Here is a 144,179-nt window from a genome sequence, read left to right on the forward strand (position 1 = left end):
ATGAAGAAAGGAGAGACGGAAGAAGGGAAGGAGTGAGGAAAAAGAGGAAGACAGCAGGCAAGTGTGAGAGCCGAAAGGGGGGATGCAATAAGATCACTCAGCCCGGCCAGCAGATGCCCTTTCTTCAGTCTCCCAGTCGCGACATTGTGATAATTTAAAATTGTCACATTACTTCATTATTTTAAAGCTGTGTGTTTAACGATATAACCAGGTTGATCAGGGATATTTTATTATATAGTTGGACTGACTTTGTGTAAGAGTTCATGATTAATCAAAAGTGTAGAAATATACATTTTGATGCCCTGGTGAATTACTGTTTGTGATAATCTCTCGGCCTTAATCATCTAGGCAATCCTTTTATTTCACAGTCTCCTTCATTTCCTTCTCTTCACCGATTTGCTTTTAAACTTCCAATAATCTCCTTTGATCCCTATATGCCATGTGTTGTTTTTTTTCTAACAGACATTCAATTGTTGACATGCCCTCCCAATTTAATCAGAACTCCTCCTGTACCTTTCCTTCTTCTAGGCATCTTGGAAGCAGAAGTAAATGAAATACAGCCCAGCACTCATGGATTTTGTGAACTAATAGAACATAGTAAAAAACAAATGACAAATAGATAGATAGATAGATAGATAGATAGATAGATAGATAGATAGATAGATAGATAGATGATAGATAGATAGATGATAGATATCGTGTGTGTGTGTGTGTGTGTGTGTGTGTGTGTGTGTGTGTGTGTGTGTTCACATAGATATATGTGTTCCACATGTGTGCCTGGTGCCCCTGGATGGGGAATAGGGAACCCATTGGATCCCCTAAAACTGGGTTTGCTGCACTCTCTCATGTGGGAGCTGTGAAATAAACAAGGGTAGTCTGCAAGAGCAGCAAGTGTTCTTTAGTGCTGAGTCACTTTTCCAGCCCCTGAAGTGTGTTGTAGAAATGACACATTAATTGCCATATTACAGGTAATTATTACATTTGGGTCCAAAATCAAATTTATTTTGTTTAACTCCCCAGGCAAGGGTAAAAGGAATGTTTGGGCATCATAACAACAAAAGGGCTTCACCGACTCTGATAAATAATGGGACTAGGAAGAAACACTGTGTTCTAATGGAGCAAAAGCAAGGGGCTGGTGAACAGAGGTGGGAAATCAAAACAGACATTTGTTTATTACGGTGAATTCCTGTGTGTGTGTGTGTGTGTGTGTGTTAGTAATGATAGAACACAGGGCCTGTGTGAGATAAAAATTCTATTGGTGAGTTATAATCCAAGCGCCATTCTGGCATATGTTTAGTTAGTGCAATATATAAAATTAAATTTTATATTAAAGAAATACCAGATGACAAAATTTCATTATTGTTTGAGGAGCTTTTAATAATGAAGAAGCCATCTTCTATTTCACGAGACTGTGACCAGCTTTCCTTCCCAGAATTGTGGTTTTGACATCTCCTGAGACGAGAGGAAGGCAACATAACTGACCTGTATGATGCTCCGGTGGCTCTGTTGTCTAATACTACTTACTCCAGTGGATGCAGAGGACACGCTCATGCTGCAGAACTGAACATGCCAAGTCTGATGTCCTGCTCATGCATCCTTGTGGCATTTAGTAGTCACCCTTGTAAGGAGGGACCGTGTCTTGACCTGCACACTACATTGCCCTACACACAGAGGCCCTGCTTTTGTAACATGTCCCCTTTTTCCCACACTGGCCGTTGCATCTCCTCTTCTGATTTTCAAATGACCACTTAGGCTTGAGGAACCAGGTTCCACCATATCCCAGTGGCAACTTCTCCTGACGCCCCACAGACGACTCTTCCACACCCCACCCCTCCAGACTGCCTCTTAGCTCACCTGGAACCGCCACGTGTGATGCAGGGCCACAGATCCTCATTCCTTATCTCCTGCTGCCTCAGTCCATGCTGCTAACAGCGCCCGGTACTTATCAACTGGTCTGGAGAAATTCACACTCCAAATTAGTCATTCAGAAGCGACTGCTTGCTCATAGGCTCTGAGTTTTTATCATTTTGGAAGTGATTTTGAAAATAATAATTTAAGATATTTCTAATTCGTTTCCGAATTATAAATATTTTTGGCATCAAAGATTCAATTTAAATTATAGTATTAAAATTTAAAAGCTGTTTCTGTCATAATAGTTTGTGTATGAAGATGATATTAAGAATTTTAAAGCCGGGCGGTGGTGGCGCACGCCTTTAATCCCAGCACTCGGGAGGCAGAGCCAGGCGGATCTCTGTGAGTTCGAGGCCAGCTTGGGCTACCAAGTGAGTTCCAGGAAAGGCGCAAAGCTACGCAGAGAAACCCTGTCTCGAAAAAAACCAAAAAAAAAAAAAAAAAAAAAAAAAGAATTTTAAGAATTTTATTTACTTTAAAACAGTGAATTCATATCTCTCTTTCTCTGTCTCTGTCTGTCTTTCTGTCTCTCTCTCTCTCTCTACACACACACCACTATTTTTATGAAATTATATAATGGGTGGTACATATATTATGTGGAAATTCTGATAATATTCTTTCTTTTTTTTCTCTAGAGCTGAGGACCGAACCCAGGGCCTTGAGCTTGCTAGGCGAGCGCTCTACTACTGAGCTAAATCCCCAACCCCATAATTTTCTTATTACAACATTGATTTAGGCATGCTCTGTCTCTCTGTCTCTATCTCTCTGTATCTCTCTCTGTCTCTGTGTCTCTGTCTCTATCACACACACATACACACGCACGCGTGTGCGTGCACACACACACACACGCACACACACACACGCACGCACGCACGCATGCACACACACAGCTCAAATGAATGCTGAGATAACAAAATTAGAATTGGCACACAATAAATATTTTCTCATTGCCATCTTCCCAGCACACACACACACACACACACACACACACACACAGAGACAGAGACAAAGACATAGACACACACGGTAGGTGGGGACAGGGAGTGAGCAGTAAAGATGGTTAAAAACAATGTAGACGGCCGGGCGGTGGTGGCGCATGCCTTTAATCCCAGCACTCGGGAGGCAGAGCCAGGCGGATCTCCATGAGTTCGAGGCCAGCCTGGGCTACCAAGTGAGCTCCAGGTAAGGCGCAAAGCTACGCAGAGAAACCCTGTCTCGAAAAACCAAAAAAAAAAAAAAAAAAAAAAAAAACAATGTAGACAATGATACACGGCAGGACACAATCAGGCTGCCACATCTCTAGGCACCCTCACCCTGGCGTATGTCTTCCCTCCTGTGTTCCACAAAGGTGTTTCAGAGAGTTTTCCTTTTGTTCTAAGGGTGTGATGCAAATTCACGGTACACACTGCCTCAAAGGGCAAGCTTGCTGTATGTTGGAGCACTGTCTAAAATATGCTGAAGATAGATTCATGCAGTATTATCAATACAATGCTCTATGCTGGGATGCCAACAGTAACCAAAATTGTTCCCCATTAAATGCTGTGTTGTTAAACAATCCAGGAGCCTCTCTCAGAACTATGGCACTAAAACAAACAAACAAACAAACAAACAAACTGGAATAGAATTCCTGATACCCTCACTTCCTGGATCTGTCCCTGAGTAATGGTAGGATTCACTCCCCTGCGTGGCTTTGTGATTCATTTTTCATATTTCTACAAATTGTAACCTTTTCATTGTTTGTGACACAGAATTATAACTGGAAAAATATTATTTCCAAAATAAAGAGTATTTTCTATGGAGTAATTATAGTCATACTTATAAAGACAAAACAATAATGTTAATAACTCCAACATTATTTTTAGAAAGTAGAATAGAGAACATTTTGTTTCATAAGCTTTTAGATCTGACTATGAACTTCAAATTATCAGCAGGTTTAACTCACGTTCCTAAGCATGACTGCCTACCTCCTTGTACATTTAGTTATTGCCTTGTATATGTGTCAATCATTTCATTACAAGGATGAATTATAGATAATTACCAAGTACCACTAGTTAAAACCCTGTTTCTAGGAAGTCAAAGGCTTAAATTTTTTTCTTCTTTTCAAAAAGGGAAAAAATTTCTAGTCTATCCAGAGGAACAGAAAAATCTTCACTGTTGGTAGGAGGAAATATTCCTCAGAACTCCATTAAGCCAAGGAGTAGGGTTAGTGTTTAGGTGGTTAAGCAGGTGTATAAGTTTTTTATAAGAAGAAAATCTGAGTATGATAATTTAAGACACTAATTATTTACCAAATTAATTATGATAGTCTATTAGGCTATGCTGATGTGAAGGGACTGTTTTTGTGAGGCTCTCTGATTACGGCACCTAAAGTATTTCCGTGAGCTGAGCTTTCAAGGGCTGCATGTACTGGGGATGACTTTATCTGTTTAATATAACTGGAAAGTTACCATCTTAATCAGTGCGCTTCTGCCTGCTTTGACATTCCCTGTGCTGATTCGGAAGACCAAAAACAAGCCATAATCCCTAGAATTCACAATCCTGGAGACAGATGTTTGTTGCTACAAGTCTGGCAACCCAGAGAAGGTGTGGGGTGATGCTCCAAGGAGCTTCGTGGAGTAGCTGGAGTCTGTGCCTGAGACTAGCACTTGGGAACGTGCCTGCAGCATTCTGAACTGACCCATTTGTACTGTGCCTGAATTATTATACATGTGGCAAAAGGTTTGATGCACATATATTTAAGATAAGCAAGAAAAAAATACCTAGGTCTTAATGATTATTTTCATTATTCTTTTAACCACGTCCAGTTAAATGATGTGTGTGACAATTTTAAAAAGATGTGACAAGTCACAAAGCAAACAAGGAGCCTCTTTTTTTTTTTCAGAAAAATGTATTTGCAATTCAAATGTTCATATAAAAAGCACAGATTTTAAAAAGTTCATGGATGTACGGTTAGAAGTGCTATGGATTTGCCATTCATTGCAATTACATTCCAGAATGTGCAGGGTTCCACTCTCTGGTGCTGTGCATATCTGTCACACGGACGTCACTCTCATTACAACCTCCCCGGAGCCATTATCTTCTGACACATCTTCATGGGCCCTCATCCGATTGAATAGATGTAATAGCACATAGCCACACTGAAACCGCGGTGAGGTTAGCTGCGTTGGGTGGACCAAGTTCCTGTTCCTCAGAGCTGACAATGGTAACCACAAAGTCCTACTCGTCGAAGACTCTCCTCGGCTGCTTTCTTCAATGTCTGTGGCTTTGTCGTAGTTTAATACATCCCAGTGCAAATTAACAGCTCGCCATCGCTTAAACACTCTGTAAACTGCAGCTCCTTCATGGACAATGAGGCCTAAAATTCAAGGAAAGAAAATGACTATTGGTAATTCAAAGTTGGAATCATTATCTTGTGTATAGGTAAGGAATTAAAAAAAAAATAGATTCATCTCTGTCACTCCTCATTATCAGAGAACACAGAATTCTGAGGAATAGGGTAACTCCAGGCAAACTACTCCATGCTAGGTAGAGGTGCTCATTCTTTAGAGATAGCTCATTAACATGGGGGGGAATTTAGCTGTCGTTAATGTAAATCCCTTCCAACATCCTGGCCCCGAGTACACATAGACAAATCACATTGCTTTCAATCGTCGGGTTCGTGTTTTAAACTCAACGTTGTGCTAACTGTGTGTCGTGCAGAATATTAGGAACTGGGATTGAACTGACAACCCAAGAGGTAGATACTAAGGTCAGTACCATTTCCCCCCTCTTAAAGCGGTAGATGGCATAACCATGGACGTCTTGAAAGCATAATAAAGTGGGAAGAAATGGAAGTTTCTTACAGGCATGATTGAAGTGAAAAATACTGTACATTTTTTCTTAGTACATATATGTGGTCAATTTTTTAAAATGTGAAGATACTATTAAATGTGCCGTAGTAGGGAGGGAAGGGATAAATGAGATTAGTGGAAGGCTTACAAATGTTTTTTTGAATTATATTTCAAATAGAGAAATCAGGACTCAGATATTCAACTATCAGTCTGAATAGTTTTTTGCACCTGAGTAATTCAAATTTCCCAGATAACAGATAATTTATTAGTAACCTAACACTGATTGAAACTTTTAGGGGAACAAAGAGGTCGCTACCCTAACCTTGAAGAGAAGTCATAATTTGACCATAGAAAGAAAAAGGAGTCTTCCCTGAGGGAAAAATGGCGAGGCTGTGGTGACAGGAAAGGGGACAAATCAGCCCAGGGACTTGAAGGCTGAAAGAGTGAGTGACTGAAAGAGTACTAACTTAGCAGAGGCTCGGTGACGGAGGGCTGGGGGTATGCTTGAGGAAACTGCCCTTCCTTCCCTCCCTCCCTTCGTTCTTCCCTTCCATTCTTCACTCTTTTCTTCCTTCCTCTCTCCCTCCCTTCCATACATCCATCAGCGAAAACAATGCCAAGCAGGTGATGAACATGTCTAGCCCTTGAAAAAAGAAGTCAGAATTTTGTCTATTCACGCTGCCCCCTCGGCGCAGGAAAAGTTTCTTGTATATGTGACTTAACAGCATGCAGAGACATTTACAGGCCCATTAAAAATGTGTGTGATCTGGTAAGTAACATGTCTTTGAGGCCAAGTTTTCTAAGTCACAAAATAGCAGGGGAAATATGCTCTGTCCATTGTGAGACTCACCAAAAAAAAAAAAAAAAAAAAAAATTCATTGCTGAAGCTCTTTTTCCTAGAGGAATGACGGGGGTTGACTCAACCAACCAGTTGTTTACAGGAAACAGCCAGAATTACAAGTCAAGATGACTAGGTTTTAATTGCTACATCTATTATTAGCTTCCGGAATTCATCACAGTCAGTGAATTCGCCTTTCTGACTTTCTCTTTCTTCCTTAAAATGCAACTGAAACACCCATTTTTTTTTTTTGCATTGAGCAGGAGAGTTTGAAGATAAATTGTAATTCCTCTAAAGAACTGGGATTTCCTCTGAGATAGTGACTATACAAATATAAGACATTACTATTAATTACAAAATCAATAATGAACCTATGTGATGTGAGAGCTTGTTCACACTAATCAAAAAACAATTACAGTCCAAGGTAGGCTGCTCATTTGGAGTGAATGTACTATCGATGAGGTTTGCAAGATGGCTTTAGCATAGAAAACCACTCATTTTTTTTTTGGCATTTTTATTCTTTTTCCATTAACTTTCTTGGAAAGGCCAGAAGTCTGGATCATTTACTAGAGAACAAACTCACTTTCTAGGAATATATCCTAAGATCACTTCTTCAAATATAAAAATTAACCCAATGTGCGGAAACAGGTCCTCCCGTGCCCTGGAGTACATTCTGAATGGTGTCCAGAGAGAATTCCTTGAAAGTTCTCAGAAGACACAGTCCTCTTGTCCTCCTTGGAGCAGTTTGGACAGAGCCATACCACTAGTTGGCCTACTTTTGATGCCTTTGTTTTTGGCAGATATTAATGAAAAAGAAAGAGTGTTGTTGCTTCAGAAGATCCACAAAAAGGAACATTAGTTCACAACTTCCATGGTGGTGATAAACTTTGCTAAAATTCCATTAATGACTGGAGTGGTTGCTTAGTGGCTAAACTGCTTGTGGCAGGAGGCAGACTCTCTGAGTTCAATCCCCAAAGCCCACTTAAAAGTGGAAGGGGATCCAATGTCATGGAGTTGTCCGTTAGCCTCACAAGTGCTCTGTAGTGTATGCGTGCGTCCTCATGTGCCACCCTCAATGACGATAAGAAAGAAAATGTAAAACGCCATGAAGTACATTCACTCACTTGGCACTGTTTCCTAACTGGTACCCAAGCTGCATTTCCAATGCTTAGAGAAACTTAGATGTGAGTGTAGAAGCCATTACTGAAAAGGCATCTTTCATTGGCTATGGTTCACAAACGTCTTGAAGAAATAACTGTTAGTCACAGTTATTTCTCTATATGCTAAAAGATTTCTGTTATTGAACTGCGCTATACATGAAGGCTAAAAACACATAAAAATGTATTTGGATGGGAAAAGAAGGGGGTGGGACTGGGAGGAGAGGAAGGAGGAAAAATAAATAAATTTATTTTTTAAAAAGCAAGGTGAAGAGAGACAATACACACACCATCACAAAACAGTCACCATAAACTGATGTCAGATGAGACCTCTGTAAGCCACAATGTGCTAATCATAAATGGGTGTTTTGAGATTTTCATACACAAATAAATGATATAAAGAAATCCTCTTGTGGGACTCCTAACAGTGGGAACAGTGGCTGTCTCTGACTCTTTTACAGGCTTTTGGGGACCTACTCTTCATACTGGGTCACTTTGCCCAGTCTTAATACATGGGGAGGTGCTTAGTCTTACTGCAACTTGATATGCCATGTTTTGTTGATGCTCATAGGAGACCTGCCCTGTCTTGAACAGAAATGGAGGAGGAGTGGATTGGGGGTTGGAACAGAGAGGGGATGGGGGAGAAGGACTGGGAGGAGAGGAGGGAGGGGAAACTGCAGCCAAGATAATAAATAAATAAATTTATTCAAAAATGTTTTAAATAAAAAAATAAAAGTAAATAAATGGAACCTCATGAAACTGACAAGATTCTGTAAGGCAAAGGAAACCATCAATTAGACAGAGTGGCAGCTTTCAGAATGGGAAAAGAATTTTACCAACTACACATCCGATAGAGGACTAATATCCAAGATATATAAAGAGCTCAAGAAACTAAATTATCAAAAAAAAAATTCAATTTCAAAATGAGGTACAGATCTGAACAGAGGGAACTCGAATGTGCCTTTGACTGGTTTGCCTGATCTTGGGACTCTTCCTCCTATCTGCTTGCCTTGCCCAGCCTCAGTGAAAGGAGCTTTTGCCTTGTCTGGTTGTAGTTTGGCTGCTGTCTCTTGGAGGCCTGCTCTTTTCTGAAGGGGGATGGAGGAGGAGTGGATCTGTGAGAGGAAAGGCTGGCGGGAGCTGGAAGGACAGATGGGGAGGGGAAACTGTGGTCAGGATATAGTGTTGTAGGAGAAAAAGAATCTATTTTCAATAAAAAGAAAAGAAAACACACTTTTATCTATAAAAGTGTTGATTTTTCTATTGCATAATATGAATGGTATAGACCTTTGCTTGTCTCAGAATTGGCTAGAGCCAATCTGAGAGTGGTGTGCTCATTCTAGTAACCAAAAACAAGCCCAGATTCATCATTACCACTGGCAGAAGACCCCTGTGTGTCGGAGAAACCTGGTAAGTACAATAAATTCCACTATGACACAGAAAAAAAGGCCTTGATATAGATACTGGCTAAATTCTAGGCACTGATGTTCAAAAGCCAGCATGCCCTTAATGTAGATAACTGTATACATTAAGAAGTGAACATTGCACTATTGGAGACCCTAAGACTTGATGGAGTTTCCCTGGGTCAACAACATAAATTTCATGTCTGTTCCATGACACTGTCTCTGTGGTCTGTGACTTCTACATTCATTAGATAGATGGGAGGAGCTTGTTCAGACTGGATCTCCAAGGATGGTCACACCCTTGACAGGGCTAAAAAGAGACCCAGACTGTGAAGTCCATCTTGATACAGAAGTCAGCTTTCACTTGCTGAACTGAGTGAAACAGATCCTTTCCCAGAAAGTATTGACTTATGTTCTATTTGTCCTTGTCTGCCCATCACTGTTTCAATAAATGACCATTGCCTGCTTTGTCTGCTTGGAAAACATGGATTGAAAACCTAAAAGAGAAATGCCCCCTCATGTTGATGTACTAGGACCACTTTCTTTCCTGTTTCCTGAGTAGACAAGATCTGTCAGCTCCTCCTCCCTCCTGATCATCTCCCGCTCCCATGGGACAGATCTGTACTGTGTTACTTACTGCTTGTCCAGTAGTACTTTCTATAAACACTGTGGTTCCTAGTCTGCTGTGTTCCCACTTCCTTTTTCCTTTAGGAAGATATTGTTTCTACCCTGTTCCCTGACATAGGGAATCCTTGCTGAATTCTAGGGAAAGAAGAAGACAACTTGCTGAATTCCAGGGAAAGGCATCAGTGGGCTCTATGGAATGCATGAATCTAGCACTGACTGAACCTAGTTGTGTTAGCACTATTTAAGCAGGATTAAAAAAATCTCAATTATAGCTCTTTGAAACATTCAAGTAATATTTTAAAACCCTGGTAGATAAATTCAAACATATGATTCAAAACTAGATTTGGAAAAAAAAAAGCATAAGGGGTTATTCATCATATTTTATGACAGTAACTTTGCCTTCAGGGGAAAACGGGATGAATAGGGGGATCATTAGTTACAGGGAATTTGTTTTCAGACCAGGAAACTGGATCCTCCTCCTCTACTCTCTTGACAGCCTGGCCACCAAATACTTGGCTGAATCAAACAATTGCGAGCCCAGATGCTTACAAAATGACTGAGCCAGGACTAAAGTCTAATGAAGAGTGTGGATTCCTCTCTGTTGTTACCAGAAAGAAAGACAGAGAATGAAAAGTAAGCCATCTCTTCATCTCAAATTTGCTGTCTGTCAGTTCATCAATCAGTCATATTTTTTGTTTTGATTGCTGTCTTGACCATTCAGTTACTAACTTTGGAGCACAAACCTGTCACTGGTATAGTCATAGAACATTTCTCCAAAGCTATAATAAAATGCTGCAGGTTATAAATCCATGGTATAGCAAATAAGAGGAGATCATAGTAATCTGCAGCAGAAGAATACTTTTGTCTTCTGACAATTTTAGCCAATAATCATTGGAAAGAATCTGTGGCTAAGACTTTTTTCAGTGAAGTAAAGAGATAGGCCTAGAATTTTTGTAGATAATAAAGGTAACCATGATGTATAATTAGGAGTACAGATTAGAAATAGTTTAATCACTTGAAAGGAACATCAGTGCTATTCATCAGTTCAAGTGATAATGAAATATCTGGTAACAAGAGGGAAATACCCTATATCATGGGGGCAAAAACTGAAGACAGCCTGGTGGATGCCATAGTCACTGAACTTCAGAGTTACAGAGCACTGGTGTGGTACAATCCAGCTCTTTAATTTGTTGGGGAGGGGATAAAGATTCTGAGATCTAGAAATGTGAGATGACATTCAGGGGACTGAGGGCTAAATCTGAGTCCAGACACTTTGTCCCCAATGCTTGTACTGTAGAACTTCAGACCTCAGGAGACAAAGCCAGGCATTCCTGACCACTGAAAGAAGGGTCAGTGACAAGGGGATATTATACTGACCAAGAAGTTGATGATATAAAAAAATCCATTGGTAGCCAGGCGGTGGTGGCACACGCCTTTAATCCCAGCACTCGGGAGGCAGAGGCAGGCAGATCTCTGTGAGTTCGAGGCCAGCCTGGGCTACCAAGTGAGTTCCAGGAAAGGCGCAAAGCTACACAGAGAAACCCTGTCTCAAAAAAACAACAACAACAAAAAAATCCATTGGTAACACCCAAAGCTGAGATGAGGCCTTTTCCTAGTGAAAAGCCAACAAACACACCAAGTTCCATTTATTCTCCAACTAATAAATTCCAACTGAAAACTCACAAAACAGGATTAATAAACCTTCAAAACCTAGATGATACATGTGTTGCTTAGTCAGCTTTGAGGGGTGAGAATATGTTAAAACACCTAAACTGAAAGATATAATTGAGTAGTTAAAAGTTTATCTTTATGAATCATAATAGGTTTCTTCACTTCTATTGGCTTTTTTTTTTTTAGTATTTCCCTTAGGACATAAAGGAGATGGGAAAATTTTGCAAATGTGTGGGGCCAGCTAAACATTATTATAATGTCTAATTCTTTTATTCCATGACACAAGCAAGATATTTTATTTGATTACATAATGGAATTTTTAATTAGAAATCAAAATTCTCAAACTTTAGTTTTGTTAATATTCTTTCTGTAACCTAGATAAATAAGAAACTTCAAGATGAGGTATGAGTGAGTGAGTGAGTGTGTGTGTGTGTGTGTGTGTGTGTGTGTGTGTGTGTGTGCATATGTGTGAAAGATGGGTGGGTGGGTGGGTGGCATGGCACATGTACAGAGATTAGAGGACAATTTTGTAGAGTTTGCTCTTTCCTTCCACCTTTTGTGAGTTCCAGATATGAAGCAGTTCTGCAGGCTGACATTACAGACACCTTTACCCACTGAGCCTTCTTTCCAGGCCAGATGGGATTCTTCATATAGGTAACTTTTAGTAAGAAATGCAATGGAAACAAAGAGATGGCTTATAGTATAGGTTATCATGTTGTATACTCTCTTTTCTAACACTTCTATACTTTTTATTTGGTTAATCATAAATAAGCAAGTGAATAAAGATCATATATATATATCATATCTCCTTGGGATTTTAAGAAAAATAAACTCAGCTCCTCCAATCTTAAAACTTACTCCTTACACCATATCTTCGTATTTTATATAGCTTCCATTGTTACATAGACATTAAGTTTTATAAATTATTCCAGTTTATCATTGAAGGAGAGTATTTTAGTCAGATAGTCATTTTAATTAACTGTTACATAAATTTTCTCAGTCCTTCTACAGAATCTCTGGAGTAATAAATAAGAATTCCCATGTTAGATCTCATTTCCAGTCTGTGTGGCCATGATCATGGGTTAGCTGCTGTCTCTACTCAGATTTCTCACCCCTAAGATGAGAATAACAGTGTCCCACCTCGCAGTTTTCTGTGAAGGTCAAACATGAACACTAGCGTGAAGACCTTAGACTGGTACATGGGTCCTAGTAACTCGAATTCAGAAATCAGCTAGGATACATTTGTAAAAAAATCTTGTCCATTTATTTGGAAGTCGTTGTGGAAGCACACAAAGTTTCCACTTCTATGCCACACCCCTTTGATGACTCAAAGCAAGTGTCTCTCTCCCTTCAGCCTCCAGGATCCCAGCCATAATCTGAAAGAATGGTCATGTTCCCTTGAGTGAGAAATGTATCTCAAAATAGTACAAAGCCAGGAAATGCCCAAAGGTCTAGGTATCCCATAGAAAGGACAGTCTCTGCGTTTAGGGGGCTTAGAGAGTTTCCTGTATCTTTCTGAATGATGGCAATTGGGTCTTCTTGCAAGAGTTTGGCCTCATTGTCAAGTGCTATAATTTCTTCTTTCTCTTTCTAAGCTGATTTGTCTTTCATGACTTTGTCATCTCACAATGCCATAGAACATACCTGGGTCTCTCTAAGATTGGAACTGCTGTTGCCATGTCTCACTTGTTTTCCAGGCACACAAAACCTATTCTAGAAAGCACTCCAGTTACAGAATGCCTCTCTTAGACTCACATACAGTGCATAATTACAAGAGATGTGTTCTTATACCCATCCCCAAATGTCTACAATCGCCACAGGTCTGTTTCCTATGACTGCAGGACCTGTGGAAGTGCAGATGCTATAGACTAATATGCAAAATCCCATCCTGGGCATTGCCTTCTGGAAGCAATATCATCTCCAAGCTCTGACCGCACTTCCAAGTTCTCTATCCTACCCACTTTCTTCACCTTGTTGCCCACCTTCCGACTCTGGAGGCATTTTCAGTTTTGTTTTGTTTGCCAATTTCACTGTTTGCTTGCAACGTTTTTTCTTCCCTAGAAGCCAAAAAAAAAAAAAATAGCTCAGGCCATCCTGAGGCTATTCTCTCACCTCATTACGTCAGCTGTACGGCTGTTCTGTGTCCTAAAATCTCTGTATCACAAAATCCCGTCTGATCCCAGATACAGCACTTCACCTCTCTGAACCTGATCCCATTTCCTGGGATAAAATGTACTGTCTAGCTGTTATCTTGCAAGGTTAGTAAACTGTGGCTTTGGAAGACTGCTGAATCATACTTAGTGGTTCTTCATATCTCTGGGACAAGGCTCATCCCCGGATGCACTCAGCAGCCAGCCACAATGTTTATTATTCTCCTGAGACTCTTCTTCCCATTGTGTGCCTTCTCTGAGAAGATGCCCACTCCACCCATCTTACGGAGAAATAGAGGCTAACTTGGCAGCATTCTCTCAAGCAATGCTCACCCTTTCCCTTCACTCAGGGGAGTGGGTCAGTTGTTCCTGCGCATGGCCACCTTGCCCACTGGAAGCTGGGCTCAGCTCTCTGCATGTCTAGAGATTTCAGGCTGTTCCATTCTGTCTCTGGATCTTCACTCTCTCTTCTGACTTTGAACAAAAAAGTCTCTCCTCCTCAGTTGTCTCTGTCTAACTCTGCCATTAAAATGCATGATCCAGTAAGCACCATCTTTCTGAGCTGCACACCCCCTCTAGATGCTACCATTTTTAACCGTGTCCTCTGTCGGGCACGACTTGCGACCTTCCATTTCCAGTCCGCTTGTGCCCATCTTCCTGCTGCTGTGGTGTTTCTCTTCTCCGTGCCCCACCCCCATACTGCCAAGTCTGCTTTGTTCTCCTTACCAGGAATGATTTCTGATTGGGCCACTGCCTGGTCCTCTTCTTCCCTTCACCTGACCTTTCCTACTCTGGCCATTCTCCTCTGCCGATTCTCTCTCACTGTGTTCCTCAAACTTCAGCTGATCTTGCCCAAATCATGTCCCTTGTAGACACTTGTCTCAAAGATCACATATAAATCTCTAGCTCCATCCTCTATCTTGTGCTGCAGGCTCCTAATTCCAGCTGCTTGACAGCCACATTTCCTAGGATTCCCCAGAAATTCTGACAAAAATAAATTTTCAAGAGGAATCCACGATCTTTCTCTCCTCCAACTCCTTCTGATGTCCCAGCCTTCAGGAACTAACATCAGCCTCTGTGAGTCCCGGCTGAGGGGCTCTCCCTATATCACCAGCCTCAATTCCTTCCAACTATTACCACATTGATCACTGTCACCTGATTCATCCCTTTTCATTATGGTAGTTCCCTACTAGGGCTGAGAAATCCGGAATCACTTGCTTGGGTAACTGCACTGTCTTAGTCACCCTCTCCTACATGACTGTCTGTCCTCTACACCTGCTATTATCAACAAATTTCTTCACTATCAGGATGTTCAACCATGTGCAGAAAAGTATTTCTTAAGGTCTTTTGAACTGTGGTCCAGAGGCCAGCCTGGTCTCTATGTCAAGTTCCAGCCCAGCCAATGCTACAGAGTGAAACCAATCTTTAAAAAAGAAAAGAAAGAAGGAAGGAAGAGGTATGAACTACTACATGTATGTTGATCAGTCCCACTATGAACTACTACATGTATGTTGATCAGTCCTACTATGAACTACTACATTATGTTGATCAGTCCTACTATGAACTACTACATTATGTTGATCAGTCCCACTATGAACTACGACATTATGTTGATCAGTCCCAGCAGTTGTCCCCTCCCTGGGACCTTTCCAAGTTTCTGCTCTTCTTCAAAATTTAGCTCAAGACTTTCTCCTCCACGCAGGCTTTGCTGACCCTAAATTGATTATCCTTCCTCTCACCAGTTCTCAGAAACCTCTCTCCTGGCATTTTCCAGGTTGCATTTAATCTTCTTTCAGTGAATGTCTCCCTATGGCAAATAGACAAAGCAGTAGACATGCTACATCCCTGTTTAGAAAATGCAAAGGGGCCAGATAGTGGGCCTTTATCATTGATTATTTATTATTATTTATTTTATCTGCATTGGTGTTTTTGCCTGCCTGTATGTCTGTATGGAACTGGATTTACAGACAGTTGTGAGCTGCCATGTGGGTGCTGGGAATTGAACCTAGGTCCTCTGGAAAAACAGCTAGTATGCTTAACCAAGGAGCCATCTCTCCAGCCCCCAGATAGTGAATTTTTCATGCTGTGCAAACCCTCTGGTCCCTATTGCAACTTCTCATTGACAGCACACATATACATGGATGTGGCTTTGTCTCAATACAATGTTATGAGCATTGAGAGTTTCAGTTTGATATAATTTTTATGTATTATAAGTTAATATTCTTTTGAGGTCTTTAGCCATTTAAAATGCAAAAAAGAGTCCAATTACTCTCAAAGTCAAAAACAAGCAATGTGTTGTGTCTCGCCGTAGGCCCTGTGTGCTGACTCACTTTCTGCTTCTTTCTCAAGTCACACAATGTAAATACATAATGCAAGTGGCATGCGTCTCAACAGGCAACTGACACCCTTCTGGCTAGACAGCACTCAGTGGAGAGACTCAGCTGAGAGTGTCTCCATTTCCTATGGAGGAGAGGGGAGCCAATATTAATAGCACACTTGGTCTGCTGTTTGTTTATTTTTGTTAATATTTCTTCAAAAGAACTAGGTCTTTACAAGGTCATTTAAGACAAAGGCTTCCTTGGGATCTTTATTTTTACCCCTCATGGGAGACCTATGGGGTTAATTAGTAACGAGAGACCATTCCAATACAACTCAGAAAGGCATGTATCAAAGATGAGTTCCTTTCTGCTTTAATTCCTGGGGTTCAAAATGCAACAGTATCACTAAGAGCCAACCAAGATAATAATCTTTTTTAAAAAATTGGTAAACATCACTATGATTAAGGCATAGAAAAATCCTATAATTTATACCTCCAGAGAAATGGATAATGACCTACTTCTCAAAGCATATGAAGTATAAAGGTCTGTTTTTCTTTATCCATTTCAAACAGCCCAGAGCCACTCTGCCTCTGTCCCCAAATTGTGGTCATATTCTGCAGCATTTGAGGCTGGGGCTGGTGTTCAAGGGAGACTTGGATTGTGCTTAAGGCTGACTGATTGTATCAGACACTTTCTGAATGAAACACTGACATTTCCTAGGGTCTGGAGCATGTTAGCCTATTCTGAAGTCAAGGAATAATGATATGTCCATGTAAATAAATTCTACTACATCTAAGGAGTGATTTCTAGGGAGCTAACCGAGTGTGCTTCCTGTAGTAGTTATGGTCAAACATGGCAAAGGCTCTGACTGTGCAGTGAACCATACAACCTATCCTCCACTTGAGATGGACTTGAGGTGGAAACCCCAGAGGGGTTCTGGCCAAAAACAGAAGAACGTTCTGTCCTCCATACGAAAGCAGATGAGTAAAGGTCTTCTAAGTAGCCAAATTGTAGTACTGAAGGATGTGGGTCTCTGATCACATTAAACATCAAGAAAAATAAAGGAATTTCCTGGAGGAGAAAATTACAGTGACACAGACATTCAAGAAAGGAAATACGAGCTAATCAACTTTTGTGGTTACTATGCCAAGCAGTGTTTAAGCTGGGCTTCCTTTATCACATACCTTTTGATTCACACAGCCTTAAACACATCCATGCTTCCTACAAAACTCAGCAGAACACAAAAGCAGCAATTCCTCCTATAACCCACCTTTAACTAAAACCCAGAGTACCAAACACAGAACTCAGGAAGCCTTCTGTACCCTACTCTTTTGCTGAATGTTAACCATTGACTTCAAAGTTCAGTTCTTGAATAACTCCAGTGACCAAGTTCCAAACTGGGTAGTGATGGTGATAACTGGGTAGAAGGATGGAGTGTGATGAAAGATTGCATCTGGATTCTGAATGGTTTTTACAGAAAAATATCTACATATTTATTACATCTTGTTGATGGAAATTGCTAATGATTTTGATTGTAGAAGGTCTGCCCAGTTCAGGTCACCCTGGCATGTTTGTGTCTGGGGAGGGGGTGGGAGAATGGCTGGTACCTATGGTGTCTACTTCCCACAAAGAAATAGCCCATGCCAGAATAGGCTAAACTCTGGTGGTCCTTCCTCACTTTAGGCAGGTCTAGGAAAGAGCCTCCTCCATTCATACATCCCAACCCCATGAGTGTAGAACAGCACCCCCTACAGGATGCTAACATTATGGCAAACATGCAGAGATTCTCTAGGCAATTTTATATTATTTGGGTTCATCTGATGCATTTTATATGTATCCATAGACATCTCCTAGCTTTAACATGTTTGATCTCTAGACAATGACCTGGACTCTGCTTTAAGCACACATATCTTATCCATGATGAACAATCAGTAGCACAGAGGCTTTCTTGCTGTATCCTAAATTATGACCTGTCTCAACTTCTAGTGATTATTTTTAACCCTTCTGTCTTCTCTATAGGTCCATTTTTCATACAAAACACTTTAAAATATTGTCAATTTTTTAATCATTCCAAAAGGCACCAGAAAATAAGAATTTAGTCTTTTCTTACTTTTTGCTTAAGATATATTAGAATTTTATGTTTCCATATCAGGATATCTGTTTTCTTTATTATGTTTTCTTATGCCAATTGCTTCATATTTAGTCAAAGCAATGGAGATAATCCACAGCCCCATTTTAGATGGAAACATTTTGTCATTGTTTGGGCATCACTGATAAGGGAACGTATTTATATTATTCATCTTTGTTCACATAATATTAAGAGTTAGAAAATGTACTTTTAAATTTTCCTGTCAACATAATATTAAACCACATGGTTATTTAGTGCTTCCATTCCTTCCTCCGTGTGTGTGTGTGTGTGTGTGTGTGTGTGTGTGTGTGTTATGTGTACATATAATGTATGTGAGCACTTATGTGCCACCACAATTGTGTGAACTCAGAGAATAACTCTCAGGGATCAGTCCTGGCCTTCCTACATTTTTTAAAGATTATTTTTTATGTGTATGAATGTCATTGCTGGCATGCATGTATGTGCAGTACATGCATGCCGGCAGAGGTCAGAAGAGGACCTCAGATTCCTCGGAACTGGAGTTGCAAATGGTGGTGAGCTGTTATATGTGCACTAGGAAGCAACTAGGTTCTCTGCAAAAGTGGGAAGCACTTGTAACCACTGAGCCATCTCCCCAGTCCCTAACCACAATGGTTTTGCAGCACAGTATCTCTTGATTTTGCCACTGGGTATGGAAGGCTAGCTAGCTCATGAGCTACATGGCGATTTTCCTGACTCCGTTCCTATTTCCTACAGGAGTGCTGGCTTTACTGGTACCCACTGCCACAGTGCAGTATCTGGCATCTTACTCAGGGTCAGAGCATTCAACTCAGGTCATCAGCCTGTATCACAAAGCACATTTACTTGCTGCCCCTATTTTTAGCTTTTCTACCTGGAAAAAAAGCACAAAGTGAAACAAGATCACCTGTACAATGAATGCTAATCTAAATTTAAAAGCCAGATAAAAGTATTATCTTGGCTCTTTAAAATGTAAATACATGTCTAATCCAGTCAACTAAACACTGAATTGTATTTATCATTCTGAAACTGAGTAAATGAAATGTGAATACATTGGTGACTGTAACTCTGAGAAGTTTGTGTGCCCAAGAAACTTCAGCCAGATAAATATCCAGCTATGAAAAGTACACTTCAATAGGGCTACCATCACAATTACAGGAATTGTTTGAATTTAAATATAACTGTTTCAATTGAAAATCTAGAAGAATAAAAGTTTATTTGGGATAAAATGTCTCCTGTCTAAGAAGCATATGTTTCATTGTTGACTGTAATTGGTACAGCATGAAAAAAAAATATTTTGATCTGACTGACATTCTAGCATATCTCAGTTTGCTTTTTAGAATTCCATAAACTTGGAAGCATTCAAAAGCAACACAGTATAAATAGTCATATTAAACTCATGTCATTATCTTATATGGGATCATCGCATTCAGGGTGTAGACTAAGTCATTACTGCAAAAGAGCCCTGAGAGAGATTTTTGGTTCCTGGTGGGTACATCCAAGTGTGTGCACGAAGGTGCATGTGAGTATGTCAACAGCCCCTCCACTCTGTGATATGGCGCCTTATTCAGAAATTAATAGGGAGAATAAAAACAACAAATCAGTATTAAAGCTGGCAAGCCACGTGAGAGAGGAGGGTTGTTTTCCTCAACTATTTTCAGGAAGTGGATTCTACACAGAAACAGGAAGTGAAGTGTCAAACAGCAGAAGCAGCTGACCCCAGAGTGTCTAAGCATCCTGGGGAATCCAGAGCCTGTAAGAGTCAGCTGGTACCACTCTCCATCACCCGTGCTGAACTTCATCTCCGAGAGGAAACATGGAAGGGATGCACAGGGAACTTCCTCTGTGTCTGTGCACTGTACCACCGCTCAAGGCTCAAGCTGTCCACTGGTGTGACCCAGGGTGGCCTTGATTATTTTCTTAGATAAAATTATCACACTGACTTAATTATAGAAGTGATTTGGAGAAAGTGAGCCTAATACTGTTCTGTATAGCTAAAGCCACCCATGGTATCAGAATGTGGTGACAGGTATGGCTGCCAAGGCACGGGAAAACAAGAAGGTTTCTTTGGTGGGTTGTAGATGGTAAGAGCTATATAGTGGATTATTTGAAGACATCTTCTAAATCTGACATACGTGCCTACTGCTCTATTCAGACTCTCTACTCTCATAATCTTGTCTGAAGATATAGTTAAAACAGATGTCCGCTACAACATTTTCCCCCCTGGCAAGTGACACTGAATAGCTTAAGTCACCATCAGTAGATGAAAGGTGAAGTGAATCATGGCATAACCAACAAATAAAGGTCTTGAGATCACATTGCTGAGTGGAAAGGACTGTTTGTTGTACATGTTTGTAGATCATAAGAATGAAATGCCTCAGGATCTGTGTGTTTATAAGAACAAAATGATTGGTTATACATTGAAACATTGAGAATGCACATTTCCACAAAGGAAGTATCACATCAAGAAGAGGGGTGTGAGCCAGGTGGCCTTTTGATAACTACAGATTTAATAAGAACAAATAAAATATATATCTGTGCATAGTTAAAAATATTTTAAAATAACAATGTTAATTCATTTTTTCAAAGAAGACAACGATAATCAGTGCCCTCCATAACATCCCAAGAAAGATCAAAACCTGTCCTTCACAGATGTGGATTTGCCACCAACTTATGGTATTTATTAGACTTTTTTAAAATGTGTTTTCTAACTCTATGATATTACATAAATAAAGATGTGTAATTTTTGGCAAGAAGATATTTCAGGATTGTTTGCCTCGGTTACCACAAATAAGGTCCCTCATCAGGGATGCCTATGTAATGACAGAGGGTTTCCTTTTTAAATGAAGCTGTGGGGATCCCACTGATATAACATGGCTTTTGTCTTGCTTCTACAATGTTTACATTCTCACTACTCCTGAAACTGGAATGGCTGGGGAAATACCTTCATTTTAGGTGCAAGTTAATAAACTGACCCTATGTCCTTTCATCTCCTTGAATGCCCAAGTTAGTCATTAATAAATATATTCCTCTCACATCACAGCCTCGGGATCACACAATATCTACAACTACATATCTCAGAGAATCAAGTTGTCCTGTGAATAGTGATAATCTGGCATCCACTCAAATGTTTAAAAGAGATGCCTAAATACCTTTTCCTATTTCACTTGTCAGAAACAAATGTAGGCTGTACAACAAATGTAGGTTGAAATTTCAGTTCATGTATAAACTTCCTAAGTCTCTTTTAGAGGTTCAGAAAAGGGTACCAGAAAAGGACAGCTGCCAAGCACGTCCCCACTTTGTGGCTCTCGATCTCTCTTTTGGCATCAACCCTCTCTCACACACACACTCTTCCCTTAGTCTTTTTGAACCCCTTTGAACCTTACTCCTCTCTCAGAACTAAGTCCTTTTATTGTTAAGAACTGCAGCCCATGTGTTCCAACAGGGTGAAACTTGTTTGTAGTATACTTACAATATTTCAACTTATACATTGGCCGTTCTGTCATCTGGACCAGTGTTCAACAGCCTTACATATATGTCTACTTAAGCTAATTTAAACAAAATTAAACTTAAAAATCTATTTTTCTCATTCTCACTAGCCACAATTCACATGTTAAAAAATCAAACCTAACTATGTTTGTGGTACTCAACAGTGCGGCTATGGACCACTTTCATATCTATGGAAATTTCTACATGGCAGACCATGATCTCAATATTTCAACTTTGACCTCTGGGAGAATTTAAAACATTAATAAAAGCAAGATGCTAAATCTTAAGGAGTAAAAAAATCAATTAATAATAAAAATATCAACAAACATTCAATGTATCAGGAAATGAGAAATCAAATGCCCTCAATTAAAGATATTTTCTGGGGTTGGGGATTTATCTCTGTTGTAGAGGACTTCCCTAGCAAGCACAATGCCCTGGGTTTATTCCTAGGCCCAGAAAACAGGCTCTAAAAATCTTTAAATTTCTGTTTAATGATTTGATTTCTTACACATTTCATAAAATGGCTACATTTTAATTTTTACCCTATAATAATCGTCTGTGTATTTTTCTGGATTATTTTTTAAAAGAACGCTCAAAACTGTCAATCTGTTCTTTCTAGTTTAAAAATAAGCAAATTTGAAAACCTTGTAAAAATCCTTCCAACTTTTTCTAAGCCCTCTCTGTGAAGAAACAGTTCAGCTTCCTCCAGTGGGAGGAAGGGGGCATTTCTGCTTTCACCAGGCATCAGCCATTAGCTTGCTTATCTATCACTTCCTCAATGAAATGTCCTTGAAAATTCCCCTCCATGCAGTACCAAAGCAGGGATCACTCCCTGCACCACTGAATGACCATTTGCCCGCCCATGACATCACATCCCATTATATTCCAACTACAAGTTCGAACACCCATGCTCTTGCATTTGTTTAACTCTGTGAGGCTGCGTTACTGTGCCTGTCTAAAACACCTGATTGGTCTAATAAAGAACTGAACAGCCAATAGCAAAGCAGGAGAGAAATAGGCAGGGCTGGCAGGCCGAGAGAAGAAATAGGAGAAATCTGGGAGGAAAAGGGAGAGAAGAAGCAGCCAGAGAAGGAGGAGGACTCCAGGGGCCAGCCACTCAGCTGCACAGCAACCCACAGAGTAAGAGTAAGATTTACAGAAGTAAGAAAAGCCCCGAGGCCAAAGATAGACAGGATAATTTAAAGTTAAGAAAAGCTGGCTAGCAAAAAGCCAAGCTAAGGCCAGGCATTCATAATTAAGAATAGGCCTCTGTGTGTGACTTATTTGAGAGCTGGGTAGTAGGCCTCCAAAAAGAGCAAAAATGAACAACAGTAGTTGGCAAAACTTTTTAAAGGCAAAATGAAGGGAGGTAGATAAAATGCTTTGAACTAACGATCTTTGGCCACAGAGGTTAGAATCAACTATACTCAGTGATGGATACCAAGGGAGACACCAGTTCAAGGTCAAACAGGTAGCCTGCTGGGTAAGATGTCCTTACAGAGGTAATTTCTGTGTGAGTTTGTGCTGGCCTCTGTGCAAAGCTGTGGTTGTATAGTATTTGGAAATGGTCCTCACCAGGCATTCGCATGAGCTCTCCTGCACAGTGCTCCTGCACAGCATTTTGTTGGTTAATTATTAGGGTTTGACAGGATGACATCATTTTGATTCTGAAGACTTCCACGTCTACATGAGGCCCTGGCTTCCTGGAGGCAGTAAAGCAATGGACCTCACTTGTGTTCCTAGCATCTAGCACTGCGTCTGACACAGAACATGTCCAATAATTAAGCTGAGCAAACTCAATTCCAAATTATAAATCTCCTTGCTACTCAGACTCTGTGTCTTCTCTCGGTAGTTTTAAGGTGTAATCTATGTAATTGTTGTTAGTGTGAACCTTTAATGAAAAGACATTTAAATTAATTTGTAATGTTGGCTGGGGCTAATACTGGCCATAATTCAGCTGGCTAAGGCATCCTTTACTATGTTACTATCTCAGTTTCTTAGAGTAAAAAAAAAATTAACATTTTCACAGTTCTAAAATATACTGATTAATGAGGTTGCCAAATGAAATAATGTTCAATCTGAATTATTTAAAGTTTTTCCAACTCTGCAAATAGATCACTGAATGACGAGAGTGGGGTCTGACGAGCCAAAAGACAACAGAATGTGTTTTCAATATTTATAACACAGATAAAAATTCACTTTCTAAAATGTCTGTAGGAAATATGGCAACTATTTTTGTTTCTAAGAAAATTGATTTTTGTAAAGTGAGAGAATATTCACATTTTAAAAGAGGAGCCCAAATACAGCACGTATTTCCCCAAGATCACTAGTTCACATGCCTGTGCTCTTGAAAGCAGGGTTCTAATAATCTTAATTGAAATGCTGACAGTAACATGTAATAACTTAGCAACGCATGCACACTGCGAAACTCACAGAAGTGATTTCCTACTTAGGAGGCATCTGGTCCTTCTTAGTTTTACAAAAAGGTAAGGAAAGGCAGGTCAACCTTCCCCCAAGGCCAACTTTTGAGCCCAGTGATCCATAGTGGTTTTTTGTTGTATTTAACTTTCTTTCTTAAATTTATTTTAGTTGGTTCACAAAAATACAAAACTGAAGCTATTGATGTACATATAATGTTCACATAAGGAGTAAATAGATGTATCTTCTCCTGAATTTATCCTTTATTTATGGTGAAAATTTTCAAAATCCTTTCCTCCAGGCTAAGGAAGCACGTCCCTTGTGATATCAAAAAGTATATCCCATTTTATAACAGACACTGGAAGAGCAAACACATTCTCTGAGCTGCTTGAGGGATTCGGTGTGAAGAAGGGTTTCGTGACTCCTCTTTGTTTAGAGCAATGGCCTAGAGACTAAATTTGAAGAGAGATTTGGGATTTTCCAAGCACTTGCATATGTATTAGCACATTTACTGTGGAGTCCTCGTATGTACGATCAGTCTAATTACCCAGGAAACCCGCACTCAGATTACTGTCTTCACAACTCTGCCTCCTTCATTTCTCTTTTGAGCCTGAAATTTCCTCATTTTCTTCCTTGATGGTCTTGTATTAGTGACAAGGGAAGAAAGAAAGGAAGGAAAGCTAGGATGGTTACATTTTAAATGTGTATAAACTTCCTTTCATAAAACAACTGAGGATTCAGAAATGTCTAGTTAAATTTAGACTCTCCTAAGTACTGAGATTAATTCAAGTGACTGAGATTAACTCAGGTGTTTTTGACTTGTGCTTACATATCCCATATGCCATTGCCTACTAATAATGGGGTTCTTTCGTGCTGCCTTTATTTAGACTGACATGGTAGAAATTATTGTTCCATTTTGTGGGTGGAAAGACAGAGGATGGAGAGATGAAGCAGATCTACTCAAGCAGGGGTGGGGATCCGAAACAAAGTCATCTGATCACATGCACAGCATTTTCCCAAGTGCCTTTGGCTCTCTAGCTTGAGTATTCATCACTACTGCAGAAAATGTGGACAACACAGTTGCCAGCACCACCTCTCACGTTTCTGATTCAGTAGGTCTGGGATGGGCCTGGTGATCAGCATGTCTAATCAGGTGACAAGAGGCTACTATTGCCAGTGGTCTGGGGACCACATTTGGAGAAAACCGTTGCTTTGTATCACGGCTACCTTTCTATTTGGTCCCTTTTACAACCCAGGAGCCTGAAAACCAACTTTGGAGAAAACCGTTGCTTTATAACACGGCTACCTTTCCATTTGGTCCCTTTTACAACCCAGGAGCCTGAAAACCAACTCAAAGCGGCAAATTCTCCAGGGTGCCCTCCTCCAGGTGCTCTCCCAACCCCATCAGCTGTCACCTTCACAGTGCCTGAGAGGACACCAGACACACCACACATTGTTGCCTGAGTCAACACTTGTCCATTGGTCAAGTGAACCATAAACATAACCTTTCCTGTAAAGTCTGATTTAACTACATTTATGGAAAGTAGGAAACTTCCCCTCTTCCCAGACACTGAATTTATTAAGCACAATGAGAGAAAAGTAAACAAGGAAATCTGTCCCATGCCCTCAACTTTCCGAGGGGCCATTTATGCTCCCAAAGGAATCTGAGCCCCAATTACGAAGCAGGTTTTTTAGGGCACAGTCATCTCTGCAAACCCACAATGTTGCTGTTGGCATTGGCCATGCTTCCTCAGCTTTGGAAAGGGCACTGGTTTGTTCTTGCTCCTTAGAAACAAGTGGCAATCCTAACATTGCTCACCCCCACGTAATTTCCTCAACCACTCCATCTTCTTTTTGGTTGCAAAATATGCCACATTAAATGAACACTGGCGTGTTATTTTTTTCCGTTCAAACTACCCTGGAAGCAGCCAAGTTGTGGCAACCTCCTCTTCCTGCCCCAATAATTAACCAGAAGTCAAGATAATTTATACGGCAACATTCTGTGTATATTGGACATGACTGGTAAAAATGCAGGTGCTGAAAGAGATGCATTACTGACAGTTTGTGAATATTTAACACCATGGTCTTACCTATGCACACTAGATCCATAAAACCATACATTCCATAGCAGATTTGAAAAAGGATGTCCTTCCTCTGCCACACTGCATAGGGGCTGAAGGCTGACCAGAGGAGCCAAGTCACACTCGCTATTAAGAACAGGGATCCTAGGATTACAGCAATCATCTGAACTTTCTCAACCAGTGTTATAGATATGCTCTGCCACTAAAAGAAAAACAGAGGCATGTAAGGAAAAGGTGCTGTGCAGAGTTAAAAAGAGAAGAAAAAAATTACATTTTTAGTGTTTCTCTTCATAATGTCAGACCCCTTTCAACCTGATCATCCCCCAAATGAATTTCGCCATTATATCCAGGATATAAAAAAGTAGACAAGCAGATAATGATTAATGAATTGCCTTTGACTCCATTATTTTCATGAATTCACCATTTTCAAAGTTTAATATGGTTTTAATCCAGATAATAATACTGAGTGTGAATGGCTCAGGAATATTTGGTACCTGGAAATCACATACCCACATGAAATTAAATACCTTCTGACAACACACAATGAGGACTCCTCTATCTCATGCTTTTTTCCCCTTATCATATTTGGTTTTTAAGAAAGGGAAAATTCTCTCATATTCTTGTAGAAGAATGTAAAAATAGCAAATAAACTATATGTGATCAACAGTACAAACAGTAATTGAAAGTAACACATTAAAATAATCATACTAGAATCACAAAGTTATTCTTATCTATTAATGGTATATCTTACATTCTTAGATATAATTGGCTATTATCAGTGGGTAAGCCATGGAGCATTTTAATCAAGATTTAGAATTTGTATACCAATGGCAGATCTTAGAAAGACATGAAACCATAGTAGCACACAGTATTCAATGAAGAGTGACTTAATATCCTAAGTATCCGTATTTGAGAGGAAGTACAGGTGCTCAAAATATCCATCAGTGGTCCTATTAGGTTAAGAAGATCAATTAATCATGTTCTCACTTTTATATGCTTGAGAAATACACAAGACATGAACTGATGGTTGACTCATAAGCAATGAAACACATAAGAACCTACTTAGTTTGTGGAGGAAAGGCCTGGCTGCTGCTATGTTGGGTTCATTGAAGAGCCTTCCCCAAAGGAGCACACCCCAATATGTTCATTCAATAAATCTGAGTTTTCTTAAAAGCTAAACTTACCTTAAGTCTGAATGTACACGCTCTTCAACAGTGAATCGGCCCTCCCTTGTAATTTCCCTCTACATTCTCTCCTTCCCTCCCTCTCTTTTTCACACATACCCCAACAGCAGATAACCAAATGACCCAAGTGTAATATTTTAAATCCAAACTTGACCTCCAGTATTGACAGATATATCATTGAACTCTGTGTGGGTTAAATATCAACACACCTTTAAAACAGTGTTTGTTCTACAATCATCTACTTAACAAAGAACAGAACCCACAGTCAACAGCTGTATACTGTGATGAACACATTCTTCATTTTAACGTGGGGTTTCCTTTCATAACTTTAGCAAATGTGAAAATAATAATAAACTGTTATGTATCATTTCATCTTTATAAGTGAACAGGGTTGTGTTTCAAGTGTATTTTTGCTTTTGCCTTTAGCTTCCCGGTGTAACTAGGAACATATGAGTCCCACCTGCTAGGTCTTTAACGGTGAAGCATCTGAAGCTTGTTGTCACCTAACAAACGGGAAGTGACGGTGCCACTTGTTCTTCTTTCCTGTGGATTTATATTAAAATCTGCCTTAAACACAGTAATGCAGCAAGCAGCTCAGAAAGTGGGCATGCATCCTAAGTGGATGCTGCCACATATGCACGCATGACCTTAGCCTGAAACAATCACTACAGGGGAATAATAGCAAAACATAAAACAAAGCGTTCATTTGGGGCTTGTTTGGGAGGGGCGGGGTTGCTTTTCAGACAGGCTTTCAGTCACAGCACCGAACTCACAGTTCTCTTGCTGCACAAACTCTTGACCACTGAGGAATAGGTCACTACCTCTGGCTCTAAAGAGTTTGCAGAGTGGTGGTGGTGGTGGTGGTAGTGTGTGTGTGTGTGTGTGTGTGTGTGTGTGTGTGTGTCTGTGTCTGTGTCTGTGTGTATTTGATTTTCATCTGAAAGTTCATATGCTAAGCACATAGGACTGAACCGCAGGATTCCCGAATAACCAAAAGTGAGTGAGTGGATTCAGCAACTATGGTCTTATTCACTGGTATATATTTTTCTTTTTCCAATAGTCTGTGTAATGGAAGAGTGAAGTTTAATTCAAACAGTTCATTGTCAAGGTAAGTCACTGTATATATATAAAACTCAGCTTCAGTTAAACACTGTCTGTAGGTCAAACTTCTTTTTTTTTTTAAAAAAAAAAAAAAAGTTTTTCGAGACAGGGTTTCTCTGTGTAGCTTTGGCGCCTTTCCTGGAACTTACTCTGTAACCCAGGCTGGCCTTGAACTCACAGAGATCCACCTGTCTCTGCCTCCTGAGTGCTGGAATTAAAGGCGTGCACCACCACCGCCCTGCCAAACTTCTAAACTACGAGATATGCCTCTCCATGGCAGAGATGCCAAATGAGTAAAGGGACACTTCCAGGAGAAAGAAATATGGATGCTTCGCTTCTGTCTGGTTGAGGCCAAATTTAAGGTGACTTAACACGTGAATGCCTGTAGTTTGAATGGATGTGTTTAAGATCGTGTGAGCAAGCTACAAGGAAATAACAACTTGATTATGTTGCACTGGGAGGGTCAATTCTGTACTATTATCACAGACATTTACTCTTGCTGGGGATTTTCAAATTTACACTTAGAGAAAAAAACTCTATATACTCTATAACGGATCCTCTGTAATTTTCTGGTATCACTCTGTGAATAACTCAATTAACTTTCTTTCTCCATTAACAACACAAACAAATTATCCAGTAAGTTTATGTTCCTCATGTGCTGATGCATCCTAAACGTCACATCGCTTTCCTGAATGGCTAGTGATGACAAACACTGTCAAAGCCAAAGTTATGGAATGTGGTAATGGACACAGGGGCTTCCCTTGATATAGCAACATCATCTTGGTAATGTCTTTGCCCTCTCTTTACAGCTCTCTCATATCTCTAGAGTTAAGTACAAAGGAAAGGTTCTCCCAGAGGAAAAATGGCTCTGTCTTCCAGGAAAGGGAACTCAGCCAGCACCTTTTCTCTCAGAAGTAGGGGACTTCCCATAGGCTCAGCTTGGAGACCATGAGACAGAACAATAAAAGCAGGTGATGACCATCTTGGGGCCTGTCTTTCCACCTCATGGTAACCAAGGACTAGACTTCAGTTTGTAAAACATTTGAAGCTTGAGCTAAAGTTTTCAATGGTGAAACATAATTTTCTCCTCTGGAGATGCAGGTATGGTAGTGCATGCCTGAAATCCCAGCCCTCAGAGAAGGAGGGAAATTGCCATTAGACTGAGCCAACCTGGTATGCTTAGTAACTTCTGGAATAACAAGGGCTCCATAATGAGACCTTGTCTCAAGGGGTTTTTTTCTCATATAATCCCTTTCTCCACTCTCCTCTCTCTCTCTCTCTCTCTCTCTCTCTCCTTCCCTCCCCCTCCCTTGTGTGTTTATATTTTTCACTGGCATCATGCCATGAATGAGTATAAAGATGATACATCAGTACCTAAACTGGCTTTCCATACTTGTTATTTCACTTTAGTCCATAATATTTGATTTACAATCCTAAAAACTATCTGTGTCTGTACAACAAACTAGTATTCCTTTAAAAATTGGGACAAAGAATGCCCTCTGTTGGATGTTTACCCTCATTGAGTATCCAGGAGATAATTTAATGATAATAACTCCCATTCATATAGGGTCAATATATGCCAGTCATTGTTCTAAGCTTTGTGTATTAACTCATTGAATTATCATAACAACATGGTGAGAGAGTTGCAATCATCATTTTTAAAGATAAGTAAATGGAAGTAGAAATGACATGATGGTTAATATTGATTACTAACTTGACAGGATTTATAATCACTTAAGAGATAAGTCTCTGGACTTGACTGTGAAAGATTTTATTGATTAGGTTAGTCTTTGGCCATGTCTGTGAGGGATTGCATTGATTAGGTTAACTGTGGTGGGAGAGCCCACCCTAATTATGGGAAGCATTATTCCCTAGTATTGGGTCTTTGACTGCATAGAAAGGAAAAAACTAGCTGAGCACAATTTGTCATTCTCTCCTTCTTAACTACAGAAGCAATGTGACCAGCTGCCTCAAGTGTCTGCCATTATAGATTGCATAGTGTGTGTCAAAATTGACTTTTTCTCCCTTAAGTTGCTTTTTTCGGGATAGTTTATCATAGCAGCAGGGAAAAAATAACTAAGATATAAAATTGGTACCAGGAGTGGGGTCATTGCTATGATAAACCTCACTGACCATGAAGGTTTTAGACCTCTACAATTATTTTGTAAATGAAATGTGAAAGAAGTTGGCAATGTGTGCTTCAAAACTCTTTGTATGTTAAAACCCATGCACAATTGGCCATTCTGATGGGGGCTTAGAAGACAAGAACACTAAAAGAAATGTGAATAGCAGGGGCCCTGGTTCATGAGGTTTCAGGGGGAACAAGGACTCTACAGGAATTGAATGAGGAGGCAATTATGTGATATTTTGGCCAAGAATCTGGCTTCATTTTGCCAATGTCTTGAGAAGATAAGTAAAGTTGAATATAAAGATGATAGGCTAATCTGTTTGCTAGAGAACATTTCAAAACAGTAGAACATTCAGGTTTGCACATAGCTGGCTAGTTTTTAAGCCTCTTATCCAGTTCTGTAGTAAAAAAGAACAAAACATTGAACAGATGGATATTTAAAATGTGCAAAATATTGAGGAGGAGGAGAAGAGCTGAAAGAAGTTAAAGTTTGCAGCCTGGGTGAACACTGAAAAGAGGGCTGCAGTTGTTAAAGAAAAACACCCTGATCTGCACTGAAACAGTAGAACACGTGCCTCAAGAGCAACCTTCCACCCACCAAATGCAGCTCAAGAGGGTCCCTGAGCCATGGAAGGAACTGCCTGGGCCCGTGTTTCCCCATGATCACACAGAGAAGCTTACACATCTGTGGTCCAGCAGGGCCAGGCTACATCTCACACCGATGGAACTTGGCAGCAGCACCAAGATGGTACAGTCTTCACAGATGTGAAATGTGCGAGATTGAGGGGAACGTAGAGAGCAGGCAATGTGTGGCAGGCTCACAGGAGCCCTTCGAGGCCATTATGGAAAGTTGTGAAGGTGAAGTCTAAATTACAGTGGAGATCCCAAGAAGGGGACTATGCCAGAGCCAAGAGGTATCTGGAAGGGAATAGATCAAAAGAGAGCTTGTGTGTGATGCAGGTGACAGGGCAGAAGCAGTGGGGCTACCTAATCTTTTTGGTGCCCGGATGGATGATTGTATCACAGGCCCCAAATGCTAGAGATGGAACGACAGGATTTCGGGTTTCCTGCTGGATTTCAATCTTACTTTTGTCCCACTACTAACTGATTGGCCTTCATCCTTCCCTTTTGGAAATGGGAATGTTTATTCTGTGCTGTTGTATGTAGGAAATACATGAGGACTTATTTGGAATTTCATAATTAAAATATTGCCTTGAATATCAGATGAGACTTAGACTTTGGGTTTGTAAACAGTGTTAGAACTGTTAAAGACAGAGGGCTGGTGAGATGGCTCAGAGGTTAAGAGCACCAACTGCTCTTCCTGAGGACCCAAGTTCAATTCCCAGCACCCAGATGGCAGATCAAAACTGCCAGTTTCAGGGGACCCAACACCCTTGGCAAAAACACCAATGCACATTAAAATGAATAAGTTTTTTAAAAAAGAATTGTTAAAGACAGTGAAGACCTTTGAAGTTAGACTCAATGTGTTTCTGCATTGTATGACATGCCATGAGCCACAGAGGTGTTAAATTCTGGCTTAAAAGTGATATGTTTGCATGTCAAGTTGGCAAGAGGTAAACATGATTTAGAATGACCTAGGTGGCAAGTTTCTGGGCAGAATGGTGAGTAATTATCTTAACTAGGTTAACTGAAGTCTGAAGACCGAGCCTAAAGGTGAGCAGTGCCATTCACTTGGCTTGAGTCCTTGGCTGCATAAAGTGGGAAAACATGGCTGACCTTGAACATTCATTATTCTCTACTGCTTGATTGTGGAAACAATGTAACTAGCGTCTTCAAACTCCTGCTGCCAGGGTTATACCCTTGAATTGTGAACCAAAATAAACCTGTCATCCATTAATTGGCTTTTGTTTTAGTATTTTATAAAGAAAGAAATCGAGAGCTAGAGGGAAAGAAAGGAAGGAAGGAAGGAAGGAAGGAAGAAAACTAAAGGAGATATAAGACAGGAAGCTAAACAATTTTCCAAGTCTTATCCCATTTAGGACTAGAACTGAGGCATAAATTCAGGCAGTCTGACTCCTGCAATCATGCTGTTAACATGTTAGATTTTATAATTCAAGTGAACTTTATGACAATTTCATATATCTCTACATCCTCCTCTTTGCAGTGCTATGGCATGCCTCTGGTGATACTCCAACACTGTCGCCTGTGGTTTGCTGGAAGAGCATTATAGCTGGGCTTGTGGCCGAACACTGTTCCCTGTTCTTCTGTGTAATCCTAGATCTACATTCCTAAGGGAAGAAGAAGCCTGTAAATTCCATCCAAGAGAGCTCTTCAGATCAACATGAACCCTCGGTGCTTGGCACACAATCGCTACATAATGTAAGAGAAGGTGATCAAGGGGGAGCAAGAGAATGTGAATGAAGGGAAGAGGGAAGAAGGAAAGGAGAGACCTCTCTCAGTTCATTTTATTTCGTTCTCTCAGATGTCATTCATGACTTTGGGAACTGAGCATGTTCCTTCTCCTCCTCTTATGCATCTGTTTAATGCCCGTTATTTCTCACTTCAATTACAGACAGCCCTATGGTCTTTACATCTTGCACAGACCACAGGTTTTGTGATGGTTGAAGCTGAAACTTATCCTCTCATACTCACCACACTGCTGAACCCACCCACCAGTGCCTGGAAATATTGGATACTTAAAGTGGTTTTTCCTATCCATGTGACTGGCAAGTGATCATCCTTTTCACATCCATCATCATGAAGTCCTGGGTCTGGCCAAACCACCAGTGAATGGAGATCTGTCTCTAAAAGCCTAAAGTATTTCCAAATTTCTCTCTCTGCTTCCTAAGTCTGCTCTCGTCCTTTCTCTACCTGGTTAAGCCTGTACCATAAGAGAAGAACAGGCACAATCACAACAATCACAGAAAAGGCTGAAAGAAGGGAAACCATGGCCAGCAAAGGCAACCCAGCATGGTGCCAGCTAACTGACACAAACTCTCAGGGGCATCCACAGGTACTTCATGAATCTGGAAATTACAGCTTCTGAGATATACCCACATAAGGAAGTTAATCTCAAGGAGCTGAATCTTTTTAATTTGAACTAATTTAGAAAATAATTAAACATGCATTACAAATTATGTCTTCTCTGAACAGGGACTCTTTAGAGGCGCATTCATTTGTTCCAAAAAGATACAGATGATACATACAGCCAGAATTAGTAGCACTGTGAGAGGGTCCATGTTGGTTGCTCTTCTTAGAAAATAATGTTAATTTCTCTGAAATTATAATGATGGTGATCTTATAAAAATATTATTACTAATTAACTCAGCTTTGTTACTTCCTACTGAGAAGACAAGATACAAAGAAAAATCTAGGGATTTTATACAAGGCATGACAGGAGACCAAGCCAAAGCAAGATCCAAAGTTTCCTTCTGTATAAATGACTTCTAACCAGTAAAACACATTTGGGTGTCTAGGAAACCACTTAGGAGATGTGCTCTCCATCCTGTTATCTGAAAGAGTTAAAGCATTTTCTAAGTTAAGAACCCAATTTGCTCCTGGAAAATAGCATGGGCTGAGAGGAAATCAGCCTGAACTTGGAGAGTGCAGTTCCGTTTGGTGAGCATTAAATCACTGAGTCCAAAGTACTGTGTCATCTTTGTTTTTACAAGGAAGACCAGATATGAATCATAAGCTAATGGGTATGCAGTAAGAAGATAGGTGGGATTACTCACCAGGGCTACTCGAGAGAACATCTGCTCCTAAAGAGTGTCCTCATCAGAAAGAAATGAAGTTAGATGCAATCTATTTCCAATCATCTTTACATGGGGTTTAGATTGCAGTCCTAGAGTTGGGGTTGTAAATACAGGCAGAAAACTTGCTATTGTGTAATCAGATTGACAAGAAGATGCAATGCTCCCTTGATTTCAGGTCTTTTCGCTATAGAGTTGTTTTGTAGGCTGCAAGATAGCAATGGCTTCGTGGATTGGACCAGGTCTTCTCTGCTAGAAAAGCATCTTCATAAACTTTTTAGAGCTGAGATAAAATCAGACAAATGAAAGCTGAAACCAGAGCAACCTCTAGAATATCATCAGAAAACAGAACCGCGTGTTTGGGAACGTTAACAGCAGCTTACAGAATGAAAGAGGGGCTTCAATCATCGACTCCATGTCAATCAACTCTGTACTATAGATGAAATAGACAGGTGCCATGGGGGGGAACAATCACTTTCCCAAAACTGACACATGAAGAAAAGGAATACATGAATAGCTCTATAGGCTATGTAGCTCAGGCTACACTTTGAACCTGTTATGCATTCATTCCAGACCGGCTTTTCTCTCCAGATCCTCCTGCCTTAGTGTCTGGGGCATTTGTGTCACAACACCTAGCTGTGAGGCAAACTGTTTAAACATGACTTACATGCTGTTCCTCAAAGAAATGAAAGACTCACGTAAATTACAGTCGTAGACTAAGATGTACTGTTCTTTAGGTAGCCATTCTCTCCAAACTTCTATTCTAGACAAAAGTAGAATCAAAATATCATCATGAAGACTGTTTCCTTGCCATTTATCATATATTTATAGTACAGATCACTCATGTAAAATGATCCTCCATCAGGTGGCCCCAGTCATTCCAGTTTTTATGGATGACAGAAGAAGAACAAATTTCCAAATCCCTGATTGGATTGAAATTTCTATAAGAACCAGAGAGTTGGAAAATCTCTGAGCCCATTTTCTTATGTGAAAACTGTCTTCATTCTAATCTCTTGGCTACTGGAAAGGCACATAATTGACACCATTGCTGTGGGATGGTCTTTCTGTATGCTATGAGTATGTGTTGCTGCCATTTGCTAATAAAGAAGCTGCTTTGGCCTATAGTAAGACAGGTTATAGCCAAGCAGGAAACTTAAGCAGAGAGACAGGCAGAAGAAAGGAGGAGTCAGCCACAGGGGGGATCAAGATGTAATAGAACACAGATAGAGCCACAAGACACATGGTGATAGATAGATTAAGAGAAATGGGTTCATTTAAGATGTAATAGCTAGCTAGCAATAAGCCTGAGCCATAGAACAATCACTTTATATAATTAATATAAGCCTCTGTGTGTTTACTTGGGACCAAGCGACTGTGGGACACAGGAAAACTTCCAACTACACATTGTCCTGACTGTAAACTATCACTTTATTTAACTAAAATTCCTAAACCCACATCATATGATCAGAAAAAAAAGTGAGTTCCAGGAAAGGCACAAAGCTACACAGAGAAGAACCCCTGTCTCGGAAAAAAAAAAAAAAAAAAGAGGGGAATGGGTAACTCAAGTGTTCCAGCAGATATGAGGGCTCCACACTATTAGATAATATTCAGAAAGTCAATGCAACATTGTCTTCCAAATACCTGGAAATCTCAGAACAGAAAAGATCAAGACAAAAAGGAATCTGGCTCAAGTCATTTGCAGAGGGGACACATGATATGGGCCAGGACAAAAGAAATCTGTAAGCCAGAAAAGTTACAAAGTCAACTCTAAGAGAAGGAATTGGTCTGAGATGAGGTTTGGCCATGGACTGAATCAAGGCAAGCAGAAGACTTGGATCAGAGAGGCTGCTACCCAGGGAAGCATCTATGAATGGCTAGAGACCAGAACAACCATTGCAGGAGTCAAATGAGCCTTTCAGGGTAGTGTCTACCCCCAAGAGACTAGGTGAAGGGTCCTATAGCCACAAATCTGAGAGCTTGTTGAGAAAAACCCTAAGGAACATGGAAGACTATAGCTAGGCTGGGTTGTTCTCTCCACAAAGATGCAAGAACTGCCTTTGCTAAGGAGAGTACTAAAATTTTCAGTGTTTCCAAATTTACTTTTCCACAGAATGTCCATTGCTGGCAGTTACCTTATCATCGCAGTTCATGCAGAACGTGCACTGAGTATTCTATTAGTGAGCAGAACAGTGCCCTTGGTGATAAGGAACGACAGCAGAAGGCAGACAGCCTATTCTGTGGGATTTTTACAATGTTTTTGTCTCTTGCCTATGGGAAGGCAGCATAATATGGTAGGAGAAAGATTAGAGGCTAAGAAGTGGCCCTACAATCAAGTGCTTCATCTCATAAGGACCTCGGTGGCATTCTGTGTTAATGGCACTTGATAATAGCTACTGGTACAGTTTGGATAAGGTTTTCATGTGCTGGAAATTCTTAAGAGGAAGACTGAGCAGGGTGTGATCACGTACTTAGGAATACACATGTATGCATATAACATCAATGACTAAAAAAAAGAGGCCATGAATTTGAAGGAAAGTCAGGAGGGGCATAGGGAAAGCCTTGGAGGGAGGAAGTAGAAGGGGGAAATGATGCGATTGTATTATAATGTAAAAAAAAAAAAGTATTAAAGCAGTTTTTTAAAGAAGAAGAAGAAGAAGAAGAAGAAGAAGAAGAAGAAGAAGAAGAAGAAGAAGAAGAAGAAGAAGAAGAAGAAGAAGAAGAAGCTATATTCCCAGAGGGGTAATGCATGTCTTACCCAGCCAGCTCTCTGAGTAAGAGTAGTTATAAGAAGAGTAAGCCGGACCCTGCAATCTCTCCTGCAAATGCTCCTGATAATGTGATGCTATTTACCTTGGGAGCCTCTCCAGAGAATGAACAGAGAGGGTCCACCTGATCTTGAGCTTTAGCCTCCAAAACTGGGAGTTCAATATTTTCTTAATAAAGTACTCAGCCTTAGGCATTTTGTTATATCAAATAAATAAATAAAAAGGAACTAAGACCTAAAACTGTGATTTCATTAAAGCTGTATACTCATGTCTTCATGACTTGTTCTACTTCCCTAAATAGTGTCCCGGAGACTGAATCAGAGGTAGAAGACCACAAAGAGGCTGAGTTCCAGAGGAAAGACATGGTCTATAAAGCTGAGTGTTGATTCTGTAGCATCAATTGCATGGAACTGGACTTTGCTTCAGTTCCAAGTTTGAGGAATCACACTATGGGATGACACCACCCACCAATATAAAAATACACAGAGTTTTTACACACACACCACCACCACCACCACCACCACTGCCGCCACCACTCTAAGAACTAAAATATAATCATTCATTCAATGTGCATTTATCAGATGCCTGGTGTATGTAATATGTATAGAAATCACTAACTTTGTGAAAAATTCCTATTCTCAGGAGATCATAAGACTGGGTATACTCATAGAGAAAATGAATATGATGCTTAGTGAGTGGCCATATTTCCTTTGCTGTGGCCATCAGGGAAAGCTTCCGGGAAAAGTAACCTTGAGTCAAGCTTATCAGGATGAGTAAGAGACAGTTCAGTGACGAAGCTGCTTTAGACCTGTGAAGTATGGGGAAAGACACTGCTGGGCAAACAGTGAGGTTTTTCTTGTTAAAAAGTAGGAATTAAATAGGCAAGTGCTAGAGGGTTTCCACTATCAATTAGAGCTTGAATCTTTACCACAAAGCATTGACCATCACATAAGAACAAGAATGCCGCGGCACTGGATGTGACAGGATGACCCAGAGATGTCCCCTGCCTAGTTCAGTGCTGCTTCTCTTTTTTCCGAGGATGAGCAAAAATGGTGCACCCCATCCCATGTGCTCTTCTGTCATATGCCTCTTGCAACCATGGAGTGGCAATCCTTTTCCTACCCCTGTCGGTAAGGGGACACATTTTGACCAACAGTGCTTGGCAGGAATGACCCTGTGCCCACACAAACAAAGGTTGTCCCTGGGTAACCAATGTGAATTTTCTAGCTCTTAGAAAGCACAGCAGTTAACAAATCTGACTTCTCTGAGACTGGCTCAAGCTACTTGGGGAATCCCCCCAGGCCAGTGTAAGTGACACTGTGAGGCAAGGAGCTTCAAGGTATTAGTCATGTGACAGAGGCACCACCTGGAAACAAATTCTCTAGCTCCAAAACACATAACAGCCACTGTGCTGTCCACAGACTCATAGGCCAGTCAAAACTCTTCAGACCTAAGAATCAAATGCAATATGAAGACAGTCACTTAGACAGCTAGGCATGGGTCAGCCTCTTCTTTTCACTGTGGTGAGAACTTGCAGAGACTCATGGTGAAAAAATGCTGAGATTCATGGTGAGAACATGCTGAGACTTATGATGAGAACATGATGAGAGTCATTGTGAGAAAATGCTGAGATTCATGGTGAGAACATGCAGACTCATGGTGAGAACATGGTAAGATCCATGGTGAGAACATGCTGAGACTCATACAAAGAACAAACTGAGACTTAAGATGAGAACATGCTGAGAGTCATTGTGAGAAAATGCTGAGATTTATGGTGAGAACATGTTAAGATTCATGGTGAGAACATGCTGAGATTTATGATGAGAACATGGTAAGATGGTAAGATCCATGGTGAGAACATGCTGAGATTTATGGTGAGAACATGCTGAGATTTATGATGAGAACATGCTGAGATTTATGGTGAGAACATGCTGAGATTTATGGTGAGAACATGCTGAGATTTATGGTGAGAACATGGTAAGATTCATGGTGAGAACATGCTGAGATTTATGATGAGAACATGGTAAGATGGTAAGATCCATGGTGAGAACATGCTGAGATTTATGGTGAGAACATGCTGAGATTTATGGTGAGAACATGGTAAGATTCATGGTGAGAACATGCTGAGATTTATGGTGAGAACATGGTAAGATTCATGGCGAGAATATGCTGGGATTCATGGTGAGAACATGCTAGGATTCATGAAGAGAATATGCTGAGATTCATGAAGAGAACATGCTGGGATTCATGGTGAGAACATGCTGAGACTCAGAACAGTTAAGTCCCTAGCATTTCACCAACTCATTTGAGTTGCACAATTTCTCAGCCCTTTTCTTCGTTGTCTTTACATAAGATCCCACTTCGTGACTCTTCTGCTTCACAACTTCCTCTGTACCAAGGAATTTACTAATTTATTACTCAATCTGACCTTTCTTCCCATCTCCTTTTCCCCACACCTTAAAATTTTTGTAACAATAAGAACACAACAACCAAACAAATAAAATCCTTAAAAACACTAGAGATGCTTCCTGGGTTCTGAAATAAAGATAGGGCCTTAAAACAGAAAAAAATAAGACTTTGGGAGAAGGACCTTATCTTGCTACCCCTTAAAATGAGATAACAGTACAGGCCACTGTGGCTCAATGATAGAACTCTTACCTAACATATATAATGTCTAGGGTTCAATCCCAACACCACAAAGGAAAAACATATAAAACAAAATACCAGCACTTATCTCACATGGTTGTGGCAAAGCTTAAGTAAAATCACACACACACACACACACACACACACACACACACACACACACACACGGGGCGGGGGGGGGGCGGGGGGGGGTGAGGGTGCATTTAGCTATAGTCTTTGTTCAAAGGACAAAGAGCCCTAACATACAACTTCTCTGGAAAAAAAAAATTCCTGTGCCTGTGTATGGCTACACCATCCCGCTCCTGATTCAGTGTTCTGATCACCATATGACCTTTAGCTGAAGTCAAAAGAAATCGCATTCAGTGACACAGATACTGTAACCTCCAATGTGCAGATTGGTAACTCATTACCCCCTTGCAAGGAGGTCAAGAAGGAGATCTGATAATCCTATTTTACCCTTTACATGGGAAATACATTAATATAATACATGAATGCCTTTCTGGAACTCTTTGGCCTTTTCATGGTCCCTCCTGTAAAAGGAAACAGACGGAAGCTTTTCCTCAAGGGCATCTTCCCCTCACTTAAATGCTACACCACTCACACACATGATAATTGAGAATCAATGAATCTGATGGCCTTGCAAGAGCACAGGATGCTACAGCGAGATGCCTAGCTCTGAGACAAAAAGCCTGACCATGCAGTGAGGGTGGAGGCCCTATGGCCAGTGACTGCTAGCAGATAAGAGACCCAGTAATCCCAAGACGTGGAAATACAGGGAAGTAAGTGTGATTTAGTTTACAAACATTAGAAGGAATACACAAGGGAGGAAAAACATTTCTCAGAGGTACAAACACTTCTCAGGTTATAGCTTTTTTTTTTTTAATTTGACCTACCACTAGCCTTTGTTGAGACCTATGAGTTTCCCCCCATGCCTCACTCTACAAGTCTATAGAAATATTCAAATAGAAACTCTTTTAGTCCAAACAACTAGCATAACATCTGATTTCTACCTTCAGATATCACACAATGAGGGTGAACAGCATGACCACTGAAGGAGAAATGGGACTAAGCCATGCATCGTGTCCTAGAGCCACAAACTATGAAAAGGGACCATGTTCTTCCCAGTGGGCATTGAGTAAACAGCAATCCAAGCTGTGACAACCCAGAACAGCTTCCTGGTGAAGACAAGTCTTTCTGTAAATAGCAGGGAGAATCAGAATATACGTCTGAGCTGAAGCTATCAGCCTAAACAAGCGCTACAAGAGTAGATGAATAGGTTGCCAAAGCAGTGTCCCATTTAAAACAAGCCTATGCCTATCTCAACAGTAAAAGGTACAGTTAGAAATATGATTGTAAAATTGGTCTCCATGACGTCAGTAGCAGAATGATGTATGTCTCTGTAATTCCTGCTGACCCATGATTGTCCACCCATATGCCTGCTCCCCAGACAGCATCATGAGCTCTCAGAGCAGGGACTATAACTGACTGATGCTGAGAGCTTGTAACTTAGTACCCTGACCTGGAGTGACATCATAACGTAGACACATGGGTCAAGGAGCAAATTTTAGTTTGATCTTATCTGCTTTACATGAGGAACTGATGAAAGGATCTCCAAAGTCACTACAGCTCCTCACCCACTCTTTCTCAGATGAGCATGTATTTTGCCTCAGCTCCACCCTAGAGGCTCAGTTTATTCAACAATTGATTGGCATTCCCAGAAATGGTGCCACAAGCATCAATGAATTTAGTTACTGCTAAACCCTGTGTGACACACAAGATGGACCCTCAGCAAAACCAAACCATCAATAATACCAAGCACAAGAAAGCCTATCCCTGTCCGTTACATAAAAAGACTACATGAGTACTGTGTCTGGACCGCAGATGTGCTGGGTGAACTTACAATGCTTTTGTTCTAATTAATACATAGTTATTTCTTGTCAATGCAAGGAGCTGGCATGGAAGTGACAGAAACCACCTGTGCCATCAATGTCAAAGGAGGTTGCAGGAGGGCCGTTAAACTGTGACTTTGGCTGCACCTGAGGGAGTAGTGTATTATTTCTTAGGAAAGCTTTAACCATCTTGACAAACACTCCAAAGCAATGGATTTTACAGAACAAAATGAGTATGAAGCCTTCTGCCTGGTGACTCGCCCGTTACCAGTCTATTAAGCAGGGCATTTATCCATCATCAGATGTGGAGGCACACTCCCTGGAACATCCTTCTGCTTAGATGCTCAGAGGAAATGGCCCAGAACAAACAAGTGGTTTGGAGAGGAGAGGGAGGCTTGAAGGAAGCACTGTTGACCTTTTTCTGGAAAATCAGATCACCCTATTATTGGTTTCCAGTAAGTTATGTCCCCATTAAAGGATAAATTGCTCTCCAACAAACTTCTCTGGGGAAAAGAAAAGAAAAAAAAATCTGTGTTTGAAAGAACTGGGATTGCATTGACAACAATAAAATAAGACCACTTGTAACTCAGAAACAATAAATACATTGTTGAATAGAGGCGACAATATTAACTGTGAGGCCCTTCTCCACACCCTCCTCGGAAAGCAAAGAGTGAAGAAAGGGGAAAAAGGAAGGCAGGAGCTGGTTTGCAGTGGTGAGTGAATGATCTGGGGAGGCTGTGCTGTGACTTCTGTCATAAGAGGAAGGGAACTGCAGCCAGAATAGGGACAGAAGCCAGGTAGAGCCTAGGATGAGGGGACAGAAGGAACCTCGGCTGTGTTCATCTAAGTAGCGCTGGGACATGGTGGGGAGCATGCAGGAGACTCTGCAAAGCAAGGTTCACAGAGCTTGGAGGCCACTTCCCACAATGTCCTCAGGAAAGTGCCCTCTCCTTCCACTCCAAGGCCACGCAATACAGCACAAGGTTAGTATTTTTCCAGAGAGCTGAGGCACCTGGAAGAAAAAAACACAGGGTATTTTTCCTCTGCAGTTCTGGAAGCCAAGCTGTGCTTGGAGGACGTCATGGAGACAAGTACTTGTGAAATGTGTGTGCAAATGTCTTTGGGCACACACACACACGTGTGTGACTGGCCCTGTGTTCTCCATCTGCTGTTTAAAAAGGGTCATGGCTTGATGACAGTTCTAATTATTCCATGTCTATGTAACTCGGGAATTTGGTTGACCTTCAGAACCTTAGTGTCCTCAGCTGAAGACAAGCGGAGATAATGACTGCACCTCACTGCCCTGCTGGGAGCATCTGTGACATAAACAGAAATCTATGTGCCTCTTCGCTGTCCCCATTTCCTGGCATACGGAGTCACGAGTGTCTTTCCATATATTAGTAGGAAGACTGGGATCTGGGGGTTCTTGGGTAGCCTCAAGATGAAACTGCTTCCATGGGAACCAACCACGTAATTAGAGGGCTGAAAGTTTCATCTCTTCCCTTTGGTCTTCAGTGAGGAAGAGGAGTTGAAGGCTGACCTGAGCACCAAGGACCAGTGAGATAATTAATCACCTCCACAGAATGAGACCTCTATTAAAACCTGAGAAGAAAGAGCTCAGAGAACTCTGCAGCGGCACTCACAGGCACTGACTTCACATGCTTTCCCATGTCTCTTGCCTTTTTGTCTTTTACAGTGACTATCCTTATGCCGTATCTTATAGACCACCTAATCAAAAGCAGTTGAAGTATTTCCCGAGCTTACGAACTATCCTTGTCAATTCTTGAGATTACATCTCAGGAATGCATCTGGAGATCTCCAATCTATGGCTGCCAGAGATGTAAGAGAGAGTTCAACTTGGACTTGAGATTGGCAACTGGCGGCCAAGTTTGGGACAGTCTTAATAGGTCTAAACCTTAACCTGACCAGATGTCAACTCACAAAAGTCCATTCAGATAATTTCAGAATTGAATTAAGTCATTGAGCACCCAGTCAGTGTCTATAGAGAACGGGAAAAGTGCTTGATATGGGAAAACACCTAAACATATGGTGCCAGAAGTAAAGCATTGAGGATACAGAAAACAGTGGATTCGTAAACAATTTGATATCTGTATTAGTCGTCTTCATCATCATAGAGAAACACTTGAGGCAATTAACTTACAAAGAAGAAAAGAACATTTTTACTTACAGTTAAAGAGGCCCCCAGTCTGTGATCAGATGGACTTGTTACTTTTAGATCTCTGATAAAGGCACAGGATGGCAATGTGGAGCAGGAAGTGGGGCAAGGAATGAACTGGGGCACTTTCTGGCCAGGAAGCAGAAAGCAAAACAACTAAATAGAAAGAGAGAAAGGGATTGGGGTCCTGCAGTACCCCCAAGGAGCATACTCTCCAATGACCTGATGCCCTTCCTCTAGGTTCCACACCCAACCTAACAGTACTACCCTGGAATCCAACATTAAAATGGGTTTAACATATTGAATGGCAGATATTCAGTATCAAAACCACAGCATTCTGACCCTATCCCCAAAGCTTCATGCCCATTTCACAGTTTAAATTGCATGGAGCCCATCTTTAAGAGTAGCCAGTCTTATTTGTTCCAGTCTTGCTCGGCAGCCTAAAGTCTCTTTGGGGATTCAAAGCAAACTCAGCTGTGAGCACCTGCAGAAGGTATAAAAGAGATATGCATATGTATAAGATACAGTGAGATATGCATATGTATAAGATACAGTGGTGGGCCAAGCAGTGGTGGCACACTCCTTTAATCCCAGCACTCACTCGGGAGGCAGAGGCAGGTGGATCTCTGTGAGTTCGAGGCCAGCCTGGTCTACAGAGAGAGTTCCAGGAAAGGTGCCAAAGCTACACAGAGAAACCCTGTCTCGAAAAAACAAACAAACAAAAAAGATACAATGGCGGGTGGGATACAACATCCCAAGGTGTACTAGGGTGTGGGCTGCCAAGGGCTTGGGCATCCCTACCCTGTCGCTCTGCAGGTTGCCGTCCATGTGGCCTCTCTGTCAAGCTCATTTTGCCCACCACTGGTAGCTTCCCTCAGCCAGCAATCCTTGTTCCCGGAAGTCTAACTTCTGAAGGCCTCTACCTGGCATCATGCTCGCAGCTTCCCACATCACCCTTGCAGTGGTTGACTGCAGAACTCTGGTCTGTGCACTGTGTAGCCTTCCAGGCTGTCTTTTGAAATTTCAGTACCAGATACCAAGATCCATATAGCATGGTGTCAAAACTAGTCTTGCATAGACGACATCAAGGTCTGTTGTTCATAGAAGCCATTCAGAGTCCTGCTTCAAAAATGGCTGCCATGGCCCCTCCGTGCCTTTCTGGCTGAACACAAAGAAACAGGTCCCATAGATTTGAGCACAGAGGGCACTCCAGGACTCTTCTCTGAGAAGATTCTTCCCTGGAAGGTCTTTGAGAGAATTCTGCATTTCTGAACATCTGAACCTCTGAGGACTGCAGCCTTGGCAATTTCTGAAATGCCTTTGAAGCATCTCCCCTGGGTACTAGCTACACGCCCCCTGGTCCCACCTCACACACGCTCTTTCCCCAGCCAGTTGCATTTCCCTTTTCCCTTCTGCCCACTCTGCTCCAGGTCCCTCTTCTCTCTGACTTCTATTCCAGGGTGGTGCTATGGAATCACAAAAACCACCTTCTGTGACTGACGCACTGGAAGTTTGGATGCTGAATGCCTCCCCTCCCCCAACATACACAGGAGGCCATGCAATAAAGGCCTGGTCCTCCAGGTGACATGACACTACTGGGAAGTGATAGCTCCTTTATGTACCCTGAAGGGGATGGTGGGGCCCTGGCCTTTACTCTCTTTTGTTCCCTAGCCATGAAATGAGTCATTTATTCTGACATGTTCTTGCCATAGCCACCAAGCATTGAAAGACTCGACCAACTTAATCCTAGATGGGAAATTCTAAAACTGCAAGTTAAAATAAATCTTTTCTCTTTATAAGCTGGTTATCTTAGGTATTTTATTATAATGACAGACAGCTGACTAAAATAGAATTGTATCATCTCCTACTGAGAGGATGTGGAGGGGCCTTTTAACTTGCTCTACAAGGAAAGTTTGGACAAGCAAGGAGGAGCAGACCAGAGAGAGCTCTGTCCTGGAAGACAAGTGCTGAGGAATAGCAACCAGCTATCATCTGCTGAGATGACTGAGTTACCAGAAATCCCCCATGAGTTCTGACAGCTAGCCAGCAACAGGAAACCACTATACCCATCATGGATTTCTCCACTAAGCTCCGCTTGAGAAAAGTATCCCCCTCCTAGTTCTCCAGAACTGATTTATTCACTTTTTTTTCCAGTTAATCCTAAAATGTATAATGAATACAATTTTAAAGGCCCATCCTCTAAAAACAAAAGTGACAGTGTAGAGTCCCTTGTTAAGACACGGGAACCAAGCTCACCCAGTTCAGTCACTGTGTTCAAAACTGTTTTCCACAAATGAACCACTGTTCTGTGAGCGCTGATGGGACACGGACAACTGCCCCGCAAACCTGCTGAGGTGCACGTCCACCACTGACTCGTGGGTGTCTAGTTGTGATCGAGGAATAGCATGTCGTACAGGAAAGGAGCAATAATGGTACAAGACAAACGTGAGATGGAAATAAAGTGGGATGTATCTGAGCTGCAGAGGTTCAAGTACCAGATAAGTGCTCAAATACTCCGAGTCCAAAGTATCATTTAGGAAACACTGATGGCAAAGGCGAGGTGACTACCCACAAGGTCACAGCTAGTGCGTGGACAGCAGGAAAAAAGCTACAGGGGTGCACACTACAGGAAGTAACCGGAGACTCAGGGAGTCTACAAAGTAATAATTACTGTATCCCCTGAGGTCTGACAAGAAGATGGGGAGGACCTCATCAGCAGCTGCCGAATTAAAAATGATGTAAATAGAAAACACAGTGTGCGTGTTATCCACACAGCCAAGCACACTGGGAAACAAGAGTGCAATATGTGATATCTTTAAAATAAAATCAGTTCCAGCATATATACACTGTTTCCTCAAAATCACTAGAGCTTAAGATTATGGTGATATTTTATTTGTGCTGAAAAGTGATTTTATTTGTATGTTAGTAAATAAAGTTGCCTGGGGGTCAGAGCTAATAGCAAGCCATTTAGCAGAAGTCAGGCAGTGGTAGCACACACCCTTAATCCTGATCACATGACAGGCAGAATCTCTGTGTGTTCAAGGACACAGCCAGCATGGAGACACATGCCTTTAATCTCAATACCAACTATAGAGACCTGGAGGTCTGTATAGACAGGCTGTGACAAGGAGGTCATGTGGTTGGGTTTACAACCAACGAGAAGGCAGAACAGAAAGTCAATAGAAAAGACAGACACACAGGAAGTAGCTCTCTTTTCTCAGGGGAAGGATGGCAGCGGCTGGTAAGTTAAGGGCTATTCGATAGTGCTCTGACCTCTTGGGCTTTTAACTCTGCATTTGGCTCTGTGTTTCTTATTTAATAAGACCGTTCAGAATTACATCTACATAAGATGATCTACCAAAGTCCAAAGTCCCTTTATCAATGGATTAGTGACATCTCCACGCCTCATGGTTTATTTTCTCTTTCTGACAAAACAGAGTAAGAAACTCCCATCCCAGAAGGAGGCCACCAACATGTAAGGTCCAGGTCACTATGCCACTGAGACAGTCATCACCAAAGCAGACCAGAGTGCCGATGGGAGGCCTGGCTTCACTGCAGAATACTGCCGAAAGAACTGGGCCTTACTGCTGATGGACTCTACAAAGGACAGCTTCAACAAGATGATCTTTTCCCGTACATGCGACCTTTTTAAATTATGCAAAATGTATCCATACATACATGGAATGGAGGGGTGGGAGTCCATAAAGATTCAGTGGAAGAACACCACTTGTTAGAATCTCAACACCAGGCTGTCTTTGAAATATCATTAACAATGAAATCCACTCCTCTATTCTGATATTTTTAACCAGGAGGTTATTTTTATTTTCAAAGGAAAGCCATTATTTCACTTTTTAACAGAGAGACTTTTTAATGCCAGAATTAAAAGTAGCAGAAATCTTGTTTTTTTGCCAGGAAAACTAAAGGAAAAATTGACAATTGGGGAAAGTTTGCAACTTCTCCAGCTTCTTCCTCACAGGGGCTGTGTTTAAGGTCAGCCTCCAGCATGCTCGATTTTTCACATGTATCTTTGTTTATCTTCCAGAAGCCATCATTGTTCTGTGAGGTAGTAATCTCTACTTTTCTTCCAGTAAGCCTGAATCCCATCCCCATCCCTACCCTCACCCCACCCCCAGCCTGGGTGCAAGGGTCCCTGTCATTACAAGACTTACTTTGCCATCAGGATGAAATGGCTTTCATACCTATTAATACAAAAATTGGCTACAACATGGTTGTTCATTTTTTTATGGTTTACATTTCCTTTTGACAAGTTGCATTATTGTTTTTTGAAAATCAAAATTGCAGTCTAAAAAAATTAAAGAAATCATCTGAGAACTTCTGCTTGGTAGCATTTAACTGTCCTCTGTGCCTCAGGCTGTTGTGATTACTTTGTCCATTTGTACAGGAAACATCAGGGAGGTCCATAAGTGAGCTTGTGACTCTTGGCTGTGCAGTGATATTTTTAACAGAAGCTGAGATGGGAATTTGTGCAGGGCATTTTTGAAAGAAGAATAACTTAAGATGAAATATTTAGCCCATCTCCTTATTAAGACAAAATTTGTGAGTCTAATTTCAGCCATTAGTTTGTAATGAGTGCCCTCTAGTTCCTTAATTCGTCAATTTCCTCTGTGGCGCTTGCATTAGCTGGGCACTTAGCTCTGCTTCCTCTGCTGTCTCGGGCTCCGCTCAGGTTCTGTGCTGCCAGCTTCCTCCCCAGTGCAGGACCACTGTCAAGTGGCTCTTGATTTCACAGCCTCATCCACTCAGAAGAGAATGAGCTCATCAGTCAACCTGAACCCAGAGCCCCGCCCCCACCCCAGAAGCCAGAGAGAAGAAGATGAGCAACAGGACACAGGGAAGATATTCATATCGCATATTCAGAAAGCCCACGGTGTTAGCAGGCAGTCAGAATTGTTAAAATATTGGGCAGGAAGCAAGAATAAAATGATTCCCACGAAAACGACATGCCAGTTAAATGGGAACTTGGAGATGTTTGTTTTTTCCCATAGTTACCTTTGTCAGTAAAAAGACGTTCGCTTACACTGTTTTCAGATGTGCGTTTGGAAGAGCTAAATCGTACAGCGATACAGACACAGCTCAGTGGGGAAGCACTGGCTGGCGTGGGATGTGTAACAGGAGACACACTTCAAGGGGTAAAGAAAAGGATCTCTTCTGTGTTTATCGACGCACTTAAAAATAAAAAGGTATTCTTGTAGCTGGTACCTTCAAACGAAGCATTTCAGTGTCAGTGATGCAAGGCTTTCTCTGTCTGTCTGAGTGACACCACCACAAAGTTGGATACACATGTACAAAGTCACACTGACCACAGACCTCAGTGCTCAGGACCTGAGGGGTTAACTCTCGCCAGAAATGCAAGGCACAGTACAGCACACCAACCCCTGCTGGTGCGCTCATCAAAACAGGGGTGGAGCTGCCCTTGCCCATGCTTATCCTGTTGCCAAACCAGATGTCCCAAGGGGCTGAGCGTACTCACTCCACCTCCTGAACGGCAGACAACCACTATTACAGGTGTTCTGGAAAATAGTCAACACTACTCTGTGAACTTCTAACTACAAAACAAACAAACAAACAAATCATACTATTTGCCTACCCTTCATGATGATGTCAAATTTGTAATACATGGAAAGAGCCCAAGGGAGTAACATCGTGCTGTACGTAATAGCTGTGTGAAAATGCTTATATGTACAGACAAATTCTTAGGACGCTGGACTTGAGCAAATCGTGTCTGTGACGCAGAAATTCCTTTCCTTCTGATCACAGAAGGTCAGACAGTGGCAGGTTCTGAGGTGTTTTACAAGCACAAAATAACAAGCTCAAGAAGAGCTAACACTGCCCAGGCAGGACGTTTGAGGAGGGCAACCAGAGAGGCAGAGACGGACTCAATATGAATGGTAAGGTCACTCCAGCAATTGAGATTTCAGGGCAATTACTTAAGTCACAGGATGGAAATCTACAGAGAAGGACAAGTGTGCTAACAGTACAGTGGAAACTTTGGGGATTTTACCAGCTTAATCAGGACAGCAAAAGATGAGTGTTGAGCTGTCTCCTTCAGAAGAACACTCGCTTCACACATGCTAGACTGAGAAGCTGAGTACCGGGACCAACCACTCTGGAAATTCACAGATTGATTTTTTACAATACAGAGATAAATAAAATATGACTCTATCCACTTTCCTATAGCATGATTCATTAGGGATGCTATGAATTATTTATTCCTGACTATCTGTGCTGCCTATTTATTCAGTAATCTTTAAAGCTCGATGGTAAAATGGTGCAAACTTTCCTTAAACTGATTCATTTATGTAGACATTTTAAACAGCTATCTTTTATATATACCTGGGGGATAAAATCAACAGCAGTGCTTCTCAGGCAACAGAGAGTCTGGCCCTCGGGGAGGTGGAAAAGCACATGAAATTATGGCAGTTTTAATTTAAACTCGTTCATCTTGCAAAATAAAATTCTCCTTGCATCAACTTAGTGGTCCCTCCACTCATACATTAGTGCAAAGACAGGAGATTAGAAAAGCCCTCCCATGGAGTATGCAGCCTAGTGGATGCTAGATTTCAAAAAATTAGATGAAAAGGTCAGAATGTAAGTCCATACCAAAAAATCTAGAGGAAGAGAAAGGGAAAACGCTAGGTGGGTTTTGGATTCCCAGAAACATCTTTGATTTAAAAAAAAAAAAAAAAAAAAAAAAAAGGGTGTTTATGTCGGTCACTTTTCAGTGGCTGTGACAAAATACTTCAGATATCATGGTTAATTTCAATTGTCTCAAGTGGACACGATCTAGATCCCCCTAAGAAGAAAGTATCAGTAAAGGCCGCACAGACTAGGTCATCCTGTGGAGATGTCTGTTTGATGGTCTGGATTAACTGGGGTGGGAAGATGTATGTGCTCATTGTGAGAGGCACCCCTCTCTAAGAAGGGGACTCTGAACTGTAGAAAACCAGAGAAACTGAGGGGCACTGACCCATTGCTCTCCACCCTCGGCCGTGGGTGTAATGTGACCAGCTGCCTCAGGGTCCTGCTACTATGGATGTCCCCCAAATAGTGGACTGCAGACTGGAACTGTGAGCCGGATAAGCCTCTTCTCTGTGCTGTGCTTGTCATGGTATTTTATCATGGCAACAGGAATGAGATTAGACAAGGAGAAAAGAAGTACTTTATTTAGCCCACCGTTTCCGAGGCTTTGGTTCCTACTGATTCCTTACTTTTGGTGTGGGGCCTGTGGCAAGACAGTGAGACATCACATGACCATATGGCAAAGGAAATGTTTGGACCTCATGACGGCTGCAAAGCAAAGAGAGGGGAACAAAGGAGGTGAGTCCCAATAACGCCCTTCAAGACCATGTATCCAGGGACCGAACTTCCTTCACTAGACCCCACCACCTAAAAGTTCTACCACTCACAAGAATGTCACAAGTTAGCCATCACGTCTCTAGCATGTGGAAGAAATTTAAGATCCAAACTATAACATTTTACTCAAAATGCTAGAGACATGAAGTAAGAATCATCCATGAAGAGCAGAGGACACAAACGCTTTGCAGAGGGCAGAGCACCAACGTACCGGCAGCAGTTCTGAGGCCTGTGGAGGACACAGATGGCCGGGGACAGGCCAGAAACGTGAAATGAGCTCAAAGACACAGGTATGGCCAGCATCAAAAGGAGGTTTAGTTCTCTGAGGGAATTGCGATTTCTCCCAAGCTGGCTAGACGGCCAGCCACTAAAGAGGTTAACAACAACTGACATTTTCTTCGTTGCTGTGTGCGATGTGAGCCTGAGCAGAGAAGCAGCAGAAATGCCATTAGACGATGATGTGATTGGTCTGAACAGGGTGACGTGGCGAGCTGGTCCAGGGGTAGCTGTCTACGACACAGGTGAGCAGGGGGACAAAACACTGAAAGGTGGAGCTAAGAGATCACCAAGGGCATTTCAGGAGGAAGATCATGAGTTCGGCTACAGACTCATTTCGATTCTAATTCCCATTAGATATGCAAAAGAAGTTGTCAATCGATAGGTAGTTATTTATTCACACAAAAGAACTTCCATATTCAGTAGAGGAAGAACCAGGACTTTAAAAAAATCAAAGCAAAACACAGAACCAAAATAAACCTGAGCATTCTGAGAGAAAATGAGAACTCCAGAGGAGAATCAACAAGACATGAGTCACACCAGGAGATGTCCAGAGCCTCTTCCAGGCCAGGGCTGGCTTCAAGAACAGTTTCAAGGAGGTGATGGGGGGCACAGGTCGACAGTGAGTAGAGTAGAGAGCAATCAGGAAGTGAGGGGACAAACTTGTAGTGTAGACGCTGTGTTTAAAGCGCCCGGGAGAGAGAACTACAGCAGTGGAAAGGGAGATGGAAGGCTTGCTTGTCAGCTTCTAGAACTGAGGGGTGCAGCTATGTGAGTCCCTGTAACTTGGACCTTTGGAAATAATCCAAGTGGAAAGGGACACATGATAGTGGGGAAAATAAGAGGGAGAGGAGAGGACAAAAGCCTTGAGGAAGCACCAGGGCTGAGCTTGGACCAGGGTGGAAAGATAGATCCTGATAGATCCTGAATAACTTAATGTGTCTTCTCTGGGGCCAGATGGAGAAATACAGCTCTAACATCAGGGAATACAACTCTAACATCCTATAAGATTTGAGGGGGGGCTGACTAATACTTCTAAGCCCTAGAGTTATGATAATTAGAAGATTTGTGGTTGTCAAATACTCAAAATAAGAAGGTGAATGAATACTGTGTTTGGAACTACTGAAGTCTCATGAGATGCACACACACACACACACACACACACACACACACACACACACACACACACTTAGGTTTCTTCCCTTTCTGACAATGCCATTCAGGGCTCCTCCAGTTCTTGAGTTTATCCCACCAATTATTCATTTAGAGCTGTTTTGTTACTTCTATTTATAGTAATAAAAATTCAATCCAAGGATTCAAGGAAGCAATACAGAATGCAATGGAGTAAAATGAAGTAGCTTAAAACACGGTACTAAATAACCCTCCACAAATGGATCCTTGCCTCTCTTGGTTTTATTTCCATATATTTTCGGCTAAGTGCTTTAACCCAGGGGCACTCCTACCCCAGTAGTCAGTCTAAGGACAGAAAGCAAAGGCCAGCAACTGCACAGCACTCAAGGGCTATGGGGGAACTCCTACGGAAATTCTGAGGAGGGATTCTTCTTGGTTTCTCAAGCTCACCTTGGCAATTTAAATTCCCATTGATTCATTCACTCATTTCATTTTCAAATGTTTTTAAATGAAATAGAATCACATCATTTTCCTTCCCTCACCCTTCCCAGGTACCCTCCGTTAGATCCCTTCCTTCGACTCTCAAGTAGATATTATCTTTTCACTACTTCATTTAAGAAATATGCATTGAAAATTCACAGTGTTTCAGATACACACTGAACACATTGTGGGAAAGTTAGACAGCCCTTTCCTATATGCCAGATCTCACTCAGGTAGATACAGTAGACTCCTTCTTGGGCATTTGGCTTCTGCTCTTGGGTCTCTCTTGCCTGGAAATGCTTCTCAACGATTGCATCACTTCAAGCCTGACCTCAGCTCCAGATCCTCAGGAAGGTTTATAACTCATATATGCAAGTGTGGTTAGGAACAACATCTAAGAGAAGTCTATTCCTCTCCTCGGGTAGCCAGGCTTGCTGCAAGACTACCTCTGATCAAGAAAACATGGAAAAGAGACATATTGGGGACAAGCATGGGAGAACTGTAGGCAGAAATTTCTGTCCCACCAGCAACTCTCAAATACCTGGAAGCCACTTCCCAAATTACCACATAGAGGCTTATATTCATTATAAAATGTTCAGCTGATAGCTCAGGCTTGTTACTATCTAACACTTACACTTAAATTAACCCATAATTCTTATCTATGTTTCGCCACATGGCTTGGTACCTTTTCTCTGTATGGCATTCTCGTCTTGCTTCTTAGCATTTGCCGGGAACCCTCTGATCCTGCCCGTGTCCTTCCCATCATCCTTAGTTTGGTCACCCCACCTATACTTCCTGCCTGGCTACTGGGCAGTTAGCATTTTATTAAACCAATCTGAGTGACAAATCTTTACAGTGTACAAGAGGGTTATTCCACAGCAGATAACTTGGGGGATAACATATCAATATGGGCCACAGGTAAGCCACCCCATGTGAGTGCCACAAGACTGACAAGGACCCAGCCTCCTGGGTCTGCTAGTGAGACTAGAAGATGAACTGCCCGGCTGAGACCAGCAAAACTGGCTGGTCTAATAAATAGGTTACTGAGCTAAACAAATAGTAGCTGTTTGAAACTATCAACTCTGTGGTGGAAATTCAAGTTGGTAAAATTTAATCAATATACCTACCCCCTCTTCACATTTTGTTCTTGCTGCGCCAAGCTCCTTATTCTAGTGTGATTACAACATATCTACTCTGCACTTGCCCTTCCTGGTGATCATGTCTCACCCAGGTAGGCACACACATCACTTCCTTCAAATTTCTGCCTAGCTATATAATCCCTTGGTAAAGTGAAGCCCTCTCAAACAGGCCAGACAGATTTAAGCCTAAATGCCACATCCCAGATGAGCACTTCATGGTTTTTGTGCATAGGACTTACCACCATCTGACATAGTGTTTTACTACATACTTACTTATTTATTTTTAATCCACATTGCCCCTGGTGACAAGGAATTTCTTTTTATTTCATTTCTTCCTGTTTGTCTTAGCACATATAGTGACTGTGACATATATGTTGGTGACATAAACAGAAAAGTGAATGAATGAATGAAGCAAACCAAGGAGTAAAAACTGACAATAACTGCTATACAGAGACTTAAAATACAGTAACAAAGTGGTAGTTAGTGGGTCCAGTGGTGAAATTAGGAGCCACAAAGTAAGGTAGCAATTGAGTGGATACTTAAATAAATTCAATGTTTCCTCAATAATGAAGGTCTAAGTTGCACTAGCAATATTGCTGTTAATCATGCCACTTGACTATGTTACAATAGCTCAGAAAACAACCTCCATTGATAGATCCAAAGAGCAGGACTAAAGCTTTTACACCTAATGAAATAAACTTACTTATACTGGAGCAGCTGTCTTTACACCAACTGCTCCACCAATGCCTGGCCACCAGTATTACCATAGCTACAGATCTCACATGTCTAATACGAACGATGTCAACTTTTTTGAGCACTTGTACTTTTCTAGTCACTACTGTTCTAGAAACATTGGGCTTTGAATCATGGTTACCACTACCCTTACTCTGGTACTCAGTGGCCCTGTTAATATGCTAGGAACTCAAGAGACAAAGAGTTGAGGTACTCTGTCTGATGGCATATTAACTACAAAGCCATGTCTTAAAATACGAGCAATGTAACTTTCATGCTTCTACCACCTTTTCTCACCCACATGTGACCCTTCACATTGATCCCAATGCCTTATCTAGAATCACAACTAAAGGAAACTTCTGGTTCCAGATACCTCAGCATTATGCCTCCCCCAGGAAGCCATTACATCAATTAGTTCTTCCTCTTCCCCACTCATAGGCACTGTCAAAACACAGGGAAAGAGGCTCCTTCCAGGAGAGAGCTGAATTGGGCTTCTCCACATTTGCAATGGAAGGCAGTCTGGTCCAGCCACCTGCTGTCTGACTGTCTCTGTCCCAGGATATTTTCTTGGTCAGTAATCTGACACATCAGCTCTCAGCATCCATGTAGACTTGTTTAATACCTTTCTGAAGCCTGGCAGAAATGAGTGACATTTAAGGAAGCGTTTTGCAGACGAGGAGAATTACACAAATGAACAGATCACACATTGGTTTTCTGGTTCTGCCCAACATTGGTTTTACTATCCAGTCGGACCCCCTCCCCTATATTCCTGTAGTTTTTCTCTCTTCCCTCACGCTGTCACATATGCTCCCAGCCATGACTTCCCTCTGCATCAGCCAATACATGCACTGCTTCCTCACCAGACTAAACCTCCTTGGCAGCAATGTGGAGGCCAGCTACAACAGAGGTATGTTGACCCTCCTTCAGAAGAGATGGCTCTCCATCAAAGGAGAATGACAGAGGGATGTTTAGAGGAGCTGATCACACACTCATATCCACACACCCTGAAGAGATGTCTCCACAGAAGACATGCTTGATTAATCCCCAAAGGCTGTATTATGCCATCTAAATGCTACATTTATTTCTTAAAATGAATAGCCCTTTTACAGTTGATGCCAGGAGGCTGTGTAGAGAATGATTTCCTCATGAACTTGACTATCTCTTCCAACTGAAACATGCCTTAAATCCATACTCCCTAGTTCAAGCCTTTCCCTCTCCCAACCTCTTCACCTTGTTTACTTATCACATATGATGTGATGATCTCAACTGAATCCTCTCAGATATTTCTACACTGAAGTCTTAGCTCCACTACCTCAGATTGTGGTTGCATTTAGAGACAGGGATTTGACAGAATGGAATGGGGACAAAATAGGAACAACCTTGTAAAGAGAAGAAAAGATGGCTACTGAAGGCCAAGGAGGAAAACTGGAACAGACCCTTCTCTCACAGATCTCAGAGACCTTGCCAGCACCCTGGTCTAAGATTGTCTCACCTCTAAACTTGGAAACAACAACTCTCTGTTGTCTAAGAACTTTGTCTAAGCAGCTCAAGTGAACCATTAAGGCACACAAAGCCTTGGGATATGCCTCCTGTTGCTTTGTCTCTGAACTCCTGGGGTCTTATTTTTTTATTGTGTTTCATGGTAGAGCCACAGTGTCCTCTATCATTATTCAAGCCCTGTGTGGACTCATTCCTATACATTCTTATTTAATTGCACAGGCATTTGTAGTGACATTACCAATGTCACTGGAGTCATCATTTGGCAGAATCTACACCCGTGAAGATGGATTGGTAAAAGAAAAGCATAGTAGTATTGCCATATTAAAAAAAAAAAAAAAAGTCACGGGCCTAATTTAGTATATGGGTACAGAACTGTGCTTTTTACAAGCTACCATATGGTATGAAAATGTTCAGATATACATGAGTCAACAAAATAAAATGCTGAAGCCTGGACAGCCTGGGAAAAGCCCAGACCTTTCCTCTTAAATACATAGAGTTGGGATGTGTTGGTTTTTACAGAGCTATCAAGTGTAAATCAGGCTAGTATCTGAATGCAGGAGATGACAAGCATGAAAAGTGGATCCAGCAGGCTTGTTGCAATTTCTGAGCAGGAAATTAACCTTGGATGGGAGTGGGAACAGGCTGAGGCAGAGAAAGCAATTAGTATGAAATTTAAAGAAAAATAAATGGAAGAAAATGAGGAATTGCTCCTAGGAAACTGGAGCTCCGAATGCTGAGGAAGAGTTATACGAAATGACTCACAGGGGAGAAGAGGGAGAGCAACTGGGGAAGGAGGGGCTGTTGGAGCCAGTGGGTGGAAGCATGCATTGCCTGCAGTTCCTAACAGAATTTCCTACGAAATTTACCACATCCACAGACCTCCGAAGGGCTCTGTGATTACCTCGTGAACTCCCGGTATTCAAGTTCCAGGAATTTATAGGATCATTAATTTACATCTCGAAAAACAAACACATTCAGGGACAAGATAGTTAATTAACTGCAGAAGATACAAGTCTATATTTCTCATCTCAACTGTTTTAGGAAGGATTCGCTATAGGAATAAAAACCAAGAAGGTGGAGGGAAACTTGGCTCATGTGATAGGTACTAGGTGGTGCAGCAATAGCTGTCTACATGCTAGAGAGGCAAAGAATCAAGTTTCCAAGCCAGGAAGTGGTCTCGGTCCATTGCTGGAGGTGCACTGGGCGGTCTCTGTGTCAGGGGCATGTTGAAGAAGGGATAGCAACCGAAGTATGGCTTCAGCAGGCAGCAGCTGCCATAAACAGATCCACTCAGAACAGAGAGACCTGCTGAGTCCCATGCAGCTTTCCTCACATTTCCCCTCTTGATCCAATCACTTCACCCATTTAAGGGTCCAGTCCTGAGCATCTGTTAATGCACTTGAGTTGACAGCACAGACCAGCAATCATACCAACTATGTCTCGGTTTTTGGCTGATGTTTATCACATCTAATTAGATTGTTGGTGGTGGGTTTTTTTTTTTTTTTTTAGAAACATGGCAGTATTCATTCAAAGCACGCCAGCTTTGTTGTGTTCTTACTGCTTTAAGATTATTAAAATTCTCTTTCATCGGCAATTTCTGTGTAAGAGTGGTGTTCAGGTGACATGGAGTTTAAACCATATACTGTACTGCACGGTATCAACTCAGCAGGGCTCTGGCGACTCTGATGGGCCACATTATGCTGAGGTAGCACATGGGTGAGAACAGCACTGATGACAGAATATTCATGACCATCTGACTTAAATGTGCACCAGGCCCCAAAGCTGACCCACACACATCACACTGGTAAAGCTGCTGCCGTGTGGACTGGGGATAATACAGATAGCTGTTCTAGAACAAGAGAAGGCACATTTAATATTCAACAAATCATGTTTGGAGCCTAATCCTAGAATCCTCAGTGATGGAGACAGTCCCCACATGGCCCTGTGCCATGGAGCCAAGGCATGGGATTAACTTCCCAGCAAGGCTTATGCTGCCTGCCGTGAGGAATCTAGTCTCCAGGCTCGCTCCAGGGATGGATTTAGAGCTTGTAAAAGCTGCCAACACTGTAGGACTGGCTCCTCTACCAAGGCCATCCAGCTGCTTAACCCTGGCTGTGATAGCTTCATACACACTGCTTTGATAAAATACCAAAAGGAAACATTTGAGGAAGCCTAGAGTGCCCAGCTAGGAAGAAATCCTATTGCATCTGCACCATGAGGCGGCAAAAATTACCCAAATAAATGAGAAGAAATTTAACATAAATCCTTCATAGGTAAGCTCATGGAAAGGAACCTCAATTTTTTTGCTTTCCTCCATGAGAAGACACCAGCAAAGATATATTACCCCTGAAATTTGTAGATACTAAGTCAACGTCATGAGAATTTTCTCATTCTGATTTATGAACTTAACTTCTTGCTTGAAACTCTAGAATGCAACTGGATTTAGATTAATCACTTGCTATAGTTGCTGCTTTGGATTTCTTAAATAACACTTTAGTCAAGAGTCATTGTGCACAATAAGTATTGTAAACTATTACAGTCAGGAGCGATTAATGAGGGGATAAAGGACTCATGATTGCAACTCATCTATGAATAAGATTGGATGCTGGGGTGGTAGATGAAAGGGGCAGGCGTCCTATGGTTTGGATATGGTTTGAGTGTGCTACCCAAAACTTACCTTTTGGAAGCTCTGAGGCCAGTGTGGTGATGTAAGAGCTGATGAAGGCTCTACAAGAATGAGTTCAAGGAAATGAAGTTGCTGAAGGGACTCCTCCCCTCAGGAGAATCACGGCTAATCTCCTGAGGGGACTTTGATATGTCAACTAGAGGGCTGAGTGATGGCTCAGTAGGTTATGTGCCTATTGTGTGAGCATGAGGATCTGAGCTTGGATTACCAGCACCCCTATAAAAAAAAAAAAAAAAACGGGAGTAACAGCACGTGACAGCATAGTCAACCCCAGGTGACTGAAACAGGCAGATTCCTTGGGCTTGCAGGGCAGCTAATCTAGGCAAAATGATGGGTTCTAGGCTCAGTGTGGAAATCCTGTCTGAAAAAGTAAGGTGGATAAGTAAGAGGAAAGGATGTCAACGTCCGGCTTTCCTGCAGGCAAGCACATACATCTGGACCCACACAGACTATCCCTTCAGCACCACAACACACAGAGTGAGACTGGAATGTCTTTGATCTCTGGCTTCCTATTTCACCATTGGATTTTCCCTGCTAACATGCACTCTCTCTCTCTCTCTGATGCCTTAGACCATGTTGTGATGCAGCCAAAGAAGCCCTCACCAAGTCCTGGTTCCACAGAAGGTTCCCTGAACCTTCAAGATAGTGAGCCAAATAAACATTTTTGTCTTTAAAATGTTTGTCTTTTTACTAGCACATTTCCATTTTATAAAACGATTGATTTTGTACTATTTTAATCTCATGCACTTTATATCATATTCACCATCCATTCATTGCACTTCCCCATCCCCATCTCCTACCTCCCACTTTCTACCCTTCTGCTCTCGTGTGAAATCTAGCTTCCATATACAAACAGAATATGCAATTTTTGTCTTTCAGAGTTTCACTTACTCTACTCAGGATGAGGACCTTCAGTCCCATGCATTTTTTTTGTAAGTGGCATCATCTCATTCTTTCTGGCTGAACAGAATTCCTTTGGGCATACACACACACACACACACACACACACACACACACACGCGCGCGCGCGCGCGTGTGTGTGTGTGTGTGTGTGTGTGTGTATACATATATATATATATACACATATTTCATTATCCATCCATAAGTAAATGGACACCTAGGCTGGTTATATAATGTGGCTGTCATGAATAGGGTTATAATAAACATGAGTGCATAGGAATCCTTGTAGCATAAGACATGGAATCCTATGGGTATCGTGGGTATATTACCAAAGTGAAATGACTGAATCATATGGTAGTTCTATTTTGGGTTTTCTGAGGATCCTTCATACTAATTTATTCCACCATGGCTACACTGGTTTGTATTCCCACTAACAGGGAGAAGGGATCATTTCCTTCCCTAATTCTCACCTTGATGAAGCCATCCTGTCTGGGATGAAATGTGATCTCAGTGTAATTTTACTATACATTTCCTTGATGGCTAAGATTGCTGGCTATTTTCCCATATGTTATAGCCATTTGTACTTCTTTGGGGATGTCTATCTTCAACTCATTTGCTTATTATTGATTGGATTGTTAGTTGTTTTGGTATAGCAACACAAAATTGGTTAATAGAACATATAAAGAAATGGGAATCAATAATTAAACAGTTTGATTTACATAAAGCTCACTGATTCCAAGAAGTTGAGTGCCAAGAATGTACTATATAAATGCCACTAATTAGCAATGTAGTCATGCATTATGTTGGCAGATAAACTAATTTATAACACATGAATTATTATGTTCCTTACTTCTAGTTTTAACACTTTGCATATTAAATGAAGCTCAGGTTCTTAACTACAAGTCCCTGTTTGTCACTAGCATTCTAGTAGATACCTTTTTATGCCCTGCCTACACATTTTAAAATAAAAATCAATTGTTTATAATAATGGAAAATCTCAGTACTATAAGGCAGTCCTAAATTTCCTAGGGCAAGACAAGCTAAATGATACTATATTATTTCCTGGGCTTTAGTCCTGTGGCAAGGATTTTAAATAATTCTAAGTTTCTCATACAACAAGGTCTACACAGTTAAGACTGTAATGGGTATTGGCATTAAATAAATTCATTCTATACACTGTTCATTAGTAATACAATTAACTGTCCCAATAATAAGAAATGGGACCTGTCAAGGCTCTGCTTTCATTTGCATCTGCTCTTCATAGGACTAGATACAAAGAGTCAAATTAGTAACTTGATTAAAGCATTAAAACTTGGAAGATGTAGCTAAATAATCATAAACCTTTAATAACTACACGAGTCTGCCTACTTATACTGGCATAGCTCAATCAGGAGAAAAAGCATTTCTCCATGATTTGTTCAAATAATGAATGATGAGGTTAGAGCAATATATGTAGAGTAACTTTAAATATTCAAGTTTTACTGAGTATAATGCAAATTTCTGGGACAACAGGACTTAATGAATATTATGATATGTGGAATGAATATTCAATTAGTTCCAACACACTCTAGTCATATTTAGAGCTGAGATTCACACGCATGCTCAGCATAGACTATTAATCATCTTTAAACCTGCCATTCTCTACTGTCAGTTGAAGCAGTGAAGCTGTGTGGCCAATTAGATCTGAGTGCCCACGGGTCACCACACAGGGATAGCAAAGATTATCTTATGTGCTCATCATCTCTCTCCTTTCTGGTGATCCTCAAATTCCAGAAAATACCTCTACAACACAGAGCATTGGACAGGGATGTGAGTACTGTGGGATGGTCTTTCTGTATGCTGTAAATATGTGTTGCTCTCATTGATAAATAAAGCTATTTGACCAATGGCAAGGCAGAATAAGGTTAGACGATACTGTGAAGATGTAGATGATGAAGGGCAGACACCAACCAGCTGCTGAGGAAGCAAGATGTGTAAAAGATGAGATAACAAGCCATGAACCACATATGGCAAAGCATAGATAAGAAATATGGGTTAATTTAAATGTAAGGGCTAGCTAGTAATAAGCCTGAGTCATTGGCCAAGCATTTATAATTAATATAAGCCTTTGAGTGATCATTTGGAAGCAGCTGCAGAACGGGATGGGACAGAGAAAAGCCTCTGTTTACACATGAGTGTCCTGTCTAGCATCAACTGTCAACTTGACACAGTCTAGAATCACCTGAACGGTGTCTCAGTTGAGTGATTATCTTTATCAGGTTTGTCTGTGGACATGTCTGTGAAGGATTGTCTTCATTGTTAATTGATGCAAGATGGCCCGGCTCATTGTGCGTAATGCTATTCCTAGGCAGGTGGTTCTGGATATATATATGAAAATTAGCTAAGCATGAATCTGTGAACCAGCCTGACAGCATGCCTGCAAATAGTGTTAGACCATGGTTCCTGACTCCAGGTTCCCCCCTTGAGTTCCTGCCTCAACCTCCCTCAATGGTGACCTATAAGTGTGAGATGAAATAAACATTTTTTTTCAAGTTGGTTTTGGTCAGAGTGTTTTATCACAACAGAATGAAACTAGAAGACAAAGCAGTCACTCTATTGAGGAAGCCACTGCGACTTTGAGGTTTGCCCACATCAACCTACTTCCTTGACTAATGCATGTCAGAGAAGGTCTGTAAACCACCTGAGTCAGCACAACAGACATGCATTTGCATGTGTAGCTGGCCTACTGGACAATGTCGTGATACCACAGTTACAATCTGGTCTTGTTCTGCTGAGGAGAGAGGCTGTCTAGTGAGTAGCACCACATCCACTTTGCAGAATTTTACTCGGACCCAGTTTTACCCTGGGCACTGTGTTTGCTGTGCTAGAAGATCTAGGGGAGAGGTCATGTGCTAAATACTCTTGACTGGACCTTTGTCTCAATCTTTTTTGCTCACATGTCAATCCTATGAGGTCACCTGCCCTCTGAATTCTGAATAAATGGGATCAACTGAGGGGAGTTTAGGGGTCAGAAGGTGGAAACAATTAAATTGCGGTATTGATCTACACATGGTAGTGAGGTACAACAAACCCTGCCTGCCTGACCAAGAATGTGGCAGTGGCTATATTCCCCTGCATGCCAGCTCATCGCCTTTTCCTAGCCACAGCTGCTGATCCTTTATACAAGTGGTTCTCAATCTTTTCACAGGTTTCACCTAAAACCATTGGAGAACACAGATGCTTGCATTATGATTCATACGGATGCAAAATTACAGTTATGAAGTAGCAACAAAATAATGTTATGGTTGGGGCTCACCAGAGCATGAGAAACTGTATTAAAGGGTCGAAGCATTAGGAAGGTTGAGAACCCCTGCTTTCTACCCTGCTCCTGCTGCTCCTGATGCTTACCAACTCTTGCTGGCTTTCATAACCCTGCCTATTACATCAGCAAAACCCACCAGGCAATCCACCACCTGCAGTGGGTTGGTGAAAGCCACACGAAACTCAAAAGGCTAAAACTATCTGTGTGGAAATGTCTAGAGGACACTACACCTGGATGCCCCACTGCAGGAGAGACAAGGGCATCCACTGAGATGTTCTTACACAGTCCAGGTGAGCTTCATAAGGCCACCACCCAGAAGCACACAGTCACACCAGGACTACAGTGAGTGTGGCTGCGTAGCACCCTACCCGCGGGGTTAAAAGACAATGCTGTCTATAGGCAGTTCACATGTGGATGGAGTTGGTGGCTGAATACATTCGTTCAGCTTTGCAAACTTATGAATAGCCATTAGCTTCCAAGGCACGCTGAAGCCTACTAGGAGGAAATGAATTTGAAATTGACAGGATCACACTATAATGAAGGAGAAAAACAAAAGCCAGAGAAATAATATCCAATATTCTGTGTATCACCACCTGTGATGGTTAGTGTTGTTAATTTGGTGGAATCTAAAACTCACTGGGGGGATCAGCCTCTGGGCATGCCTATGAATTATTATCTTGATTACATTAATTGAGGTGGTAATTCTTGACTGTTATGGGTAGTAGAATCCTTAGCGGGTATCCAAAGCAGCTGCGTTCATTCACTGCTCTCTGCTTCCTGATTGAGAATGTGATGTGAAGAGTCACTCCAAAGTCCTCATGTTTTGATGCCCCCACCATGATGGACTATACCTTTGAACTGAGCCACAATAAATCCTCCCCTTAAAGTCACTTCTGTCAGAGTATGTTATCACAGCGACAGACAGCAACCGTGTGACTCCATACTGACACGACCTGGGAAAGACTCATTAGGAGAGGGTTGTGTGGGAAAAGGCACATAGAATATGCCCCTCAAAAGAAGTAACTTTAATGTCACTGGTCACCGTATCAAACTGTGTGCATGCACACCTCTTCAAGTGCATCTTTCAGTGACTATGAAAAAATACATTCAGTGTTCAAAACAGTTCAGAAAAAAATATGCAAGCACACTTTGACATCTGTTCATCCAGGAAATTACAAACCATTTGGGTACCAGAACCTAAACTTTAGAGATTAAATTTGCCCTGGAGTATCATGCCTAGTTCCTCTCATTGACAAAACAGACTCTTTCCTTCAGCAAGAATGGCACTATCCTTTCATCACTAACATTTTTATATGAAGAAGTGCCATCATCCCTTGACAGATCCGGGTTAATGAGAAGATGGCTTTGCTTTGGAGGGACTCTTAGGTTTAGCACCATAGTTCAGCATTCAGTGTGGGAAACAAAACTCATTGACTATTCACATAGACCACACAACCGGCATGAGACTGGCACAGGCTGGCACTCTGTGTTGTATAAGGGTACAATGTATATAATGTGTATAAGGGTACAATGTATATAATGTATATAAGGGTATAATGTATATAATGTGTATAAGGGTACAACGTATATGATGTGTATAAGGATATAATGCTGTCTTCATTTCTGAAGTGACCGTACCTTAAACTTTAATGTTGGAGCATTCCCAAGGCATTTTATGGATATTTTAAGGTCATGAGGGGCTAAGGACGCTCCCGAACTCTTCCTCACTATTAGTAGTATTATTCCCTTGGTTATATTTTCCTGACACCAGGCAAACTGCTAGCAGAGAGTTTATGCCTTCCTTTGGGTTTTGTTTTGTTTTGTTTTTCTGTAAAGTAAAATACTAAACAACTTATCAAGTCACTGTTTACAATGAGAAAAACACTTATTTTTGAAGGTTTAATTGAACATTTGCTTTGGCAAATTTAATTTAGTGATAAGATGTTCAAATAAAATATTTATTTTAGACTTATAGTATAGTCCCATTGTGCCTTAATGAAGAAAATTAACAACTTGCTGGCTCAGCAATGCTCCCTTTCTGTGCTGAGTTTCAGCAGCTCTGGGGAAAGCTGTATATTTTTAACTGTAGAGATGAGTAGGATGACCCTGATGTCTTCCTTCAGCTTGTTTTCAGGTTCCAATAAATACTGACCTCCAGCTGATATTCACTGAGTTATATAATTCTTTGGATCAACACTGTTTTCTTATACCTGCTCTAACTTACTTTAACTTTACATGTACTAAGAAAAGCAAAGATCCAAAAAGAAATAAATGAATATGGGGAAAGCATACAGTTAAAGTTGTGATATAAAATCCAAAATAGTATCATTTCCTTCTCCTCTCCTTTTTCATGTTTTAAGCTCTATTTTTTAAAATAAATAAATAAATAAATAAAATCACCATGTTTTATCAGTTACAGAGAAAAAGAGAGACCAGTGTTCATTGCCCTCCAAGATTGTTTTACTACCTAAATTGGCAAATACAGGTGCAGTCCAATTTTAACAAATCTTAATATTATAACCAGATTCAGCTTGAAAACTGGGTCGACCTCTCAGCTAACAACTCACATTGATTGTTCTACTGATGGATAAACCCGACATACTCACACATACATATATTGAGTAACTGTCAGCCCATGTCACAAATCAGTTCAAACCACCAGTGATTCATCAAGACTGGGTATGCACAGGTATTGAATCTTTACACTTGTCCTGTGTAAAATATGCTGGCACGCTGTGAACACTGAGATGCTGAGTGCTGTCCTGGTGACATTTGCGCACTTTAAATACAGTTGTATCGTTACACAGATTCTGCAGGGATTCTCCCCAGGTGGTCATAGAATATAACCAATGGGGTGCTAGTAACTAGAAAAGACAAACTGTTCTTTGAAAAAGAAAAGAATCATGCTTCTATTTTAAAAAAAAATTAAATGTTCTGATGGCGGAACACTTGAAGAAACCAGGTGTAAAAGACAACTACTCAATTCTTTTATGAAAATAATTCAAAAAGCCTTGAAAGGAGTCAAAGAATGTTCAGGATATGCTTCAAATTTGAGATGTAAATAGGGTAGAAGAGAAGCTTCATTACCACTAATCAATCTCACTCTGTATCATAAATGGACATTGGAAATCCAAATGTTCCTACAGCAATTTTATCAAAGAAGGCTCCAGAATACCTGCTGTGGTCAGGAATGAGTCGGTCACCCACTCCAGGCTGTTTTCTCTCAGAGACCTTTCAGTTCTAACATTCTGGGTGGCTTAAGCAGGAAGATCACTTTACTGTGTGCCAAAGAGGACCCCCCACCTCCTGCACCAACTACACACTCGGCTCCACTCCAGTTTTTGCTGGTTTGGGGGACACTGAATACTGGTGAACAGGCACAATTTAAACAGCCCTGGTCATTAAGCAGCCAGCACTCCTGGTAAGGGAAAGTTCACTAAGGTAGGAATACAAAAAGTCAGAGAAGAGGCTGCCAACTGTGATCTGTGAGTGTCATTTGGAAACTGGCTGCAGAGGATTCCTTTTATCTAGGTCCACAGGACCTTAGCCTAAGTTCAGACCACTTACTAGGTAGCTGCGGAAACAGTCCAGAGGATGCAGGAGATTGCATCCTGAGTATGAAACACACGGGGAAGGCTTATCATTGTGTTCAAAAACAAGTATAAAATCAGTTCTGTCTGAGGTGACAAAATAGCCCAAGAGCAAAAGTATAGTGAAGAAACGATTGTGGTGAGTGGCTGGACACCTTCTCTTTGGCTTGACCTCATGGGCCATCCGGCAACCACATGTGCCTATCCTTACAATTCAGAACTGCAGGATTCCATTAATTTTGCTCCAAGAGCATCCACTTCACATCTGTCTTCACTCTTTCTTCTTCAGCAAACCTCCTACAGGATGTGGGCCTGCACAGTCAATAATGGGGACTTTATACATGGAAATCTAATTCTGGAAGGAGAGATGTTTAACAAAGTACTGAGATGGGGAAAAGGTGTTATAGTAACAGACAAATGGGAACTCTGCTTGGAAATGCATGGTTTGTATTCAAAGCACAAGAGAACAAAAGAGTGTGACATGTTGGCCTGGAGGCCAAGAATAAGAAAGACAATATTTAATTTACAGACACAAAGAACATTTCAGAAGATGTCCTGGAAGCCTCTGAAATCCTGAAAGCATCTATGCCCTAGTAAGCAATGGGAACAGGAAGCTGGTACAAAAATATCAAGTACATCATTGAAACATAGTTTGAAAAATAAAACATGAAATTAATTCTCCCTACCCTGCCTGCCACAGTTTAAGGAGAAAGATTCAGAGTAAATAATTGTTTCTCTTAAGAAATGAGATTATGTTGCTCAACCTGAAAACACTGTTGAACAGACTGAAAGTCCTTGGGGCCAAGGAAAAGGGGTATTATTTCAGTTAAAATGTGTCTTTCATGTCTACTCAAAAAATGTGAATAAATCACACTACGTACTACATGCATAGATAAAAATGTGATTTCCTCTGAAACACGTCTCTCAGTGCAAAGACATGAACAAGAATGAAGGCATCACAAAACAGCAAGATGAAAGGAAAGGAAAGAAGAGAAAGAGACAGGGAGGGCAAGGGCAGAAGAAGAGAATGAACAAGAGTTGCTTGGAAATGTTTTCAACACTAACAAAGTGTTCTGAAAATGCGGTGTCCTGCAGAGCTGAGTTTGTGTCTCTTACTATACCCAAGTGGCTCATAGATATAGTAAGGGGAGTGTGGTCAGTGAAATATGCCATACACTATGAAATTCAGGGGAAAGCCCAGGATAGTAACACATGCTTGTAATGCCAACACTCAGGAATCTGAGGCAAGAGTTCAAGACAAGACAGGAATAGCTAGAAAGACTTGGTTAAAAAGAAAGGGGTGAAGGGAGAAGGAAAAGTTCGTGAGAAACAATAGTACTTAGATGTAATGCATGTCTAACTGGTGTCTCAGAATACGAAAACAGCAAAGAGAGCAGAAAAATAAATGAATGAGTAAGGTATAAGTCAATAAAGTGAGAAGCAAAAGAATCATTCAGAGTCCACGCTACCAGAAAAGCTTGAAAGATAACAACAAACACAAAATCAGCAGACCTTGATGAAATTGAAAACACTTTTTGGCACCAGATAGACTAAAGGTAAACCTCCCCTGAAGGAAAAGGCATCCAATCACTGTGGGATTCTCCCAGAAGTAGGCAGAGTCCTCAGGCCAAAGAAGTCAAGAGACAAAAACCACAGGAAAATGACTCCTATTGGTTACTACGTGCACTTCATGAGTAAAAATAAAAGCAACTGCAAGAACCACAGCTCTAAAAGAGAAAGAAAATGGTGTGTGCTCTGACCAGTGAAGAGAAGGTGACTAGCAAAGTGTTGAAAGGCACATGGGAAGAGAAATGAAGGTCTTAGAGCTACACTGACTTACCCTAGAGAGCTGATATGAAGGCACCAAACATAAGTCTAGTAGGGAAAAGAAGTTATGTACAATAAAAGTATAAAAGATACCAATAGACCAGCTAAAGTAGAGAATATGATCAACTAAAGTTAGATAGTAAAAAGAAAAGGTAGAAGTAGGGAAAATAGTTACCTCTTCAAATGTCTTAAGAGGCATGAATAGATACTGTCTGAAGAGATAAAATTATCTAAGCATATCTATGGCACTATGGTTATATGATTGTTCCTAGAAGAGTTACAATGTAACATAACCTTTCCAAATAACAGGAAAAACTACACAACTAAATCCAAACCCTGTCATAAAAATGTAAGCAGTAAAACAAAGAACAGCATAAAATGTCATTACAGAACTGAGACTAGACATATAAATACAAATAAAATTTCCCATTATAGAAAGAGATACGTGTATAGATATGTGTGGAAACACAATAACGGAACTCAGAAATGGTAATAAATAAATAAATAAATAAATAAATAAATAAATACTTTGGGAACTGCATATCAGACAGACTAATCAGACATGAAAGTTGGAGGAGAGCTTGAAAAAAAGGGTCCAAGGGGAAGGGAACTAGTGAGAGAGGGGGATGAGACAGGAAAATGCCTAAAATTCATTATATAAATGTATGTATCTGTCAATCAGAAATTCAATAATGTTGATCATAATAAGATGCACTAGACTCATCGCAAATAGCATCAGGTAAGAAAAAGCTACTTTGAGGTTGAAGAATGAGGAACCTAAAGTCCATCTAACACTTACAAGCATGACATCGATATTTATGTAGCAAAACCATGATAAACTGCAACAGCATAAGGATCACTAAAGAGTTTGGAGGGACCCTACTGCTGGAGAACATTCAGGGGAACAAGACACAGGAATAAAGTTACAAAGCTATTCAGACATATAAATGGAACAGCATATCAGAAAACAAAGACGAGGCTTCTTTACAAATGTCTACCGAATGCTTTTACTATTTATTAGATTTTTTTAAAAAGCCCCTGCAAGTTATAAAAATAGAAAGGAACAATACTGTTTGTTCACAGTGCAGTGAAATGGAAAATTTATAAAAACCAGAGGGAGAGAAAGCCTATCTACCATCTGTACAAAGTTGAAATTCTATAAACTTAGTTGTCCAAAATGAAATCAAAAGAAAAAATACACAAAATTTACATAATACGGTAAAACACTGGAATGGTCTCTTGAAATCTCTAGAGTGTCCTAATACATTCAATGGAAAGCCCATTGGTCACACTGCATATGCTACTTACTTTAAATAAACATGAGACAATAAGACTATTTAAAAAGAAATTTTTCCAAGTCGAGAAAAAAGATAAATCCTTAAAAAGCCAAAATTGATGCAAAGAAAAGTCAGAAAATGGAAATCATCACAGAGCACCTATGAAACATGTGCATCCTGACAATTACTTTGCTTAAACATCTTTCTTTTAGATTTTTTAAATTATATGGATGTGTGGAGAGAGCATATGAGGTCAGGTGCATAGAGGCAAGAAGAGGGTATAAGATCCCTGGAGCTGGAGTTACATACAGCTGTGAACCATCAGATGTGGATGCCGGGACTGGACACAGGCCCCTGCAAAGCAGGAAGTGATCTCAACCTTTGAACTATCCCTTTATGCTCCTCAGAAAATAATTGGATGATACATAAAAATTTAGATGAATGGATTTTGCAGAACCACAGCCAACTGCTAGAAATGAAGATGCCACAGTTTCTCAAAGCATCCCTGTCTCCCAAATGCTTCACACAAGTGGATCTGATGAATCCTTCACAGACAGGTGATGCCAGTGCCTACCCTGCATACAGGAAGGGGCGTGGACTTGTGAGTCTTCCTTTACAATCAGCACAGTCTCCAAATCAATACCCAGTATGTGTGCACACACTCATGCTCCCTCACACATGTGTACACATGCGTGTCTACAAACAACCCTCTGACCTCAATGTAAAAAAACCTTAAACCTACACAACCTAAATGGCATAGAACTGTTCAACAGTTAAAGCATTTATGTCAATATAACTTCTTGTTGTTGGTTTTTTTTCCAGACAGCAGACACCAGGTGGAAGACACAGATCACAAATATGACAGCCACTGGAGTTTTCTGGAAAGAGCTGGGACCAGGTAGAGGACTTGGGGATGGAAAGCCACTAATGGACACTGTCCATGTTGGAGCCAGTCTTCTCCCTGCCCATAAGATGCCACAGACCCAGTGGGGCAGTGGTGGTGCACGCCTTTAATCCCAGCACTCGGGAGACAGAGGCAGGCGGATCTCTGTGAGTTCAAAGTCCTCCTGGGCTACAGAGTGAGTTCCAGGAAAGGCACAAAACTACACAGAGAAACCCTGTCTCAAAAAGCCAAAACACACACACACACACACACACACACACACACACACACACACACACACACACACGATAACATGGACCCTTAGAAGAGTAATGAAGATCTGGAGATCCACCATGGGAGATGCAGCTTCTGGGACTGAGCTTGAAAGGTAATCCTTCTGGGACCCCTGGCCTGCAACACTTAGGGCAGCTGTGAGTGGAAATCACACCTGGGCCTTGTCCTCAGCATGGAGGGACCACAAAGGTACAGTGTTAAAAGTAGATGGCCAGGAGCAGAGATCTTCACATTTGTCTGTCAGAGGGGGGGAAAGCAATGTTTTCTCCATTCACACTGAGGAGGAATTTGACAAATTTAATAAACCTTGAATTATATATTCTCAATTTTTAAAAACTTTATAGAATTAGAGGTGGGAAGAACACTAGCATCATAGGAATAGAAATGACTAAGATTTATGTGGTGCTTATATTTCCAGCATCTTAAGTAGATGTGTATGAATGTCAAGATTATTATTATTTTTTCCTGAAGTCTTGGTGAAATATGCCACAGCACTGAACAGGAAAGGACCTAGGGACAAGTTCTGAAGCTGAGAAAATCCATTTACTCTCAAAGGTGGAGGAATGATGTAGTCTTAAACCAACAGAAGAGGAAACACCAAGTGTTCCATCAAACAGGCACTTCCAAACCATCCAGAGTACACACTGGAGACTTTAAGTACGGGCTGAAGAATAACACAGCAGATAGGAGACATTCATAACTTAGAGTCATCACTAATATCACTGCAGAGACCAGGCTCCATGAATTCTCAAGTTCTGCACAGAAGGCAGTGGTGGATTAGTGGATTAATAGGAAATACGATTTAACTGTGGTGGCGTTTTTCCAGTTGATACAGCAGCAATGAAACTGACTCTACTCTACCCAGGGAACAGAGTGTAAAGAAAAAATCTTCCTCCTGAAACCATGGTGTTTCCACATAGATGGCTCTTAGGGCAACCAGATGACAAAACAGATCACAGAGAACTCTGACAAAGCCTGTCTTTACCCTCAAGGCCCACACTGGCCGTGCGTTCCAGATGCCAGCATTTCAAAGGAACACAGTGTACAGTGTAACTCGGTGAGCCATGTCAAGTTCCCGGTTATGGCTCTCATTGGCCTTGTCTCTCTCCTTTGTTGTTTCTACTTATAGCAAAGCTCTGCTTACACTCTGCATTTCACATTTTAATGTGTGAAGGAAAATTGCATCAGACTTAAATGGAGCAGAATACTCTATGCTCATGCTGTCTTCAATCCTCTTTCTCTGTTTCCTTATTGGTCCTTGGCACTTCACACTGACTGAAGAACTTCTGATCCCTTGCTCTGTATCTGCTTCTCATTTCTGGTATAGCACAGGTTCATGAAAAGAAGCAGGAGACCACTATCCACAAATGTGCAGTCAAGGAACCAAGGAGACAGGGTGGAGTAGGTTAGACCTGACTCCCAACCCCAGTCCTTTTCTGCCTTTCTAACAGTGAGCCAAGGCAAACTGGCTGCCCATGGTCCACTCTGCCTGGTTTCTTCGTCCTCAGCACCTTTGAAGAGACAACTAACCAGGTCACTAAATATCAACATTCTCTCTCATCAGAAAGGACTTTCTGTGCCCTAAATCTGAGACCCCACTGGTCCTTTAAGCTGCCTTGAAAGAAAACCTTCCTAAACACAGGAAAGCACTAGCCAGTATTCTATAAATGAAGGTGCTGCCCACACTCAAACTCAATCTTTTTGTTTATTCTAGAGACACTAACTATACAATGGAGCAAGATCAAAGCCAGGAAGGCAAATAACTGGGAAAATTTTGTCTGGGTCTAAGTGGTGTGAGGCATTTGGGATAGGAGTATGCAGCCAGGATACTAGTAAAGAGGTTTGTGTGAGTCTCAGTTACAGACCAGCTGGGGCTAATAAAACCCCTTCAGAATATGGGTAGTGTGAACTAAGTATCCCTAAATGAGGTGCTTGGGGCCATGGGGTTTCAGATGTAAGACCTTCTTTTCACAATTGGGATCTTTACATATGCATAAAGAGGTCCTTTGGAGATGAGTGCGAAAGCTAAATATGAAATTCATTTGTGTTGTATATGCAGTCCATACACACAAGCTAAAGGCAAACACTGACAATGTTTTAATAATTTTGCGCATGAGTCAAAGTTTGAGTGCTTTAAACAGTCACACTTGTCTCATCATGTTGACACTCAAAATGTCTCTGATGTTGGGATGGGTCAGATGCAGAGATTTTGGTCCAAACATATTCAACTTGAAGTCTGAATGGATTATTACATGTTAAACAGTCCAGGAACTCCTGAATGCCTTGGTGGGTTAGTTAACTTTGTGTCTTTACCACACAGCACTGGGGGAAGCCAAGTTTATAAGGAGAGCACATTCATTTAACTCACACTTTAGAGATAAAGGCCAAGATCCAGTGACCACACTTACATAAGAGAAAATGGACATCGCTTGAAAAAGTCTTTAGAGAGCACACCTCCAGTTGCCTAAGGACCTCCCTCTAGACCAGTCTCTTAAAAGTTCATAGCGTCTCTCAATAGTGCTATCCTGTGACTAAGCTGTGATTTTACTATATCAGTGACTGAGGAACATAGTTGAATAGTCAAGTCATATCAGAACCACAGCACTGAGTTGAGTCTAGCATTCTGTAGATGTGGCCATGTCCATTCTTTCTTGTTAACAAAAACTAACTGAATTTAAGTGAAACCAAGCTCATTTCCTGATTCATTTTCATTTGTCAAGTTACCAAGAAGAATTTTATCTTTACTTCCCTAAGGCCCAATGGACCCATCTATTAAAAGAAACTAATGATTAAACCAATAGCCCAGATTTTCATAAGGCACTATTGAGCTAATTCATGTGAGAACATTTCATACACAAAAAACAATTAAACATTAATGGTTATTGCTCAGAAAATTCAGTAAAAATGCTGTGAAATGAGTTCAGGAAACATAAAGAACTAGAATGCATATAAATACTTACAAATATTAATTCGGTTGACCATTTTTTGGCTCCCCTCCCCCCAGTGCTGTGTTATAAAGACACAAACCTAACTAACCCACCAAGGTATGCAGGAGTTCCTGGATTGTAGCATGTCACACTGTAACATGTCATAGCCCACTCAAACTTCAACTTGAATATGTTTAAACCAAAATTAAGGCATTAATTAAGTTGACCTCTTAAGATGAAATTTAGCAAATTGGTCCTTGATGCCCAGACCATGTGTGCTCTCCCTGTGTGATGTCCATCTTAATGCATGGCCTCCAGCAGTCCTTCCTCCTCCCCCAGGCTTCTCTAGAAGCCTCCCTTAACACCCCTTTGTTCTCTAGCACTAAACCATTAAAGGTGTGTTCATTGTCATTCTCTCTTTTTCATCCCTTAATCCTACCTCTTGTTTCCCATCAGCCTGCTTGATTGATTTGAGGGTTTTAGCATTTAGTTAAACCATGCATTCTGATTCTTCATCAAAGCAACACATTGCTATTTGTTTACTGAGCACACAGGGGGATACACAGAGGTGAGTCATGTGGTTCTGAATTCAAGGTAAAATTATATCCAAACCTAAGCTCCATGTGGGGATCTTATGGTGCCGAAGAAAGTCTATAAGTTCACAATGCAAAATGCTGTTAGAATGTAATATTCAGCTCCTTATCTGAGTATTTAGTCTGTTAGGCAAACACCCAAACTGAGTAGAAAGTTGGGGGCAACTAGTGAGGTTTTGAGTGTTGATCTGGATTTTGAATGTCATATGCACAACATATAAAACCAGCAAAGTGAAAAGTGACCACCGATAGGAAGAAAAAGAAGCTGCCTGTAAAATGCACAGGAAAAAATCTTCCCTTGTGGGTTAGGATAAGAGTTCAAACAGAAAATTGTAGTGTAGGTTAATTGAAGTAAGTCAAACACATTTTAAACAATCAAAGATCTTCTACTTAGAGTATAGATTGCATGTGCTGACTTGTTTTCAAGGAATAAACCATGGCAATAGGGGAGGGAGTTCACAGTGAGTGACTTGACAAACACTGCTGCAGCCAGCTCCTTTGGGTTTGGTGTCCTCTATCATTCATGTCGCAGAAACGTAATCACCAGGCCAACTCCGTGAAACATGGTGGCCATTCAAGGCCAGGAAGGATGCTGTGACAGTCCTACCCAAGGGTTTACAGAAATGGGTTCTCTGTCTCTTCTACCATAAAATAAAACCCAGGTTTTAAATGACCAAAAATCACTGGTGACTGGAAAATGCTGCACAAGTTAATTACTTCCACGGCAAGCAGTCTGTCTGGCTAGCTAGGGTAGCTGTAGGAGAAGTTAAGTTGATGTAGTTTCTGAGTTCTCAAATCATACTAAATCAGGCCTCTCTTCCATATTGTCCTTCTCTTCCTTGACACTTTGTGTCAGGTGTCCTCTTCAGCCATCAGGGTCCCACGGCCCGTCTCCCAGGTGGGCCTGGGGGTGGTCTTCTTTCTTGGTTTTACCCTCCACCTCCTTCTCATCTTCTTTCCAAGCTCATCAATTCTATAATGTTATATGCTTATGCGTGTGCGTGTGCGTGTGCGTGTGTGTGTGTGTGTGTGTGTGTGTGTGTGTGTGTGTGTCTGTCTGTCAGTCTGTCTGTCCGTCTGTGTGTCTATGTTTTCGTGTGTGTATCTGTGTGTGTTGATGTCTTAGTTAGGGTTTTTATTGCTGTGAAGAGACACCATGACCACGGTGACTCTTACAAAGGAAACATTTAATTGCGGTGTCTCTCTTACAGCTTCAGAGGTTCAGTCCATTATCATCAACTTACTGTCACACTGAGGGAAGATTGAGCAAAAGAGACCTCAAAGCCTGCCCCCTCCTAATAGTGCCACTCACTCCCTTTGGGGGCTATTTTCTTTCAAACCACCACAGTTGGTGTATAAACACATGTGTACATGTGTGTATGGAGGCCTCAGGCATTGTCCCTTAGGAGCTTGCCACATTGTTTTGAGTTAGCTCCATCACTTGGCTTATCAATTATCCGATAAACCAAGCTGGCTGGGTGAGTGGTGAGCTCCAGGAAGTGCCTGCCTCGGCCTCCCTAGCACTGGGATTACAGGAGCATGTATCCATGTCCAGCTTTTATTGTTTGAGTACTGGGCAGGCACCAAACTCAGGTCCTTGTGCCTGTAAGGTCAGCACTTCACTGGTTGACGCTCCCTCTTTAAGTTTTACTGAGGAGTCCATCTCTTCATTGGGGCTGATGTACAGACAGCTAAAGACAGCTTTAGGTAATCAGTGGGCCTCTAGAATAATGTTTAGAGACAAAAAGAACTTAATTCTATGAGGACAAAAGTATAGAGGTGGAATGGCCAAGACATGCTGCTTTATATTCAAACAAATACTCCTCGACAGTTCACGGTAATGACACACAAAGCCCAATTAGTTCCCACAACCACTTCGTCGCCACATCTCACTTTTTCAGACTCTTCTAATTTTTGAATATCCTCACAGAATAAAGCTCTCAGCCTTTTGTCTTGTATCCTTTCACTCACAAGTGGGTGTGTGTTTGTGTGTGTGCACACGTGCAAGTGTTCACTTCTGTGCACACATCTGGAGATACTGAGAATGGAATTAAAGTTCATTTTTCCTTCCAGGTCTCCAGTTATAACCACAAGTAAACCGTATACATCCTATCCTACCCTGATATTGCCAGTAAGCCTATGAAAAGAAAAAACCTTCCTATTAACCACAACAGGGGGCAGCAGAAATAAAATAAGTTTCTTTTTTCATTTTGTTTTGTTGGAATTTGTGAACAAAAAGAACAAAATTACTATTGACATGCATGTAGTGTGTGTGTGTGTGTGTATGTGTGTATGCACGTGTGTGTGCGCGCATGCGTGTGATAATCTAGCCCTTCCAGAACAATCTGAAGTAGCACTGAAGAGAACACTCGTGTTTTGATGCCAGCACCAATTGCTGTATTTCCAGTATCTCGTTCATTAAGGGTGAGGTTTGCAGTTGAGCTTTATATTTTTAATTTATACTTCCCTGTCCTCTTATGAATAAATAGTTTTTCCAAATGCTTTCTTTGCATTTATCTGGATGAACATGTCCTGACCAGTATACATACAATGGTGACGGTACAGAGCAGACCGCTCCTACCTGACCAGCCATACAACAAAAGTCTTTTCCTGTTAAATAATGAGACTTATGTCAGGTTTCTAGGCCAGGGAACAAAACACAAATAAATGTGGCTTTAGTATTTCTTTGGAATAAGAATACTTTTTTAACCACACAGCTCATGTTGCAAACCCTGATAATTCATCTTTTAAAAACTAACTGGAACCACCTTTCCTCAGAATCCAGTCGGGTTTGATCAGAATCCAGTTTTTGTTTTGTAAGGATCTGATCATCGCTGAGACGTGGACAGCTATGGATGGCCCAATAAGTGACCCCCAAACATCATCTGAGCAGAATCAGACCTTCAGTTCCTACCCCAAAGAGAGACACAAATGCAGCCAAGAAGTCTCATCACCTGCTCCCAGAGTCTGAGAGAAAACTTCCCTGAACAAATTGCAGAACTGGCATCAGTCCTGAACTCTGTTTCTTCTACTTGGCTAAGAAGGAATCCACGAGATATATAGATGTGCTGGGGGTCGACTCTAGTGTTCCCTGCCACTAGCAGCTGGCTGTGCTATCTCTGAAATGAACCTTGTCTCCATTTACTACTATGATTAATCGCCAATAATGTTATTTGGACCACACAAAGTGTAAGTTTCTTGAGTGTAATATGATTGTTTGGGTTGTACAAAAATAACTGTTTGGCACTAAGTGCATATACCGTATGGACACCAAATCATCTGTCAGTTCCTGTTATCAGTGTGCTATCCAGTGTTCTGCTCTGCATACAGCCAAGAAAAGGAAAACAATCCAGGCGCAAATCCTGTCCTCAGGTGCCTCACAGTGTCACACACACACACACACACACACACACACACACACACACACACACACGTGCATCCCAATTCCAGAAGCAAAGACAGACACAGTTCAGCTCTTAGGGCCAGAGAGACGGTTCAGTGGTAAAGAGCATGCGCTGCTCTTGCCGAAGACCTAGGTTCAGTTCCCAGCACCCACTTTGGTGGCTCATGGCCACCTATAACTCTAGCCCCAGAAAGTCCAAAAGCTCCTGTTCTCCCGGGCATCTGCATTCATGTGTGCATATATACACAGCCCATAATATGCATAATTTAAAAATGGAAATAAAATGGTTTTTAATAGAGTGCTGAGAGGTTCTAAGAGGGAAGTGAGGGAAACAATGCCACAGAGACTGATGGCAGCAAACAGCTTGGATGACAGTGGCTTTGGATTAGCCTCGGAAACCCAGAAGGGATCGCTCCACCTGGAGAACAGAGTGAAGGCATTCAACAGGGAGAACGGAGCCTCTTCGGGGAAGTAAGAGAAGCAGGAATCTGTCTGTGCTGGGAAAGCAGGAGCAACTCCAGCCCAATAACCAGTCACAGGAAGCATGGAAGGCGCAGACATAAGCCTGGCAGCTCAGGCATCCTGAAGGCCTTACTACCATGCTAAGAAGAATGGCTGCCACTCTGCAATCAACTGAGTGTTACTGAGAGGCTCTTAAACGAGAGTACACAGGGTGCCAGGGTGCCGTGTATTAGGATGTAGAAAAGCTGAATGGCAAGCATTGAGGTAAAGTTCATGTCCAAAGCCAAGTGCACTATTCTCTAAGACACTGCTATAGAAGAAACTATTAATTAGTGGATGAACATATTAATAGAACTGGTTATAGTGGAGAGTGATAATTGTCCAATATGCACTCATCCAGTTCTTAGGAAAGAACAAAAGTAGTTTAATTCAGTAGGCCTCGTGTTAACCAGAAAAAATACAACACATTTGGGCTTATCTTCTCTCTAGATGTGATCATATAGGTTGTGGTTCATCAGATATCATCTTAAGTACTGTAAACAATTTCTGAGAAATATTCCCTAGATATTTCTAGATATATCTGAGGGGATTGCCTTTCTCCTCTCCATGACCCATCAAGGAATGTGGATGTGGTGTCTAGCACTGTAGTGGCCATGGTAGTCAGGAAGATGAACTTGAGGACAAGCCCCTCACAATGATACACAAATGGACTTGTCATCCATATACAGTAGTTCAGATGGGAGGAGGGGTGAAGATTTTGGGAGAGAGGCAGCTGATGTCTCCAGCCGATGAGCCCACCATATACCAAGAGAGAGTCCGTGTTCACACAGGCAGACCCTGTTAAACTCAGTGTGTCACAAAACACAACAAAAAGGCATGAAGTGGAAAAGGGACTTGTGGGGAGGAGAATGGGATCAGAGGGGTAACTACCATGTATGTGCATAAAACTGACAAAGAACAAACTATAGAGAGTCTTTAAAGAATGGAATTTACACAAATGCCTACAAAAATGAAGGTATACTAACGGCCAATAAACCCAGGAAATACTGCTCAACCTCTCTAATCAGAGAAATAAGAATTAAAATAACAGAGTATCACTTTTATGCAACATTAATAATTTAGCAATAATTAACTATTTATGATTTCCTTGACCATGAGGATATGAGAAATGAGCACCGCCCCACCATGCTCATGGAAAAAGCAGGCTGGTATAGTGCTGATGGTGGGCAAAATCCAACACTTCCCCATCTGATGGGGCCCCGCAGCAAGGCTCTCCATGTGTATACAGAATTCACTCTATTACCTTTATAACAGTGAAAATTAGGAACCACTAATAGGGAAGCAATTAAATTTCCAAATTCATTCTAAATAATACAGCACATTAGTTGGAAAAAAGCAGGAACATATGTACTGAGAAGGCTGCCAGGAGACCGAAGCTGCAGAGCAAACCAGGGAAGGGTTTCCCATGAGGAGGTACAAATAGCACAGATGCACACGTGCACAGATACACGTGTAAACACATCTGCAAAAGTCTGAGAAGTCTGCAGACCATTCCTTCTCCCAGGACTGCCCCTGGGAATCACAGGGTAGGTTGGGGCCTGGGAGAGAAGGAGGAATCCTACCTGTCTCTACTGGACCGGTTAGTCTGGTTACTCGGTTCTTTAAATGTCAATGATATTATACTTCTTTGAATTAGTTGCGTAGTTAAAAATGACTTAGTGGACTATAAGAAGATTTAATCCCGATCTCATAGTGATGGGCAATGCCTCACGACCTGGGATAGTGGCCCTCTGGCTGGATGGGAATCTTCTATTTCTCCAAGTTGACTTAGCCTTTCCACTCCAGAAGTTCCAGCTGGTCCTGTGACACTGGGTACAAAGCAGGGGATGCATTCCTAAGCCGAGCACCCTTAGGCGTGTGAAGTGTGTCAGTCCTACTGAGCACTCTGAAGAACGCACGGTACACAAGGGCTCCCTACGTGGGAGTCGGCATCCCTGTCGCTATCTCTGGAGCTAGGGGTTGCTTGTACTATTGGAGGGTCTCCCTCGGGTTGAGCCGAGTCAGCCTGAAAAAGTGTGAATGTGGTGGGATACACAAACACACTCTAACCCTTTCACTATGAATGACTTTCAACCGTATCTTTGAAATGATTTTGGTCCTAAAAAATAGCACGTCTTTCTAATAGCAATAAACACCTGCCTAATTTCCATCAGCTTCTGCTGCCACTTACCATGCAAAGAAGTGAGCCTTAGTTCATAAGTGTCCACGTGTATAGGTACAGTTTTCGTATGAGTTCTGAATACATTTCCCACAAAAGGTAACACCTATAATCCAATCACTGCATCATCATGTTGTGGACTCTGCTTGGTTTTGATCAAACATCGAGAAGGAATTCCATTACCAGGCTCTCTGATAAGATATGAGAAATGAGCACTCTCACTCCTAGAATACTAGACAGATTCTGACTCAGAACTGATAAGAAATTATGTACCAACTTTCTATCATAAAACTGCCACCTATAGATAGTCAGTACCCTATTTGAAGGGCTTTGTCTTTGAACTATAGAATGAAATGGCCTTTACCACTGTGTAGCATTTTCTTAGTTCCTCATAAGGATGCTAATCTTAAATCAGTGAGGTTCTGTCTGGAGATGGTTAGGTGAGTTGAATATAGAGCACAGAATGCACCACTCACATACACATTAATTTAAGTACTCCTTTCTTTGCTCAATGAAATTTTATGCTATGTCATTAAGACTTTTCAGTTCAGAAGAAACCCTTTATTAAAACATGAATTATTTTTACTATTGTATTATTGCCATAAAAATTAGTATGCTATGTGTTGGGATGAAGGTTTAACTACTGAAAACATCTTATTGACCATACAAACCTGATTTCACTTTACTGTGTGTTTATTTTATTTACTACCTATTGTTTGCTACCGAGAGGAAGAGCTATTTTTGTAATAAGTGTCATGTTATTTTTCTTATTAAAATAGGATAATAGAGAATATTTTTCAAGTTGTCTGAACTGAAAACATATGCCCCTGGAACATATGACTGTGAATTAACTCCATCAATTTGTGTTGATGTTATGTTTAACTTTCTAAATAATCTGTAAAATTATTTTGGTCTAGAAATATATTTTAATCTTCAATAAAGCAAAAGCATTTCTTGTATACCTTTATATTTAATACAGTTAGATAGTATTCATTAAACTTTTTCACAGGGTACATTTACTTTAAATAGGTTTAAAATAAACTTTAATGCACAAACTATACAAAATAGAACGTCATTACATATTGTAAAAGGGATCAAGTCATCAAGATGTTTTAACAGTTGGAATACAGATACAGTCATACCAGAACACATGCATACACACAAGAAGTATTAATAAGTCTGAAGAAAGAGCTAGATTAATGCAACATTCAATGAGTACTTTAGTAACTCACTTCCAGCAAAGCTCACAACACTGACATACAATTAATAAAGAAACATCAGACTTCAACTACACTTCTGGCAACACAAACCTTACCAACAAATAGAGTAATTTTGATATAGTATCTATACACCAAAGACAAATGTAACATTCTCCAGAATACATTACATTTTAGGCTGCATAGCAATCTTCATGAATTAAAATAACATCAAGTGTGTTTTTCAACCACAATCACCTAGAACCAGAAGTCACTAGTGGTAGAATCTAAGAAAATTCCAAAATATATGGTCATAGAATAGCAAATGTGTTAAAGAAGAAATCAAAACTGAAATTCAAAAATGTCATAAGACAAAGTACAGTATATAAGTCTATATGGGATTCAGCCAAAGGAGACCTAAAATGTTTATAACAATAAATTTCTCTACCAAAAAAGAAAAGACCTCAACTTAACATTACAGTTCAAGGAGCTACAAATATATCAAACTAAGCCCAAATGGTAGAAAGGAATATAGAATAATAGTAGGAAAAAGAAATAATAGATATCTTATTAAAAATAAATAAATCCAAGTAGAGCAATGCAATAGAACACCAATAAACTAAGAATTCTTTTGTGAAAGGATAAGCTAAATTAAAAAATATTAGATAGACTGGGATCAAAAGAAAATCAGAAACAAAAGTGTTACAAGAGATGCTACTGACAGACAAATAAGCTAAAGGATGACTTTGAGTAATCATGTACCAACAAATGGATAACCCAAGAAATGGGTGAGTTCATAGACTCATAGCACACCAAAAAGTGAATTACAAAGAAATAGAAAATCTGAATTGAACAAGAACTAGTAAAGAGATTGCATCAGTAGCCAAATAAATAATTAAATAAGCCCAAGACTTGATGGTTTGACTGTTGAATCTATCAAATATTTATACTATTGCCAATCCTTTAAAACTTTATGACAAAGTCAAGTGTTGGCAACTCACTGCTGACATTGCTGAGATTCTAAAGTAATACAAAGATACTATGAAGAAAGAAAACTGCCAGCATCCATGATGAATATGGAAATGAGAATCACTAACAAAATACCAGCAAACCAAATTCAACAGCATGTCCAAAAGATAAAGTGTGTTTTATCTTTGTAATGTGAGAAAAGTTCAACATATGCAGAGTATAAATATGGCACACCACATTAACATAATGGAAAATAATATGATTATCTTAGTAGATGTAGTGCAGCATGCTTCTACACTAAAAAGTCAGAAGCTAAGCACAGAAAGAAGTATCTTAGTGCCACAGAGGATAAATATGGCTCTCTCATAGGTAACATCAAACTCAACAGTCAGAAAGGGTTTTTCATTCTCTGGCAATTTCAAACACGTATACAAAGAATTTTAGTCATTGTCACCCCATCATCTTCTCTCACCTTACCCTCCCCCAATGACATCCTTCTTCTCAACAAGCTCCCCTTGCCTTCTCCTTTCGTGTCTTCTTTTTGTGTGTGACCCACTGAATTTATGAGTTGCTTACATAAGCATTGGTTTGTTTGGATGAGACTGTAAAAGCACAGACAACAGAAACAAAGAGATAAATGAGAACTACACTGAAATTTAAAAGACTCTATACAGCAAAGGAATAAACAAGCTACAGAATAGGAGAAAGCATTTGTAATTCATGCATTCACACAAGGCCATAGCAAGGAAATAAAACTTGTTTTTAAAAGACCCAAAATCAACGTTTCTGAAATGGCCAAAAAGTACAAGAAAAGAAGTTCAACATTTCTAGTCATCAAGGAAATGTAAGGCAACCATAGTGAGTTATTATGTCACACCTGTTAGAATGACTATTATCGAAAAGATAAAAGGTTATGTGTGGGAAGAATACAGAGGCAAGGCAACTCCACACAGTGATGAAGGATGGTACAGCTGTATAAATGCATGGAGACTGCTCCATAAGTAGAAAATAGAATGACCACATAGCCCAAGAGTCTTATCACTGGGTATACGCCAAAAGAAATGAACTCGCTGGGTATCTACAAGGGCTACTTGCATCAACACAGTCCATTGTAACATTATTTATGGCAACCAAATAGGGAATCAACCTGTGTCCATCTATTGCACATGAATAGACAGAGAAAATGTGGCATCTATAAACAATGACTAGAAGAATGTAATGCTAGAAAACAGCCTCTGTGCAAGTCTCATCTCACAGATACCACCAGGTACCATAGTGGACACTGTCTTTCAATCATAGTGGACCCACTTCTGTCACACTCACCTGGGACGTCAGTCTACATCAAAGAATTCTGGTTTGTCACATTTGTCCCCATCTGCCTGGGACTCAGAGAATCTGGCTTCAGATCTTGATGTAAACTTCATCCTTCAAAAAGTATAAAAAGAGGCTCCCTCATCTGCCACATGGACTTGAATATGTTTAGAGATGTTGCCACAATGCTTCTCTCTGATGTTGGGGCCTGGACTATCTTACCATGTTGTTGTCCCTCTGTCTGTCCACAGCACTCATAACACTTATAATAAACTCCCTAGTCTCCAGCACTCCATCCCAGTTTCCTCTTGACTCAATCATCTGCCTCGAAAAGCTAACAATGACATACTATTCAGCTTTGCATCAACAAAGAGAAATCATTTTCTCTTTATTATTATATAGATGAACCAAGAGACATTATGTTAAGTGAAACAAGCCACAGACATACACACACACACACACACACACACACACACACACACACACACACACGGGGCGGGGGAGGGAGGGAGGGAGGGAGGGAGGGAGGGAGGGAGAGAGAGAGAGAGAGAGAGAGAGAGAGAGAGAGAGAGAGAGAGAGAGAGAGAGAGAGAGGAGAGAGAGACAGACCATACGATCTCTTCTTTATGTGAAATCTGAAGATGCAGAACTCAGAAGCAGAAAGTAGAACATAATCATCATGGGCCAGGTGTGTTGGCCAAAGGATTTAACTTTCAATTAGGAAGAATCAAGTTCAAGTGCTTTTTTTTTTCTTACTTTCTGATAAATATCTAGCCACCAATATTCTCTCTTTTTTTGTCTTTTTCTTTATTTAAAAGATTTTTTTTTCATTTTACATACCATTTTACATACATTTCCCCCTCCCTCCCCTGTTCCCGCTCTCCCTACCTCTCCCTCAGCCCACCCCCCATTCCATGGGGAGCCAACAAAGCCTGACATATCAAGTTGAGGCAAGACCAAGCCCCTCTCCCCTGCATCAAGGCTAAGCAAAGTGTCTCTCCATTGGAAATGGACTCCAAAAAGCCAGTTCACGCACTAGGGATAAATCCTGGGTCCCACTGCCAGGGGCCTCACCAACCGCCCAAGCCATACAACAGATTCTCACAACAAACACTAAGTAAGTAGGGTGATGCATATATATGTCATTTAGTTTGATTTACCCTCCCCACAATTTTATATATACATATATAAACTACATATTTTACAAGATAAACATATGTAATCTTTATCTGCCAATGTAAAGTAATTAATTTTAAATGAATAAACAAAAAATACATCAACAGATGTTCACAACATTAAAATCCAGTGGTCTGTCTTGAAAAAGTTGTGTAAGTGAGTGAAATGGGTTCAATGGACGTAATGAACACACTGTCATCTCACAGACACTTGCACACCTAAACTCAGCTCCAGTTCCTCGACTACCCCTACACAAGCCTGAAAACCAGAGCTGCAGTGGATTTCCCTGACAAAGACAACAGTCTTTCACGTTTGTCATGCTTCCACATACTTCTTGACACATGAGTTAGTCATCAGAAAGGTGGGGACAGGTACAAAACACATCCCTTAGAACATTGCCCTTGGGAAATAGAGGTGGCTCAGCAGTTGAGAGCACTGACAGGTTCAATTCCCAGGCCATCCAGTACCGGATCACACCAGGATAATTAAAAGAAGAAGAAGGAGGAGAAGGAGAAGAAGAAGAACAACAACAACATTGCCCTTAAAAGATCATATTTTTGGTGCCTCAAACCAAGAGCAATTTTGGCTTCATTAATCTGAAAGGGTAAAATTTAGATGTATTTAGACAAACAATTTTTGCCTAAAACCAAACATTCGAGTTGTTAAAATACATTGTAACTCTAAAGTTAAATTTTATTTCTCACCTAGAAAAATAAAATTATTCATGTTTCTCCTCTTTTTTCCTTTGGTTTCTTTGTTATTTCCAGGATACATCGCTAGGGACTCAAAACTATATAGAAAATATTTTTCTTCACACATCCTCTCCCCATAAAAGAGCCTCAGGGATGGCCGGTGCCTCAATAGTTATAGTTTAATTGATGTTCAGCTGGCTGTTAACTAAGAATTAAAGCTGCCTGGAAAACAGTCCTCTCTCAAGCATGATGGTTTGCCATTAGTAAAATAATCAGTAGTAATGAAAAACCTCATTTTCAAATATCGTTCATAAGCTTTACATCATTCAAATGGTGTCTCATCTAATTCTCTTTAGAAATGTGGCCCCAAGCAAAGTAAAATGTTTTCTTTGAAAATGTAAAAACAGAAGCTAAGATGTGATCAGTTTCTCTTTTAAATGATAAAGTCTTTCCAATTATTGGTTAGTAGTTGCTTTTATACATGTGAAACCAGATAATTACATTATTTAAAGAATTTATGCCTTTGTTCATCAGTTTGATTTTCAGTATATCAAACATATTCTGATACCATTAGGTGTTATAATTATCTTCTCTTTAAACATACCCTACCCAGAAATAGAATGAATAATAATAATTGAGTGCCCTCCCCAAAATAAATGCAAATGAATTTACACTCCGCTTGAGTTCACATGCTTTCTAGTCTTAAATTGCCTTAAAAACTATTCCAAAAATGCCTGAAGAGGTTAACACCACCAATAGGTTGAACAATATATATCTATATGATATAGATGATAGATAGATAGATAGATAGATGATAGATAGATAGATAGATAGATAGATAGATAGATAGATAGATAGATAGGTGATAGGTAGGTAGATGGATAGATAGATGATAGATAGATTGATAGATAGATAGATAAAATGTTTTGATCAAATTAAAACCTAGCTTAATAGAAAATTTTTATTTGCACTGATTAGGTAAGCAATGATAGATGATATATCTTTTTATCATTGATTTTTTAATATTTTATGTAAATGCTTGTTTTAAAATGAAAACCTTAAATGAATTTAATCTTGGTCATGTTCATTTCCAAGGAACATGAGAAAAGTACAGAGATCCCTACCCTACCTAACTCAGCAGAACTCCAGCAGAATTCCAAGAACATGATGACCATGGCTCCTGTGAGACACTAGAGGGCAGAGTTGCACAGGGAAGTCTATCTGCCACCAACCATATCCCTAGAAAGGGATGCAACATGGAGGTTTCTTCCTCTATAGACTGAGTTATTTTATAGACCCACTGATTTATGTGGAAAGGATTTTAAACTTTTCAAATTCAGACTAAACTTTTCAATATGAAATCAACCAACAAAACACAAGAAATCCATAGAAGGGCTCATGAAGAACAATTTCCTATGAATGAACATTCCTCCTTCTTGCCGGTATCCATAATGAATATCCCATTCCCTAAGACATGACGGCTGCTTTTCTTCTGAATAAAAGTCTTAATAGCCAAGGTACACTTGTAGACTTTAAAAGCTGAGGGTATTGGGTTAATAATTCCTTGAACCATCAAATTTGGGAAAACAAGTATTCCATTTCTGTTAATCAAGTACCATAAGATCAAACAAAATATCTTCAAGCTGTTAAAAGTTTTCTGAAGAAGAAGGAATCCTCACACTTCAGAACCTTTTATATCCACATTCCCTACCAATGGCAGAGATGCAAAAACAATATGGGCTGTCCAGCATCTCACTGCATTGATAAATGAAACCCATTTATTTCCAAATGGATTCTGGAAGCCCAAATATCAATTTGCACAGCTCCAGGAGCAACAGAAAAAAAGTCATTTCCCACTCTTTAAGTCATTGCATGTCGTTCACGGTGGCCAAGTCATTCAAGACACTTCATTATATCTCAATTATATTAGGTTGAACATCAGAGCATCCAACATTCATTCTCCAAATAGCCAAGTTTCTAGGGTACATCCAATGATATGACTGAACTCTCCAAAGCCATTCATCTTAGAAACTATGTGTTTCCAGTGAGAAAAAAAATTGCATGTCCCAAAGAGAAATTGTTTTAAAATTGTATTTTATCTGTTTATTATCACTACCTTATAAAATCAGCATTAATAGTAATTTCAAGGTCTAACGTAATTAACCATCTATGAATATTTATAGTCTCAACTTGGCAAGTGGCTGAGTTGACATTGTCTGCATATTACCAAAGTCCATGCTCTTTCAATGACATTACAATAATCCCATGTAATCTCAACCCTTGTAAAAGACATGTGGCAATTTTAAAGGGGCATGGCATAATGACAATGGCAAGTTGTGCCAACTTGGCATCCTCCTCTGGAGAGTCCAGAGTTACAGAGGATATTAGCAACACAGAAATAGCAACAAGTATTGTGTATTTATTGACTAGTAAAAGTTAATCCCTAAATCCTTCATTTCTCATACCAGGTCCTGGGTGATGGGAAGAGAAAAAACCCACACATTTCCCTCACAAATTATAGCTGGGGACAACTGTATGAATGCATAAGTGAACACATACTCACAGAAAGTTCATTAGAAATTTAAGAAAACATAATCCAGCACATATGAAACCTAAGTGTAGAATCTTAGACTCTAAATTGATAACTTTATAATCAGAGTATAACGAAGTATTTGTTGATTTTTATAAATTTTGGTTATAGGAATCACTTCATACAGGTCCAAAATCCCACACTTGATAATCCAACCATAAGGTCTCTCTAAGACCTAAGATTCAATTTAGATTCAAAGACCAAGTAGATGGAAAGAAAAAAATGGGGGAAAATGTATATCATGGGAACATGCAATCAAAGTAGAGTCAAGAGTGGACAGATGGACATCAAACAAAACTAATATTGAGACAAAACTATAGAGTTCTCTATTTTGAATGATAGTTCCACTCAGAAATTTATACGTGGAAATTTAATCACCAGTGTAGCAACTACGAGGTGGGGATTTAAAGAAATAATTAATTTATGACGCTAGAGCCATCATAAATGGAACTGAGGCCTTTGTCAGAGGTCTTGAGGGGGTGGGCTTTACTTTCTTCCCGTCACCTTTGTGTGAGGACATAGTATCCACACTCTCTAGTGGAGTTAGCCATCACCAGACCCCAAAGCTACAATTGCCTACATCTTATATTATAACCCTCCAGAATTATGAGAGTATTTTTCAAACATACTACTAGACATAATGTATTTTGTTACAGAACTAAAAATAGACTAAGACATAGAAACAGAGTATTCTATAATGATAAAATGTCCAGTATATAGGATGACATAACACTTAAGAATATATTGGCACTAAATACCAGAGCCCGAAAATACATGAAGGAGAAATGAATAGAGCTGAATAAAGAACAGACAATTCAAACTAACCATTGGAAACATCAAGAATTTGCTTTCAACTAGAACGGAAATCAACAAGAAAATGGAAGACTTTTAACATCACCATAAGCAAGTATACCTAACACTATAAATCAACAGATAGCTGTGATCAACAGGAAAGTGCAGGTTCTTCTCAAGTCCATTTAAAACACTCCTCAGGACAGAATTACATTCGGCCAAAATGTCTCATCTAAAATACTTAGGACCATATGAGAGTCAGAACTTCAAATTTTCTGACTCTCTAATATAAAATAGTACATTTGGAGCACAGTATGGAATACCTACATTATCATCATGCAGATCAATAATCTCTAATCAATCATATTTCCTCACAGACATAGACACCTCTTGGCACTAAGACAAAGATTATAACAGCACCACCTTCATTCCATTGTCTAATCATCCAGCCCAAAGCATGTTCAAATGGGTTTACTTTCTTTAAACTCTTGATGCAATCATGGTGTACAAGACACCACTGTGCCCCAATGTTTTCCACCAGCACCCATGCTATCACTCCTCTTCAGCAGTGTGTCCACAAAACAACAAAGGCATTTCCTGTTACCACTATAGTATTAGAGTGTGTCTCATATAATGTAAATATCCACGCGTGGTGACTGAGACCTTTGGCATCCTGAGACCAATAGCTTTCTACCTGAGACCTTCTAACACCTTCCCATTGCTCTTCAAATGAAATATGAATTCATCACGGCAGCAAAGCCGTGCTACCTCCAGAGCATCACCAGTTCTTCCTTACTCAGACTCCTAGCCACACAGACTTCTTTCATTCTCTCAAACACCCCATTACTTCCTAGTTAGAATCTGGTTTTCCCATTCCCCCTTCAGAGTGCACATCAAATGGTTATCAAAACTAGCATCATCATCAACTCAGAATCTAACCTCAGATGTCACATCCTACAATTTCCCTAAGCCCCCTATCTAGCTGAGCTTACATTTCTCCATGTTCTTTTGCTTTTCCTTAAGAAATTTTAGAGTGCTTTTGTTTCCAAAAATGTTGCAAAGTTCACATGTAGCCCACATTCAGTTTTGTTGTTGTTAATCTTTCAATTGCCATTGCATACTCAGTACAGTTGATAAACCAGCCCCCACATTAACACACCAGTGGCGTGTTGACCAGTTTCCATACTTTATAATTTACTGTCTCTTTTTAGTCCCCATTTTCTAGCCGAGGCTCCAACCTAGATTCTTTAATCATCATGCCCTTTTGTCTTTTCTTGTCTCAGATGTTCTTCATTCTTTTTCCTTCTGCTTTAAGAAGGCATGCTCCAGCGCCTTTTAGGCTTCTCCCCAGCTTGTTTTGTCTTGTGTTCTTGTTTTACATAACTGTACTGAGATGGAGGTTTAGAGGTGAAATAGTTTCATCACATCATATCAAGGGTATGTGCTATCAACATGACCTATCATTGAGGATGCTATCATTCTCTAACAGGGTTAAACCTTGATCATATGACTAAAGCAATGTTTGCTGGACATCACAAACATAAATCCATTCCTTTCTCCCCTTTCTACCATAGCATTTCTCTGTTCTTCAGAAACAAATAATTGAGTATAGTCCACACTCAAAGGGTAGAAGGAGTAGAGTTCTACCTTTCAGGGAGGAAAATTGCATAATAAGTTGAAGTGTTCTTGAGAGATTTGCCTATTCTTTCACATTTATTTATTTGTTTGTTTGTATGTTTGTTTGTTTGCTTGCTTGTTCATTTATTTCTATCTATGTCCACTCTACTCAAGTACTCCATGGTCTATTTTAGCAAACCCTGAAAAAGTGTGAGGGATTTGTTGGGGCTCTCCAGAGAACAAAAACAAATAGTGTGTGTGTGTGTATATATGTGTGTTTCTATATATGTGTGTCTGTATGTCTGTGTGTATATGTGTGTATGCCTCGTGTGTGTGTGTGTGTGTGTGTGCACATGTGTGTGTGTGTGTGTGTGTGTGTGTGTGTGTGTGTGTGTGTGTGTGTTGAGAGAGTTGTGGCAAATAATTAGTTCATATGACTGAGGCTGAAAAGTCCTAAGACAATTAATCAGTAAGCAAAGACTCATCAGGGCAGATGCTGATATCCCAGGTGGAAGCTGAAGGCCTGAGAAACAGGAACACTGACAGAATGCATTGACAGCCTACCAGTCTGAAGGACAGATAGAATAAGATCCAGGAAGAGCTACACTTCTGCTCAAATACAATGACAAGAAAAAAAATTAATCCCCTGACCTAGAAACAGGTGGAATTCCTTTTCCTTCCAAGAGATGGTCAGCCCTTTTGTTCTACTTAGGACTCCAATTCATTGGACAGGTCCAACCAGATCAGAAAGACATTCTGCTTGCTTCCCCTACAAATTCAAATGTCAGTCTCTCCAGAACACTCTCACAGACACACCCAGAATAATGTCTAAGAATTTGTCCAGTACACCTACACATAAAATTAGCCATCACTCCCAATTTATATCCCATAGAATTATTAACACAATATATAATTAACAAGGCCTTATAATTATTTTCTGTTTCTCTTATTAATGATCTCAGTTCTAGAATCAGAGGGCCTCATGACTTTAACAAACCTGGTAACTTCAGGGCTTAGGGCAGTGCTTTTAATGAAGTAGTAATTGATAAATAAATGAAAAAAGAATCAATCATAAAATATTGATTATATAGTGCATAGTAGAAAATAACAATGATGGAATATTCTGTGGTTACCTCTGGGACATGAGTAAAATCACCCTGCAGGCCAAAAATAAACACATGTATATTAGTTGCTTGTCTTGCTGCTATGACAAAATACCTGAAAAAAAAATCAATTTAAGAATGAAAAGGTTATCCTAGCTCCTAATTTAGGGGTACAGTCCCTCAGGAAGGCCAAGGCAGCAGGAGCTCAAACAATCTGGACACATCATATCCACAATTGAAAAGTAGAGAGTAATGAATGCTCAGCTTGTTTTTTTTTTTTTCTCCACTTTATAAAATCCAGAATCCCATGACCAGAGAGTAGTCCTGTCCGTGATTAGGACAGGTCTTTATTCATCAACTAACTTAAGACAATACCCTACAGGCATGCCAGTGGTCCATTTCCTAGGTGATTCTAGACTTTGTCAAGTTGACAATTAGCACTAAGCACAAGCATTGCCTGTCATGGAAGGCAACTCATGGAGGCAGGAGCTTGAAGCAGCTGGTCACACAGCATCATTAGTCAGGAATCAGGGAAATATTAAGTGTACTACTCAGCTGATTTTCTCCATTTTATACAGTCTAAGACCACAGCTCACATGTAAGGTGGATCTTCACAACTCGCTTAACCTAACAGGCATGGCCATAGACTATCGTAATTATAATAATCCCTCACAATCATTCCCAAATGCTTGTCTCTTATGTTGCTCTAAATCCTATTAAATGGACAATGATTAGCCATCACTACTCCACCTTGTATCAACTTGATGCTCAAGAACATCACTTTAAGCCATAGCTTTCAATCCCTTGTCTCCATAGTCTTATGCGACTCACATAATGCAAATTGTAATTAGTACATCTTCAAAAGTCTCCAAAGACTTTAAGACTTTCAACACTATTAAAGAGATAAAAGAACAATTCTCATATATGAGACCCAAACAGTATCTTAACTATGAGTTCTTACAAATCAAAAACAAATCATATACTTCAATTTACAATGGCACAGAATTAACACCTACATTCCAAAAGGGAAGAATGGGAGCAAGGCAAAGATCAGACCAAAGCAAAAACAGCTCCCAGCAGGGAAACACCAAATCCTACAACTGCAAGTCCAGTATCCAGGGCTTCTATTGAAATCACCTGGGCTTAAAGGGAGCTGAGCATCCCCATGCTTCCAGCTGTTGCCTGCAGCACATCCATGCCTCCAGCTGTTGCCTGCAGCACACATAGTCTCTTTCCTAAGCATCATTACTCAGGGCATGTTACTTTCTTTAAAGAAGGCCCCATGATCCTGGCATCTCCAACATCTCCAACCTCAACTTTGCAGCTTTACACAGACATTTGCAGAGTCTAACTTAATCTAGATAATACTGATGGGGATGTCGTTCTGTATGCTGTGAATATGTGTTGCTTTGATTGGTTGATAAATAAAGCTGTTTGGCCAATGGTGAGGCAGAATAAGTTTAGGCAGGACATCCTAACTAGAGAGGGAGGAAGAAGACAGGGAGAAGAGACACTACTAGGTGCCACTAAGAGACAGGTGCAAGATATAAAGGTACCAGTAAGCCACAAGCCACATGGCAAGGTATAGATGTATAGAAATGTGTTAATTTAAGATAAAAGAGCTAGCTAAAAAGAATCCTGACATGGCCACAGTTTAAAAATAATATAAACCTCTGTGTGTTTATTTGGCTGTGGACTGAGCAGGACACAGGAAAACTTCCAGCTACAAATGGCGCCCAAAAGGTTGGCTCAAGTTTCCATCTGAAACCTGAAAATACTTAATGAGCAATTCTAAACTGAGCCAAAAAACAGGTTCCTGCTTCATGTTTCATGCAGGCCATGAGATGCCGCAGCATTCGAGCTTGAGTGCAGCATGGCAGATTCCCACTGCAGTAGACAGTAGTGTCTCCAAGCCTCACAGCACAATGTGTGGCAGATTTAGCTTTTGCTAGTACAGGGGGAAAAAGGGTTTTGGGGCTACATGCTGCTGGATGGAGGCATAGACCCACTGCCTCCCAGAGTCTGGCAGTGAGCACGGTTTCCCCAGAGCAGGTGGTAAATGTAATTCCACCATGTTAGAAAGCTGAGGTGGGTGGAGCCAGCAGCCAAAGCTGCTATTTTAGTCCTAGTATTGCTGCGGTTTAAAACAATAGACTCACAATAAAACAAATGCAGATGAAATAATCCCTAAACAGTTTATAATGTGCGTAAAAATATGTGTAGGCTTGGGAGAGAAAGGAAAAGAAATATAGGTAGTTATATAATGAAAAAGAAAGTTTAAAAAATAAAGTCTTTAAAGAGAAAGTAAAGGTAATATAAAAAATAAGCCACATAAAGATGGAAATCACATGCAGAGTCTGGATTATGTTGTCTTCGGGATTTTTAACTGCAGAGAGAGATTTGATTATAAAAGCTGCTGAGTTAAATCAATATGTATATTTTAAAGATATCTTCATTTCAAAATTTATGTCTAAGGATGTGTTGCTTTGGAAAAAAGGTTCTGATTTTGTTTCCACAGAAGATCAGAACCTATGGATTGCTTCCAGGCTAATATGGTTTGATTAAGGAAGACCCCCTGAGATGCCCAGATGATCCAATATCCAAAAACAGCTTCAAGGCAACTGGCTCAGAAAATATAGCATCACAGACTATTCCAGTCAGGACTTGACCATAATTCTTAATTTTCTCGGGATCCCCTTTAGATTGCCAGCACCCTCAACCAGCAGGAAGTAGTATGAGAAGCTAAGCCCAAATTCCCAAAATATTGTTTATAAATATTTATTTTTATCTAAAGCAGGTTGATTATAAATGCAATCTCTTTCTAAAGAAGAAAAAGGGATAGTATAGATAGGATAGAATAAAAGGGTAGATTAATAAATCTACTTTTTAAGAGCAACTTGTTTAAAAATGTTTTTACATTGCCATGGATTTTAGTTTATTGATTCAAAATTAGAGTTAATTTTGTTATACTACATATATATTTCTACTCTCATTTAAGGTATTATGTGTATGTAACTCATTTAAATTGTCCATTACAATTAAGAAATACAGATCAATAATTAGTCTTCTATGATAGTCAAACTTACAGTCATGTTAAGTTTTCTATGTATATGTAGATATAATTCAATTAGGTAGGTTATCTTCAAACACTTCAAAAACATACAGAATATGGCATCTAAAATGTTTTTAAAACTTAGACTTTCTGGACAGTGAGACATGTCTGCTCCTGGCAGCACTGATTCACTTCAAAGAGAAAGATGGACTTCGAAGACACTCCATATGGAGTTTATCTTCTTCTTGGCACAAAATGGCTTGCTGGACAAAGAACTGTTCTTGCCTGGACTGCTTGACAAAATGTTGTATTGACTGGACATGCAGGACCCATAGGAAGGTGACAACTGAACTTTGCAAGGTGAGATGGTCCTTCAGGTTCCTGTTTCACAGAAAAAACTGTCAGACATTCTATAGGACACCAAGAAAGAAATGACTGAGAGACTAGGCCTGTGGGCTGAAGATGGATGCTCCAACATTGCAGAGAAACTTTAGATGACTGTCCAGGCAGGCAGCTATCTCTGTAATTCCAGATTTTTGGAAGTTGCTTACAATGCTCTTCCTATTTACTTAAGTAATATTATATCCTTCTGAGGTCATTGATGTAGTGGAAGACTAGATAGTTATTATAGTTTTCCTTAGTCATGACAAAAGATAAATTAGATATGAAACTTTAGACTCACAAATAGAGGATAGATGATAAAATATTTTTTTAATTTTGCCAAATACAAATAGACTAGATCTTGTAGCTGTAATTCTTGCTTGATAACTGTTCCATTATATGTAATTTTACTATGCTAAACTTAAGACCTTCCTTTTGAATAGAAAGAAAAGGGGAAATGATGGGGATGTCATTCTGTATGCTGTGAATATGTGTTGCTCTGATTGGTTGATAAATAAAGCTGTTTGGCCAATGGTGAGGCAGAATAAGGTTAGGGGGGACATTTTAACTAGAGAAGGAGGAATGAGACAGACAGAGAGAAGAGAAGCTGCTAGCTGCCACCAAGAGAAGCAAGGTACCAGGTACCTTGTAAAGGTACCAGTGAGCCACAAGCCATGTGGCAAACTATAGATTTATAGAAATGGGTTAATTTAAGATATATGAGCTAACTAACAAGAAGTTTGCCATGGCTGTCATTTAAAAATAATATAACCCTCTGCATGTTCATTTGGGTCTGAGCAGCTGCGGAATCGCAGGGCCAGGGAAGCCGGGCAGGACCAGGAAAACTTCTAGCTACATAATACTTCTCAGGCACGCCCACAGGATTGTCTCCTAGTTGATTCACAATCTCATCAAGTTGACACTATTAATCTTCACAATCCATTCCCAAACTATCTCCACGCTCTGTCACGTTAATAATCTGCATCACTCATGGTGACTTGATGGTGGAATTTCCATATAGGCAACTCGAGAGATAGATGGTATTTTTCTCCTTGCAGATTCCAAGAATGGAACTTAATCATATCTCAAACAAGGGGGCATGATTATTTTATAAGTCTTTTTCTGTAATGGACATTAGCCTCATCAGTAGCAGGTCAGAGGAGGAGATTTATAGAAGAAAAGGGTAGTCATCACTTTTCCTTACAAATCACTCAGAAATGTTTCAGAATCTATGTGTTTTGTACTCCACAGCCAGAAGACCACATAGCCCAAAGCTACTCAACAAATTTCAGACACATTCCTTGCAATCTTGTTAGCTAGCCGAGCATTTTCTGTGTTGGGTTTTGTTTTTACTTCTTTAAACTACTCACGTTGTCTATATCTAACATGAAACCCACAGGAGCGACGGCACTATTTCCAAATGACTGCCATGAAAGAAAGAACAGTGATATAGCAGGAAGCTTGAAGAAGCTCTGGGTCTGAGGCTGGCCATTATTGGCCTTGGGGAGCACTATACAGACAAAGGCCACCATCTCTCTTGCTTGTGCCCGCTCGCCAAGGGATTAGAAGATTTGCTGGAAATTTCCCACCTATTCTCCCCATGTAAAAATGATAGAAAGATGATGCGCAGAAAGTCAAGGAAGAGATGGGCCAGTAATAAAACAAATACTGGGGGGAAAAAAGAGACCCTGTCCTCTTTTCTAGTCAAACAACAAGATTTCACACACTTTATTAAAAAAAAAAACTAATAGGCCATTAAAATGCATATTCATGTAAAAATCTGCAAATGTAACACAAAGAAGTTTAACACAGTAGCTTTGAAATGTTCTTCACAATAATATAAAGTCCCCTGATACTTGTGGAAGATGCTACCCTTTTCTAGATTCTTTTCAACAAACCACATTGAGCTTGTGTAAGTACCTTGAAATAGTTCCCTATTCATCTGAACTATTTTGTAGCTCAGTGTCATGATGGTTATTGAGGAGGAAGACACCATTTGGCACAACTGCGAGGCCATATATAGCAAAAGAGTACCCAGAGACCTCCTGGAATAAGAGCTAGACAGTTGAGGAGCCCATCCCAAATTAAGCTCTTGGCCACTTGCATATAATCAGCAGGCTAAAAGGAGAAGCAAGACAAAAGGCACATTAAGGAAAGAGCCTCCATTATTCTGATTGGAATATATTGTCCATGTGTCACCAGTCAAAATGAACTAACTTGAGATAAAAATAGAAACAGAGAAGGAGATTCGATGTGAGTTTGCACAGCATGGCAAACTGAAGGGATGGATGGAATGAGAAATGTCTCTTTAATAAGCCCCTACTTGCCTTTGCCTGTACTCAGTGCTTCTAGGTTTTCTTCACATCCTCCCACACAACAGTTTGCAGTCCACCTTTACTGATATCAGACTTCATTTGCATAAATCACATGAAACAGCTGTTGAATTATGAGTTACGCTCACAGGGGACAAGCTGTCAAATATCCAAGGATACAGAAAGTACAAACCACAATACAGTTGTTCTCAGCAGAGTCCTCTGAGCTGGCCATGCATTTCCTTGTAATTGTAGTGATTATCTGCTCATCAGGCCACTCTCTGCCATTCTGAATGGTCCGATGCACTCCCAGTTTGTCCTCCGAGTCATCCTCTATACTCTCAAAAGGTCCAAGAATAGAAGGAGGCTTAGTTTCCTTTGTTCTGATCCCTTTAGTCACAGCACAGCAAAGCCACACACATGGTAAAAGCAGGAAATGAGCAAGGAGGAAACAGTCTGCCCATTGCTATATTCCCCTTTGCTGAAGTAGTGTACCCAGCACTCAAAAATCAGCTTTGAACTTACGTTGCAATGATACAAACCACAAATTTAAAAATAAATGTAGCCTTGTTTTTCTATCAGGTGGCAGATTTCATAGTAAAAATGTATATCCAGTAGACTTTCTTAGCAGGTCATCTACAGCCATGAGCACATAGTGAAATTCCCAACAACTTATTCAAATTCCCTGAGCAAATGGTATGGGAAACCCTTCAACCAGTAACAATCTCAAGAAAGCAAGTGTGTCACACATAGCAATTCCATTTTCACTGAATCTTTTTTCATGACATTTTATGTTTTTTTAAAGAGTGGATACATCTCACTGGAAGCTGTTTTTGATCTTTTGTTTTTCTAAATCTGGGTTTTAAAAAATGGATCTCTTTATTGCTTTTGAGGCTTTTTGTTGCATTCTAAAAAACTGAAAACATTTGTCCAGGCATATTCTGAATCTCACTGCTAGAAGATTTAAGAAGACAGATGGGAAACAAACAGCCAGCAAACAGAAAAACAACCCGTACTCAGGTGATGAAAGCAATTTTAATTCCTTAAGACAAAGTCTCACTGCAGAAGTAATGGAACAGCTATAATTCTAGAGCTTTGCTAAAATGCTCACTTATGTATTCACACACTCACTCATTCATTCCTATCACCATTATTCACCGAATGCTCACAAAGTGGCCAAAAAGATATTTAATCTCAAGCAATATCTGTGCTTTATTCTGTGATTTGTTCTAAAATTTATTTCACTCAAGACTATACATGCCCCATTAGAAATCCAGGTCTAAAAACCCTAAGCAAATTAGAGGATTTCAATATCAGGACATTCAGAAGGAACTATGGACACCTGGTGAGTGGCAGATGCTGGAAGGATCTGTGTCTGGATGGGCCCACTAGCACTCTCCAGATGTGTGCCAGGACTCACTGAGATGAGAGGATGACTTTCTCCAAGGATACTGAGGGCTTCTATGGCCCTGTCTTCCATTTCTGGGGATACTGAAACCTTATCTCTGTGGTCTAAAACAACTAAGAAACTATTTGGAAGGAATAATGGGTTGAATATTTAGCAATAGTCAATATTTAATACTTTTATGAAGCTGAAATGTCAACATCTTCTAAATGATGTAAACTCATTATGATTTTTCTTAAAGTTGCAAACATTAAAACTAAAAACATGTTGCCCATGTGATTCTCTAAGAGACACCCAAGTCTGCCTTTCATTGTTGGAACTACTGCCGACCACAATGGAGCAGACCCAGCTCTGTAACTGTTTTTTGTATATGCTGCAATTTTTACATTTTCAAATGAGAGGAGGGGAAAACTCAAAGGAGTACCATTCCTTGAAACATTATGATTAACTGAAATTAAAGCCCCAGTGTTGCTAAGTGAAACTCCCCTGGAATACAATCATTTCTACTCATCTATGTGGAATCTGCAGCTGCTTTCCAAGCTAGGGTGGTAGCCATGATGCTCCTAGGAGTTTAATTAACTCTCTATTCTGGCCCTCTGATTTAAATAACCAGGTATCAAGTGAAGACATGTTGGAGCTATGTTTGTAGTCCTCTAATCAAATATTCTATGCTACCCGAACTTGCTTTGAGGGACAGATCCACCCACATTTATACTGTAGGTCCTTTCTAGAAGAGGCAGCTAAGTGAACAGCACAGACAGCAAAAGAGTAGAAAAAGTATCAAAAGAAAGGGAAGATACACTTTAAAACATCTATAAAATATGGAAAAGCAGATGTATGTGAATGAGAAATTTCTGGAAGGTATCATCTACATAATCTACTTTGTTTCCTAGTCTCTCATGTACAGGTTTTTTAAAGCACCAGAACACATGAAGTCCCAAATGCTCCCTCCTACCTTGCCTCCCATTTTTCCTGTCTCAGAACCATCTGGCTTTGGGGCAATTGGAGAATCAACAGTACACGGTGCTCTACAGTAAACGTGACAGCTATAGTAGTACACAAAGCTCATCTACATATTTCATTCAGCAGAGAATCATCAATCTTGTCTACTGAATGAAATACAGATTCACATGTCTTGAGAATTAGCAAACAAATGAAACCAAACCAATTTCTAAGGTAAAGAAAGTGTCTTGTGAGGTGTTCCCTGTTTATCTTGGCATTTTTAGTTGCCTACAACTTATGCCAGCAGATACTTCTGAAATATATGTCTGAAAACTGTCTTTTGACATTGGGATGATCATGAAAAACTTTGCCTCCGCCCCTCATCTGCTACTGAACCCATGAAAATGTCAACAGGAGCAACAGATAGATTAAAAAGTCAAAGTGAGACAAGGTTGTACACATGTGGACATGTTGACATCATTATGAGCAAGCACTAGGGATGTTTCCCAAGAAGAGCATGCCAGGCTGATGGGTTTCATACTCTAACATTTTCTTAATGAATTTTCAAAATCTCAGTTAATTTTAATGATAATTCATTCCTTTAGTACATTATACTACCTATGAGGTTCAGTGTAGGTGAAAGTATCTCCCTCATACCCCATTTAAGAAAGTAATGAATTGTCTCACAAATGGGTCTAGAAGCTGGACTTTAAAACAATGGCCAAGATAAATACTACCAATTTGTACCTATTTTGGTGGGCTGCCATATTTTAGTAATAAGGATTTAAAACTGAAAAATAATTCCATGTCCTTGAACTTTTGTGAGCAACTTTCAGATTATTCCTGTTGCTCTGAGAACTGTGGCCCGAAGTGCATTATGAGGGTTTAAAGAAAAAGCACCAAGGAAGGTGAGCAAAAATGATCAGGGTGCTATTGCCTTATAGAGTAGTTGGCCTGCACACAAGCCTCAGTCCTTCCCCAAGTAGACAACATTCATCTTTTCCTCTGTTCCAGTATTGGCAGAGGGGTAAGGAAATTGTGGCGGATGGGTGTCTATTTCCCTGTTGATCTGCTGTTTTGTGATGCTCTGCCAAACCACCCTGTGTCAATACCCTCCAACAACCTCTAAGGCTCCCTAACCTCCCACTGACTGGCCACATGCAATTCACCTGATGTTGGCCATTCCAAATTACAAATTAACAATGGCGCTCTGACTTTGAATAAACCTATCCTGTGAAATAACTACATTTAAAAGTCTCCCAATTTTCAGATTTCTAAATACAAGAAGACTCAAGATGGATGTAAAGTAGACTCATGGGGAGGGACATTTGAACTGTAAGTATGCTTGCAACACTGAGATCAGTATATTTCAGTGCTTTAAAAAATATTGACTTATTAATAATTTATAATAATGGGTTCAGTTAGAAACAAGTAAAAACCTAGGTGAAGAACAACAATGTTGGAAAAATAAAACAGAATATAGAATTCACACTCACCTGGTTACAGAGCAATCTGAATGCCTATGAATTATGATGTGTATATACAAAAGAAGACAATTTAGTCTTACACAAAGCAAAAGTAAAAAAAAAAGAAGAAGAACCTCTGTCACTTGCCACAATATGGGTGAAGCTTAAGGATTTCATGTTAAGTGGAATAAGTCTGGAATTGGGTCATAAATACCATATGACTTCACTTGTGTGTGGAATGCACAAAATATTGATTTTTTTGCCAGTAGAATGGCAATTATCAAAAGATGAGATGGGGTTGGAGTATGGGAAAGAGAAAACCATGGTCACTGTGTATAAAATTGCAGCTAGATGCAGGGAGCAAATTCTGGTTCCCCATGTTGTTAACAACAATGTTGTCTATATTTCAAAAGAGCTAAAATACCATGTTTTAGATAATCTGACCACAAAAAAAATGTTAAATATCTGATGTGGTGAATACATCAATTAGTCATATTTCTACATATTCTACATATTTCTACATATATGTAGTCATATTTCTACATATTCTACAATGTATCCATGCACTGAAACATCTCTTTGAACCCTGTAAGCTTATGCAATTATTATTAATTAGTTAAAAATAAAACTTGAAGAGTTATAACGAAGGAGGGCAGTAACAATTTAGTGACAATAGAGGGGTAACAAGAAACACCTCTTATCAGAGGGGACCTAAACCCCTATCTCTTAGCAGGTTGAACAACTAACAATGATGACAGACAAGGAGAAAGTACAGCCATTCTAAGCATGCCATGTATGTTTATGAAGTTAATGTGCAAAATAACATATAGAATAGGTTTCACCATGATCTCCCTTTGAAAGATAAGTCATTTCTAGAGAAATGGCTCAGAGGGAAAAGGCACCTGCTACCAAGCCTGGTGACCCACGTTTGATCTTCAAAATTCACATGGCAGAAGAAGAGAACAAACTGCCATAAGTGGTCTGTCTTCAGAATAGCATGGCATATATGCACATGAATGTGTACACACACACACACACACACACACACACACACACACACACACACACACACCACAAATGCATACACATACTAAGCAAATAAAGGTAAAGACTATGAAATATAAGTTAAATCACATGTACATAATATTATTGTTAGGACTTCTTATGTATGTATCTTTTTCTATCTGGAGGCACTGCAGTCTGAGTTTTACTTCAAGGTTAAAGTGTCCCACCCAGCACATTACCTGGTAAATGTTTTTCCCTCAAAGAGTCATATCATCAACAGCATTCATAAGCTACAACATGGCTTCATCAGTTTATAATGTCACCAACATCTTGAAGTAAATGTGATCTTATATGCTCATGCATCTCAATTCTCAAACTTAATTATGTGATTCAAAACAGAATTAGCTTTAACTCTTAAAATACCATTAATGTATCATCTTGGATGTATTAATAAATAAATTCTGTAAGTAGGGAGGAAGGTAAATGCATTTTAATCACCTCAAATGTCTTAATTCACTCCTACTGCTAATGATGCAGCAATTAAGGTGTAAATGTGTCTGCTCGATTTCTCCTAGATTCTACCACTGAGCATAACTAAAATGTAAGTCAAGCAAGTGGGAGAATTTGAATCTTGATGAGAAAAAAAAAAGTGAGTGAAACTAAAGTGTTAGCACTCTGTGGCATGTTTTGAGCACACATGCCTGTGTTCTGGCCATCACTGTCCCAGTCCCCCCAATGAAAAAATACAAACATGATGACATGACATGACGGTAACAAACACTCCTGAAAAGTGCATGATCAAACACATCAAACACCAAGGGGCAAGTCAAGCTTCCATGCCCTGATAGCCTCCTTCAGCTCAGAGCCCCCAGGAGGGAAGTTATAATGATGCCTACTGGTCCACATGGACCTGATAAAGATCAAATCGAGAGATCAGGATGGGAAGGCTAGTCACGCTAGACATTTTTTTTCTGCAGAGACGGTCTCTCTTTAAAAAAGGTCTGACTCCAGAAGTAGAGTCAGTGTGCCCTTCCTTTGAATCAGAGCCAGACTAAATTTGCTTTAGATGGAGAACGCAGCAGATGTGAAAGCAAGTCACTTCCAAGGTTGAGCCTTAATAGATTTGTAATGCTGACTTATATCCTCCTGAGACCCAGACACCACAGTGCTGGGAGCACAGGATGTGGGAAAGAACTGGGGTACCAGTGAGTATCTCCAGAATGAACCCCAGTCAACAGCCAGTACCAAGAACAAGTCAAAGGGGCAAGCCATCCAGGATGCTCTGACAAGGCCAAACCTCTGGATTATAGTTCCAGGTAATTTCATGTGTGGAACAAAGCTCCCTAGCTGACCTCAGTCAACACACAGACTCTAGTGAGATAAGTTATAGTGGCTGTTTAATCACTAAGAATTTAGGAAGTATGTTATACAACAAAAGACTTCCTAATCCTTCTTAGAGATCTGAGTTAACACCAGCTCCCACTTGCCTCAAGTCTCACTCATGAAAGACCCTGAAGTATCAAGCAGGCTATCAGAACTTTCCAGAGAAGAGAAGAACTTCTAACACAGTGGTAAAGACCACAGACCCTGAAGTCAGGTTGACTGAGTTAGAATGCTGATATACCCCTAGGAGAGACTGGATGTGTTCCAGTTTTGCATTGCATAATGTAGAGATAACATATCACTCAGATTACTAATATGTTACAAAGACTAAATATCAGTCTAAATATTGTGTGTGTAAGGCATTCTGAACAGTGGCTTCCACAGACTAACTGCTCAGTAAATACTCCTGCTCAATATTATTGTTTATTCTCTGTTCTGTTCTAGTCCAGTGAACTGCTTGCTCATAGCTATGAGATGACCCCATGCTTAGGAAACAGAGAGACAGGCATGGAAATGAAGAGCCATGCACATGCCTCCTGTTTGGTTCTGCCCAGGGGGAGGTGACTTTATATCAGGCCATAGGACCACAGAAGTAATGACTGATAACTCCCATGGTCCTCACATTAAGAGTCAGAGTGAATGCTCAGGTTGTGGATCATCCATAATGAAAATATCAAGCTGGGAACCAAACTCTTCATCTGGGCATTAAAAATCCATTGTTTGGGGCTTCATGACCAACTCCAGTTAGGTAAGGGTAGCAAGCTCGGACTTGGAATACAGCCCAGTGGTAGAATAATTGCTTCATATGTATGAGGGACCTAGTTCAATTCCTAGCACCTTAAAAAATGAGGTCCAAGCTTTATATGTATTGAGTGTAGTCTTACAAAATTCTTTCATCTATACATGATGCAACAACATACTAGCAGAGCATTCATATGAACCTCTTTCTAAACATTACTTTGCATCTCAGTGTCATAATAAGATAATGTCACAGATGATATATATCTAAATGTATTTATGTGTGTATGTATATATTCCTGATATATATATACATATATATATACCTATATATAGAGATATATAGATATAGATATATTAACACAACTAATCTTAAATACAATAGTAATGTTGGGTTAACTTGTGGGATTTTGATTTTTTGAGGGGAATGTGTTTGGGGAATTGCTTTTGTTAAAATAATTATGGTATTTTTAATGAAGCAAAATACATGAATTCCTTTTTTTAGAATTATAATGACTATAAATAGTATTATTTGCCCTAGACTTTTACCTCTGTTCAGTGTTCATAAAGAGCCTATTTCTATTTACTGCAAAATTAAAGTTCAAAAGGAATGAACATATAGTAGCTCTCAATTAAATTTTTGAAATTTCTAGCATTACGCTGCAGGTCTACTCATCTTCTCACTAGGCTCACTACTGGAGACAAGACTCTTGTCTCTTACCTCTCATGTATTCTACTCATCATAGACACAATAATGTCAACCATGCCATAACCTTTGGACACGACAGCATAAGTAGATCGATTAACTCACACACAGTCAGAAGTTCTGGAAAAGGTGTCAGGTCTGTGCCTGACTGCAATGTGGCCATGCTTCTCATTAGATTAGCTTCCCCTTTTCAAGTAACTTGTAAGCTTGAGGTGGAGAAATTCCCTTTTTCATTTCGTGATTGCTAATCATAACTTAAATGCAACTCTCAGAGATGCAAATTAACTACAATAATAAATAGGGTACCAATTAAATACTAAGAAATCTAAATTATTAAATAATAATGATAAATACATTATTTAGTAATAAAATAATAATTCACATTCTAGGTTTCTTCAGAAACACTACAGTGCCATGCATGTTATATAGCTCAATGTAAGTTGGATCTGATAATTTAGATACAAACAAGGGCCAATGGTTCCATCATGTTGCCCTCTCCACTTTCCCATTGCCTCTTTCATGTCTGGTGAATGGCTCATTGCTGAGTTTACTGCCAGGTCTCTGCTCCACGTTTCCCCACTTTGCTCTAAAGCACCATTCTTAATATTCTGAATTTTAGACTCCATCAACCTGTTCAAAGAACTTGAGTCATTTCCACCAAGAAAAATAAGGGGATGGGGAGAAAGAAGCCTATTGGGGGAGGGGGGGTATTTGCCTCCCTATGATATTGCGTCACTGTGTGATTTTACACAAAAGTTTGAAACTGTATAATTTCAGCAGCATTACTGAGAGCAGCTGCAGGGAACATGGCTGCATCCACTTTGTAACTGAATGTCACCAAGAATTAATATGGACGGAATTGAACTCATATGGAACAGAAGCTTAAGGAGAAAGAATACTCAAAAGTTGAGCTGACTGGTTCAACTGGAAGTTTCTGCACTAGTAAGTAGACACTTCTTTTGCATCTATTTTCCATAAAATGAGCTCAGTAGAGTTTAAATAAATGTAAAAATGTTTGCTAAATATACTGTATAGCATCTCTAATTAACAAAACAGATTAAGTAGATTCTGTGACACTTTACCAACTTAGTCTTTAAGAAATGGAACTGGCTATCATTTGATCAGTAAATAACAAATTATCAAGGAAATCATTTAGTTAACATGTCCTTTGAATATCTCAGATAAAATGCCATGGCTTTCTCTAAGCACAGTCTACAGATTCTAAATTGTGGGCTCACTTGCATTAAATGTGCCTAAGTAGCATTAAGGGGATCGCTTAGGCAAAAGCGAAAGTCAAGTGTACCCGTGTTAACAAAATTATTCCTGGAAGGGGTAAGCGTCGTGTCTACCTGGCAAGGCTGCTTCATCTTAATGGCCGTGACATGGTACCGATAGCAGCACAGCTCACAGGTCCAGGAGCCTCTCTCACTGATCCACTTTAGCAGACACAGCTGATGGGTGTACCGAACAGACCCGTCACATCGGCAGGGATTTAACAACTCACCCTGAAAAGAAAACGGCTCACTGTGAATAGTCCTGTTTCTGCCTCCACTTACAAACCCTAAGCTCTCCTTCTTCCCCTTCTAAACGATTTCCCCAGAAAGATACAAGCATCAAGCTCTATCCCAGAAAACCAAATTAAATTTTTATATGTCTGATGGGAATGATACTAAAGTCTTAAAAAAAAAACAACTATTTCCAAGATAGTGCTTAGAGTTATGACATAAATGTTCCTCTGACATGCAAAATGTCTGCAAGACATAGCCCCCAATACCCTTGGGAGAAAACTCTACTATTAAATCTCTTTAATAACTTTTAAGTGGATGGTCAGATGCATTTCCTCTGCAGTTATTCTTAATCATTGCTGAAGAAGAAATGCATGGCGGAAAGCAACTCATAGTAGCATTATGCTTTTACTTTTTCTAAATGCAGCATCATAAATATTGACTCGGGGCACTATGTTTCTGAAAGCCTGCATGTTCTTATGCAACTTCCTTACTTTTAAAGACATTAAACCCAGTGTTTTCACACACTTTGGAAGGGCGATGCATTATCTTTTCCCCCCTGCATGATGCTTCTCATGAAAGTTTTCATGTGCCTCTAATGGTGCTTGCAGTTTTTGAAATGTGTTTCTAACAAAACAGCAAGCACATCAATTGGCTAAAATAGCCTTTCTTTTTTAATGTACTTCCTTTTGCAGAACTGTAGTGCCTTTTACATTAATAATTTGCAATAAGGAAATACATCCTTTTAGTATTGTAGCACGACTCTCCCCCCCCCCATACCCCCTATTTGTAGTCTGAGACCACGCTTTCTGGACACATTAATAGAAAATAGACTTCACCTTTGCATCCTATAGATTTGATTCTACTTATAAACTAAAATGCTTTGAGTAATTCACAAGAAACGCTTGATGGTGTTACCATTATAGCACCTGAGGCACAACCGATTGCAAAATCAGGTAGAGGGGAAAAGTGTCGGTTAAATTTACTTCTTCATCTGCCACCAGGACACTTTATCTGCCTTCCCAGAAAGCAGACTGGAGTGGAAAGCAGTGCAGCGAGGCGTGCGCTGTCCACGGTGCTGAAAAGGCTCACCGCCTGCAGACCTGGGGTCCCTCTGGCCTTACCTGCTCGGCGCCCTGGAAGCAGATCTTGCAAATAGGCTGATGGTGCTGGTGCTGATGCCCCGAGCGCTGGTCGCCGCTGCTGCTGCTGCGGCTGCTGCACACGGAGCGTGTCTCGGGCTGATCTCCCGTGCTCCGCCGCTCGCCCTCCCCGCACGCACCGGCCTCGGGCTCCCCCGGGCCGCCTTTCTCCGCCGCTGCCTCGGGGACCGCCACCTCAGGAAGGCGCCTCGGACCTTCGCAAGAGTCGCCGGCCGCTGACACCTCCTGGTCGCGGGGCAACAGAGACGGCGGCAGCGGCTCATCCGCACCCTTGCGTCTTGGGGCCACCTCTACCGGCGGCTCGCCCGACCCCGCGGTGCGCTCCGGAGGAGCGGGCAGAGGCGGCCGGTAGCGTGGGGAGGTGGGGACCAGGGCCGGCTCTCCCGGCGGCGGGGGCGGAGGCGGCGGGGGCAGGGGAGGCTCGGCTTCGCGGCTGTCCACCCGGCTACACCGATTGCTGCCCTCGTTGCTCATGGTGGAACCGCCGCCGCCCTCCTGCCCGCCCGGTGGCGGGCCGGGCGCGGACTGCAGCCAGAGAGAGCACTAGGGGAGGCTGGAGAGGGAGGAGGGAGGAGGGCTGGAAGGGGCACCCGGGCACCAGGACTGGGAGGGCGGGACCGGGAGGGGACGCGGAGGACCGGCGCGGCGGCGGCAGAAGCGGCTGTTCGGCTGAGCCGCCGGCTCGGCTCTGATGGAGGCGGCGCAGAGTTCGGCTGCGCGTGCCAGGCGCGCGGAAGGAGGGAGGAGGGAGGGAGGGAGCGCGGAGATGCGCAGGGAGGCTGGGAGGGAGCAGGCGTGGGACTGGGCGGGGAGGAGGGGGAGGGGGGGACGAGTCGTGCGTGAGAGGGAGGTGTGGGTGCAGAAGAGGACCCGACTGGAACTGGGGGATCCCTGGGCCGCTTCCACCAACCCCGCCCCGGGCCGCTCACGTCGGTTCCGGGGCGGATTGCCCCTCTCAGAAGCGCGCGGCACTGCGGCTCCCGTGAGCTAGGAAAAGGGGGAGGGGTCGGAAGCTGCTGATCCAAAAACCGTTACTGGGTGGGTCTGAAGTGGGGTGGGGGGCAGATTCCGTGGCACTGGCCGGGTGGGGGCGCGATGGGCCAAGGGGAGACCCGCGTGGGAAGTTGGGATGAGGGAGAGGTAGGCATCCTTGTGGTGCAAGAACCCATTGAACAGAGGCGCGCGGAAAAGGGCTCCTGGGGACTGATGCTGTAACTGCTTTTTACTCTACTGTTGTTTGGGGGAGCCCAGTCCTTTCCCCTTCAGGGGACTCTGCATCCCTTGCCTTCAAACAGAAACCTCGAGAACCTTTGTCATCCCACTGTTTTTCCCCCCTCCTTGAAGTCTGCAGTTCCCCTGTCCCTCTCTCCTGCAGTATGCATCCTGGGTTTGTAAATTTTTCAGATGCCTCAGAGGGTGGAGGGTCACATCCTGTGGCCATGCCCCGCTGTGTGGCTTGTGTGGCTTGTGGATCTCCATCCTTGTAGCAATGTCGCTGGCTCCTTCCCGGGAGAAGGGGCTACAACCTTGAACGTCTATTTGACTCAGTCCGGTTTCTCTCTCAAACTCCTTCTGAGGCCCGCCCGGTTCCTTTTTGAAGGGGACTCCCCCCCCCAACCCCCGCGCGCCCGCGTCCTGCTTTCAGACAGGGTACTGGACAGAAATCTGCGCTCCTGCACTCTGGCGGTGTGTTCCAAATCCGGCAGTCTGAATTCTTAAGGCAGTGGATTTATACCCTGAAAGGTGTCTATGCAAATCAATTGTGACTTTTCACTGATGTAGCACTTTAATGACTTGGACACAGCAACTGGCCCTGGAAACGTCGGTTTTTGCCTAACTCCATAGCTGAAGACCCAAGATTAGATAGGCAAGCTACCGCTTCGCTCAAGGTCACCAGCCTATTAAAGGACTTTTGAGATAATGACTGACTTTCAGCTTTCCTGGCTCCGGCACGGGGGTGGGGGTGGGGGGCTGCATTCTCTCCCAATCCTTTCTTTATCCTCTTAAAATAGGTCTATAGTATGTGGTTTGTTTGGTCTCTCTAACTCCAGTTAACAGATTTTGAAATGTTGAGACAAAATACCAGCTTAAGTAAGTTTTTCAATTACACATTTGGTGGTATGGAGTCTATTTGCCTTTCACAAAAAAGAAAGAAAGAGAAAGAAAGAAAGAAAGAAAGAAAGAAAGAAAGAAAGAAGGAAGGAAGGAAGGAAGGAAGGAAGGAAGGAAGGAAGGAAGGAAGGAAGGAAGGAAGGAAGGAAGGAAGGAAGGAAAGAAAGAAAGAAAGAAAGAAAGAAAGAAAGAAAGAAAGAAAGAAAGAAAGAAAGAAAGAAAGAAAGAAAGAAAGAAAAAGACAAGACCCAAATCTTTTGAAATATATCAGTGTGATTTGGATGAAGTTGCAAAAAAAAAAAAAAAAAAAAAAAAAAGTCAAGAATGCTTTGTCACAAATGGCCTCGGATGAGACAGCTTCCAGGAATGTCCTCTCACACTTAGTTCCCTCAGACCAGTTTATTTTTGGTAGCAGAGTGGCAGGCAACAAACACAGTTTTAAAATAATCCTTGCAGGCCCTAAGAACTTACCACATTGAAGAAATGGGATTGTAGATCGGTATTGTTTGGGTCTTCACCTGTCAAAGTTACACTGTGCACATTTATATATTACCCCACTCCTAAGATTTTCATAACTATTAATATACTCAGAAGCCTAGATCATAAATTCTTAAAGGGATACAAAATTTATATTTAATGCCAAGTAATTCAATGTATTGCTAATAAATCTCTATGAGATATTACAAAATATGTTATTAAAGGACAAAATGGAGGCAGAGATTGTGTGGATAGTTAAGAAGGTAAGCAGCATCTAGGTGTGTCCTTTCAGTTGCTTGTTTCTGGAAAAAAAAATCCATTTCCTTAATATGATTGTTAACCACATAAAAACTGAAGGAAACATTGTTTCCCAGCTTCGTTGAAATCAGAGGTAAATCCCCTTTCCCCCGATCTCCAGTCTTGTTAGGGATCTTCCTTTACCTACTGAGTCTTCAAGAAGCAGTAGAAACTGTGACTTTGGACCTCTGCTGTAGAAGTGTGGAGTCATGGGAGACATGGAAAGAGGAACTGCCAACACCCAAGAGGAAGAGAGGAAGGAGGCACCCAAAGAAGAGCTGAGGAAGGTCTCCACAGCTCCCACAGCCGCCAGAAACTGATGTGTATGAACCTAGTTTTTTTTAAAAATCAAGTTTTGTCAAATGCAAGTAAATGTTGAAATGTATATGGAACCATTCTTAACTTATATAAATAAGGAGAAAGCTAAAAGTAACAGAGAAGATTAAACAAATCCATCATTATGCTCCCCACATACATCCTTCACTATGTGGGCTGTTTCACTATGAAGCACGGACCCTTCAGACACCACTAGCTGAATCTAAGAATGGTGGGAAAATGAGAAAGAGCCAGGCAAGTGTCAGATGCTCTTCTGTAGCATTAATGTACATCCCTAAGAGTCTGTTCTGCAGCTTCCCTAGTGTGCACACCCTGGAATTAGATGCTGAGATCCCTTCAAGGGAAGAGGGTTGGACAGCAGTTAATGCAGGCTATGGCAGGTGGGAGTGATTTTAGATTTATCCTGAATCTGGACTAGGCATGGTGGCCTTGATATGCCCTTCAAACAAATAAAAATAGCCTGGAGAGCTCTTTAGAATTGCTCCTTTAAATCTTTTAAGTGTAGCTCTTACAGATATTCCAAAATTGTTCCTTTGGCGCTTTGAGGATACATTAATACCTCCATGGAGATTGAATACACATAGTTGTCTTCACACACCCAAGAGAGGAAACTAAGAATCCAGCCTATACTTAATCCTGAAATCATTTCCCTAGCCTTACGCTGTACTTGACAGTGGGGCGCTACACACACCGTACCCAGCACTCACCTGTGCGGAGTATATCTTCGTAAGGCACCAGAACAGTGTCTGTGGCCTCCTGTCAGCACGGGTGCATGTGCAGAGAGGTCCACAACATACAGCTTCCCTTGGCCCCACTTAACCCTAGCTTCACATACCAGCTGTATCATCCAAAGCCATGTCCCCCTAAGCGGGTCCAGTCCGAAAGCAGGCAACACCCCTAAGCCTCTGTTCCTCTCTGTTATGCTAGTGGCCAGTTGCTCGCTCACTGTGTCGTTCAAACCAAAAATTTTTGACGCCATCTTTGCATTTCCTTTTTCACCTTAGTGTATGAAGTTAAAAAGTCCTTCAAACGCACTTTCAAAATATATACCAAATTGTACGACTTCTTTTCACTGCAGTGCCCGCCGTCCAAGTTCAGACCACCATCCTGGTGCACCTGGCCCATCAGCATGGTTCCTGACTGCCCCTGTGCTTCCCGCCATGGAACCATCCCCTGCAACAGCCAGGTGATCTGGTTCAAGTGCGAATTCAACCCATCAGCTCCCTGCTCAGCATCACTGATGCTTCCCGTCATACTTGGTGTACTATCAAAAATCTTAGCACACCCCTACCTCTACCTCTGAAGACATCTGCATACCCTACCCAGAATTCACTTGTTATTTCCAAGGATCTCTTTCTTCTCTATTCCTGTCTTTACTGGCAACGGTCGAGAGAAAGCCCGAACTGACCTACTCTGGTGATAGGATGGCCAAACACCCTAATTGTCGTGCTAGAACTCTCATCCAATGACTGATGGAAGTGGATGCAGAGACCAACAGCCAGGCCCCAGGTGGAGCTCCAGGAGTCCAATCGGCGAGAAAGAGGAGGGATTGTATGAATGAGAATTGTTGAGTCCATGATTGGAAAAAGCACAGGGACAAATAGCCAAACTAGTAGAAACACATGAACTATGAACCAATAGCTGAGGAGCCCCCAACTGGACCAGGTCCTCTGGATAAGTGAGACAGTTGATTAGCTTGATCTGTTTGGGAGGCACCCAGGCAATGGGACCGGGACCTGTCCTCAGTGCATGAGCTGGCTGTTTGGAACCTGGAGCCTATGCAGGGACACTTTGCTCAGCCTGGGTGAAGGGAGGAGGGGACTGGACCTGCCTCCACTGAATCTACCAGGCTGAGCTGAATCCCCAGGGGAGTCCTTGCCCTGGAAGAGATGGTAATGGGGAGTCGGCTGGGGGGATGGGGGCGTGGGAGGAGGGAGGAGAGGGGAATCTGTGGCTGATATCTAAAATTAAATTAAATTATAAAATAAAAAAAGACTCAGTCCCATTATCTCACTTCACTCACCCCCTCCATCTGAAACAAGATCTTCCAGTCTCATTGTAAGTCTGACATTAGCCAAGTTCCCTGGTTCATCCCACCACCTAACATCTGCTCATTCATCCCACCACCCAACATCTACTCTAATATTCATATTGTGCATTTTTTCTTGTTTGTTTTCTCATGTAGCATCTTTGATTTAGTCTTTCCCTATAGGAAACTCTCCTCCTCAGGGTTCTATTGCCAATGCCTAGAACAGAACAGTGCACAGCAAATATTTACAAAATTAAAAAAAAAAACAAATAGTCTATCAGGAAGGAAATTATTCACCAGCTTCTGTGTTTAAGGCACTGCAAGGCTGGTTAAGCTGAAATTCTCAGGTGGGAATGCAATCATCAGTAGAAATATACTGCTTCCATAGGATGCAAACTATTCTTCTCCACTTCTTAACTGGGTTAATAAAAATTATCTCATGTTCTTAGTCATATGTAGTTACTCTCTACTTAGTCCTTTGTTTCCAGGGGTAAGTGAAATCAAAATCTTAGATGATTTTACCATGTTGAACAAAGACACGCACATGACCAATTTTAAAATTCATGCCACTGGACTTAGGGAGTCAGCGTGAAGGAGAAAGGAGAAACAATGGGTAATCTGACTAATCTTGTTACAGACCTGCTGTGTCCTCAGGTTTTACATGATTTGACATTTTAGCATTTGTCAAGAGAGCGTATTCTTCCTTCCCATCTTTCTAATATTGGTTACCACATCTCCCCATGGTTTTCTATCCCTGGTAATGTTTCCACTCTTAAAGGCTTCCAAATCTAAGACAGCCAGGTCCCCTCTACCTTTACCATGCTCACTGTCCTCACCAACTTAATAACTTTGACTACAGTCCTCCAAGTCCCTGGTCTCATCTCTTCACTGGTCCTCACCAACTTAATAAATAACTTGGACTACAGTCCTCTAAGTCCCCGGTCTCATCTGTAAAGGCTCTGGGATACCTAAACTCTGCAAACAAACAAATGTCAACCAAACTTCCTGATTGCCACCAAAACTACCCCCTCTTCAGCCTCTCCCCAAATGTTCTGAGACCTTGAATACAAGAAACTGGTCTCTTAAAGAACGTGTATGGTTTGTAAAAGATCATATTGCATGAAAATAGTAAGGAATCCTTGTGTTCTCCCTGTCTTGAACCTTGAAAACACAAAAGAGTTCTTCACATCAGAGATGTGAATGCCCAAAGTGCCTAATTAAAACACTGTGGATGTCTGCATGCACAGGGCATCCAGAACCAACCTGCCATCTGGAATATAGTAAAATCGATGTCACTTGACAGGGCAGCCAGAACTCTAATAAAGCCATCTCTGATTCTGCTCAGCCGAAAATTATCTTGTTTTCTACCAAACTCCTACATTAAATGTGATTTTATGCTACATCGTGAGTGCTCTGCCTTGCGTTATGGCATTAGGTATGTTTTTATTTGGGCCTTTCCCATTGTTCTACATATTAATCTATTTGAGTCTATCTGTGCACATATAACCCTTCTCTCTAAGGGCTATAATTACTATGATGCTCAGTAAGCATGAATTAAACATTAAATTAACATAAACTTTAATTCAAAATAACTTATTTTTAAGTTATTAATACACTTTTAAACAAGTAACAACTTAAAAAGAGATATGTCCCCACCATGCTTGCGTAGAGAGCAGGAGTCAGCTATAAAACTTGCTAATGCGCCGGGCAGTGGTGGCGCACGCCTTTAATCCCAGCACTCGGGAGGCAGAGCCAGGCGGATCTCTGTGAGTTCGAGGCCAGCCTGGGCTACCAAGTGAGCTCCAGGAAAGGCGCAAAGCTACTCAGAGAAACCCTGTCTCGAAAAACCAAAAAAAAAAAAAAAAAAACTTGCTAATGCAGACAACCACTTCATAACTAGCTTTGGCAAAGACTCTGTCCCTAGGAATCATTCAAGAGCGACAGTGTGTCCAGGGGAATTGCCAAGCTTCCTTCCTCTTTCACCTGTCTTTACCCTCCTTTCTCCAAATTGCTAATCACACTACCTGGACGTCAGACCTTGTGGAGAAGAGTGGAAAGCTGAAGCAAGAAGCAACATTAGTTTTTCTGGCTTTCGCATTGATGTGAATCTGTCTGCCCCAGTGCCTACTTCTTTCATGAGGCCTCTACCCTAGAGGCCCTCTTCAACAAAGAAGAGAACCAGCTCCAAGTTTACACTAGACCACTAACCCCAACAGCCTCCCTCTGCACCATTCCTCAGACCTTACTCATTCCAAAGGTGAGTTCATTCCCAAGACCTTAATCATTCCAAAGGTGAGTTACGATGTCCCCAAATTATCATGCACTGATGACCAGCCAGTGAAGATCCCATCAATAAAAATGCAGAATTATACCAACTTCTCAAAAGGAGGGAAGTATTCTTCCCAAAGGAACAACTGCTTGACCAATAAAAAAGCTCCAATTATGCCTACTTCTTGGATGTAATCTGTAGCTTGTACCAACTATGGTATTTGCCACCTACTGCTATCCAACTGAATTCCCACACCCCCACACCTAGCCCTCTCCTTCGCTAAGGCTACAGCATGAAACTGAACTTCTAGATGTACTTGTTATCATGATACAAAAGCAAGCATTATAAAAACTTTACTTATACAATGAATGCCTAAATGCTAAATGTAGAAAGGCTTGAGTAAATAGGCATAAATTAATCATGTATAAACATAACATTTAGGGGTCAACAAGATAACAGGAGGTAAAGGTGTCTTTTTCCAGGCCCAGTGACCAGAATATGATACCCAGGATCCACAAAGAAGGAGAGAGTGACTCCCACATGTTGTCCCCTAGCCTACACACACACACCCCCCCCACACACACACATTCACACAAATAAAAATTAAAATGTAAAATAATATGTGATACTGTCATGGGTCCAACTGTTAATATATATTAGAGATTGATTGTTAAAAAATATCATTTATACAATCAGCAATTAGCAAATCAAATCTGCTGGACTGTGCCCTTTGACTGATATTTTAATACCAGTAGAAAAACTGAAAATATGGGAACAAAAGATGAAATACATTGCATAGGTTAAGAATTGTAAGATTAAAAGTGTTATGAAAGTCTAGAAATACAAATAGTTCTGTATGGAAAAGGGGATTCATTGTAGTAAAGCTTCTCAGAGTAGATCATTTGAGCTGGGTTTAAATGACAGACAAGAATATGTTAGAGGTAGTCCAGTTTAATCAAATCAAGGGGCTAGAGAAACTCATGCATAGGGAGCTCAGTGAGCAGGGGGAAATGCAAAGGCCAAAAGGAATTGTGAAGCAGGCACAAGAGAGTGAATAGCATTGGAATGAAAGTGTGACAAGTGAGACAAGCAAGGACTTCCTGCTCAAAGCCATCCCGGCAAGGTTTGACCATTTACCTACCAAGAAATCAAACGCAACCTAGAGCTGAGAGTCAGGAAATGAGCAAACTGCCCCCTAATATATCACCTAAGCCCATGCCCTGGACAGTCTCCCAGATTTATTTATTAATGTCTCCACTTCTTCAGGTGACATAACATGATCTTTTTCTTAAAATCTTAAATAGAATCCTACTAAATATGCTTCCTACTAAATAGAATTCTACTAAATATGCCCAATTTCCCTGCCCACAGCAGACTGCAAACAACAAATTTGAAAATGTAAGTAGTACCCCCAACATTTGAAAATAACAGATAATATTACTCTCCTCTAAAAGAAATTAAAGCCAATCTCTTAAAAATATCTCAGCAGCGAGATTTCATTCATGAGCAAAAGGCTTTGTGCATGCTTGAGTTAATTCCTAGAAATATTACCACCTCGTAGCCTCTACTCTAACTGGCATTTATAATGAAGGGTGTGAGTGTCTGAGAAAAGTATATAGCCTCAGTGTATTGCTCTGGGGAGCACAATTACTTAGCATGCATGATCCCTTGGTTCAATTGTCAGGACCTTAACATTAAAAAATGAGTGTGTTGCCCATACCACATTTGTTGATGAACCATAAAAGGCAATGAAACGTGTTCAGGTCCTTTTTCAATAAAGCCAGTATACTAGTTGCCCAAAAGAACACCTTTTTTTTTTTACTTCTAATTTCATTTATTTAGTTATTTTTGTGGATACTACCCCAAATTCTTAGGAAGTCATCTCTTGATACTGCTGCAGTATCATTGCATTAAAGGCTGTAAGTGCCATCAGACGTAAGGACCACAATTCTTGACTGTAAGCCATGATGCTGGGCAATGTTTGAAAGAACACATTTGATATCAATGGTCAGATGAAAGATACCAAACTGTCAGGCTTTTCTACTGCTGTAATAAAACACAATGACAAAGACAATAGATAGAAGCAAGAGTCTATTTGGGCTCTGGTTCCAGACAGCTAGTGTTCATGATGGCGGAGGGGAGGCAGCCGGCTATAGATGTGGCGGCCAGAGCAGAAGTGAGGGTCCACATTTTGAACCACAAATAGGAAGCAAAATGTGTGAACTAGAAAGGGCACAAGTCTTCCAACTCTCACAGCCCACCTCCAGTGACACACTTCCTCCAGCAAGACTATACCTCCTAAACCTACCCAAACAGTGCCACTAACCAATTATTCAAATGTCAACGACAATGGGTGGGTCATTACTCAAACCACCACAGTCAGTTATACACTTCAGTCACTGAAGATAACCAGGTTGAGAAGTTTCCGTATGTCCTTGTGCACAGCCTCTGAACTTCCCACTCTCCCAGTCCTGGCAGGTGCACACCATGTCTGCCAGTGCCTTGACTAACATGCAATCCTCTGTGAGCTCCTCTTCGTTCTCTACCAGTGGATGACACATCATTTGAGGCCAGGTCATTTATACTCACGCAACTTTGATAGTTTGTCCCCAGGGCTTGGTGCAAATCTCTAACCCATAATGGGTATTCAGGAAAAGCTCACAGAGTGAACACATGGAGCAAAACGATTGCAACATTTTCAAAAAATTCATCTTAAAAATGAATGAGCTTTCAACTACATGAGCAATTCTTTTGCACTTATTGATGATAACTGAAATTGATTGCTCGTTTACTAGGTCTGGCACCATTCCAAGTGCTTCATATGTGCTCATTTATTTAAGCCTCATCTCAGGGCTAGGATCCAGGTACCATTCTCTTCATTATAAGGAGAAGAAAAGGGACTGCCCATTCAGTAAGCTGGTGACAAAAACTTACGTTCCCACTCTGTCAGTCTGCTCCCAGTCTGTGCCATCACCAAACTCTCTGCGCTTTTGGTACTAGTGTGTCCATAGCAGACCAACTCAAGGGAGCTGTGCCCCTCGTAGCTGCAAGACATGGCTGAGAGCATCAACCAGCTTTACCAGCTGGAACAGCAACACGACCTCCTAAGGTAAGATAACCTTCTGAAGGCATTTGTGGTCATTAAACCTGATTGTATGATTCAACTAAAAATCAAGTCAGATTAAGAAAAGCAAACACTGGATATGTGCATGAGGGTGTTTAAAGCTTGGACGCTGTTTCTATTTCTATTATAGAGAACTATATAGTTTTGTCCTGGCTTTCTGCAACGGAGACTTGTCTTAAAGTACCCCCAGGATCTGTTTCTTTGAGCCTTATAAGCCTCTGTTGTATTTGCCTTCCATTAACATTATTTCTAAGCTTCTTTTCATGTTTCACACATTTTTTTTCAGTAATAAAATAGGTTTGACCATACCATAGCTTCCATGTTCATATATGATAACCAAAATTCTGAGACAGAATTTTGTAGAAAGCTGATTTACTACATCGGTAATATCCAGAATGTAAGAATATTCCATGCCCAAACTCAAACTCTCTCCCACATCAGAAGCAATGCAAGATGAAAAAATAGGTTCCTGTAGACAGAACTGTTAGTAGAATTTCATCCGTCCTGAGGCAGGGATTTAGTTAAAGGCTGTATATATCCTCAGCTCTGGGAACAGTGAGTGTCTAGACATGGTAGATGCTCGATAAATATTTGTGGAAAGAATCATGACTGCCAGTCTGTTCTACCTAGTATTTGGGAGAAAAGCTGATTTCTTCTCACCCTAGCCTTTTAAGTGGAGGTTTTGGAAGAGCTCTACACTTAGGAGACACAAAGGAATAAATGGTGGCTGACTCATACCCAATCTAAAGAAGATGGTGAGCTGGGATCCACTCCTGCTCTGTATAGCCAGTGAGCCAAAGAGAAGACAGCTGCTCCGATGTTTGGGGCTATGGACCCGCTGTTGCCTTCAATCTACCTACATCTCTGGGTTGTGTGTCAAGGAGTGCCTAAGTGTGTAATCTCACTCAAACGTGTCAGTCACACAGGAGAAAATGTGGTCTGCTGTCCAACTCCTTGACACAGCCAGTAAGGCTCAGCAGGAAGAGCTGGAAATGAACTTCCCAATGGCCACAGACTAAGAAATCCCTTAGTCTTAAGAGCCTTCCATAATTGCAATGCATCTACAGGTCAAGGGAGCCATGGAAAAGTTGAGGACCTCCAAAGAGCTGGACAATAGAGTTAGCTTTCAGGAGAGCCTAGGGTAAAACAGCTCAAGGTCCTCATCAGCCCCAGGCAGGACAAATGTAGCTGACAAGAAAGGGCTACCTCACATCCTTACATTCCTCGTCACCCTACTTTTACCCAGAATAGGGTCTGGCTGTAGGAAGAGGTGAGCCGTGGGGGAAATGGAAAAGATGCAAGCATTAAGATCATCCCCATATGTCCCAAGCAAACTCTGTTCACACTGTGGTTGGGGGTAGGAAGAATTTGGTTTGGAGACAATTTATGATTATTGTCAGACACTGAACATTTGAATGACTGAACAAAAACTTTAATAAAAACGGGGCAGTTGGCCAAGAAAGGGCCACAAAGCTTTAAGACCAGTAAACGTCACCTAGGGTAGAAAACACTAGCTACTGCCACTTCTCAGCATATTCCATGTTCATAACCCAGCATCATTTTTGCACTACATATGAGCTGTGTTCATTAAGAATGCTTTTTGAAAAGACAGATAAGTTATCTGGAGTTTTGTGGGAGGAAAATACTTTTTTTTTTTTTTTTTTTGGTTTTTCGAGACAGGGTTTCTCTGTGTAGCTTTGCGCCTTTCCTGGAGCTCACTTGGTAGCCCAGGCTGGCCTCGAACTCACAGAGATCCGCCTGACTCTGCCTCCCAAGTGCTGGGATTAAAGGCATGCGCCACCAACGCCCGGCTGAAAATACTTTTTTTTTCTTATTCACCCCTGTTTTAATGGCTGAGATTCCTGTAAAACAAAATAAATAAGCAAAGAAAAGATACAAATTTATGTAGTACAAATTGTGCAGGATACATGGGGCTTTCTGAATAAAGACAATTAACCACAGAACGTTATATTCTCAATGTTTGCTTCTGATGAAAAACTGGAGAGGGATGATAAAAATAATGATTTGGCAAAAGGGTAGTCTGACATTAATAAATTGGAGGAATTAATCAAGGCCTGTTCATACTGTTCTGTGTGCTCCTGTGTCTTAAGAGACTACCTCCCTCCAAGTCAAGGGAGATACTGTTCTCACAAGGGTCATGTGACCTGAGTTACAAGAAGGTCGTAGGATTCTTTTACAATTTGTTTCAAGAAAGAAGACAAAAGATAGGGAGGAAGAGGTGCCAAGCAGATTTCTCTGCTTTTGCTGTTTGCTCTCATGCCGAGGTGCCATGTTGTAGGTTAGGGTGTCCTCACCCCGTTAGTATCTATTGACACCTGCACAGACTGTCTTACGCTCACCGAGGAGGGAAGAGAAGCTCCGAGATTGGGTACAGGGTACTGTAAGTTAATAGCAGGTCCCCAGGGTGGTGTCAGCAGTGTGCTGAAGACTGTTGAACTAGAATTCCAAGAGTTTCAACCCCCCAAGTACTAACCAAGAAGAATATGCAACAGATATTGTAGCCTATAAAGATGAATAATATATTTACTGTACAGGCCTTCACAGAGAAGAAGGAATCCCACCTCCTACTTTAAACAGCACAAGGTTCATGAGAGGAATCTGGGGTTCAAGGAGATGTTAAACAAATATTCCTTGGCCAACATAGCATGAGGGGATAGGATGAGACCTAAGGAATAGTATTTAAGGAGAAGGACCAGACTGAAGGAGAGTGAGAGAAGGAATCTTTAACAGAGCTCAATTTGGTCTTCATGTTTCTGCCCCTAAAAAATGGGTGGAGAAAGAATGGGGTGGGGCAAGGATGCTAAACCTGACCTTCTGAGATTGATGGCATGAAGTAACATAGCCACACTTCTTCAAAATTACTTTTTGATTCTCCTGACAGAAAGAAAATACCAGGAGTGGAGGGTCATTGAGTAAGTATGACATTTCCTAGGCTTCTATCTGTGCTCTGTCAGATAAAGAGAGCCTACGCCAAAAGGTCTGCCTGGTTCCATGCTACAAAAAGAATGCACTTACAAATCATAACTAAAAGTGATAACAAAAGCCTAAACTCATTCTCATCCCATGGCTCTTAGCCAGGAGCAACTTTGCCGACTTCTACCCAACTCCTACCTGCTAGGGATATTTAGCAATGTTTGTTGTTTGTGGACATTTTTTAGTTTTGCTGTTACTACATTTAGTAGGGTGGGGCTTCTGATGTGTAGAAGCTAAAGATGCTGATAAGCATACATAAATACATACATACATACATACATACATACACACACACACATCAATCACATCACATCAAGGACATCAGCATTATCGGGGTAGAGGTACACCACCCTAAGCAGTAGTGAATCTCTCTAAAGATATGACTATAGCAGAACTGAACAACTTTAAATGCCACAAAGGGGCAGGGGAGGTGGCTTGGTGGATTAAAATGCTTGTTGTACAAGTGTGAGGGCCATCATTAGACTCTCTCAGGACCCATATAAAAGCCAGGCAGGCGTGGAACCTCCTGTAATTCCACTGCTTGCAAAGGGATCCCCAGAGCAAACTGGCTAGCTGGATGCGTGGGAATTGTCAAGCTTCAGGCTCAGGAGAGACCTTGCTTAGTAAATACAATGAGCAAAAAGGATGACATCAGCATGAATACATTTACACATGTACATGCCCACAAACGTGATCATCCATATACACTAGAATGCACATTGTATATGCATGCAAAAAGTGCCACTAGAAACTAAAGAAAGATAATCTAAAAGTTTCAGAAGTTTAAACAGTGTCAGTAAGAACTTGAACACTAGAGGCTTTTGTTGGCTTTTTATTTTTTGACTTGAAGGAGCAGAGGGTTAGGAGAAAGGGCAGTGTCTAAAACTAACTGGGCTGGCTATGCATAACACAAAGACAAATGTCTAAAGTAAAAGTTAATTTAAAGCAGAATAAATATAATGCATATGGGCCAACCCAACAACATGACATGTAAAGTCACATGTCACCTAACCTGACAACCTAAGTCCAACATCCATGACATACACAGGGAAAGGAGGGAACAGACACAAGTTGTCTTCAACCTTCCACAGATGCAGGCCAGGCATCTCAGACAGATGAAGCCAGGGCCTTTAAGTCTCTTGTTTTCCTCAGCTCTCTGTGCAAGGATCGACTTCAAAGGATAGTTCAGGTTTTTGCTTTGGAAGCTAAAAGTTAGACTTTGAAAATTACAACCCTCGGTGAATTAGATTTTAAATCTCCTTGAATGTAGAGATGTGCTTATTCAATTTGTGCTAAAACTCCTGTACTAAACAGAAGCAAACATTTTGATGATAGTTTGGGGGAATGAAGTTTGTATTTCTAAGAGGTGATGCTGAAAACAGATTGACTAACAAAATGCAGATCAAGAACTGAAAAAGAAAAAGGAAAGAAGAAACAATAAATAGTCAATCCATGTGAAGGACAAATTTTTGTTTTTTTTTTTACATTTAAATAAGCATTTGTAATATTTGTATTAATTACTTGAGAAATTCCATACTATGTATTCCATGATTATCCCCAATCCTCCCCAACTTCTAGATCCACTGCACCTCTCTCCACCCTGCAACTTGGTGTGCTTTTTCTGTGACATCGCTTCCGACCAAGGCCATTACCCTTGTTGCCTGTGGTGCTGTAGTGGCCGTGCTGGAATGACTGTGATGTGTTCTTCCCGGCCTGTTACTTCTGCTCCAGTTTGGTGATGCTCAGCTGTGTGTTCAGCACGTGAGATGGTGTCCAAATGCCTGCCTTTGGTGTCACTGTCTCCATGGTGGGTAATACAGAGCCAGGCAGGTCTAAGTGTGGAATGGAAGATGACAGGGCCGTAGCATTGGCATCTAAAGGTGTTCATCCCCGGGGCACTGGACTCAGCATTATCGTGCTAGAAGCCAGGACCAGAGTCGGCTCGTCTCTAGAGGCACAGGAAGGGCTGAAGAAGCTCTTTGCCAGCGTTAGCCTTTTGAGTGTCTGCTACATCCCTGCAGACCAGCTTTCTTCAGTACTGCTCAGTGTGAAGTTTCTTGGGGAGAAGCTAAATTTGGGGGCGGGGGTTAAGTTGCAGTGTTATGAGGTTCTCAACTCTGATAGCATTTCTACCAGTTTATGACCACCTCCCACTTGTGCACCAGAACCACAGGTTGGATTATACAACTGGCATGACCACCAGCTTTCTAATACCCTATGGATTCACATAGGGTATTTTATTTTATTTATAATGGGGTTCGAGAATGGGAAGTAATAATTGTGCTTTTCATTTCCTAAACTGATTTGAAACCTCTTTATCTATTAAGATTCGTAAGGTTCAAAATTAGATTCAACTTTCCCTACAATATGGATAAATTACCATGCCTCTCTTTCCTCATTTTAAATATGTATATGCATGCATATTGCCATGCATAGAACATGTATAAGATACTCTACAAACTCTAGATATAATTATTTTGTCATGTATATTGTAAAATTTTATATCTTGTAAAAGAGACCTTTTTATGTGTGGTCCGATATGTTTATGTGAATGTGACTATAGGAATGTATTTATCTTTATGCCTTCCAATAATAAAGCTAGCACATATACACGGTATTAACCACACACCTTGGAAGCACTGCACATATATTAACCCATAGTTCAGAAGGAGAAAGAACAGAGGAAATTAGAAAGTATTTTTAAGCAATAATGAAACACAACACAATAAACTTAGGGTGTGCATTTTGCCATTATGTTTCCTAATTAGCTATTGCTAGTTCTTAAAAATGTTTTTGTTTCTGGCCATTTATTTTGGATTTAGTTAGTACAGAACAATGCCTCAGGCAGAGGGCTTATGAGTTATTTTCATATTATTCTAAGGAGTGGAAACAAGGCACAGGGCAGGAAGACAGAGAGGTGGTCTTCTGAGGATGTTCAGTAGAGAGGGATGCAGCGAAGTCACACACTCAATGCATGAGGCCACTCTGAGGGGATATGAGCTCCACTTCAGGGTGTCATCAGTGGGGACAGGGATGAAAAGGAAATTCTTTATTGTCTGTCTTCTTCCTTATCTCTGGGACATCAGGGCCTTAATTCTCTACCTTGGCAGAGATCCAACTCAATCAGCTTGCTTCTCTCCAGGAACTTCCAATTGCTTCTGTGATTGTTCTAAAAGGCATTGGAAACCACACTGAGGTCATAAAAGCTCATCTTTATGTTTTGTTTGATTAATAAGTTTTCAGTTGTATTTGTGATGTTTTATCACATATATACATACATATGCACATATGTGAATATACATATACAGAAATGTTTGTTCCTGTTTGTAGTGTATAACTCCTAAAACAACCAGAATTTCCAAAGCGATAAGTGCCTTTCTATGCTAATGAGTTGTCTGATGGCCAGGGCCTAATGATGTGAGCAATTGTCATTTCATAAGGAAGCATCCATTAAAGACCCATGGGCTTTGTCAGACTTAAGAGTAGCTGGATAGGTGGTGATGCGTGGAGAGTGGTCCCCTTGGCCTGTGCATCTCTTCCATCTCACTGTCTCACTCTTCACCTGTGTCTTCTGCATTATCATTGTAAGTGGCCAAAATGTAAGTAACCATGGCCCTAATTTCTGGGCAGTATAAATCACAGGGATGGGCTGTGAAAACTTCAACTCATAGCTAGGTAGAAGTATAAGTAAAAGCCCATTGTATGCAAATGGTAGCTGAGGAGGGAGCAGCCCTGAGGACTTGTCCAAGTAGACTGGGTCAGAGTGAAATTGAGTTAAGAGACACCCTGCTTGTGTCCATCACAGACTCTACTGCTGAAGACCTGGTTATGTATAAAGAGAGACTCCCCAATACACACATATTTTTGATACCCACAGGTGATCTGTTTTGAGAATTACTGTAGGAACATTCACTCAGATATCTTCCTACATATTATACTCTTTTTTGTAGTCAACAGTGTTAGTTTGATTATATCTTCTCTAATAAATTTCAGCTAAATCTTCATTACAGAATCATTTATGAAGCATGTTGGATTTTTAATACTCGTTTCTGTTGTGTAACAAAGCCTCTAGGATGTTGTAAGTTAGAAGAGTCGTGAGCATCATCTCAGCCTCTCTATGGGTCAGGAGGCTGGGAAGAGATCAACTACATGCCCCTACCACAGAGTCTCCCAGGACACAACTAAGGGTCATCCATGGCTGTGTCTGTATCAAAATGTCCATTGGAAAGTTCCCAAGCCCACTGGGGCAGTTAGTTGCTGGGTGAACACTTTTCCTTCAGAATATTACGAAGTTCAGGCCCTTCCTGGCTGTAGGCAAATGTTAAGTTCCTTGACATCTGGGCAGCTTAACACGCAGTCTGCTTCATATAAGATGAACAACTGACAGAAACTCCAGCAAGAAATCAGTCTTCCACAGTCTCAAGTTAGAAGCGGTAAGCCATTGCTTCTGCTGTATTCAGTTTTCTCAGAAGTGATTTACTAGGCTGCAGGCATATGCAAGGCTTCAGCTGTGTTTGGGAACAAAACCCCTTTAGGTGGGGAAGAGCCATGCTCCTCTAGAGAAGAGCCCAGTGTCTTTTCATTGCCTTCCTAGTAGCTGGAAGACAAATGCCCTGATCTGCACTTGTCCACTTGGATCTACCAATGCAGACCTTAAAACAAAAGTGCTTTGGGAAAAGAGTGTGGCAGCAACAACCAAGGGCCAGCCAGGTTTGGCAGTGTGACAGGAGCATTCCCATCCCTGTCTGCCTCGCTTCTATGGCCCAAGCTGTAACCTCAGTGTCCAAGTCTCTGTACAGTCCCTGGAAACCCATATTCCAAGACTGCTTCTGAGACTTTCTTGGTGATGTTGAGACTTAACCAATGTCTGTAAGTGAATTCCTTTCCTCATTAAATCAACCGGTAGTTTGTGTTTCCTCTGAAGCTTGCCCCTAAGAAATTGGAAACCTTTAATGTTCTCATTACTGTGTTAATTTCTTGTGTCTTCTTCAAGATCAGCAGTTCTCCATCAGAATCCCCCTTTTCCTCAACTTGGTCATGCCTTTGCCTTTTCACTCTGCATTCTAAGACAGACTCAATTCTCTTACTTAACATTGATTTGTTTTATAAATTAGTCTTTCAATGTTAATTTGTTCTTTACAAATATTTATTTTTCTTTATGCATGAGTGTTTGCCTGTATTATGCCCCTGCACCATGTCCATGCCGGGCCTGCAAAGGCCAGAAAAGGGTGTCAGATCTCCTGGAACTAGAGTTACATGAGGTTGTGAGCTACTACATGGGTGCTGGAAACCAAACCAGGATCCTCTGCAAGAGCAGTGAGTGCCTTTAACTGCTAAGCCATCTCTCCAGCCCCTTGAATGTTATAATTTACTCTTCATATAGTCCTCACTTTAACTTGCACTGTACTCTTTGGCATACCCCTGTTCAGAATGACTAAAATTTTTATCTCTTCGCTGTCCTCTTGACTTCTAGAATTCATTTATTCTTCATTGTAATTGAGAATGGTAAGCATGAAATCCTCCAAAAGAACATCCACTTTCTAGAGTGAATATTTTGAAATATTATTTTTTTCTTCTGTCTTACCTATGTGTCCCTCTGATGTAAGGTCCAAGACTGTTTCAAAGCCAAGTGCTTCAAGGATGAATTTTACTTGAGTATACTTATTGTCTACCTGCTTCAGAAATCTGCCCAGATTTAACCTTAAATGCTTGATAGTTTACATGGCTAAAAGTCAATACTTTTTAAAACATAGCTTAAATCTAAATGCTCAGTAAATTTAAATCAACAATATAAAGTGTTGATTCTCATACAAGAAGATTTGAATGTAGAAGGGGAGAGGTGAATATGATTGAAGTGTATTGTACACATATTTGAAGACATCAGGATGAAACTCATTACAGTAAGTAGTATACACTAATGGTTAAAGATGGACAAATGCAGCTAGAACACACTTTAAAATTCCACAATGGTATAAGTAAAGTTAACTGACAAAGAACAAACTACCAAAATGTTTGATAATCATAGAACTATTAATTTCAACTATATGGATATATAATCCTTATGATGGGGTTAGTGCCCTAGCCCAAGACTTTGGGTAATTTAAGCTACAGTCACTTGAGTAGTGCTAAGTACAAGAAGGATTCTCCTACATTTCTCTAAAGCAGGACAAAGAACTGCCAGGAGGTGCCTGTCCTAGGGTTTCTATTGCAGTGAAGAGACACCATGACCACAGCAACTCTCACAAAGGAAAAACATTTAATTGGGTGGCTTACAGTTCAGAAGTTTAGTCCATTTCATCGTGGTGTGACATGGTGGCAGGCAGGGAGACATGGTGCTGGCTACATCTTGATCAGAAGGCAACAGGAAATTAACTGTTCACTGGGCATGGCTTGAGCATATATGAGACCTCAAAGCCTGCCTCCATAGTGACACACTTCCTCCAAAAGGCCACACCTGCTCCAACAAGACCACACCTCCTAATAGTGCCATTCCCTTTGGGGACCATTTTCTTTCAAACTACCACACAAACAGGAAATTTCCTACTCAAATAGAGAAGAACCAGCCTCATCCCTAAAGGGAAAAGGGCACCAAGAGTATATATGAATATATATAAATGAATGCCCTTGTCAAGGGTTTCCATTCATTGCCCTCAATACGCACCTCCCCCCCCCCTTTTTTGGTCCTTTGATCAAAAATTTTTATGACTTTACACTCTTTATCTAGTTTTTAAAAAAGCAGGTTCACATCATTGCTTCACATCTTCATTTTTATGAAGGGTCTCACTTCTTTTAAAACTTTCATTAAGAAAATTAGTTTGAACTAGTTGTGGTGGTCACATGCCTTTAATCCCAGCACTCAGGAGGCAAAGGCAGGCAGATCTCTATGGGTTTGAAGCCAGCTGGTCTACAAAGTGATCTGTAGGACAGCCAAGGCTGTTACACAGAGAAACCCTGTCTCAAAAAAACCACAAAGGAAAAACATCAAAAACAGAAAGGAAGGAAGGAAGGAAGGAAGGAAGGAAGGAAGGAAGGAAGGAAGGAAGGAAGGAAGGAAGGAAGGAAGGGAAGGAAGAAAAAGAAAGAAAGAAAGAAAGAAAGAAAGAAAGAAAGAAAGAAAGAAAGAAAGAAAGAAAGAAAGAAAGAAAGAAAGAAAGAAAGAGAATGGATTTGTTTGTTTGTCTTATGTCAGCCTAGAACCAGTAGAAGAAAAAGATATTTTCTTCCCCTAAATTTTCTATCAATGCTATTTATTGTTAATTATAAAAAGACACAAAAAATCATAATCTTCTATATATGAGCAACAGTCATGAATGTAATTCACAGAAAAGAAAATATAATTTTTGACCTATAAGAAAATTTCTCAAAATAAGAAATTGGAAAATCAAACTATAAAATAATACCATTTCTGACCTTTGATGTTGCAAAATTTTTATGGCACACTGAGTAGGCAAGGTGTGGAAAAATAAGAATGTGATATGTAGTTGTTGGTGATGTAACTCTCAGATAACTTGTAAAATTTCTCACTAGAATGATTTCTAAATGTATGCATCATTTGCCTCTGCAATTACACTTGTGATCTTTATCTCACAGGTATCCCAAAAGACATTTTTCCATACTAGCAAAAGGCAATATCAAAGACAACCTTAATGTCTGTGATGTGAAGGTTAGTGTCATAAACTTGACAGAATCTGGAATCACCTCCCAGACAGGCTTTTGAACACATCTGTGATAGATTATCTAGATTAGGTTGCCTTTGCTTATCCTTTCAGGGTGTGGTTGTTTTGATTTTTTTTTTTTAATATCAAAGGACCCACCCACTGTGAACGGCTTCATTTCTAGGCCTGGGATCCTAGGATCCACCCACTGTGAGTAGTGTCATTTCCGGGGTTGGGATCCTAGGCTACATGAAAGGAAAAAGTAAGCTAAGAACTAATGCTCATCACTTCCTGACTCCTGCTTGTGAATGTGAGTTGACCAGCTGCTTTAAGCTCCCACAGTTGTGACTTCTCTTCCATGATAGACTGTGCCCTTGACCCAGGAGCTGACATAAACCCTTTCTTCCCTGAGTTGCTTTTATCAAGATTTATTTCACAGGAACAGAAAAAGACTGTGTCTGTCAATGGGGGTGGGGGTGGTAAAATAAATTTCAGACTATCATATAACAACAAAAAAAAAATCTATGCAATAGTTCAAACCATGTGTTAACTCCAGTTTTTCCAATCAAAGGTGATTTCCAAATCGCATCGGAAATGGTGACAAAATAGTGGGAAAAGGAAACAAGGTGCTAGTTGGTCTTGTCCTCGCCTGCCTGAGAAAACGAGGTAGCTGCCTGAATGCTTATCTGTATACGGAATGTCTCCAAAAGAAAATCAAAAAGATATTGCTACGTTGTTGACTCTTGGAAAAAGTTCTAGAGACAAAAGCATGTATAGAACTACTTTTATATTATGTACTGTTGTGACCTTTGATATTTGACCAAATCGGTAATTTCTAAAATTCAATTTAAGTTTTAATGAGTTTGCACTGGTACATTTGCCTATTTTTATATATAGATATCCCAAATGTTTTGATTATACTTACACTCATTTGGTTTTGTCATGAGACAGGGTCTCCCTGTGTAGTTCAGGCTGGTCTCAAATGTGTGACCTCCAGTCTCAACTTCTCAAAAGCCAGGATACATTATGCTGTATGGGCTACCAAGCCCAGCCTCCTTGCATGTTTTAATGCTCCAAATATAGGCAAGCACAATATAATTACCCCAAAGAATGGGACTCTTAGATCATCAAGCAATTTTACAAACTAAAAAGCTATTTTTAAGATTGAAGGCAAAATTATCCACAAGGGTATCTCAGGAGCATATCACTAGACAGTGAAGCAGCTTTGGGAAGTTGAGGGTGAATACTTAACCATCAGGCCCTTTGAAATTAAACTTCATTTAGAAGCTGTGCTGTTGCCTTGAAAAGGCCTGCTCAGTTAAGAGGATGTAACCCCCATGTCCACATATGAGAACATCAGCATTGTACATCTAGTGCATTCCTTGGCTTCCTCACAAAAATGTGGGCTTTTGATCTTTCTTCCACATTAATTTCACCTGTGATGATTATTTGGCATAAACATTATCTTGATCTTAATTATGTATTTTCTTTCATTTTGTTTCTTCCTCTTTACCATGTAAATTTAATTTCATGGTTTTTTTTTCATTCAAGTGGGAGTTTTCATTAAGACTGCCAGAGTGATTTTATAGCGTGCAGTTAATCTACAGCAGTCTTTAAGATAATTTGCCAAGATTTTGAAAGAGCTGAAGTTTTGTGAGTAAAAGTGGATATTTTTTTTAATAGTGTATAAAAATTAAAAGGACTTCAAAAATCACAATTCTTTCTCCTAGATTAAGAATCAGTTGAATTTAAAGGTGGACATACCTATGAGTTTCTAATAGATGACACCATGACAAATATCTGTGAAAAACAGTTTAAAGGCATGTTCTGGTTCTCTTTCTGTTGTTGTGATAGAATACTTTCACCAAAATTGACTTAGAGGCACAAAGGGTTCACCTGGCTCACTTCCAGGTCACCGTCCATCGCTGAGGAAAGTCAGTGAAGGATCTTAGGCAAGAACTTGAAGAGAAACCATGGAGGAAAGCTGTTGGCTGGCTAGCTCACAGCCTCAAGCTTGTACAACCCGGAACCAGCTTCCCAGATCATAGAGACACCCACAGTGCCCAGGCCCCATCAACTAACAATCAAGACCATCTCCACAGTTACACTCACAGGTCAATCTGATCCAGGTAATTCCTCAATTGAGAGTCTCTTTTCGGATGACTCTGGGCTGTATCAAACTGATGAGTAAAGCTAACAAGGATGAGCAGGAATGATTTATTTTTGGATCCTGGTTTTGGTTTGTTGTCACTTGGCCATATTGCTCTGAGCCTGTAGTGAAACAGGGCACCAGGGTGAGAAGGACACAGTAGAAAAGAGTTGCTAGCATATGTTAACTGGTAAGGATAGAGAGACAGGAGGGTGCTGAGGACGAGGAATTTTGCCTTCTGGGGAAGGCCCCAAGTGACCCACTTCCTCCAACCAGGCTAGCACCACATCCCCAAAATACTAACAAATTGAGAACTCACCAGTGAATTAACCTTTAATAAAATTAAAATCTTCATCATCCAGTTCCCTAAGGCCTCAGTGCCAACCTCTGCTACACTGGGAATCAAGCTTTCAACATTTAAGTATTTGGGGGAATATATCACATTCAAACCGCAAGAGCACTCCTGTTCAGCTATTTAGATATTTTTTCCTCTGGAGGATAGATGAAACAGCACTGGTTAATAAATTGTAACTACCAAAATAGGAATTCAGCTTCAGGATGAGTTTATCAAACTAGTCTCTCCGTGTCTGCTTTAGTTACTGTTCTAATGCTGTGGAGAGACACCACGACCAAGGCAACTCTTAGAAGAGAAAGCATTTAAATGGGGGACACACTCGCAGTTTCAGAGGTTCAGTCCATTATCATCAAGGAAAGAAGCATGGCAGCAGGCCGGCCTGGTACTGGAGAAGTAGCTGAGAGTTATCCCTGATCTGCAGGCAGATGGCAGAGGGAGACAGAGAGAGAGACAGAGAGAGACATAGAGAGAGACACAGAGAGAGACACAGACACAGACAGACTGAGACCCTGGGCCTGACATGGGCTTTTGAAACCTCAAAGCTCACCCCACACTGACACACTTCTTCCAGCAAGGCCACACCTACTTGGACAGGAACGAGGCCATACATCTTAATCCTTCTAATCCTCAAACAGTTCTGCTCCCTAGTGATTTAGCATTCAAATATGTAGACCCCTATGGATGCCATTTTCATTCAAACCACCACAATGTTGTTGTTTGAAATGTCCACTATTTGAAAAATTAGTGCATGCATTTGAGGTATAGGTGGTGTTTTATACACATATGTGCAGTGGTGTAAAATAATTGCTACAGAAAACAACTTACATATCGATTAATCTCATTATTGTTGCCTCTAGCTGTCTCCACTCCTCCAGTGTGTAAGGGTGAGTCTTCATACTCTGTCTCACCCCAGGAATGGGGAGGAGATGGATGCCTCCATGAAGGACACTTCATCAATTCAACCAATAATCCGGAGGGCTGCAGTAGACCATGCCCTCCCCTAGCCTTGGAAATCACAGAGGTGTAGTAAATCACAGTTTTGAAAAATACTCCACCTTCATGCTCTAGTATTTTGTGACCTTGAGAGTCTTCCATCAAGAAGTGAGGTCTAGGAGATGGAGAGGATAACTCAGCCGCTAAGAGCACAGGCTTCTCTTACAGAGGACCTAGGTTCAAAACCCAGCACCCACACAGCAGCTCATGACCATCTATAATTCCAGTTCTAGGGGAGCTGATGCTCTTCTGGCTTCCACAGGCACCAGGCATGCAAGTGGTAAACAGACATCCATACAGGCAAAACACACATAAAATAATAATTTTTTAAAATATTTTAAAATTTTTAAAAATGAAGTAGTACCTAAAGCCCTAACCCTTGGGTCTAGATCTCCTTTAAGTATGATTTGGTAGATGAGTCCACATGACTTCAGAAGGACCCACAACCACTGCCTGGTTTTCTGGTGTGCTTGATCTTCTACAGTATTTTCTGGGGGTGGGGGAGTGGAATAAGGTGTTGTTCTGGCATTGGCAGGTCTACAAGCACCCAGAAGCACCCTGGCCTCCACACATTAGGTGATAGGAGGGACTTTCTTTAGATCACAACAACCAACACTGTTCCCAGATGTTTTCAACTGTCCTCCCAGTAGACAAAGCACCCTCAGCTGAGAACCACTGTCCACAGGAAGCCAGCAAAAGAAGACTAATGAAGATCCCATTCTGGAGACTCACACACAGGTTCCCATCAACAGGCCTCGGTAGAGTCCAGCCTTCTAGCCACCTCTATTAACATGTTGTATCTGTGAAAGGAAGCATTCTGATCTCCGGATCAGCCCATCTGCTGGGAGAGCACATCTGAGTGAGCTTAGTTAATGCCACCATACCCTGCTGCAATCCTCATTTGTAGAACCTCCAAGGTTTAATTTTTTACATTTATTTTTATTTTGAGAATTTCATCCATGAGTAAATCATTAATCTACCACATATTGGAACAGTTTGTTACATGACAATGAGAGCATACCTGAACAGATAGAAGGTGCAATGATTTCTTTAAATAGAAATTAGTATGCCTTGTTTATCCTCGGATGCTTTTTAAAATTTTCACAAATTGCTGTACAGCAAACTACTTTGTAAATGCATTCATCCTCTCACTAGTTTAACAAATATTTATCGAAGAACCACTCTCTGTAGCATCATGTTGGATGTGAGAGACACATCAAAATAGGATATTTTTGAAGCATAGTATACAGACCATTTCCTTCATTTTTCCTGTGATCTAACTAGTTACTCACTTTTGTGAGGCGATGACCCTGGCATGACCTCCACTCTTTTGTTGGCATCTGCTCATGTCCTTTCCCACATCTTTCTCTTCTCTCTCCAGTTCCCTGAGTCCCGCCCACATCAGGCCCAAGTGCAACTCCACCTCCAACATAAAGCCTGGTCATACTCAGCATCCCGAAGCATGCTCCTTCTGATGCCCCCAGTTTGTGCTTTCAATTACATGCAGTCATCCTTTCTCGGGATGTGATATTTCCTTCCACTTCGTACTGAATATGGAACCCCTGAGCACTTAGTGTGTTAGAGTCCAGCCCCCAGCGCACAAGCACACCCACACCTCTGATGAGGTCAACCGTACATTCCTAAGTGGAACCTTGTGGAACAAGGCATTTCTTAATCTGATGGCCTGGATGCCTCCAGACTTCCTCTTCCCAGTTGCTTCTGGAAGCCAGAGTGTCTAATTCATCCTTTCTCTCTCTCTCCTTTTTGTCTGCCTTCCCTCCTGGTAGCTTTAGCATCATGAAATAAACTGAAACCTCTTCTGCTGATAGAATGGAAGGGCCCTTGCCTTGTTCTAACTTCACCTGCACTGACTCCCCTATCAGAGAAATCCAGTCCACAAGTGTTATCTCCAACCACCCTTACCTCTTCTTAAACCCTCATTTCCACCCTTCAGTCTCCAAGGCATTTCCTTCCTCTTCCTCCCTCATCCTCATCCTGTCTCTCACGTGTTCTATTAAAACGTCTTTAATGACGGTGAGGCCTCAGGGGACTAAACAGCAAACAACTTTCAGTTTCTACTTCAGTAACGGCTGTTTTAACCGAGCCAGGCACCCACTTCCTCCCACTTATGATCGCCTGGTTTCCCGATCGCCTGGTTTCCCCCGTTTCCCCCCCTTCTTCACCTTGTAACGCCTTCCCCCTCTCTTTTTGGTCTTCCTCTCTGTAAACAATACAAATGCTCTCTTCTTCCTGGTTCCTGCTTCTCAGATCTTGTAAGAAGGGCGTTTTCCAAAGTTACCATAGCATCATCTCTCACCACAGATGCTTTGTCAATCTGGAGCTCCCCAGTCCCGTGCAGAGCTCAGAACTCACTGACTCAGCTGCTTCCTGGGAAATCTACCCATTTGCTCATCAGAAACCTCAAACGTCACAGGTTCAAGACCAAACACGTCACCTGCCTAATTGACTATATTTACCCTTTGATGTTCATCCGAGGGATGACACCCCCTTCTCTGAGCCACCCTGTCAGCCACCTAAGGACCAGCACTTCATGACTTGTCTGTCATTCCACATCAATTCTGCCTTAGCTCAGGACCTCATCTTTTCAACCTTGGATCTTTGCAGCAATCTGCTAACTGATGGTCATGTCCAACTTCGCCCTGTCTCTCAGACTCCCTTCTCCACCCTGCCAGATCCCTCTTCTTAACAAAAGTGTAACGATAATGCTGGTGACACCGTTTCAGTCTTCCTTGAGAACAAAGTCCATGTTCTCAAAATTGCAGAAAGGATTCAGTGAGGGCTCTGCTCTCTTTCCTGACACTTGCCTCTTCCTGTACCACCTGCATTCCGGCCACACTGATTGCATTTGTGGATCTCTCAATACTTCTCACTTTCACATGTCTACACTTTTCCAAACTTGTTTGCTCTGTTATATTTTCCTCTTTCTGGCACAATTTTTCCCTTACTCCTTTCTTAATTCACTAGCTATACTCAGTTTTAAAACACTCAACCCATTTGCCAACTGTTTGGGTAGCCCCTAAAGAAAGACAGCAGAGAATGCCTGGCCCTCTTGTGACTCAGCAAACCTGTTGGCTCTGTTACAACTCTTACTCACTGTCTCCTGCAACACTATCCTAAAGTCTTCAGAGCAGCGACTCTTCCTCTGCTCTTCTTACTTACTCTCTAAGTATAGTCCTGCAATGTTAGGTGCTAGACATGCCTTAGCTCACCACGTTTTGCCTATGAAAGCACAGTATGCTGTTTTGTCTTTTTTGCTGGTCAGCAAGCTTCTGGAAATAAGAACTTCTCTTTTCAAATCTTTCTATTACCACACTCTCACATTCTAGACACATAATGTGGAACTAAATTGCCATATTGTATCACATACTGTCTTAGTTAGGGTTATTATTGTTATGATGAAACATCATGACCAAAAATCAAATTGGGAAGAAAGGGTTTATTTGATTTACGCTTTCACATCACAGTTCATTATCAAAGGAAGTCATGGTAGGAATTCAAACAGGGCAGGAACCTGGAGTCAGGAACTGATTCAGAAGCCATGGATGATTTATTGGATTATTCAGCCTGCTTTCTTATAGAAGTCAGAACCACCAGCCCAGGGATGGTACCACCCATAATAGGCTGGGCCCTCCTGCGTCAATTGCTAGTTCGAAAATGCCCTACAGGCTTGCCTACAACTCAATCTTCCTGAGACTTTTTCTCAATTGAGGCTCCCTCCTCTCCAGTGACTCTAGCTTATGTCAAGCTGACATAATAAAACTAGACAGCACAGATACCAGGATGAACTAAATGATATTAAGCAAAAATAACAAAATGCTTGTTTTTGCAATGCTAACCAGCAACAGGATGTCACCAAATTAAAACAGGTGGTAAACTGGGACCTTTCAAGACATGTCACATATGTCTTTTTAAGGAACAATCTGCTACACAACCTTTATCCAGCTAGCCTACACTTAATAGCTTGCATCAGCTGTGTTAGCATTTTGCAGGAAGGTGCCTTCTATTCTCAACCAGAGCTAGTGTCCTGTCTACTAAGAGCTGAATAAAACAGCTACAGAACAATTCAACTCTCCTTGCTGTAATTGCCTGTTAACCAAGGCAATGCATTATTTATCGACTGGGCAATAGGATGTAAATAAATTCTCTGTTCTGCCTCCAGGAAAGTGTTTATTTGGCCTTGAAAAATTCTGAATCAGACCTGTTGGTGAAATTTCACACTTTGAGAACATCACCCGCTATCCACTAAACTTGGATGCATCTGCATAAATTTTGGCATAGCTATAACTTAATCACTTCAATACTGGATAAATGCCCTTGCATGTAGACTGAGATTCTGGAAGCAACAGGGATTTTCATATGATTTTTGAAGGCATTTTTCTTAAACTATTAGCTAATCTCACTTAACTTGTATTTCATCTTTTCTAGTTTTTAAGAGTATATAAGAACTTTTAGTAATCAAAAGTGATACACTGGTATCTGGACAATATAAATTTTAAGCTCAGTGGAGTTTTACTTGTACTCAGGTTTGGTTCTGAAATCAACCTTTTTGGCAAAAGGCATGTGTAAAGCGATTACCCTTGTCAGGACCCCAGCTAAACCAGATGTCCCTTTTCTACAAGTCTGCCACAGCCAGATTCCTGTGTCACCACACTGCTGTTCTGTCAATCTGATATCAAATGAAGTTGCTGGCTTGCATTTAGGGACCTCTACACAAAAAAACAGATAATCCATTCTTTTTTATAAAAAAGTAAGAATACGTTTTAGCAGTGTGAGATATCCAGGCAATCAAAAGCCAAGAGGATTGCTGAGTCAGCCGCAGATTTGTGTGGCATTCCATTTGCATAGGGATGGATGATGTTTGGTGACATGGCAGATAGCATGACAGTAATGTTCCTCGCTCCTTTCCGTTAGATAACTCACAGAAGCTGTGCTCTGTCACTGCAATGCAACTTAATTGTCCTCAAGACCTCGTCACAAACCTACGAAAAGAGGAAGCACGCCTTGGATTCATTCCACGCTAGCACTCTTGTCAGACACCACAAGTCACATTTCAGTTCTGGAGTTCCAAAATACCCTTACTGCAATCATGGGGGGGGGGAGTAGATTTGTCCCAGTACCCCCAGGTTCTAAAAAACACAAAATATTTTCCTGATAGCATTATCTGTGATTCCACTTTTAGGACCATGTTGATTGTTTTTTAATAGCTAATGGTTTCCACTGTCAGAAACATCTGAAAAAAATAGATTGAGAACCTGGCATATAGAAAGTCTTACATGAATATACAACTGGGGACTCCTCATAACATGGTTTTCCACCCTCTCCTATCATGCTTTAACTCTCAGATTCAAATACCACATGGATCTACTGAAGACTACCTAAGATTTCATCTGGCATGTGGGTGTATCAATATCTCAATGATGGATCCACTGCAAAACCATCACACAGCAACTAACCTTCTATTAATTATCCCTCTAGTCCTTGAAGCCACTTTGAAAAGGTTATGTGTGCTGTGGAACAATCCTTTTCTACACTGTGAACATGTAGTACTCTCATTGGTTAATAAAAAGCTGACAGGCTGGTAGCTGGGGATGAAGTTAGGTAGGGAAGCCAAACTGAGAATTATGGGAAGGAGGGTGGAGTCAAGGGAGAAGCCAGCCAGCTTCCCAGGAAGCAAGACATGCTAAAGGACAGGTAAAGCCATGAACCATGTGGCAAGACATAGATTAATAGAAACAGGTTAATTTAAATCTAAGAGTTAGCTAGTAACAAGCCTAAACTATCAGCCAGGCATTTATAATTCATATTCAGCATCTGAGTCAGTTATTTGGGACCAGGAGGTCAGGAAAGGAAACATCAATTTACAGATATGAGCTTTATTCCATTTTGAAAAAGAAGAAATGGAGATTGAAAAATATTCAGCAACATATCCAAGGCCATAGACATCATAGGTGGTATAGTAGAAATGCAGACAGCTTTATCTGCCTCCAGCACTCCAATGGCTGCACTATATCATGCAATTCAAATTATCCCTACATCCCATGGTTTCTCTCAGCCTGTATCACAAAGATGCTCTTGTTTATTTTTATGACAGCTTTTATTAATCAAGCAAGAAATTTTTGAGTGCTGATTTCATTAAAAGATCTGAATATAGTGTATTAGATTTCTAGCAAGGTCTGGTTATTAAAAAGGAGTTAGGTGTCACTGTGCACACAAAGTGCATGATTTTTCATGCAAAGCCCTCATTTTTAGTCCCACATCCCCAAACAGGAGTTCTCAGTCCTAGATTCCCTCTGCTCCCCATTCTCCATAGAATAACCTCTTTTCTCCTCACAGAAGAACATAAATGCAGGCTGAAATGAAACAAGGGCACAGGTTTGGGGGTCACTCGTTCACATAAATACTTGCTGACAATCTTTCTGTGTCCACTCCACACAAACCCAATTTGCAGAGGTAGAGAGAACTTTCCATCTTCCCAACCTTCCACTTCAGGGCTTCTGCAATAGATCTTAACTTGACCCTCCCTCCAGCTCACACTCCAGTTCCCTGTGTGTTGCTAACTCCCTTATCATTTGCCTTTTCCTTTCTGACTCCTGAAATTGTATTGCTGTTATGTCCACACCTAGATTTTTTTTGAAAGTCTCTGCAAATGTGACCTGCTAGGTTTGTTCCCTTCCCACATGAGTGCAGAGGTCCCATTTCTCTTTTCTCTTCCTCTCCAAGGGTTGTATACAGACGTTAGGTTACAGGATCCCAATAAGCCAGGTCTCAAGTGGGAAGGGTGAATGGACATCATGCTGACTAGAAAGAGTATATGATTACTGAACAGCAACTACATTACTGAATTACTCAGCAACTAAACAAATCAGATATCAGAAACTTGACTTAAACAAAGCTGCAAAGTGACCGTGTGATCTTCTCTGGAAGCTGCATCCAGCGTGGGAGAATGAGGTCCCAGTGTTAGAATCTCTGCCACTAATGCCACAATCCTGGACAACCAACTCAACTGGACCAATCAGATCACCTCCACTTTAAGTTTCACCTTTGAACTAAGGTAAGAGAATTAGGGGTTAGTGTTAACCAAACAAGCATGTGACCGCATTCCAGAAGGGAGGTCTTTAAACTCCAATACAGGGGTCTCAGTTCCCCTAGTCGTCAGACATCACAGAGCTCGGGAGGGGGCCATTCTTTTTGCCCTAAGAGATACTGCCATATACATATCTTTCCAAGGACCCTTCCTTTCTAAAGGTGATGCTGTCCATTGTCAATTACCACAGTACAAGTGGGTATAGTACTGAAATCGAAAGAAAAAGTCACATGCAAAACCTTCTAACTTTATCTTTAGTGGCTTTAAAAATTGAACCATCCATGATGGTGGTACTTATTTTAAAAAATGGACAAATGATTCAAATTTTAGCTCTACTCCCATCCACCATAAGGCAAGCTGACTCTTAAACACTTGACAGCATATCACTGATAATTATCCTGGTAGCGACTTCCTTAACCCCTCAGTGTGCCTGTGATGAAATGGGTATAAAACTTCTGTTTTCCTCTGTCCTTAGACATTGTGTTATTGAGACTTGAGCTAGGCAATAAAAACAAGTAATACAACACTATGCAGACTCTTATGAATATCCAGTGGGCAAATTCTCCATGCAAGTTCTATAGCAAAGGAACAAGAATTCTAGAGAATAAAAATCTAAGTGATCTTTTGGTGTCCTCCTTTCTCTTTTACTGTGTAAATTGTTCTTCTGGAAAGATCGAATTAGTCACCTGTTCTGAAGGTGAAAAAGCTGTCAGTTCCATACATTATTAGTTTATATTTGTACATAAATATATTTTATAAAGCAACTCTATGCGCCTCATGATCTCCAACTCTGTTTATATCTATTTTTATTTCAGAATTACAACACAGCTCTCACCCTGCTTTTCCCCTTTACTCACATATAAAATAGACATTCTTAGATACAATACCGATTGAAGTTAAGTTTCTGGTGAGGTATAAGGATGCACAGATCCTATGTTAGATCCATATCTTGGGCTTTATGGACGACTCTGCTCTGAATGCTTGAATTAATATCAACTCTATATCCTTCATTGGAAATGGAAATGTTGAATCAGGACAGTGTGGCTATTTATCACTGTGGGGGAAAATGTTATGAGGTAGGCAATTCAGATAACATTAGACAACTACAACACACCAGGTGTTCTGATTATTTATAGGATGGTTCTGAGAGTGTAGAGAGGAACAGTCCCTACAATTGTCTTTGAAGGACAAAAGTGGAGACAGACACAGTGAGCGCATCAGAAGGCAGGCATCACTGATGAGATATTGCTGACCTTGAGTTTCATCCATCTTATTTCCCAGAGTCATCTTTCACACTTTCTCCTAAGGAGAGGGCTTTATTAGGGGACTGCATTCAAAGATATGGTGTAACATAATCTCAAAACAAATTTGCAAGGAAGAGACTTTGCTGAGAAAGATCTAAAAGAAATATGTTTTTCACATATAAAGCATAGCCTAGGAAAATTTACAGGGAGAAAAAGAATATCAAGACTCAAAGAAAATAAAAAATGGAATAAAATATTGGCAAGAGAGAGGTGAAATTTGTCTAAGAAAAAAAAAGAAAGATCTTTAGGATAGTAATGAGGTATAACATAGCATTATATCTTTATTTACTAACAGTTCAAAATTATACAGCACTCTTGACCCAATTTCTGCTTTTAATATCAGAATAAAATCTGCAAAGGAAGATATGAGCAGACCCATATGTCTTTTCAGGTACCAAATGTATGCGCCCCCACCAAGACCCTCCCTAGGTCTTTTAAGTTTTATCTTTGATTTAGCATGAAAAGCCTGGTAAAGCAATTTCAGGCGTCATTGAGCAGGAAAGATTTGGCCCATGGACTCTATCACATGCTACCAGTTGTGTGTACCTATGTATTTTTAATTATTTTTTAGTTTTGACGCAGGCGAAAATATAACTTCAAAGTGCTGATAGCCACGTTGAAATTGAGTAGGTAAAATTTTCAGTCTGAAAATAAATTAAGCATGTGGCACAATTAGATATTGTAATGGCTGTTGTCAAGGCTGGGGGCTATCGAAGACCTTGTAAGCAAAAAGACTTAGCTACTTCCATAAATATATCATGTCAGTAATACCCTCCATCCTTTATTTATTCACTGAATATATATTTGCTGAACAACTATTCTGTATCAAGACATAATCATAGCATAGCATTTGTTTTCTGGAGAAAGTCAACACAAACACACACACACACACACACACACACACACACACACTTCTCCCATGGACATTCCATTATAGGCAGCAGATTAAAAAAAAAGCAAACAATTACAGGAAAATCATGTCAACTAGTGACAAAGTGCTCTACAGAAACCTGGAAAAACATGACTATTAAGTTGTGTGGGCAGAGATCTCTCTGAGGAGGTCATAATTTACTAAAGCAAATATTCATAATAAGAAATGAAATGAAGAGAACAAAGAACACCATAAGAGGAAACAGCTATCTTAATTGGTGAAGGAGCCCCCTGTGGCCACCCTGTCCTAGATGAGGTGGAGTGTAAGGTGAATTCCAAGCAGACTGAAAAACTACGTCTTCACTTCAGGTCCAATTGCTATGAGTCAGATGCCCCAAAAAGACAAAAGGGGGTCGGGGAGAATGGGAAAAGACAGAGGGAATACTATAGCTCATAGTCCATCTCTTTAATCTTCATAACTGGGCTTCAGGTTTGATCATAAGTGTTTTTATTAAACAAATATTTATCATGTTCTCTTCATGTACGAGCCATTTAGTTGTATCACTAAGTTAATAAACTTGATTTTACTACCAAAGAGAAAGTGAGTTTGTTTGCTGTATACATCACCATAATTATGCACTGAATGGAAATAATGTTATCTCTGGTGCCTTGATCCCTGTGCTTGAAAGCAATGTTACATCAACTGTTTCTACCATTCTTTTTTTTTTTTAGGGGGGTGGACCTTTGAGACAGGGTTTCTGTGTTGTACCCCTAGCTGTCCTAGAACTCACTCTGTAGACCAGGTTAGCCACAGTCAGAGGCCTCCGACCTCTGTCTCCCAAGTGCTAGGATTAAAGGCCTCTGACTGTGGCTAGCCTGGTACCACCACACCTGGCTCAACTGTTTCTTAGAGTGAGGGAAACAGCGCATCCTTCTTCATCACCAGTGGCAGCGTCAGGGAACCACCCACGCCATTCTTCCACTTAGGTCTGGCAACAAAAACAGAAACTATCCACCTCTCCCCTATACCTTTTAGTTCTTACTTCGTGTTTTATTCCTGCCCCCAACAAACCATGTCCATCTGATTGCCACATAGGGGGTTGTTTTGACCCTTGGTAACAAGTTCAGGAGCTGCTCCTCGAAAACCTGCTTCACATTTGTATTCATGTGAAGCTGCTCCTGGATGGCCTCCCTGAAAGCTCTCACGTGGAAGCCAAGGGGTCACTTTGAAGGCTGGTTGCTTTTCACATCTGTATTAAGAGTCTGGAGGAATGCGAAAACACTAGTCATGTAATCTGATTTTAAGTGGGGAATCTCTGTGATGACAGAGGAATAAATTGAGGAGAAAACCACAGGATGGCTGAAATTCAACTTGGCAAGTTATATCAGAGAACTGAAAGAGAATGCAAAATGTGGACTGCCACTGGATGAGTGAAGTCAGACAAATATTCATGTCTTCAAGGCCCAAGGGTGATAGCAAAGTTAACCATGCATGTTAGCAGAACCATGACTGGCTAGGCAATAATCGATGCTATTTTGTGCAACATGCAAAGATTCACTATAGACATCTTTGAAAAAAAGGCAGATGGCATCAGAATTCAGCATTGTGCTGAATCTGTTATTATGTGGACGCCCCTCTCAGTTGAAGATATATTAAAGGTAAAAGTCAAGAAATGAGGGGAAGGAGGGAATTGACTTTCCTGTAAAACAAGTTGAAGGGACGTGCAAAGCAGTTAGTAAGATCTAGCTGCCTGGCAATTATTGAAGGCCACAGAAAGAATTTGAAAGCCAGATTTATTTTGAATCTCCCATTCTGCCTTTTATTGGTTGTTCAACCTTGGGGAACATACTTGACAAACAAAGTCTTACTATCTTGGTCTGACAACCTAAAACAGCAGAAATGCTAAATTCTTAAAGTTGTTTCAGAAGTGACTGGGAAAGCATGTGCTAAGAAATTAATATAGTCCCTGATACAAATACTCTCAGTAGGGGC

General features: G+C 40.8%; 1 protein-coding gene across 2 annotated transcripts; it reads right to left on the reverse strand.

Annotated features, from left to right (window-relative positions):
- Positions 1-4,776: 4,776 nt before the first annotated feature.
- Positions 4,777-109,069, reverse strand: Marchf11 (membrane associated ring-CH-type finger 11). Of its 2 annotated transcripts, XM_006981754.4 has the most exons (4): positions 108,079-109,069; positions 106,799-106,954; positions 26,028-26,220; positions 4,777-5,266 (listed from the first exon to the last, which is right to left on the reverse strand). In XM_006981754.4, the coding sequence occupies exons 1-4, from the start codon at positions 108,589-108,591 to the stop codon at positions 4,944-4,946; spliced, it is 1,185 nt and encodes a 394-aa protein (XP_006981816.1). In that variant the 5' UTR covers positions 108,592-109,069; the 3' UTR covers positions 4,777-4,943. The 2 variants fall into 2 exon arrangements, with proteins under 2 accessions (XP_006981816.1, XP_015855792.1); XM_016000306.3 differs by lacking the exon at positions 26,028-26,220 and having other exon boundaries at positions 5,049-5,266; positions 108,079-108,834.
- Between the last annotated feature and the right edge of the window lie 35,110 nt (positions 109,070-144,179).

This window comes from Peromyscus maniculatus, chromosome 15 (assembly GCF_049852395.1).
Source record: "Peromyscus maniculatus bairdii isolate BWxNUB_F1_BW_parent chromosome 15, HU_Pman_BW_mat_3.1, whole genome shotgun sequence".
Classification (NCBI taxonomy): Eukaryota; Metazoa; Chordata; class Mammalia; order Rodentia; family Cricetidae; genus Peromyscus; species Peromyscus maniculatus.

Excerpts from the sequence above, each read along its gene's own strand:
- Marchf11 (XM_006981754.4), bottom strand. The coding sequence starts at position 108,591 with ATGAGCAACGAGGGCAGCAATCGGTGTAGCCGGGTGGACAGCCGCGAA. Across the intron at positions 106,955-108,078 it reads GCTTCCAGGGCGCCGAGCAG|GGTGAGTTGTTAAATCCCTG; the intron begins GTAAGGCCAGAG and ends TTTTCTTTTCAG. Across the intron at positions 26,221-106,798 it reads AGATGAAGCAGCCTTGCCAG|TGGCAGAGCATATCTATAAC; the intron begins GTAGACACGACG and ends TTTTTCTTTTAG.